The 108,753-nt window shown below is 38.8% G+C and overlaps 5 protein-coding genes across 7 annotated transcripts; 3 read left to right on the top strand and 2 right to left on the bottom strand.

The window, feature by feature from the left end:
- Positions 1-30,299: 30,299 nt before the first annotated feature.
- Positions 30,300-36,307, bottom strand: LOC103182623 (5-hydroxytryptamine receptor 7). Its single transcript, XM_007899694.2, has 2 exons — positions 35,781-36,307; positions 30,300-31,166 (listed from the first exon to the last, which is right to left on the bottom strand). Exons 1-2 carry the CDS (start codon positions 36,305-36,307, stop codon positions 30,419-30,421), a joined length of 1,275 nt encoding a protein of 424 aa, XP_007897885.1. The 3' UTR covers positions 30,300-30,418.
- A 15,516-nt stretch (positions 36,308-51,823) lies between these two features.
- LOC103180761 (pantothenate kinase 1) lies at positions 51,824-67,129 on the top strand. Of its 2 annotated transcripts, none has more exons than XM_007896799.2 (7): positions 51,824-51,993; positions 58,337-58,689; positions 59,484-59,737; positions 60,280-60,456; positions 62,036-62,159; positions 63,214-63,339; positions 65,388-67,129. In XM_007896799.2, exons 1-7 carry the CDS (start codon positions 51,966-51,968, stop codon positions 65,445-65,447), a joined length of 1,122 nt encoding a protein of 373 aa, XP_007894990.1. In that variant the 5' UTR covers positions 51,824-51,965; the 3' UTR covers positions 65,448-67,129. The 2 variants fall into 2 exon arrangements, with proteins under 2 accessions (XP_007894990.1, XP_007894997.1); XM_007896806.2 differs by lacking the exon at positions 51,824-51,993 and adding an exon at positions 57,451-57,571.
- An 11,296-nt stretch (positions 67,130-78,425) lies between these two features.
- On the top strand, positions 78,426-96,828 carry slc16a12b (solute carrier family 16 member 12b). 2 transcript variants are annotated; one of them, XM_042336831.1, is made up of 7 exons: positions 78,426-78,482; positions 87,407-87,667; positions 88,116-88,219; positions 89,952-90,095; positions 91,596-92,208; positions 93,079-93,338; positions 94,319-96,828. In XM_042336831.1, the coding sequence occupies exons 2-7, from the start codon at positions 87,558-87,560 to the stop codon at positions 94,507-94,509; spliced, it is 1,422 nt and encodes a 473-aa protein (XP_042192765.1). In that variant the 5' UTR covers positions 78,426-78,482; positions 87,407-87,557; the 3' UTR covers positions 94,510-96,828. The 2 variants fall into 2 exon arrangements, with proteins under 2 accessions (XP_042192765.1, XP_007895003.1); XM_007896812.1 differs by lacking the exon at positions 78,426-78,482 and adding an exon at positions 85,247-85,322.
- A 959-nt stretch (positions 96,829-97,787) lies between these two features.
- On the bottom strand, positions 97,788-100,389 carry LOC103180776 (interferon-induced protein with tetratricopeptide repeats 5-like). The gene is made up of 2 exons (XM_007896813.2): positions 100,317-100,389; positions 97,788-99,554 (listed from the first exon to the last, which is right to left on the bottom strand). Exons 1-2 carry the CDS (start codon positions 100,319-100,321, stop codon positions 98,090-98,092), a joined length of 1,470 nt encoding a protein of 489 aa, XP_007895004.2. The 5' UTR covers positions 100,322-100,389; the 3' UTR covers positions 97,788-98,089.
- Positions 100,390-106,410: 6,021 nt separating this feature from the next.
- ch25h (cholesterol 25-hydroxylase) lies at positions 106,411-107,588 on the top strand. The gene has a single exon (XM_007896814.2). It carries the CDS (start codon positions 106,422-106,424, stop codon positions 107,238-107,240), a length of 819 nt encoding a protein of 272 aa, XP_007895005.2. The 5' UTR covers positions 106,411-106,421; the 3' UTR covers positions 107,241-107,588.
- The last annotated feature ends 1,165 nt before the right edge of the window (positions 107,589-108,753 follow it).

Raw genomic sequence — 108,753 nt, 5'->3', positions numbered from 1 at the left:
CCTCTTTCTTGAAGGCAGCAGTTATTATTATTATTAAAAGAAAGTGAAATGTCAACCTCAGAATAGTATAATAATAATCCTTACATTTGGTACAGCGCCTTTTATGTCAGGAGAATGTCTCAAAGCGCTTCACAGGATATACTGCACACTGCAGTAACTATTTTGAAGCTAATTTGCACACAGCAATGTCCCACAACCAGGCATGAAGAGAATGATCAATTTTATTTGAGATTGTTGACCAGGATACTGGGAGAAACTCCCTTCTTTTTGAATAGTGCCATAAGATCTTATGGCAGACAGCACCACTAACAATGCAGCACACACCCAGCACTACAATGGAGTGTCAATCTAGACTTTGATTTCTAAGTCCTGACATGGGGTTTGAACCTACAACCTGACTCAATCTAATTTAATACAGCATTGACTACAATCTGACGTTGAGGCAAAAGTGCTGCCAATTGAGTCAGGCTGACACACATTGATGTATGACAATGTTGCTGATTTCTCGACAACTGAAAGGGAAAACTGTTTACAAAATAGTTCTGCCTCACCTCAAATATGATTGTGTGAAAATGGAAGGATAATTTAAACCTTTTTTCCCTAAATTTCGATGTAATTTATGGGAAATTTCAGCCTTCAACCAGACCTAATGTCACTGTTTAAATATGTTGTCGTGGTGATAATGTGTAGAATTACAGAAGTACTGTAACTAACTGAATTGAGAGATACCACTGTGTTTCTAAAGGTTTAACTGCTAAACAATAGAATATTGTGTTCATACAAGAGAAACCTATGGGATGGTTCTGCTGGAACTGTTGCCCTCTGACTTCCAAGTGATGGTATTTACCATTTTCTGAGCCACGGGGCATAAATGACAATTAAAATCCATTCATGCAGAAGATTGACCTCAACTGCATGATGTTTATATGCTTTCTATTAAGGCTCACGTCTCAACCAATTGAGACTAATCTCAACCAAATGAGAACATTTAAAAAAAAAAATTAGTTTGCTCAGTCAGTTATATCATTATTGTAGTCTGATAGACGAGAGCTATAGAGTGCTGAGAGTTGTTCACAGATAAGAGAAAGAAGAGACTTTTTTCTGGCCTCCTCCTCGTCCCCCAAGTCCTCCGCTCCACCCTTGGCGGCTGTGCCTTCAGCCACTATGCCCTGAGGCTCTAGAACTCTCTTCCTCACTCCCTTCGTCTCGCTCCCTCCCTTCCCATTTTCATGTCTCTGCTGAAGACTTTTGTTTTCGTCCGCGCCTTTGGTCACCTTCCCCCCCCCACCCCGCCCCCTGGTTCCGTCCCGGGATCCGTTACTGTAAAGCGCTCTTGAGACGCCGTCCGGCGTGGAGGGCGCTATATAAATCCAAGTTGTTGTTAAGGTGTCCAAAAATACATTTATATCTTTCAGTCCAGTAAAATATTAGGGGAGGGCTATTTTCCTTTTGCCTTCACCTTCAACAATGCAATATACTCCTGGCACTTCATTATGGCGTCAGCCTGGACTATAAATTCAAAGTTCCAATTAGGGGCTTAAACGCACAACCTTTTGACTTGGAGGCAAGAATGCTACCAACTGAGCCAGACTGACACCTGGTATGTACATAACCTCCATCCTAGTCAGTTATGAAGTGCTTTGAGATATCCTCAGGACAAGAAAAACATGACCAATGTACATTAAAACTATTGTTATGTTTTTACATTACAGTTGTGTTAACCAGTTTCACATTGCAATATGTTTCATTCTCAAACTGAGATAAATTACTTTCCAACATTTAAATATGAAAAACAAAGAAATTCACCAGCTGAGAATATATTAAATGAGTTTTATTTTTGCCCAAATCATGGATTGTTCTTGCGGTAAGAAATTATTGTTTGGGACTCTTCTAGTGGCAGGAATATAGTAGAGAATGAACAACCTCAACAAAGGAGGGAAATGTGAAGAATAATGCTTCGAAAGTCAAAGTATAAGGATAGTTCTTGTGGAGAACTATGCAAGAAAAATCAGTCATGAAATATTTAGAATTCATGCATTCTGAAATTCTGTGAAAGGCTGTGAGGTATTTTTAGTCCTGATGGCAGTGCTCTAGTTCCCATTTATAAATGTACTGTATATTCAATTACCACTGGGAATAACAGGAATGAAATGCCATCTAGACAAATGCATTGCAAATATTAAAGAACAAATCGTCCATGTCATTAGAGATTTCTAATGAAAAAAACATTTCACTTACAAAACCTCCTGCAAACCCAAGAGTTTATGGATTTTGCAGACATGTGTAAATCAAGCAAAGCATTTAATCTGTTAGTTCTATATTGTAATTCCAAATTTATATTGTAGTTTAACTATAATGCAATGACTTTTGATGTCAACAAAGTTCTTTGTTAACCTACAATTGAAATGATAATGTCTCTATTGCAATTACCTGGATCAGTGAAGACATTTTCAATTTACATAATCCTAGCCCCTCCTCATGAAAATTTCAAATAGCCAGAATTATTTTTATATTAACATTGTTATAAATGTTGCCAACGAGGGTGATGCCAAAGGTCACATGAATTCATGTGTGAATGCCTATGTTTTTAGATCACCTGGGGTTTGGGAAATTTACTTTCAAATCCATGATTTCAATTATATCTTTAGAACACACTTGAATGCTTGGTATGATCAGTTGGTAATATGAGGTCTTGTATCATCTATATTTCAGGTGGTGATGCACAACATTGTCCAAATGATCTTTGCCATCACCCTTGATGGCAATTTAGTCGGTGGCTAGAAAAAATGGTGGATAATTGAGAGTCTGGAGTCGCTGTTTTTTTTTTTGAAAAGGACAATTATGAACCTTGTATGTTTTAAAACTGCTTAAGAACTTAATGGAAAGATGAGTTAAATGTTACAGCCTATTCTTCAAAGGTTTAGTGTCATTGACATTAGCTTCAGGGTTGTCAGGAACATTAAGTTCCATTTCCATACTAAATACCCTTCTCTCCTATCCAAAGGCAATGGCCATGAGAAAGTAAGTTAGTATCATTTAATGGGATGAGAAATAATGATTATACCATCAAACAGGTTAGGAAGCATCTCAGTTTTCACCTCAATGTTTCAGTTCAAAGAGTAAACTGGTATAAAAGCTGTCAAAAGGTTAGATGTAAATGTAGAAACATTTTGGTAGAAAATTATAATGAGGAATCACATAGTAAAAGTGTTGCAACATGAAACACGATTGATGTAAGCCTCTTTCTCAGATTTATTATTCTGAGTGTGGAGAGGGAGCGCTATTCTTATGATGTTGACTTATGTGATCTTAGGCATCCTATCTGCAATGCTAGAAGTACTGTTCTGAATCTCGAAAATTGTTTCAAGTCTTTTTGAAACATTGTATATGAAAAATTCAAAATTAATTCTGAAAGTGTAATTTCATAATTTCTCAGATCCCTTCCTTTTCCAATGATTATTTTAAAATAAGTATGATAAATACTTCCTGCAAAACTTGCTTGTTTATAGCTCATTAATCCAGTTGACTTGTATTATTACAACTGGCATTTTATTTAATGGCCAAACTTACAACTGGTGAATTTACTGCTAGTCAAAAGTGAAATTAGTATAAAATAGTGTGTTCATACTCTATTGATAAATCAGTGGATTTCTTGCCAAAGTGTTCGCTTATGGGACGAGAGTAGTTTGTTTCTTTGTACGTGCATCTTATCATTCTTTTTCAACTAGTCATGGTAAAACTCCCACCTTAAGCACCATTTAAGCAGCTCTTTATATTAACAGCATTGTAGCTTTGAGACTGGTAATCAGATAACAGAAATGGTTTGTATATGAACAAATGCTTGTCTGTTGTAATACTCAGTCTGCAGTTTTAAATAAAAATCATTGCAATTTTCAGTTATGCTTTGGCCTTGAGGATAATATTACAGAACTGAGTTATAATAATAGTAATCCTTGCATTTGATATAGCGCTTTTCACATCTTCGAGATATCTCAAAGTGCCTCACAGAATATACTGTAAAGTTAATTGACTATACATTTGTGGGCAAAACGCGGTAGCCAATTGCACACAGCAGTGTACCACAAACAGTCATGGATTGAGTGACCAAATTATAAAAAAATTAAGGATTAGTATCCGGGGAAAAGCGATCCACCAATCGACTAACAACCGAGTTCCTGCTGGGAATAGAACCCAGGTCTCTCACTTGCACTATGATTTCATTGAGGTTGCTGTAAATGGTGGCAAGAATATTTTGCCTTAAGCTTCAGAGTCCACTTAACTGTGTACAGACCACTTCTACAGAACTGTAGTGTTACACTGCTCTAAACCTCATTGATTTAAACAAAGGAAAAGCGGAGCAAAGTAAATCTGAGACAGGAATTCTCCATCTTTCAGCTGCATTATAAGGTTTGTATTATTGCGTTATGAGGTTTGTTCTCATCATAACGCTCTTTTAGGATTGTGTTCATATTCCAGATTTCAAATGATCAAACTTTACAATGCATACTAAAGTTCCAGGATAATATCCATGGATATTACGAAAATAATTTTACATTCCAAACATTGCAAAAAAGAGTCAGAGAGATATGGCAGGGCAGAGAGCAAGGACGAGTACAAAGGAGGAAAGAGTGCTGTGTGGAGCAAAAAATAGTGGATTGTGATCACACGTTCGGACACTTTTTCCTCCCATCCCTTCAGATCTCTACCCCTCACCGCAAAGCTTGGGCTCCTAGTCAGCAATGTGAAGCACTTTTAAGATATCCTCCCAATGTGGAAGGTGCTATATCTGTGTAAAATGTGGTTGATTGCAAGGCAGTAATTAATTGAACTTTAAGCCATCCAGTACTTCAGCGACAATTATTTTGATTTCAGAATCTGAACTTTTGCTTTTGCTGTTTGGTCCCTCATTGTAGGGATAATGTTGTGCATGTCAGAGACTTATAATCCTTTTGATAATCCTTGCATTTGATATAGCGCTTTTCACGTCGGGAGGACTTAGAACTAGATGGACTTTTCTTTGAGATTCCAACAACTGACTGTGGAACATTAGGTGTCCTTTACATGTCACGTGTTACTTACTGGCTGGTGCACCTATGCATAAGAACAATGCGTACCAGGAAACAGAATGTCAGTGACGTGTTGGCTAACATCCCAGCTGTGCATCAATTTACTTACTAACTGGAGCACAATTTCAACTCTTGCTCTTTTATAATGCATCCTAAACTCAGTATCCTGGAAACTTACTAACAAATCCCAGATTCGTGTACCTTGAAAGTGATGACATTATCCACAAAAATCAGATAGAAGCAATTTTATATTCCCACTTTTTTTTTTCCCTTAAATCTTTTCCTGGTTAGTTAACGTTCGTGATGGGATAAACTCACAGATCCTGTAGTTTTCTCGTATCTCGTTCAACTAGCTTTTTTTTGTGTGTAAGACCACACACTGAATGCCAATGGTTTGTTTGACAGTGAGATACATTGCAGCTTTTCAAGCATAGCTTTGCTGAGCATATTCATGTATAAATGCTCCAGAATGATTTTAGACGAGGGACGCTGGGGACAATTTTGCAATTCAGCTGAGGTTAGCTAACTTAGCATTGACCAGGGACCAAGTCTGCAATTTTCTTGGTCTGTATAGCACAGAGCCTCGCCATGCTATTAAGTAAATGCTTCAGAGAATGTTTAACAACAACAAAATTACATTTGTATAGCGCCTTTCACGTGAGGGGTAAGTCTCAAGGTGCTGTTTTATGAAATATTTGGTAGGAAGTTTTTCATTGATAAAATGAGCTAGATTTACATTTTTACTGTGGCATGATAATAAGAAACCTACCAATTTACAAGGTGGTTACAAAAGAAATAATTAGAATGATTATTAAACGTATGTGATTTAAAATTCATTGTGTAAATTTGAATGGGCAATGCTCAGATTAAAGCTTCAATAGTAATTTAAGAAAATTTAATTAACCTAGACATCCTTTTTCCTTTTGACTGAAGACATAAAGAACTTGAATAGCTTTCAGCTTTCAATGGTTACATAGAAGGAAGTCAGCCTGGGTAGATCCTATATTTTAAAATAAAACAAATTACGATGGACACTTCTTAATGGTACAAAAGTCTGACGTACTCTACATTTACCCAGAAGACAGATAAAAAGCTTAGTTTTGACAGTTCGCTGACTGTTGTGTTGTGTGAACTATTTGAGATTCCCCCTTTCCCCGATCAGTTACAGCACAAAAGTTCTCGTACCTAAAATACTACATACATCAGTAGCTATGACAACCATGAGACTATTACTATTCTGTTAACAAAAAACACCATTCCTGGTTCGTGTACATAAAAATAACATTTTAAATACATTTCTATTTCATTCAACATTTCATTCTTTGTAACATAATTATTTGTAAACTCTTATTTGGATATTTAGGTTTTAAAATAAACCACCGTTTGCATACTGATTCTAGCTCAGTGGGTAGCACTCTCACCTCTGAGTCAGAAGGTTGTGGGTTGTGCCTGTGGGAGAGCTGCATAGTAGGAGGTCTTATCCTTCGAATGAGATATTAAGCCAAGGTCTTGATGCCTGTTCAGGTGGATGTTAAAGATCTAATGACACTATAGTATACGTCTGTCTTACTCCGGGTATCCAGAATTTTCTTTTGAAAAAGGCTAGTAAATGCCAGTACTGGCATCGTAATTACAACTAGCCAGACCAGATCTCTTTCCACCACCCAACTGATTTATTTGTATTAAAGTGTAAAGAGAGCAGAGTTTTTCCCAGTGTCCTGGCCACCAGTTCCCCAGATAACATTGGTCATTCTCTTAATGGCTGTTTGTGAAACCCTGCTGTGAACAACTTGACTTTTACATTTTAACTTGATAAGGTGCTATTACCAAATGTAAGGAATATTATTTTAAATATTAAGCTTCAGGTAAAATGTTTATTGCACTTTACCACTACATTTAAAACCAAAGCCCCTGCTCTATATTACAGCCTAGATTTTATAGTGATCTGGATGTTCAATGCAGTTGCCAAAACCATTGGGACTGAAGTTTGGCAAGCAAACAGCCATTTTAATGTAGTACGACCTGAAATTAAACAGCAATCTGCTGTATATCAACAATTAATAAGAGTGCCTAGAATGGTTTAAACACCATAAAAAGTTGTTGGTGCCATTTCAATATTTTCATATTTTGTTCCCATCAAATTATCAGATTTTAAAATAATTAAATTGACATCAAATTGGTAACAATTGATGGTCTTCCCAAACCTACTTGAGACTACAACAAATAGTGTCTCATTCCCACAATGGCTGAGATCAACTTGGCACAGCCTCTAACCAGGTGAGCAAAGTTCTAACAAGTAGTACAATGCTAGTTCACTGGACATAACCTTGAAATGTTCCAATTCTTCATTTTAGTAAACTAGTTGAGTGTTGTTATAAACCATTCAGGGAGACAGGAGAAGCCCATTAGAAAATATGTTGCTGTATAAAAATATAGAGGTGTCAAATGATGTAAGGAAAAGACTAATTCAACAAGAGAAAATGAAGTAAAGGAAAAATGAAGATGTAAAATATTTTCCCCATTGCAGGAAATAAGAGAGAACATACTGTAAATCAAGCACACGGATGGCCTCTTTATAGATTGACTCCAGCCTAGCATGCTTGTTTTTCAACTTCAATAAAATCAAAGCATCTAACATGTTAGATTTTGCTTGAAATTACTTTTGCAGTAATCCAAGTATTAAATGCTTACCTCCCAGGTTAAAGGTTGTAAATTTGTAAACCATCATTAACCATCAGTCTTGAAAGTGTCAGTCACTCATAGAATCGATTTTTCAAAGCCATTCAATTAAGACTATTTTTCAGTTCATTTCCCTAATAAATCAAGGCTATGTATATAAAAATATAAATATTTACAGTAAGAGAGTGGTATGCTTTAAAATAAATGATTTAACCTCTTGACTACAATTCCTTCCAAAAACGTATGTAATCAACTCAATTCCTTGCAACATTCCCATAAGTGAGTCGTTCTTTTTGTATATAATCTAAGAAGCTGATGTAATCTAATATTCTTTCAATATACTTCATTTAGTTTTACCATTAGATCCATCTGCTCGAAAGTAATTATGTTGTTTACTGACATTCTTGAGATCCTACTTGCACTCTAATCTCTCTGATTTAGCCTTGTTCTTTATGCTATGCCTAATTTTATAGAAGATTTTGAATCACTTTATAGGCAGCTAGTTTTATTTTGTTTTCCCTTTTACCTACACAAAGTCACAAACTGTTTTTTCCTCCAGTTAGTTTATAGTTCTCTAACATTAAAGTTAGGAACACATCATTCCCTCATATTAGTATGTAGCAGTATTAAATCTTATTTGAAAGATAATATTGATTAAAACATTTGTTATTTATACGAAACATGATTTAGTAAAAATGTCATCTTGGCTCAGTTGGTAGCACTTTTTCCTCTCAATTAGATGGGACTTTGAACTCTTATAGTCCAGGTTGACACTCCAATGCAATATTGGGGGAGTCCTGTATTGTCAGAAGTGTCATCCTTCAGATGAGACTTTAAATTGAGGGTACCGCTTACTGTTCAGGTGGAAATTAAAAATCCTGTGCCACTACTCAAAAAGAGAAGTGAGTTTCTCCTGGCATCCTGGCCAACAATCCCCAGATAAAATTTTCATTCATTTCACAGCTGTTTGTGCAACATTTGCTGTGTGAAAATTGGCTGCCACATTTACCTACAAAATGCAGTCACTACATAATACAGTAAAATCCTGTGAAGCATTTTGAGATGTTCTCCTGTCTTGAAAATCACTATAACAAATACAAAAATTGCTTCTACATATCTGTTTATATTGAACCAGAATTAATGCAATCTGATAATGTTCCACCATTTTCTTTCAATTATCCCTGTAATTATTATTTAGCATTCTTTATATGTTCCATTTAGTGATTTAACATTATGTATTTTAGATATGCATTATTTGCCCACAAAATACAGTCACTCCACTTTACAGTCTATCCTAAGAAGCATTTTCAGACATCCTCGCAACATGAATGTGAGGATTATAAGTATCATTATTCCTAAAATACAATGTCTGCTTTTAATTTTCTACTTGCTAATGGAAAAATCTCCCAGAAATGATTATGCCTTTGTCAAGAACCATTTATTGCAATACTTTGTGCTGATCTGAAAATGAAGTCATGCACTTGTAAGCTTGCTACTTCACTTGCTATGTATGGCCAGAGTAATGTGAGTTATTAAAGCTTCATTTAATGAGAGAAATATGACTCATTATTTCTGAAACTCATTCTACTACTGTAATTTTGTGAGGATTTGAATATATTGCAGATTTGAATATAATATAGTAAACTGTCGCTTCTTACAGGTGGCTAATGTGACTAGAAAATAATAGTGTGCACTTATGAAATGTTAGTGAAAGATGGAAAGTGGAAAAGACATGTTAACATCATTCAGACTTTAGAAAAAATCAAACCAACACACACTAGTGACTGAACTGAGGTTTCATTGAGCTTTTGACTTGAACAAACTGTTCCTTTGGATATATCTGAAACTATTGTTATAGGTTTACTTTCTCTATCTCATGAAGCATATTTTACACCTGTATAAGGTCTCCTCAAAGACATCTCTTTTAGAACTGAAGAGCCCGAGCTCTTTAGTCATTTCTCATAGTTCATCCATTAACACTTAACACAGTGAAAGTGGTCTGGATTCTGCCTTTGTAGATTTGTGCTCTGAAACGAGCTATATTCTCAATTGGAATGCAGGCAAACGATTATAAAGTAGCAGGGAGAACAAGTAATCCTACTTTCAAAATCAAAATTGTCCCTTTAAAGTTATTAACCAGCTCATGAAAGTTTAATGTTATTAAAGCTAATTTTGTAATGGTTAGTGTGGGAGCTGGACAATTGTGCAGATTTCTGCCATCTGAGAGGTTCTGTGAGCAGTACTCATTGAGGGTGGAGAGCTGCTGAAGCCTTCAACTGCTTCTGGGTTGCATTATGCGGAGCACTGCTGGAGATAATTGTTTTTTAAGGGGTACAGTGCTTTTAGTGTAGAGAAACTTATTCCTCAATCATCCCTGAAACTCCACTGAAATGGGTGCCTGCTTTGTAGCTCAATGAATGTACACTTTTACAAACAGTGTCACTAAGAGCACTTTCACAGATTTATTTGCAACTTGCATTTATACAGCACCTTTCACAGAAAGAAATGTTTCATAGCAGATCCACAATGTACTGCATTGCTTGGTTCACTGAATCCCACATTTCAAGCATCTCCTTATCCATTCAAGACATGTACACAGGCAGCAAACCTGCCACAGATCTTCCTCAGCCATTGTAGAAATTAATGGCATGGAACATAACATCCCAACAGTGATTTTAAAACAATTGCACGGGCTATATAACTAGGGTGGTACTGCCTCACTACTGAACTGTTCTCCATCATTTTGTCTGAATCGAGAAAAGGTTTTTGTCAAGGGGAACGCAACTAAATGCATACTAATGGAATAAATTCCCTCGCCTACACTAGCTGAATCTGACCTTTATTCAATTGCTGCAAAACTAACAAATGGTCACCGCACATGAAAAAGACTAGGCTTATTTTTATCAAACCATTTAAGAGTGTTAATTCACAAAGTACAAAATCTCTGATAACTTCTAGCTTGAAAGTCTTAAAGTGCTCTCCACATTCGAGAAAAGATAATCATATTGACAGGTTTATCGAGAACCAAAGAATTAAAGAAACTTGTGGCAATATATTGTTAGAAAGATAGATAAAAATATTGGTGCAAAGTGTGAATAGCAGTAGCAAATAATAGCAAATAACTATTTCATCCTCTTGTTTCCAACAAAAACAATCACAATAAACTCGAAAATAATTGATGTAAAACACTTTTGAGACTTTTCAATACATAATGCACTAAACAAGTTCTTCAAGTGCTCTTAATTGTTTTATAGTATCCTAAACAATGTTTTACAGATTACTTTCACTTCCTGCAATGAAAGAGGTTTGTTTTTTTGCCTGTTTTTTTGAGTCCAGCAAATTTTTACAATGCAGTAAATCAGCTTTGTGATACATGGGGTCATGAAGAGGTTATTGTTTATTGCTCCTCTTAGCTTGCCAAAAATGCTGAACAAAAGGGTGGAGTCCAATCAAATTCTGCTTGATGCGACAGAAGTCATTATGAGAATTATAGTAATTCTCAAAATCAGAGCTTTTTTATGTACATCTGGATAATTTAAAGTTATTGTGAAGATATAGTTACTGCTGTTCAACTCTTTGGATGTGCTTTTATGTAATTCACACCACTAAACATGCAATAGATCTTGGTTGAGACAGATTTTGAATATATATATATTCACAAGTTCATTCCTTAAAAAAAGGGTAATCTTGCATGACTTTATGATTAGTCAGAAAATGATCAAAGAAGTAGTCAAAGCATTTCTGTGTTTTTCAGAAAAGCAAGCAGGCGATAATGGTAATCACCAGTAAATGTCAGCAGGCACTAACTAGGGAAGAAATGACTTGATTGAAATACCCAGAATATGACTGTAGAAACCTGATTTGATTAACATTAGAATAGAAGAGATAGCAGAACTAGGGATGAAATTGAATCAAGACATAATGTTGGCATGGGATTGAGAAGGTCCAAGAAGTGAAAAGCCATTGTTCTACCCATCCTCATTTCCATTGCTCCTCTCCCCAGAAATACCAGTGTTATTTAATTCACAACATTTAACAAATGGAACATGTAACTAGGTTGTATATTTAAGAACAATGATATTGAGCTGTGAGTCTAAATACATCTTTTATTTCTAAGGTACATTTGTATTGTGGCAGGTAAGAATAAACAAAAGGTTTGAGACAACACTCGAGATCAGCTTCAAGGGAGGATCTTTTATATGCCCTGACTCTGTCTATGACTTGACATTATATTTCAAGGCTAAATAATGTAAAACTTTGAGAGTTAACATGTTTGTCTTTCACTTTGTACATGATAATTACATAGTTATATAGAGCTATCTTCCTTTAGTGAAGGATGTGAAGGGCATTGATTCAGAGTGTGAGTCACATGTAAGTAACTGAGCTCCAAGAAAAATAACAAATCACTAGTAATTTTGACATCAAAATGTTATTTATCCAAACATAATTAAAATGTTTAAATGTTTACTTCAAAAGTTTTTACTGTTTTTTTTTAAAAAGGTCACATATAGTAGTGAATCAATGATTTCTGATGGGTGGTCATGAGCCAGTGATATTTTTTCATGTTAAAACAAATTTGAAACAACTGGTTACTGGTAAGCTTCCCCGTGAAATGCTTTGCTGCTTCCTGCTTTGCTAAAAATCAATGTGCACGTATGGTTCTTGTTACCTAAATGCTATCAGAGCACTTATTGCATTTAATACAATATGCATTGACCTTACAGCAGTGGTTTATGTTTCCATTTAGCTCTTCTGTATTTTATTGGAACAGCTGTGTCTGTACACAAGCACCTGGTGTGGCATAAAAATACCCTGAGCACCAAGACCAGCTGTTTCTTACTCAGGATATCCAATCATTATAGTTTATCTCATAAGTTTAAGCATGCAATCTCCTCATTAAAAATAACTAAGAATGAATAAAAATAGTACTGGCAGCTTTATACAACTTCAATGACCTCACTCTTGAAGTGCAATAAATGTTGACACAGGTTTAAGGGTAGTTAAGGTCAATTTCAGGACAGAAACCAGGAAGTATTTAACAACTGGAACTGGATATCAGGTACTGTGCTTGATGCCAGGATGCTGGGCTCGTTAACAAAAAAGTTTGATGCTCTAATGGGAGGATGGTAAAGTGGGTACCCTGAAAGGATGAGATCAAATGGGCCAAAGAGCCTTCTTCATCAGAATCTTTCTTGTGATGTTATGATGTGCACCATATCATAAATTTGTTTTACCATGGCCTCAAACTATATGTATTCAAAAAACCCCACCTAAGTCCCAAGTTTAACAATAATTATGAAAGGCAGAATCAGTAACACAATTTCAGTTATATTCTTTGACACTCGAATGAATAGGACCCTTTGAGATGTCATGCTTACAGTATCTCTGCTAATAGATAGATCATTTGACTTCCTCTTTGATCATCTTCCACCCCAACACCCGCTTGATCCCCAAATCTAACACCCAACAAACCCTTGATTGTCCAGTGCCTTGAGACGTCTTCCAAATGCAAAAGGCACTATATAAATGCATTTAATATAAGTTGATTTATTGTTATTTGACAATAATTGTTATTTGACAACTTTCATTCAATTTATTGATACACTCTACCTGGATAGAAAATCCATGATGGCTTCCGTCTGGTTTTCTCAATGAGCAAATCCATCATTTATTTCTTAATTATTCTTTTTTGATAACACGTAATCGATTGATTGAGTCACTACCACCAACAGCCCTCAAAGCCACTGCAAGATTTTTGATCCAATCATCTTGTTATTCTCTCAGAATCAGTTCTGTCTTGATTCTGTTGAGTAGAACAGCACTAAAAACTTTTCCCAGCACTGTCACAATAAGATGTATCTCCCTTGGTAAGTTTAAACTAATTCTTGCCTCCATTTATTTAAAGGGTTCCCCACAGCCTCGTATTTACTGCCATATTGTATATTATGCTTTTTTTATTATTATCCATTCTTTTTTCGAATGGTGTCATTCATCTGAACAGCTGTGATTTGATTGAAATACTGCAATTAAAAACAGATTTATTTTGAAGGAAAATAGAAAATACTAGAAATACTCTGCAGAGCCAGTTAGCAACTGAAAGAGGACCTGCAAACATCTATTTATATGTCAGTGCCTGACTGAAGACATGAATCATAGATGGATTCAGACATTTCTGCTGGTCCTAAAAATAAAAGGCACTCCATTAGCAGGACTTCACTCTCTCTTTCTATATTTGGAGATATATTTTACACCTGAATTGATGGATAATTAATAATGATAAATGACATAATACATCCTACCGCTGCGATTTATTATTATCATTAATTTATCACCACCCTATCTCTGTCTTTTCCTGCGGTCCCACTCACTCACCCACTCCCTGCACTTCTAACTCAGACCCGCTTCATGCCCCCCATGACCCCTTACCCCCACCCCGCACCCTTCACTTCACCATTGATGGGTGAGCTTTTCAGCCACTTTGTTCCTGTTTTCTGGCATTCTTTCTCTAAATCTGAATCAGACATTTTACTCCCTTCTCTTTACTTTCAGAACGCACCTAAAAACCTACCTCTTTGACTGTGAGTCTAGCCACCACCCTTCCACTCTCCTGCCCCCCCATTACCACTGCACCCCCACATACATACCCAAAGTGCATTGAGACATTTGCACACTCCAACTTGCACATTACACCAAACCTCCCCCCCCCCCACCCCCCGCCCAACCGGGTGCTCTATCAGTTTCCTAGTCCTGCCAGCATGCCGAGATGCTGTTCTATTTGTGCTATATTAATGCAAGTTGCTTTTGTTATGTAACGGTGAAGCATAGGGAACTTCAGAGGTGAGGAGTGCAGCTGCCTCGATGTGTAAGGCCATGAAAGAGCCTTGCAGGAATTGAGGGACAATGTAAAGGATAGCATGCAAAGCACACAATATAGGAACATAGGAACAGGAGGAGGCCATTCAGCCCTTCACGCCATTTAACTGACACGAGGATGGAGGTGACATTGCACAGCTATGAACCACCTCTCTACATCAGCCTTTCAAATTCTGCAACTCCCCAAAACTCCCAAAGTTATTTTAGGGAGTTGTTTACCCACATAGTTTTTGATTCTTCAATGATCTTAACTCCTCCTATTCCTTTCCACCAATGATTTATAATACATACAGTAGTATTTATGTGTCACTGGAATAGTGCAGAAACTATGATTATTTGATGGAATTTTGCATGTTCAATAAAACAATGCTTTCACTTTCCACAAAGTCAAAGGGCTAGGACTTGATGCTAGTAATGTCTTGATATATTATGCAAAGAAAAATAAACCACAGAATTTGGTATGTATCTCAATGAAATATGACTTTTTTTCCCCCAAGTTCTGTTACTTTCAAAATATTTCATTAACAGAGTAGGCATGGAATTTCAATCTTTATCAGTCCTAAACAGGCATTAAAACTGATTTCAATTTCTCTGCTTTTCCAGCTTTAATAGGTTGCGGTGCAACTCAGATTTAGCACACACTGTCGTCTGCAAGCTGTCCTCATTTTCTAGCAATTTGAGGGTTGAATCATGTATCCTGAGGTCAGTGCAAACTTGGATTGTCTCTTTGCCTTCCTGACCCATTCAACTTCTGCCTGCTTTTCCCTTGATAGCATTATTTTTCTTAAGAATCTGAGCTGCACCACAATCTATCAAAGCTGGAAAATGAGCAAGAATAGCAGAGTAACAGATGAGCAACTGTGCCAGAGATGTTTTGAATTAGTGATCTAACAAGATAATACATTAACATCAAATGCTACTCATCGATAGCAGTCTGAATGACAAAGCCTGCAGAATTGCAAATGTAGCAAGGTTCAAAATACTTTATTGAATCTAATGCAGCTACTGTAATTCATTCCTCAATGGTTGCAAGTATTTATTCATTGAAATTGTTTTGCATCAAACTGAAAACAGACAAGTCAAATAATAACATGCCAGGTAACCTGCCAGGTAACCTCTCCATCTAAATTCCTTCAGCTGATCACTGAAAATGTTTGGGTGTCCATTTTAAAACTGAGGATCATAGCAGAGTATGCTGTAAACTTGGAAGACAAATATAATGATGTATTCAAAATTGTGCTGCGAAATAATGTGGTGTCTTGTGGAATGTCTGCATCATTTAATCATTTAAAGATGATACAGTATTTCCAAATCTGTATGTTAATTTATCTCCCAAGCTGCCTTTTAACAAAGGATATTTGTTTTGACAGTTCTTGCTTCACCCAAGGCGTACATGTTATGGATTGTTTTATTGCTAAAATACAAACTTTTAAATATCTTATTGTAAAGTCATCCAGAACAATTTTGTAGATTCACACAAAGTTATGAAACAATGCAACTAGACTAGAATCTGAGGAACCAGCGTTCAGGTGTAGAAAATATTAATTTGTATTCCTCTATTGTCACAGTCTACAATTAAATCACAAAGGCAGACTATTGAAACATCTTGCATATTATGAATATTTCATTAAAATATGAATTACAATGATGAATGCTTACAATTTTATATTTAAGCCTCCAGTGAATGCACATTGTCTTCATAAGAAAATGACAAGTCAAACATTTAAACACTTATCTCCTAAATATGTAAGTATAATTGTTTTTTTTTTGCTGAAGTATGTGCTTATCATTATTATAATATAACTTTGAATAAAAAATCATTGTTGCTATTATTACAGTCTAGTGCCTATCATACCAGAAGATACTAACGTATTCTCAGAGTGTATGATGTTGAAGCTATATTTAATTATTAAAAATATTGAAATTTTATTTTTCAGAATAATGTTACAATTGCTATCATTTTAATCTTGTTTTTTATGATTCTTCGATTCCGTCTTTTTTCATAGTTAACCTTTGTCTTTATTAGATTTTTAAAATATTTGAACACATAACTAAACATATTGATTTGATATTTATGTTGACAGACATGTTCTGTACTAAACACCTGTGATAAGATAAGAAAAGAAAATCAGTTTAACCTACATTTTCTCTTGGCCATCAATTTATGGGATAATAATAAATCTACCTCCCATTCGAAGTTTTGTTTGCAATATTGAGGCACATCTAAAAAAAATGTGGAGTAAATATTCCTTTTGAGAAACTTCCTCCTGAGTTAATACTATGAGGTACGCAGCTATTGCACTGTGTAATTACACGAAATATTGCTCTCCAAGTGGCACCTCTTCAAGATTGTCTGATCTGTATTGCTTTTAATTTAAATGTGATCTGAATCTCAGTAAAAACAAATTACATTTCATATATTCAATTCAAATTTGTGTTTCTTCTTTCAGTATCTTTCGGTGTACTTCCACAAATAACCCTAGGTTCAAATAGCTATTTGGTTAAAAGAGATGAAGATAACTGATCAGAATGTAACCAAAAATTAACTGGTTTTGAAATACATTGTAACAAGCGAGCTGCCATTTCTTCTAATTGCGTACATACCTTATCCTATCCATATATGATATGCTTACATTCAGCTTCCAGCTTCATTCAACTGATTTAAAGTGCTACTATTAGTGGAGTCCTGTAGCTCAGTGGTTAGAGCACTCGCTTTGCAAGCGAGAGACCGGAGTTCAATTCCAGGCAGAGGGCGAGACCTTGGGCAAGTTTCCTTACTCCACACAGAGCCTAATAATAATCCCTCCAAAAAACGAAAAACAATAATAAATTGGTCATTTTCAACCCACGACTGTTTGTGGGACATTGCTGTGCGCAATTGGCTGCCGCGTTCGCCCACAAATATACAGTCAATTCACTTTACAGTGTGTTCTGTGAAGCGTTTTGGGACATCCTCCCGACGTGAAAAGCGCTATATCAAGTGCAAGGATTATTATTATTATTATTGAAGGATAAGCAATACACATCTCAAAAACACATTAGAGAAGAACATTGATAGGTACAGCAATTTATTGTAAGGTCACCTGGACTAAATTTATGTGTTAAAATGTATCTGTCTTATTGTAGATTATCAATTTAACAGCAAAAAAGTCTGTTTTTTTTGCCTCCTCTACAGTTTGTTGGAATAAATTATATTCAAATGTGTTTGTTTTACAGGGAGTACAACTATTTGAGAGTGTTTTGCAGAAGTTGTCCTTGAATTGGCAGAAATTATATAGAAATTGTCAAAGTTAGACTAAGTAAGACAAATCTTGATTTTGATGTGGGTACAATTAAATAATATGATGTTGTTTAATCCCCTGATTTATTTTATTTTGTGTGGTTCTTTGCCCTATTTACATTTGCAGCAGCTACAGGCTAATAGTTTATGGCCATAAGTCTTTTTCTTTATCCTTTAATATATATATATATATATCAATCTGCTCCAAATTCACACATTATTGTTTAATATCATAACAAAGTATATGAAAAGAAATAATATCCACAATTCAAAATTGTATTATGATGCTTAATAGAATAAAATGTTTCTGGGATTGCATTGTTCAAATTAAAGATGAAATCTGACTTTGTATTTAGTACTGCATGTACGCTTAAGTAGTTTTTCTTTATATCTCACTTTGATTTCTCAAACTATTTTCCAGGCCTAACAAAGAACAATTGATTTGTGGGTTTAACAAGTCTTGTTAAAAAAAGTCTTATTACTTTGTTACTTTCAAACTTACCCTGAGATATAAGTAACTGAAAGAGATCCTGCGTAAAATGCTTGTCAATTAATTATCTCACAGTAAAGGGATTATCTCTTGCAACTGCAAATTTTACAATTCCAACTTCTCAAATTAGAAGGCATCATGAGAAACAATATTGTACCCATTGGTAATTTTGAGATCACATGGAAGAATCCATGTTAAGCAAGAACTTGCAATCGTAAATAATAACAGGCTGAGTGGCCATTGGTCACCATTGCCTATGCTGCTGTGAAAATCACAGTGGACTTCAACTTCTTCATATACAGTAATCTTTAGACTTTGGACAAGGCAGTATTATGTCAACCTGCATTTAAGAGGTAACTGATGCACTATTCCAGAAAGATAACAGATTGCCTACATTTACAGATTTCCGGATACAATATATAATTATATAATCCCTGCCATTGCCAGCTTCCTCAATGTACTGAATGCTGTTGATTACAGTTAAATTGAAACAAAGGTTAAGAGTACCTCCTGCGCAGATAGGAAACGGCATACACCAGTCTAATTGATATAAGGCTACACATACTGATATGTACAAAGACTGCATAGATCTCAAATATAATGATTAGAGGATGACTGCTGAACACGACAGTATCCATTTGTCAAAGAAGATCTCTGATTCAGTAAAGTGTCCCCTCTATGTTTTTGTGACATTATTTTTACAATCTTCTGATCTGTGCATCTGGAGCACCAGCTGCCCAATGTTTTCTGAGGGGTTAAGAGACTCATTTCCTTCTCAGTAAGGTACTAAGCAATGGTTGTCAGACCTAAGCTATGATTGGAAGGCTGAAAGCCCCACTCACTATGACTCTCGTTATGGCTGAAGTGTCATTCTCCTGTGGGTGGTCAACAAATATATCCATCGATAAATAATTGTGCATCAAGCCTTAAAAACCCAACTCGTGATCCTACACATTTTCTAAAAATACTGCTTTAATAAATACAGGATAGAAACTACTACAGCAGACAAAGGCTCAGACAAAATTTATACAGAACTAACAAAATGGAAGACAACAACATAAGCACAAGAAGCAATTTATAGCCTTGGTGAGCACTCAAGGTTATTCATTTTTACCTTAAAATGCAGTAAATCTTTTAATTATAACCGTTAAAATAGGAATCTAACATTCTTGCACAAGTTATTCTTTCCTGTGAACATATGATTTTTCTTGTAGTTTCTTATGTTATATGTAAATATCTAATGCCAGTGACTATATATATATATATATATAGAGAGAGAGAGAGAGTTTTTTTTTAAAATTCCTTTGTCTGTAAATGAACACTTTGTATATTCTGCAGTTTCTCTCTCTTTAATTTATTTTGTGTTGAATATGCATTTGGATTTTACATCCATTTCCATTTTAAAACTGTATCATGTGATTGTAAAATCAAGTTTCAGTTTAAGTCAGAAGATTATGGGTTTGTAGTCTGTACACAAAATTAAACTTGTAATTTAGTCTGACACTGCAGCGTGAAACTGAATTATTGGATCTTTGGATAAGATATTTAACCGAGGCACTGTTCTGCTAATTTAAATGGAAATTATTTTGAAGTGCAGGAGACAGAGATCTTAATGTTCATGTCACTGCTAGGTGTGCTAACAGTGACAAATATCTGACTTTGGCGATTAGATCATTTTGCACACCACTCCCGATGCCTAAAATTTCTCATGGCTTTAGGCTTAAGGCTATTGAGTTACAACCTGAGATGAGACAGTTTTTTTCTACACAATTCTCTGAAACGTTTGAAACTCTGCAGCTCGTGTCCTCTCCCACACCAGGTTCTGTACCCGATGACACCAGGCTCCGTGACCACATTACACCTACCCTCGCCCAGCTCCACTGGCTCCCCATCCCGCAGAGGATCCAGTTCAAAATCCTCATCCTCACCTTCAAGGTCCTCCATGGCCTTGCCCTCTCCGACCTGCTAACCCTTTATCAGCCAGTCTGCTCCCTCCGCTCAGCAGGCTGTGGCCTGCTCCACATTCCTCGCCCAGCCCGCCCCACCCCACCATTGGCGGTCAGGCCTTCAGCCTCTCTGCCCCACCCTTTGGAATTCCATCCCACATTCCCTTCGCCTTGCTCCTTCACCTTGATCCCTCCCTTGCTTATTTCAAGGTGCGCCTCAAGACCCTCCTCTTCGACTGTGCCTTCGGCCACCCTCTCTGCCCTTCACTCTCCCTGATCCCAATAACCACCCCCCCACCCCGCTCGGGTTCTAATGCCTGACTGTTCAGTGCCTTGGGACATCCTCCCAACGTGAAAAACACATTACAACTGTAATTTTGTATTGTATTGTTGCTGACAAAGTGGTAGAACTGCTTATTAAACTTGCTAAGGTCTTGTTAAAAGACGTCAAACAAGGCAAAGTCAAAATTTAGAGTTGGTCTCCAGTGTGCTGTAGTGCATTAGCTATTGAGTGATGCAGCAGATTTGACTACAGACAAGGAGGAGAGATTTATGAAGTGCTTTTGGAATCCATTCTACAAGTTCAATTCTGTTGTGCATTCTTTGCAGGAGGAAGCATAAGTATATTTTGAGATATATGAGGCTACTATTCTTATGCAGAAGATCCACTGAAATGGATAGTTACTTTGAGATAATGCAGGAGCAAGTGTAAGCTTACATATAACATGACAATTCGAGAGCCCAACAGCAGAGCACAAGCTCCAGGGAAGGCTAATGTTTATGAAGTTGGTTGAACACCTTTGCCAGTAATGAACATTTATTTTAATTAAGATCTTATGTACAATGCAGTGAAAGGCTATTATTTCTTCAGTATGCAAGGAAACGTCCAGATATGTTTTGAGTTTGGCTAATATTGTTTTTCTTAAATGGGAAATATTTATGTAGAAATAGGTGTAATAATATGGTACTTGTGGTTTACTGGTTTGTTTGTCATTTCTAAGTTTTCTTTTGTGTGCATTGTTATCCTAATGAAATGCCCTCCCGTGGAACAAGTGGCACCTTTGGATGATTCATGATACCACTGCTGATTTTATGAGGAATTTCATCAAATGTCTTTTGGTTACATAGGTATATAAAATGTGATTCCAAATACAAATGTCAGATAAGTCTACTTGAATGCATTCAGTAGGTTAGGTTCATAAATATCCACTGGGTATCCCTTTATGTCTCGATAGGGTTTTAAAGAGAAGAATCCAAATCAGATGTGACATTGTTAAATTATTAATTTGGACTGTCAACATAACAAAACCAGCTCACATCAACGCTGTTTCATAAAGGGCTGAAATAATGTAAGAGAAGACAATGCCTAGAGACCTTCAGAAACAATGGGGATCATTTTCTCCCATAGTAAAATTTGTACATAAATTAGAACAGGAGGTAAATGGGAATTTCAGCAATACTTACATTTGGTTTGTTTAAAACAATTTTTACAATCGCAATTTTCTGGCAAAAGATTCATTAGCTAACATTGGTTACCAAGGGTAATCGTTAATGATATAGTAATAAGAGGAATCCTTGCATTTGATAACTTTCTCTGAAGATGCCAAAAGTAAAACCTGAAAGAAACCAAAAGGGAGGTCAGAGAGAGAAAAACTGAGAGAATTACATGTAGAAATTCCACCTGAGCCTTGATGTAGTCTATTGTGTAAAAAATTGAGAGCATGCAGAATTTGTTGAATTCTTAAATGCTTTAAATACTGTCTTTAGTTTGGAAATTAGTTTTCTGTAAGTTCGTCAAAGTTAAAACGGAGTTCAACAATTTGCCAAATGATGCACACTCTGAAATATTGCTAGATTGAATCTAGAGCCAGGTAGAATTTTACTGCACAAGTTGGGAGAAAGACTGAAATAAATCAAAGATGTAATTTATTTTTCTCCTTGTTTGTTTGTTTCTATTTTGTGAATGGCAGCAGGGAGGAGGAGGAGGAGGTGGTGGTGCAGGTGGAAGTGGGGGTGTCTGTCTTAACAGGCTTCCTCTGCATAGCCTTGAAAAAGCACCTTCAGAATCCTTTGGTGTAATATTAGCTCAACAATAAACATGGATGTTCTGGCTCTTGGCCATCCTTGGTAGCGAAGGCAGGACCCATTTAAATAACATCATAATGTTTTCTGAGCATTGGCTAGGCTCTGAAAAGTACGTTCAGTGATTTCACAAAAAATTAAAGCAAAACTATAAAATAGTTAAAGAAAAGTAGGAACATTTAAAAATAAGAAGCAGATCTAAGTTTTTTACTGAGAGTTTCTGGAACATCAGATCTTGCTGAGGAATGATGGTCTGGACAGTACAGAATTACAAATGTATTTATCAAAGTCAGAAAAAGTGGTGATGTAAGTGAGAACATGTGTTACCTTCACCAACAATTGTATGTTTACAGCATGACGTTTCTTTCACTGTAAAATGTATCTTCTCATTACGCAGAAGAGTAGCATTACAAGTAGTATTACAAATAACCTTTACTCCTCCAATGACTCAAAATGTTTATTCAGTGAGAATCTGTGTCATAAAGCTCCATAGTGTCTCAGGTTTGATATTTGATCCATGCTGAATTAGGTAACTGCTATTAAAAATAATCAAAGTAGATTTTTGGGATAAGGGATATGAAAGAGAACATTTTGTTTATTTGTTTTTATTCAAAACTGGCTAAAGAGCGAAAATTTAGCCTGGGTTTCCACTCCCAGATCCTATTTGGTGATATATCCTGGAGGTGTGTGCATGTCGTGAACAGAATCACCAATTAACTGCTTCTCTAAGTATATCGTATTAAAATGTGGTCCTAATATTTTATTGGTTTGCTCCTCTCTCCCCACCCTTCATTCTATTCAATGGCTGTAGTCCAATTGTTCCAGTTCTGATGATGGGTCACACCTGAAATATTAATATATTTCTGTTTCAGATGTCAATGGTCCCATTTCGCATTTACAGCATTTTCTGTTTTTATTTCAAATTTTAAACGTTTGCACTTTTTATTGCTATAAACAATGATTGTCCATCAATTAAACTCATCATTATGTCATTTGCTATTTTCAGTCATGTTTCAATCACATTTAACTTGATATGAATCTTCTTATCTGACAGCAGTAACCGCATCCCAGTAGGTTAGACAATTTAACATTACTCCAAATTGATTAATCCAGTTGCGATCTGTCACTTTGAAATGAAAAATAGATAAACTCTCTGTCAGAACTTTAAACGCTTCAGTAAATCAAATTAAACTCTGCTTCAAATGGATTGATTCCATCAGTGTAATTATCAGCACAAAAAGCATATGTGTTAATAAGGGTATTTAGCAGGAGGGTAATTAATTTAAATGTTGCTGGACTACATCTAATTATAAAATAATTCTGCTCTATACTATCCAAATGTATGAAATCAAATTGATGTTCATCATATATCCAATCACAAACTAATCATATGTGAGTATGATATCAATATTCTGGTAAATACTGAAAAAATTATTTGCACAATGCGAACAGAAAGTTAGTCAGTACATTGCTTAACTATCCATGAATCAATTACTTCCCAAAGAGTGCTATTTTGCAGCTGTGAAATCCCAGTATAATAATCATACTGCATGACAGATCATTTTATGACTCAACCCTGAAAAATGTCAATAATCTAATTTTTTTCTCTGCTTGTTAGAGACTACAGCTGCAATGATTGTGTAAGATATTTGTTTAAGAAACTGACGTAAATAGTGTGATCGAGTTACCAGATACCAGCACACACAAGACAAACGCAATATAAAAATACAGTATTTGGGGAAAATAACAATTTAATAATTATAATAATTCTTGCATGTGATATAGCATCTAATCACATCATTGATACGTCTCAAAGCACTTCACAGAATATACTGTAAAGTGAAGTGACTGTATATTTTGTGGATGAAATGCGGCAGCCAATTGCGCACAGCAATTTAGGAATTATTGAGTGTTTCTATTGATAGTTGCCAATTTTCACACTTCATAATGGAGGAGACAGAAACATTTTTCTAGGTAAATTTGTTCCAGTTTAGCCAGGTGGTGCAGAACAATTACAAGAATTATTCTCCGTGCTGCCAGATGCTGTTTGTCTTCTCATAATAGCTGAAGTGCATCAAAAATTATAATGTCAATCCAATAGGTCCTTGAGTGACCATAAGGGTACAATATGCCATATGTAAGGTGGAGAAGACAGGCTGAGAACATTCAGGGAATGGGTAAGTGACCACAAATACTTTATTCATATTGTTATTGTATTATGTCATTGAAAAGTTGCATGAAAACGTCATAAATTGGCAGTTCACATAAATATGAATGAAAATCATTTATAGTCACTTCTACAAAAGAGATAGGTTGGTGGAAGGTGAAGATGCTATATCACATGCAAGGATTTTTATTACTGTTTCAAATTTGAAATATGCGCATCCATTTTGACCCAGAAGTCGAAATTTCCTTCACTGAACCAATGTCATTTAATTATGATTCCGGATATTCTGAGTAGAAGGCGTTGTTTCCATCTATTCTCCTCTGCCCACCTACCCTTTTGATATAAAGCTAACCCAAGTATATTATGAATCTGGGAGGAGCTCAAGTCTCAACCCTAAATTCAAGGAAAGCTGATTTAATTAACTCAGGCCAAAATGTGAACTGTGTTCAAAAAGCTGAAATTTCTAGTTGGAAATGATGTTCTTACACAGGCAAATATGAGTCAAAATGGACAGATTGTGACAATTATCCACTTTGTCACTGAGTACGATCAGATGACACAACTTTAGCTGTTCAAAATTGTGTTTGATTTAAATTGGTTTAGGTTGTATCAAAATAAATGTGATATTACATGAAAAGGTGGTTCACTCATCGCGTCCTTCTACATTTGTGCTTTAGTAATTTGTTATTTTGTTGCTTAAGTTCCTTATATGATAGTACAGAGAATCAATATTTGACAATCAGTATGTTACAGTATTATAAGCATTTCATTGTTTTAAATATATTCAGTATATGTCAATACCTCTTTAGTAATATGTTTCCAGAATGCATCAATTAAATCTAGGGCAGGTTAAGTTTTCAATATATTGACATTCTGCAAACATTATTCTAATGTTACACTTTGACAAGGGAAACTGGGGTCTAAATGATGTGAAAGCACTGTACTCTCAAGTGGTATTATTATAGATGGATTTATTGTGGTTTGAGAATTGTTCAATGTAACAAATGTCAGCAGCAAAGATAAATACATTTCCCACCAGAGTATAAACAAACATGTACCTGATACACTAAGGAAGATTAAAAATGATGATACAATGGATGGTAGTAAAAATAATAGATAATCCTGAAATACCTAATACATAACTAAAATTCCTGGTAAAGAGTTTAATTGCCAACATCTTTCCACGTATAGGGGATTTAGGTGAGCGTATCCATTATATGGCTACGCACTACTGCATTTCTGCCTAGAATCTGTTTTTGCATTGAAGTATAATAATTTCTGCCAATTGTTCTCTTATATTGTAGTCAATAATCCATAAGGCATTGCCTCCCAGTTTTGTTCTTTCCTTTCCCAGCTCTCAAGATGGTGCGGAAACTCTGTGTCTTGTTTGACTGCCACCTGTCCTTTAAGTTCTACATCCATGCAATGACTCACTCAGCTTTCCATCACCTCAGAAAGATTATCCGCTTCCACCATTGCCTCTCCCACCCAGCTGCTGAGATGCTCATCCATGCCTTTAGCACATCCAGGCATTGCTCTGCTCACCAGGCTCCCCTTCTCTTTCCTACACAAGTTATTCTCATTCTCACGTTCAAATCCCTCCACAATTTCACCCACTCTACCTCTGTATCGTCTCTCTACCATACTGACCCTTCGCTCAGAAAACACTGGTCTGATTCACGTCCGTGCCCTACCAGCCTCACCATTGGCCATTTTGCCTCCACTCTCTAATATTCCAATCCAGAATCCTTTGAGTTGCTCCCTCCTTCCTCTCATTCAAGGCCTATCTCAAACATACCCCTATGATGGTGCTTTTGGTCATCTTTCTACTCTCCACCCTCCACAGCTCCCACCCCAACTCGAGTGCCCAGTCAGCATTGCCAATCACTTTGAAACATCCTCCCGATGGGAAAGATGCTACATAAAGTAAATTGTATTTAAGATGATTGATTCTTCATGAAAGCCTGATAGAACTGAGAGTTATATATTTGCACAACTCATTCAATCTTTCTTCAAGGTTAACATTTTTCAACACTGAAAATTAACAGCACTTTCAGAAACTGAAGGTCCAATTGAATCGATAAATACAGAGTAGTTATAGCTTGAGAGCAAAAAGCATTTTTATTCAGTCAGGCACATGTGAATAATAACAGTTTCTCAGACAGGATCTTCCTGATGTTGTTCATTTCTGTAGTGTCAGCAATAAATGAAACAAGATTTGTTGGCGTAGTTGATAGAGTACAAATCAGAAAAGCCACTGGCATATTCTTTATGATTAGTTTATTCAATATAGAGTTATGCTTTCACTCTTTCCATGTTGTCATCTGCCAGAGTAAGTATGTCAATTATCAAAACAATAATGTCAATTAAAGGAATAATGGCCAATAAAACCTATCAATCTTTTCATTGCATTTAATCCACATTTATCAACAGAAACAATCCAGCGCTTTAGTTCACTGAATTCCTTAAAGCATGCGTAGTAAAACATACAATGCTTGAAAACTGCCAACTCTGTTTTTAGCATTTGAATGTCATTATAAAACCTGAAATGCATTAAAATACCTTCCTACCTGGTTGTCCACATCTCTTTATCCTGTATTTGGGACTCACATTGTTCTCTAGGGTAGGTGTCCCAGTCTAGTTCAGGTCCGGCACAAAATAAATGGTTTAAAGATGAAATAAAAGATTTAATGGTATTTTCAAGTAATTTTGCCAAACTCTATTTACATGTTTGCAGCTTGTACATTTTTTTGTTAGAACCAACTGTTTTTATGAAACAGTTTTTTTTATGAATTTGGTGAGAATAAAGAGTAACCACTGATCTTGATGTTATTCAACACAATGCTCATTCACTAAAGTGAAGTGAACAGCATTCACTTATAATAATATTAATTGTATTTGATATAGTGTCATGTCCTAAAGCATCTCAAAGCAATTCACAGGATGAATTGTAAAGTGGTGTGACTGTGTGTATTTTATGGGGAGAAAAAACGTGTAACCATCTAAGAAGTAAATTAACATGAATCATGCATGTCTCTTTCACAAATGGTCTAATTATTAAAAAAGTAAAATTCCTCTATGATTTAATTGTAATCTTGCATTTGATATAGTGTCCGACCATGTCTTCGAGAGGTCTCAAAGTGCTTCACAGAATATACTGTAAAGTGTAGTGCCTGTTTATTTTTGTGAGCGAAACACAGCAGCCAATTGCACACAGCAGTATCCCACAAACAGTCTTGAATTGAGCAACCACATTATTATTATTATTTATTTTGAAGGAATTATTACCCCTGGAAAGCGATCTGCCAATCAACTAACAAACGGATTCCTTCTTACTGCTAGGTAAACAGAAGCATGTTTGTGGAGTATGGAAACTTGCCCAACATTTCACTCTGTCGCGCCTGGGAATCGAATGCAGGTCTCTCACTAGCGAGGTGAGTGTTCTAACCAGTGAGCTATAGCACTACACTGATAGGGATTTAGTTACCTTTAATTAATGAATCCGGTTAACAATGCATGTGCAAAATTTGTAAATGCAGGTACTATAGATGCTTTTAATTATGTAATTAACATCCAGTGTAATGTATTATAAAACACACTGTTAACCTAACACACAAATTGGATCCCATCCAGTTACCTACAAGATCCAATATTTACAAATACTTTGTTAATCTGTTTACATTGCATCATATGTTCCACCTTCATCTAATTTGTAAAATGTTGACCAGAAACCTATCTTTCAATTGTGGTATTTTGGCCTGCACTGATCTTTTCTTTTATATGGAGTGGAGCCAAATAGTTACAGTTGCCGTAGTGACAGGTAGTACACTCACAGCTGAGAGTCAATGTGAGAATGCTGCATGAGAACATTGCATCTGATATTTAGCATAAGTGCTTTTGTGTAGAACTAGTGTCACAGAAAGCTTGGTAGCAATGATTAAGTGTGAGTTGCCATAGTTACAGGTGATGTTCAATGCTGTAACAGAGTTGTTTAAAAACGTTTCAATTGTCTGTAGCTCATGGGAAGTTCGTTCTAATTATTTTCTATTTTTCATGAATGTAGAATTGGAGCCTTGAATGGAATATACCACATTTGTGATGACACCCAACTCTATCTCTCTGCCTCCACCCTCGACCCTAGTACCATTGATGTCCTGTCAGACATTAATTCCTGGATGAGAGCCAACTTTCTACAGTTGAACATCACCAAGACCAAGGCGCTCCTGATTGGCTCGTGCCAGCACCCCCGCACCTCAGAAACTGGCAGCATCAGCATCCACGGATGTGCACTCCAACTCACCAACTTGATGGCCTTTCCAAATATTCCCCATTGGAGGGTTTAGTAAAAATTCTTAAGTATCTACCTGGTTTTGCAGGATTAACTGAATGTTGTTGTGTTAGGAAAGCATCAAAACCTATAGGATAGAAAATGTCTATTCAATAGTTTCCAATTACTTGCAATCACACTTCATGGCTTGGAGCACTCTACACGTTAAAAATACATTGCAAAGAGGACAGTTTTAGAGGCATGTATGGATTTCATTAGACTTGATAGTAAATTGTAATGAGAAACCAACTTGTGCAGTTTTCAAATTTGATCATTTTTCTCAATAGAAATTCAAGGTGCTTTTTATAAGCAAATAGCTAGGGTCAGTGTGCACATCAACATTGCGTTTCATTTTAGGATTTCATAGTTAGTAACCTGGATACAGAAAGTAGCTGGCATTTGATTTAATCGTTGACAATTCAAAAAGAGGATGAATTTTTCTTGAAGAATTTATTTTAATGGTTTATTATCAGAGACAAATACATACATAAATTGCAATTTAACACACAGAGATATTCTGTTCACAACAAATAAATGATTCAACACATGTTTATATCTGTTGTAATTAAGATTTTTCTAAAGAAAATAATAAAGGCTTGGAATTGTGTTTATTTTAATCCTCCTGTAGCATTGCATAAAACAACACCTCCATGTGTCTGTCACATCAGAACTACGCAAGCTGAAGAATTTCTGTACATTTGAAGAAAGAACAAGACTTGTTTTTATCTTCATTCGGTTCAGTTCAACATAATCTCCTTAACTATTCACTTATCTCTTCCTGGAATCTATACATTTCTTCATCTGTAAATTGCACTTTAGTATGTGATTTTTGTGATATATGTTAAATATTGATCAGTGAAGCCAAGATAGTAAACATTCCATTCTGTAACTTGCATTTAATATCAGGTCTTATCACAATAAAACATCTCAAAATGTTTCATAGTAATTACTGTTAAGTGTAGTGGCAGTGTATTTGTAGAGGAATAAAGCAGCACAGCAATGTCCCACAAACAGCCTTAAGGTGCATGATCAATTTAACTCCAGAGGATTGTTGGCCAAGATACTGGGAGAACCTCCTTTCTCATTCTGAAATAGGATCAACATCCACCTAAACATCCACCTCAGTTTAACTTCTCAGCTGGAGAACAAAACCTCTGTTAACGCTGTGCTCCCCAAAATAGCCGTGGAGTGTCAGCCTGGACCATAAATTCCACGTCCTCCAAATAGGAATTGAACCCACAATCCTCTGCCTCAGAGGCAAGAACCAAGCTGGCACTAAATTAAATTATTTACACTTGTATTTCTCACACAGATGTTGTTCATCACAGACTGTCTCCACAAAACCCAAATGCAAAATAAGTCAATTTAGTATAAAAGGTAACACCCACGTTGTTTGAAACACATTCTATGTTCTCTTCGTAAGATATCAATCTACATCACAACAATGTTTTGAGCTGAAGGAGAAGCCTTATGTCTTGAGGTAATCCTGTGTCAATGACTTGTTGCATTTACAATACCAACTCTGGCCTCTCTGCAAGTTTCAGAGCCTCGTGCATCCCTGCAGCAGAGAGTTTGCGGTTGATATTCCTGTACCTGCATCTTAACAGGTTGCGATAGGTTGTCCGCAAATCTCTGTTGAAGAAAGCGTAGATGAAGGGGTTGATCAGAGAATTTGTGTAACCGAACCACAAGAGCGTTCTTTCCAGCCAAAGGGGGATGCAACTGCACTTAACACCACAGATGAAAGGCCTGGCAGTGGAGAGTATAAAAAATGGTAACCAGCACACAGCAAACGCCCCCACTACAATGCCAAGGGTGGTTGCCGCTTTCTGTTCCCTTTTAAAGATCGACATGTTTTTCCTGTCGTGTTTCAAGAGTTGCGAAAAGTTGACACACTCTTCCGACTCTTTGTGTGGTTTGAGGCCTCTGGCAGTAGGTTCATCCACAGGGTCTGGCCTTGGGAACCCGGCAAATGTGTGTTTGGCAGCGCTCTTCTTAGCAGCTTTGAAAATCTGATGGTACATGAGAAGCATGACTGACATTGGGATGTAAAACGCCGCTGCGGTAGAATATATGGTGTAGCCAAAATCTTGGCTGATCAGGCAGACCTTCCCATCATTGACATTCTTGGCCCAGCCAAACAGGGGCGGTAGGGTTATAGATGCCGACAAAAGCCAGACGCACAGGATCATTTTAGCCATGCCTTTTCCATTCTGTCTGACTGGATAGGTCAAAGGTCTTGTTATTCCCAGATACCTGGAACAAAACAACAAAGAAGTGGTAACTGGTGATCTCTGCCATAAATATAACTGCCTCGGTTCAGTAGCAATGAAGAGGTTAACTCTATTTGTGTGACATCCACCGACGCTGCTATGTGTTACTGCAGTGAGATGGTACCAAATTTATGCAGCCATGTCTCCCGACCCCAGTAAAATAGTTTGCTTTCAAAGAAAAAAAAAGCTAATGCAAACATTGAAACTGATTTTGATATTGATGTTTTGGCAACACCTATTTTAGTGAATCGGTCTCGGTTTGACAATGCCAGAATTCATCTTTTCTGTCCCATCACGCTGCATGGCTGTGAGAAATAGTGACACTCGAGGCAAATTACATGTTATCTAGCAGCTCGTCAGCTTAATGTTTGCTTTGAACAAACATGCATCAAAACGATGGGGGTAACTAGAAATTGAACAATGCCTCATGATCATTGCATGTCGATTTAATCATCTCCTTGAAACTCAAGTGAAAATAAATCACCATTGGGGGTGCATCAGCAGATTGTACATAAGTATTCTTTGTGCAGCAACTCCTTAATCTTCGTGTAATTTTGTTGTCTGTATTTTCTACGAAGGTGTATGATGCAGCAATTGATTTGTTATTAACTTAAGGACGCACCAAATACCATTTAAAATGTCCCGGAAAATATTTATATATTACTGAAAGATCCCATCGCCGGAATAGGTTTCTATTGACTTATCTGTAAAGAAAGCCTAAGTGTTCGGATACAACTTAACCTTCCAAAACAGGTCAAGCAGCATAGATTTAATGTGCTTTCACTTTCACTCCAGACACAAACGTGCACACATGACTGCACAGAAATGCATATGCAGATATTTGTCAACATCTTGATCCAGAGTTGGCAAAAACAATCAGCCCCGACACATTTATCCTCGCTGAACTTCTGTGTGAATTTTCAATTGGGTTCAGGCTGATTCCCTTACTATAGGAAACAGATTCAAATTCAATTTCCACAGAGCTGATAGTGGCACAACAGAGCACCTGCCTCGGTTTTTGCATCGGAGACTCCTGTCAACGGGGTTGAATATCTTCCGAAATGGAAACCTGATGGAACCAGTGGAATTCGGGCTGTTCCCGACGTGTTGCTAACCGGGTTTGATAAAGTGGCATTTGTACAATATACATTGCGCGTTGTGCAATTGTCGCCCTTAAGAATCTTTCTAAAGGTATTCAGAGTGTTGCTGCAAATTTTAGAGGCGTTGCTGCTGATGGCAAGTTGTTGGGTGGAAACATTCTCTCCACCAACATAGCCTTTATCTACATTATATACTGAAATCAGAAAAAAATACAATAGATAAATGAAATATGAAGTTCACACAATGTTTTATTTTAGAATTTAGAGTAAATCAGATTTTTGGGGAGGGAAATTGTTTTAATGTTTTGCCTTCTGAATCCATTAACCCTTTACCTTTATTGTACAAAAATATATGGTCAGAGAAATACTGAAGAAACCGATACATAGGAAATTGTAAAGAAACAAAGTGCAGATGTACAGAAATGTGTAAGATTATGTATAAGTTAACCTAGACATTGATATACTGTAACGTGGGTTGGGAAATTGTGGGTGAGTTGTTATTCATTGAACAGTTGTAATGCCCAGGAAAGCTGCCAAGAACAATGAAGGCATTGCGGGTCGTAACAAGTAATGATTTCAGACTTCCATGGTGATATATGTATTAATTATGGATGTGCCTTAAAACACAGTGTCCTAGTGCATGATTATGTTTTAAATGGCTTTGCAATATATGATTCTTTGCATTCTTCCAAAACAAGTGTTTTTTTTCAGTTACCACTTCCTTCTCTGTAAATTTGTGTTACATCAGAAAATCGAAACTTCACTTTAAGTGGTCTTTCTTCTGTTGTCAGAAGTGAGGCGTGAATTTGAGAAGTCAAATTTGTGGATTGTGGATTTCCCTTCTAAACTGTTCTGACATTGGTTTCCTTCATCTCTAAGGATGATTGCGTATGAGAAAAGGATCATTACTTTAATGGCATTATAGATTGCTTAACTTCAGTAGTCTCTTCAAAGTATCCATCAAGATCAAATGATAAATTATTCACAGATCTATTTTCATACGATAGGAACTATATTGGAGTGTCCCAACTGGAATTCCTAAGACTACGTATCCAGCAGGAAATCTCACTTCCTGGATCTTTTGCAACCATTTAGCCACATATTAAGAGCAAACGTCAAGAAAATCAAAACAAATCTGCGATTCTTCGCATTACTATAAGGTACTCTTTATGATTCAATGCTTTCAGAACACCAGCTTGTGTAAAATTTATTCAAAAGAAATTTCAGCATAATCATATTTATGTATATATCAAATGCCAGGATTATTATTACATTATCCATCTGGCTGAAGAAGATGTAGCGAGTGCTACCTTTCATTTTATGTGTGAATGTTGTTACTTATTGATTGACAACACTATCAACAAAGTAACTCACCAAAGGTACAGTTGCTCTTTCAATTTCTACAGTTGTTTTCTTCTGACCATTTGAATTCCACAATGTATATGTATTTGATTCTGTTTCATGTGATAATCGAAGATCACGGATGTGTTGACCTACAGACAACTATGTAAATGATTGAGAGCAGTGGATTGTATCCCTGAAAACAAACAGCAGAACTATCCTCAGTGTGCGCCTTAGTGCTGTAAGGAAAACTAAGCCGTTTCTGCAAACCATGACTCTGCAACAAGACTATTTTTCTGCTAATGTTAAGCTTTGGTAAAGCTTCACACACTTCATGGCTGTTTGCGAGACATTCTTCCTATGTGAAAAGCGCTATATCAAATGCAGGGATTTTTGTTGATTTGTAACAGAGACATAGCAATAAATACTATGCCATGGCAGCTAGAATGATACAATACAAAAACAGTAGAGTGTAAACACAAATATGTAGTGTAGGTTGGTTTGAAAGATGTGTAACGTATTCAGCTCAGAATTTATAATACCTTATCGTATTTTTAACATGTCTGCTTTGCTTAAATGAGGATACCTGTAATCTTGATATAAGCCCTCAAATTATATCTCTTGGGACGCCCATATGATCACTTCCCTCCCACCCCATCCTCCATTCCCTTGCTCTTTTATCTTCTAAAATTAGGTTAGCTGCATAAATGCAAAGTATTATTTATTATTCACCAAAATAAGGTTCTTTCCTTTAAGATTCTGCTTATTTTAACATTCTAGGATTCTCTCCTTTTACTCAGGTTCCAATTCAAAACATATTCAAGAGCAAATTTGACAGATATTTAGCAAAAAAAAACGATTGAGCGGTACAAAAAATAGATTACTTTTACTTTGTATCCTGCCAAATGGACTGTAGTCGTACTTTGGGTGGATTCCGATAATGTTTCATTGCTTTGTATGCTGTTGGTGTGATGTACTGCAAACCTGAGGGCTTACACGTGCATTATCAATAAAGCAACGTACACAGTATTCAGCAGTTTATATTAAGACCAAGTGGTGAGCACTTTAACAAGGGAAGCTGAAGGCTTTGCGACATGTACACTTTCACTTTGTTTCAAGGCCTTTTTTCCTAAAGCTCTGCCCGACACAGGGCAATAACATGGCGAGATGTGCGCTGGTGCTGTGAACAGTAAGACCCACAAGATATTGTATATGTGTGAGCCTTATCGTTCACAACACCAGTGCACATCCCGCAGCATAGTATCAGATAGCTCACAGCAGACATTTGTCTTGTATAAAGACAAGCACAAAGGGTTTTATTCAGTGCATCTTATTTGTATTTGACAAGACCTATAATGTGCGTTAGAAATCATATAGCCAGTTCATGTGTTTCCTCTTTCCACAACAGGACATCACTGCAGGGAATTTGACAGCAAGTAAACCACAAATGCAATCGGCCTTATACCATTGCAGCTAAATGCTGGTTCCTGGCTTTGGGCATCGCGTTCTTGCATTTCTAACAACGTCTGTGTCTTGATTGCTTCAATATTCATGAAGTAATTTTATAATCACCGTTACACTGCACAAAGAATATACAGATTTTAAAAAAAAACCAAAAGTTTAAAAGATTCAAGATCATGAAGTTGAATGAACGACACTATAGCAAATATCAACGAGGAGCTGAACCTCTCCCTCAAAGATTAATTCAGTCTACGCCGTGTACATTAATTCCCCGTAAGTGAACACTGCATCCAGGTTACCTGCAGAGGAAGTCGGTGTTCAGCAATATTTTTCTAACTGAATCAATCGGTGCTGAGTTGTGCTGTTTTGGCAGTAAATAAGTGATGAGCAAGAACAGTGAGTGCACGTTTTGCTGACTGTCGGGAGAGTTGCCTTCCGCGTAACAGTCTGTGGTTTCTAACAGCTGACGAACTGCAACAAAGTCCGAAGCGATACCAAGTGCCCAGTGGCGTGGAGACCGTCCCCGCGTGTGTGGGGTGTTTCGGGATGAACTGCGAATCACTCCGTCGCTCTGGTGGTCGTCGGGGGTGCGATCGTGTGTGCGCAGGACTCGGGGGTCGGGGGGTGGTGGTGGTGAGGGTGTGGGGGACCAGGGATGGAGGAACGTGGGGACGAGACATCCCAGAGCCGCTCACCTGTCTATGCTGATAACGCACAGGGTCATGATCGAGGCGGTGCAGCACATCACGTCCATGGCGATGAAGACGTTGCAAAAGACTCGTCCGAAGACCCACTCCCCACCGATGAGGTCGGTCACGATGACGAAGGGCATCACAGCCACCGCCACCGACAGGTCCGCCAGAGCCAGAGACACGATCAGGTAGTTGGAGGGCTGCCGCAGCTTCTTGACGAAACACACGGAGATCAGCACCAGGCAGTTGCCGGCGATGGTCAGCAGAGTGATCAGAGTCAGGACAGCGCCGATCAGCACCTTCTCGGCGTGGCCGTAGGAGAGCATTTGCTCCCCGCAGTCGGTGTCGTTGGACTGCGACGAGGTGAGCGGAGTCGCCCGAGCGCTGGGGGTGGAGTGCTGAAGGATTCTCAGCAGTTGAGGACCCGAGGAGCCCGGTACCATCCCGGGAGGGCTGAGATCCTGCAGCGTGTGCCCCAGCGGGCGACACGACCGACCGAGGCTGCAGCTGCTGTTGATGTCCAGAACCATAGCGTTGTCCGATCCCCAGTTGCCACCCGAAGCATTCGGTTTCCCGGTGACTTCTGAACAGAAGTTCAGAGAAGGGCGGAGAGATGTGGAGCACCGCGCACAGCCTCCATCCGCGCACGGCGTGTGCAGCCGGTGCTGTCTCTGACCTTCGCTCAGTCTCTCTCTCTCTCTCTCTCTCTCTGTGTGTGTGCTTCTGGGCTAAAAGTGATGCAAAATTAGCATTATTATTTTTTTTCTTAGATGCGCAAATGTTGCAGGAGGAATTGGCGTGGCGACGAGACCCGTCGGGAAATATCACACCGAACGCTGTAAGGGTGGGCGGGAGTGGTGGGGGTGGGGTGGGGGGGAGGGGAGGGGGGGTATCACGCGAAATCTCTTATCGGTGTCTTTTTTTCGCCTTTTGTGTCTCGAAGTGTCTTTGCGGTGAGAAGTGGCTGAGCCTTTCGGTCGAGAGGAGCATTCGCAAACCACACGTTCAGCTTTAAGGACTTGGCGTGACGTGCGGTCAGGAATGAATCCACGCACTGTCTGTGTTAGGATTCCTCCTGACATCCCACAGCTCACCCCAGAGGGTGGGTACCAGGATTATTTGCCCTGTTATCTGCAGTGTTCACAATTCAAAGCCAAATGTACACCTCCCCCCCCCCCCTCCCCCCCCCCCCCCCCCCCCCGACTCCCCCTCTCTTATTACAACATATGATCGTGAATTCCTTTCGAGGGCACAATGTTGAAGTGATGGATCCTTGCATTAGATATTGGTACCCAGAAAGAAAGTCCCCCCACATCCACTTTCCATTCGCCTTTCCAATTTAGTGCAGGATTCCCTGGGAATATCTAAAATTCTTCAATCCTTTTGTTTGTTTGGTCGTTACTACCGAAGATGTTTCAGTAAATTCACAGAGGGGGTCACAGAGTGGAAGGATTGAAATGTGGTTTCAAGTGTTTAACATGTCGGTCAAGTGCCTGGGAAGCCAAGCAGTTAGGATGTGCCTGGTGTGTATCTCAAAATAAGGGCGTGCGATCATTCCAAAAGGATCCCCTCATTTATCTCTTCAAATGAATCACTTATCTCTTGAGAATACAGTTGTAGAGACAAAATAATAAACATAATAATTTGGTCACTCAATCTGTGGCTGTTTGTGGGACACTGCTGTGTGCAATTGGCTGCCGGGCTTTGCCCACAAAATATACAGTCGATTCACTTTACGGTATATCCCGTGGAGCGCTTTGAGACATCTCGAAGACGTGATAAGGCGCTATATCAAATGCAAGGATTAATATTATTAGAGTTTTCTTCTGTTGTTAGTTCTGCTGTTGGTAGATTTGGGGGAGCACAGTTTCAAAACCCGGTTGGACAGACTAGGAATATTATTTGAAAACAGTACTTTTTGCATTATTGCATAAACATGATAAACGATGAGTGATTTAGACATTTGTCCCTCCTTTATAAGTCTTGTGTTTTTTTTTACTAATTTGCCTTCATTAAATTAATCTGATTTCTCACAGATAAAAGTAATAAATAGATAAATAAAATATATAAACGTAATTGCAAGGAGCAGAGGACAGCCTATATTCTCTCAACAAAATCTTTTCAGCACTTTCCTTCTCAGAGAAATACAAGTTGTATGAAATATGCAAACACATAGAGGCACCTTGATTGAGTAATTGTTACCTTAGGTATGACGCTTGCTTTAAAAGGATAAGGAATCTAGATTGGTTGCAGATAGGGTCTAAATGGCTGCATTGGGGATAGAGATTTCTTCTTGATGCATTGTATGTATTCCATGTTAAACACAGAAAACTTAGAATTCTGTTGCTCTCATGATAGGTTGCAGCACTGTTACTTTCTAAAGAGTGGGAAATTTTCTTTGAGTAATAGTGGTTATTATTTGGCTACTTGGAGAAAGGCTAGTTTAATAATATTTGCTGTTTAGATTGCGCTGGTTATATATTCTTTTTGAATTGTTCTGAATACACTGGTCATAAACTTGCGGTGCCTGTTTAGCAATGTAATACAAAGACATTATCTATCTTTCGATCTGTACAAGACTGAAAGTAAATATCAAATGAAAGTACAGGAACTGCCAGAACACATTTCATTGGTATCTCTTTATTAGACACCCAGACCATCCATCAATTTCCAGCTCAAATGGTATGCTGTTAGTTTTAAGTTAATAAGTTAAATAGTTGAATGTATCTCATGTTAAATTAGGACTCATCATCGCATTCATCATATTTTTCAACAAAGTTTTCATTTAATCATCTTGCAGTAATTGTCCTCAAGGCAATGTTCTGATCTGGTGTTTGCCCTGAAATTGTTCCTTGCCTATCATCCAGTTTGTTGAGCATTTCAGGATCCCGAGCTTTAAATCAGGCAGATCTTGTTTTGAATTATCAACATAATAACTATTGAATTTTATTACAATAATTACATTTTAATTTATTATATTGAATTATCAATTAGTGGAGCAAAGATCTGCCTTACAATTCAGGAGACCTGTTATGCTGGGAAGCTTGAACTCTTTCCCCTATTTGTAATTTATTCTTCCTCTTTTATTAGGTTCCCCTAGACCAGGGTGGTCCAACTGGCGGCCCGCGGTCCACATCCGGCCCAGAGGATGATTTAATCTGGCCCAAGAACCATTTCTAACTTCAGGCTGCCCGCTTCCTCCCTCTCCCTGGTCACCCGTCCTCTCATGGCAGCGGCAGGAGCCGACTGTTGGGAGGATGCGGTGGGTAAGGAGACCCACTTGCCTTCCCCTCAGCTTGAGAGGGCCTTCCTAACAGCACATTGAGCTTCACGGAGTGGAAATAAAGCCACGAGTTGCTGCAGTCTGTGAGGGAGTTCCTGTGGAGCTGAGGGGCCTAGACAATCCATCATTTCCCAGCCAAGATGATAAGTTGTAAACTAGGCTTTTGTCAACGTTGATTGGTACGAGATATGTGAGAATAGATTCATTCTTGGTCCTCCGATTTTTCTCGCTCCTCTAGTACAAAGTCCTGTCCACTGCTACCCAACTCCCTCTTTTGCCAGAGTTGAGATTAGCAATTTTCTCAGCAGAGAATCATGAAGTTAAACTTGCTACCACTCGGGAACATTGCATTATCTGAAATTATCACTACATTATTGAAATCTAACATCATCATGTCCTTATTTGAGTACAGTTGTACTCCATGATAATGTAATAGTGCTCCAATAAATATTCAGACGTAATAAAAATGTCTCAGCATAATATCATTCAGCAAGTATGCTCACTGAAAGTTTTAGCAATGGCTTTTTGTCTGCTCCCAGTAAGAAATGAGAGAAAAATGTAAAAATTAACCCTAACATTTTACTAAGTTACCCATCCCATGAAAGTTAAAGTAGTTGAATCTAACATTACTCACTAAACCGAGACACACAATCTAGAATTTAGTCCTCGTTTCTGAAAAATATACCAACAGCATGCTGACACATCAACACCCACATAGCTCAGACTGGAAGAACATACGTCAGACCATCCGACTAACAAAATTTGCAGTTAGTCAGATCAAAACAACACCAGACATTAATACTGTGGATCAGCGCCTTGGGACATCCTTCCAAAGTGAAAGGCGCTATACAAATGTAATCTTGTTGTTGTTGTGGACAGTTGCAGGAAGGTGCACACTGGCACAATGAATATTTACTGGAGCTATATGCCAATAATGGCTATATGCCAATAATGGCTGACAAGTGCTCTGAGATGCTACCCAGTGTGAAGGGTGCTTTATAAATACAAGTTATTGTTGTTGCTATACAAGCGACTCTCCAACGTACACTTACCTACTGCACTCATATGTATTGTATACATTAAACGCAATGTATTAAAACACACTGTAATTCAAGAACAATTCTAGTTTAAAAAAAGTTTGTCATTTTTGTAAGTGGCTAGGTCTGAGACATGTTTCAGTTGGAACAAAAACTATTGACAATTGAATTATTTCAAAATTGGGAGCAATGTGGTTATGTTATGTATTAAAGTGATGTTTTATGTTACTTTTGCTGCTTAATTTGTCCTATGATTTTATAGTACACTTTATCTTTCCAAACACATTTTATACAAGAGTTGGGAGCAGTTTAAAGATTTGTGGGATTAGTTTTACTCCAATGTTTGAATTTGCAATTGTTTGAAGGAGAATTTCAATGAAGGATCCAATGTTTCAGCAGAATGTTTTGAAACTCTGGAAGGCAATGTGATCATTAAGCTTGTGAAGTGATTTTCCGATGTGATTTTCCAGTATAATATTCCTTCCATTTACCATATGACTTGTTACACCTGCAATCAAGCACAAAACATGGAGATCTTAATTGAAAGAAAGTGTTAGACAACATGACATTTGGAATTGGGAAACTAAGAATTATCACAGTACTTTGGATGAAGGGCAAAAAAAATCCACACAGAAATGATCTAAATTCTTTTTGACTGTGAATTATCAATGAAGCTTGTCTCATCTGACACACTAACAATAATACTGAGAGCTAGCACATGGAATTACAATACATTAATTTAGCTGCTAATGCTGGAATTGGAATTATTTAAGATGTGACTTATTCTGTAATCATCCCACTCTGTTTACNAAAAAATAGCTTTATGGATTATATTCATGAGAAGTACAGTTTGTTCTGTTTCTAATATATGACTACTGACAAACCAAATTATTAGAAATGTGCATAACCTTTAAAAACACATGGGAGCAGTATTTCAGGGGGAAAACCCAACCACAAACAGTCGATCTTCAGTGTTATCAGATGGCTTCTGTGATCTTGGCTTGAGACAGCGTTGTGAGAGCATAACATTTATTACTTTTAACAAAGCTGGTACATGACATGAAAAGATTAAAGGAGGAACTCTTTTATATGTGCAAAGAGAGCGCCATTATAGATCCCAATTGCAATATTGATTCTTGGTTGGCAAATATTGTTAAAGGCTTTAATACAAATTACAAATTTACATGCATATACCTTCTTTCATGTCAGGAGGACAGCCCAAGGTGCTTGACTGTTGTGGCTTGGCAAAAATATTAATTTAGCATGTCATTATATTGTTCAGCAAAAGCTGAATAAGGTGCAGGACCCTTGAACTTTAGAAAGTCTTCTCTATCAATTACATAGACAATATAGAAGTATTGTGTAGTTTAATACTCAAAACTTAAAATGCAGAAAAACAAATGTAATTTAGAATGGTTACTTTTGATGTCACTTAGAAGTTATCGTCCCATTGAAAATAAGAAGACAACACAAGATTTCTGCTGAAATTGGCAAACTCTGTGTAATGTAATTATATCAAATAATCTAATCTCAAAAAATCTAATAATAAGGTAGCAGTATCTATTGATAGATTAGTATAGGAAATCACAATAAAGCATTATGTTCTTTGATTTGATTAGTTATCAGAGATCTAGTAACCATGTATCAAGAGACATTGTCCTACCAAAAGTCTGCATTATGTTACAAATTTGACACATCACCATGTATTAATGTACATCTGTGTTTTGAAGGAGTTTTCATCAGAAGAAAAGTGCCTTTGTGAGTCCATTGCTGGAATAAATGGTTAGATTTTGTTGAATTTTATGATCATAATAATCCTTGCATTTGATATACCGTTTTTCAATTAGGAGGACGTCTCATAGCGCTTCACAGGATTTACTGTAAAACGTAGTGACTGTATTTCGTATGCGCCTGATTTGAGCACAACATTGCTCCAGTTTGTTCCTATTTAGACACAATTCTTAAAAGATCTAGTGATTATTCATGGAGTCAATTAGTGAATCAAAATGCTATTTTTTGATAAACAGGAGAAAAAAAATCCCCGAACCCATAGATAGTTTTGCAATGTATTGCTGCATGTGGAAGATAAAATCTGACATGAGTGCCCTGTGGAAGAGGTGGAGAAGTGAGCCACCTCGTGTTATTATGTAGAAACAGCAGTCTTGCAGCGGCCATGCATTTGCAGAACACACAGTATTTTGAAAGAAAATCTCCTCCAGTATTTTTCTGTTTTGTTATGTATGCCACATGAATAGCATCGTCATAATAAATCTTGTTTTATTCTGTAGGTGGATGGTACAGATACAGAATGTCCAAAGCTGCTCTAAATATGGCCAGTAAAAAAATAAGCATTGAATAAGGCAGAGGGAAGGCACAGATGGTGTGTGTTTCTTTGCATCCAGGAACTGTAGACGCTGAAGTTTCAAGGCCCTATCATAAAAATGTAGCCAAGATAAAATCGTCACTCTCTTCAACTGAAGAGCCTAGAAGAAGCTCAGAACTATTGGTCAATCACCAATGGCAAATAATAATAATTATCCTTGCATTTGATATAGCGGCTGAACACATATTCGAGATGTCTCAAAGCGCTTCACAGAATATACTGTAAAGTGAATTGACAGTATATTTTGTGGGCAAAATGCAGCAGCCAATTGTGCACAGCAATGTGCCCCAAACAGTCGTGGATTGAGTGACCACATTTTTTTAAAGGAATTATTACCCCTGGAAAAGTGATCCGCCAATGGACTAACAACAGGGTTCCTACTTACTGCTAGGAAAACAGAGGCGTGTGAAGTAAGGAAACTTGCCCAATGTTGCTCACTGCCTGGGAATCAAACCCAGGTCCTCTCACTTGCGAGGTGAGTGCTCTAACCACTGAGCTCCACTGTGCTAGTCAGTATTTTCACCACAAATGCAAACCCAAGTGAATTTAAATATTTGTGTTAACTGCAAAAATAGAAATATGTCTTTCACCTTCAAATACAGTCACTGAACTATGCAGTACTTTGCAACATTTTGACATGATTAGATCTTGTATCAAATACAAGAATTATTATTATTGAATGTTATTCGAAAAGAAATTTGTTGAATTCCAATGCTCAAATACAAAAAACGGTTTAAAGATACAAGGCAAAGCTTCAAAATGAAAGTCTAAGTTGAAAGTCAGTAGTGTTGCATCACTCAAATGGTGTACGTGACTGACTACAGGAAATGTGTGCTTTTGGACATAAATACAGTAACTCATTGATTTTCTTTACTAAACAGAACTTTTAGAAATTTCTACTGCTGAGAAATGTATACTTTAGTTTCAGGGTCACATTGTTTGAAGGGCATTTTTTGTCAACATTTTACAAACACAATTTTGCCATACGTTTTGTCCTGAATACAATAGCATCTTGCCGAAAATAAAATGTTTTATTCTCATTTCTGTCTTCTTTGTGAGTCAGGTATTGCAATCCAGATTTACCAATGAGGGAATCATTTTATAAGTTTTCATGGACACAAGACAAACCAAACTTATTTGATTCAGATGTGCAATGTCACGTGTTCAAATGAACACATTTATGGAATATAGTTTTATGTCTTGTATACTGAATGAGGACAGATTTACAAGTCTGTAAAATACTTTGGCTTTTTGCTTTGCACCAGCCGCTTCATGCTCAGAATGCTCAGAAATGTGTTCCGAATGTTTGGTTTGGTTCTCTCATGTGGTTAGGTACATTTAATGTAACCAGTTTACAAATTACATTTGTATAGCGCCTTTCACTTTGCAAGTCTGTCCCAAAGGCGCTGGAAATTTAGGGATTTGCACCTGAGCTGGGGATCGGGGAGAGTGGAGGGTAGTGGGGAAGGAGAGTGACCAAAGGCACGGTTGAAGAGAAGGATCTTGAGACAGGTCTTGAAGGAGGCAAGAGAATGGCCGAGGCGGAGGGACTGTGGCATGAGTTCTAGAGGGTGGGGCAGAGTGGCTAAAGGCCCACCAGTCAATGGTGGGTGGGCCAGGCGAGGGAAGTGTATTAGGAGCCCACTGAGCGGAGGCAATGGGCAGGTTAATAGGGGGTTACGAGGTCACAGAGATAGGGGAGAGCAAGGCTGTGGAGGGCTTGGAGAGTGAGGACCAGGATCTTGAACTGTATCTTCTGTGTGATGGGAAGCCAGTGGAGTTGGGAGTGATAGGGTCACGGAGCTTGGTGCGGGAGAGGACATAGGCTGCAGAGTTCTGGGTGATCTTCAGCTATGGAGGGAGGAGTTGGGGAGGCTAACAAGCAGGGAGTTTGCGTAGTCGAGCCTGGATGTTATGAATGCATTCATGAGGGTCTTGGCAGTCTCCTGGCAGCCTTCAGTGTGAGACAGTGGCGGAGCCGGGCGATGTTGTGGAGGTGGGGGAAGACAGAGCGGTCATGGCACAGATGTGGGGTAGAAAGGATAGTTGAGGGTCAAACAAGACACCAAGGTTCCGGACTTGCTCAGTGAGTTGGAGTGTGCTTGCTTGGATGGTGATGCTGTCAGTGTGGAGGTACTGACGGGAGCCAAGCAGGAGGGCCTTTAATCGTAATAGTTAACTGATTCATCACATTTGTTTGGACAGTTAGGCTCCTGTAAAATTGTAATGGGCAAATTGTAAACAAACAAAAATGCATTTGTATAGCACCTTTCATGTCAGGAAGACATCCCAAAGCACTGGACAATGAGAGGTTTGCATCCGAGCTGCGGGTTGCAATCAGCGAGGGGTGGAGAGCAAGGGGATGAAGAAGGGAAGATGACCAAACCGACAGTCAAAAAGGAAGGTCTTGAGATGAGCCTTGAATGGAGGCAAGGGAAGGGGTAGTGCACCATAAGATTGGATTTGAAACAGGTGTGTACATTGGTGAAATGAACATAACATTGAAATAAACATAAGGTTTGTCAAAGTCCAGAGTGCAGAATAATATTGACTCAACAAACCAGAGAGAACTTACCCTCTTGTTGGAGTTTGTAACATGGTTTATAACTAATGAATAATGTTTCTTTTCATTATCATGCATACAGCACTTTAATATTTTTAAAATTTCCCTCGTCATATATCGTGAACAATATTTTTTTTGACTTGATAAATAAGCATGAGAAAAGAAGTTTTATGAAATATTGTATACCATGTATCTAAGAGCATTATTTTAGTCATTGCTCCTATGAAGACATTTCGGTATTTACAGGACAATCATAAACCTTCTCTCTAGAGCAGGAGTTCTCAAATGTTGTCATAGTGAGCCTCCCTGAACTAAAAGATAAAATTGCACCTTGCTGTAGTTTACCAAGACAGCACAAAGAACTGAAAATCCTATACTATAACGTAGAAGGGCCATTTGATCAACACAGTTACAATAAGTGTATGAATGTCAAAAGTACTAATTTTATTTCATAAAGCACTTTTCATGTTATCTCACGGTTCTGTTCAAAAAGAGTACAGATCGCAGCTAAAATAAAACTGCACAAATATTTTAGGAAATTATAATGACGAACGATTATAGATTCTGTCAGTTCAACGTTGTTGCGTGGTTTGTTTGTTGGGGAAATGGCTTTGCTGGGACACAGAGCCAGTCCCACAAAACCCGTGAATGTTGAGGTATGTAACTGATGCCTCCCTGGTGCACACCCAATAGTTTGAGAACTTCCGTCCTAGAACATGTTACCTGAAAACATCCCTCAAAAGAAAACAGAAAGAGGCACGTGGAAAGGTTTCTTTTCAAAGAGCCAGCACAGACACGATGGGTCAAATGGCCTCCTTCTGTGCTGTAAAATTCTATGATTCTTTGAAGGTGAATGAAAGGTTACAAAATGTTTGCTCTTTCAGTTCCCACCACCCATTACGTATTTGTCTTTTGTTCAGTTTGTTCATCTATATTGTTTATCATTATCTGTGGCCTTTCTATCTCTATGCTATCATTGTAAAGGCAAAATGAAGACAATTTCACCACAGTGCCAGCTCTATAATACAAATGTTTTCATGACAGAAAAGAAACAGCTTTCTTCAGTATTCAATGTATTGCAACATGTATAGCAGGTTTCACTCAGGAGCAGTTGAAGAAATGACAATGAAGTACTACTTCACAGCCAAAGTGACAATACCTAGACATCTGTTATTCTAATGATAAGGTTGACACAAGTCTTTGTATAAATAGATAGGAATTTGGTAATATTTATGAATTGTGATAGATGATTTCAAAGGAAAGTTTTTTTGAGAAAATCCCTTGGTTTTGTTTTCAAATTCTCTTTAACGTCGTGTAAATATTTTATTTTTGTTGCTGGTTCTCTCAATTTGCCCTTGTTATCTGTGAAAGTAAAGATAAAACAGTGGATAGCATACGATGATGCAATAAAATAATAGTCCAAGAGTTCAAAGGTAAGAGGAAGGATAAGAATGATGTCCATTGGTTATGTACAAATACCACTTTAAACTGGAGATTGACCCACGCTTAATTTTTAACTTATTTAATAATTGCAATAATAGCAATGGTAAGAAATAAATTCAATTCTGATGGAGTAAATGGGATAGACCGGTCAGCTCGGCTTATAGGCAGGACTTGGAAGGCTAGACCAGACTCTAGGCACTGTACACAAATTTTGTCTGCTCAGCTCTTGTTAAACCTGCAAACCAAAGCCCTAAAGGGTAGAGATGTCCTAGCTGGACAAGTAATGGGAAACCTGCCTAGTGAGCGCTACCAACTCCAAGCTGTGTAGTTTTCGCTGATTGAATACACTCTCTATACTCTCTGGAATTAGGTAAGCAGGGAAACATTGCCCATTCACTCCATTTATACAGAGAAATGTATAGGAGACATATATATGTTTAACTCTCAGTCTGGTTTGGATATTCTTAAGCATGGTGATGGGTTTCCATGTGTACCAAACACCCAGCTGAACAAAAGTAAATAAAATACAACAATCCAGAGTTAAGAGTTTGTCACCATGGAGAATTTAAATACTAATATGCCTGGAGTCAGATTAGTTTCTCAGAATACATTCAGAATATCAATTTATTAGAGATTTTTAACTGGACTCAAATTATCTAATTTGTTTATTTGATTGTTTATGTAAAGCAATAACAAAATCCCCAAATCTAATGGCATAAATAAAGTAACGGTGAAATATCATATGTCTGGGATTTAGAGTGCATGGTTTGGTTTTATCTAGCATGTTTATAATATGTCTTCTGATCAAATGCTCAGATCCTCAGACACTTAGTTAAATAATTCAAAGATAAACCAGACTTGTCTGTATGATTTTAAGCCAATGACAATTTTCAGCCGCTGCAGGTGTTACATTCTAGACAATTCTTGATTCTCAGAACAGATTGTGACAATGACTTGTTTCCATAATTTTTCAACTGCTAAGCAGACTTGTTTGTCATTATAAGCTTCCTGCAACACCCATTGAAAATGTAGCCCTTTTCACTAAAACAGGAAAAGCATTAAATGCAAGAAAAAGAAGATTGAATGCCGGATTGTCATGAAGTGGAATGTTTTATCTCCGTTCCTATCAGCAGCTAATTTGCCATTAATTCAGCTTTAAAGCTGTCTTTCTAGAGAGACTATATGCCTTCTATTGTTCATTAATGACAGGCAGAAATGCAAGCAACCCACCATGTTATTTAGCTTTGAATTGTTATTAACGATCTTTTAATACAATTTGACAATAAAGACAATGATTGGCACGCAAAATAAACAGAGTAGCTCTGCTTGTAATTTTATTAAAAATGTTACTGGTGTCATTAAAATATTATTTTATTCATGTTATTTTGTGTAATTGATTATTATAAAGCTATTTAGAGGTTTAAAGTCATTACCTTAAACAGCTGTAACAACAGAAGATGAAGTAGCATTAAAAAAGGGAGTTCAGAGATTTAAAGTATCCTGGAGCTTTGATCCACAGCTGTCTCTGGACATATTTTATATATTTTTTTAATCTCATCGAGCCTAGTAGTATTAGTATTTCAGAAAATATTACTCGAAAGGGTACTGTATCATGTTTAATCACATTTTCCTTTATTTAATATAAACACTGTTTGTAGCCTTTTGTTAATGGTTTACAACATGTGCAATGAATTAGAATATTCCACACTGCTGTCACCCATTTCAGAAATCGTTGCAAGAAGAAAATTCTCTGAAACGGTTTCAAATGGTGACTGGTATAATGATAACCCATTATGCATTTGTCTTTTGTTCAGTTTGTTGATCTATATTGCTTATTATTATCTGTGGCCTTTCGATCACTATGTTATCATTGTAAACATAAAAGGAAGACAGTTTCACAGTGCCATCTCTATAAATCAAATGTTTTTGTGGCAGAAACCACAGCTTTCTTCAGTATTCAATGTATTGCAACATGTATAGTAGGTTTTACTCAGGAAGCCCTTGAGAAAAGACCATTTCAGAGGCAAAGTGACAATATGCGGAGTCCTGTAGCTTAGTGGTTAGAGCACTCGCCTTGCAAGTGAGAGACATGACTTCGATTCCCGGCAGGGCGAAACAATAAACAAGTTTCCTTACGCCACACGTCTGTTTACCTAGCAGTAAGTAGGAACCCGGTTATTAGTCGATTAGCAGATTGCTTTTCCGGGGGTAATAATTCCTTCCCCCCAAAAAATAAATCGCTCACTTCAATCCACGACTGTTTGTGGGACCTGCTATGCGCAATTGCCTGCCACGTTTCGCCCCCCCCCCAAAATATAGTCAATTTACTTTACAATATATTCTGTGAAGCACTTTGAGATATCTGGAAGACATGAAAAGGCGCTATATCAAATGCAAAGATAATTATTGTAGAAATGTAACACTAGCACATAAATTCAAACAAACTTTAAGAATCCTTAAGCGGGGAGAGGAGGATGTTGTCCAGTATTTCTGGTTTGTAAAAAGAAATATCCTGATGCAAACATGGCTTTATGCTGCCAGACGGATTCTAAAATTGGGAGCCTTTTCTATCACTGGTACTATGATTGTAAACACCAACACAAGTAGAAATGTTTTCCTTGGCAGAAACTTAGTTCATTCCTTCAGGGATTTAATGCATTGTAACATGGCAAGCTTGATTCAGGAGGTCCTGAGAGAAATTATGAATAGTTCATGAACTTTAGAGCCAACATAATAACACCAAGCATTTCTGTTAATCTAGGAGTAGCATTCACACAGGTCCATATAATGTAAAATAGGAATGTGGTGATATTTATTAAAATCTTCACACCCTATTAATTAATAGACCATGTAGAAAACTGTTGCATCACACAAATAATTACACCCCATGGAATAATTAACTGTCACACAAAACACCAAAATTAATAAGTAGCAAGAGCAGAGCTCAGAACTATAATTAAATTAATTTATCTCAAAATTTAGATAACATTTTCCATTTTCTATTGACCCTCTGTAGAATTACATTACACCACTGAAATTAATAACTGAAAAGCTTTTATGAAAGCTCATCATAAAGGTAAACATAATAATCCACAATTTAATTATCTTCTAAAATAAGTTGTTATATTGATACATTGTTATTGTATTGGATATAAACAGCCTTCCTTGTTTCTAATAGAGTATATCAGAGACATCCTATACACAAAATAACAGGATTTAAAGCATTTAATAAAGTAATAAAGTAATTGTTTAGTGTCATGATTTCCAACTTTACTACACTTTACTTTTCTTTACTATCTTACTGGTAATGTAGATTATTATATAAGTATGTAAAGCAACTAAAAATAGGCTACTCCTGTAGCTCAGTGGTTAGAGCACTCGCCTTGCAAGCGAGAGACCTGGGTTCAATTCCAGGCAGAGGGCGAAACCTTGGGCAAGTTTCCTTACTCCACACAGAGCCTAATAATAATCCCTCCAAAACCAAAAACAATAATAAATTGGTCACTTTCAATCCACGACTGTTTGTGGGACACTGCTGTGTGCAATTGGCTGCCGCGTTCCGCCCATAAATACGTGGCCAACAAAGCTTGTGAAGCGCTTCGAGACGACGGGAAGACGTGAAAAGCGCTACATCAAATGCGAAGGATGATTATTATTACCACTCCTCCTCCTCCTCCTCCTGCTGTTGGAGGCACCGGGCAAATTATTTTAATGTTCTTCGGATTGCATTATCAGGTCGGAACACCCGGTCGCTTACGGTTTACAAGGAATAAAAAGACCTGTGCAGTTCAGTGATTGGCACAAGCGTTTGTTGAATTCAAAACCAAATCGGGCAGAGTGGAGGTGATGCCTCGTGTCCTGATGGTGCCTTTGCCATTGCAAATTGCTCCATCTCCTCCTCCTCCTCCACCACAGAGGGTGTGTGTGTGGTGGGGGGGGGGGTGTGTCTGCGGGTGGCGCGCATGCGCGGTGGTGGAGGATGACGTGTGTGCGCGTCGCCGGCGGTGACCGTGAGTGACCTCAGCGCGAGCCGCAGCGCCAGCCATGGAGGAGCGGCGAGGCGGAGCGGACGGCGGCGGCGGCCTCCACAACGGCTTCCACCCGTCGGCCCCCGACGCCCCCGGCCGCCCCCGGCCAGGCCCCGCCGACCAGGAGCGCGAGCACGCCTCGCCCGCCAAGAAATGCCGCGTCAGGAGGAGGATGGACTCGGGCAGGAGGAACAGACCGCGTAAGTGAAGCCACGCGAAGCCGCGGAGAGACACCGACACCCACCCCCACCCCCCCCCACCGCGCCCGCCCGCCCGGGGCAGGCAGTGGTGGGAGCCGGAGCCTGAGCTGCAGACCCCCCCCCCCACTATACCCCACACCCGGGGGGGCCCTGGTGGGTGGAGCTCGCCGTACCGACACCGAAATGAATGGGTTCTGGAGCTGCCGTGTTTAGTGGCGGAGGGGAAGGAGACCACCGCGATATTGTGTTGAAAGATCAGTGTGTGGTCCTGGTGCTGCTGCTCCTGGTGCTGCTCCTCCTGGTGCTGCTCCTCCTGGTGCTGCTCCTGGTGCTCCTCCTCCTGGTGCTGCTCCTCCTGGTGCTGGTGGTGCTGCTCCTGGTGCTGCTCCTGGTGCTCCTGGTGCTGCTGCTCCTGGTGCTGCTCCTCCTGGTGCTGGTGCTGCTGCTCCTGGTGCTCCTCCTCCTGGTGCTGCTCCTGGTGCTCCTGGTGTTGCTCCTGGTGCTGCTCCTGGTGGTGCTCCTCCTGGTGCTGCTCCTGGTGCTGGTGGTGTTGCTCCTGGTGCTGGTGCTGCTCCTCCCGGTGCTCCTCCTGGTGCTGCTCCTGGTGCTGGTGGTGTTGCTCCTGGTGCTGGTGCTGCTCCTCCTGGTGCTGCTCCTGGTGCTGGTGGTGTTGCTCCTGGTGCTGGTGCTGCTCCTCCTGGTGCTGCTCCTGGTGCTGGTGGTGCTCCTCCTGGTGCTGCTCCTGGTGCTGGTGATGTTTTTTTGAATTGATGCACAATGCCAGTCCTCGCCCGGGCGCCGGTCTTCTTTACTCTTCGTCCAGTTTTGACACCGAATGCTGGTTGTCGTCGGTGCCGGTGTTTATTGCCAGTCTCTGGCGCCTGTTTCCCGGGGTGGATGGGTGGGGGGTGTGTGTGTGTGGGGAGGGGGGGGCAGTGAGTGATTGGGTGTCTGTGTGTCAGGAGGCGTGCGGTCTGTTGTCAGTAATCCCTGGTGACCAAGTGAGCCGCTCGGTGTTGGCCAATGAATCCAGTTCACGTAAAAGCGCAGCCGTCCCACTCCACTGAGAGCAAAAGAAGCCACTTTTTGCAGCACTTTTGTACATGCAAACAGATTTTTTTTTTTTTTTTGGGGGGGTCGGGCGGCCAACCGGTTTTTATCACCGCAGCGACACAAGGCTTCTCCTGTGTGTCTTTGGTTCGGTTGCTGTGTGTCTACCGGAGCGCATTGGTAGTGAAGCAGAAAGCAGCGATGAAGTTCAGAGACGCTAAAAACTCATGTAAGTGATTGAATGCGCATTAACTGTAATCCCATCGACTCCATCGTCCGGTGCTGTTAAGTTGCGGTGATAGTCGTGTCAGGTTTGAGGTCGAATGCAATTCATTCTCAAGTTAACTGAGTATTTGGAAGTCATATCATAATTAGTAGCCATTGAATTTAAAGAAAATAGCAAAATAAATGCAGAACTCTCTTTATGGACTCCAGAATTTGCCAACTCCCAAGTTATTTCATAGTAGAAATTTAACAAATGGCTCGACTAAAACTGTTTAGATATTAGAGTTCCCGTTGATTTTTTTGTTGCTGCCTCTAAATGTTTGTTTTAATTTTGTACGTGCAATTTGTATTAGCTCATTTTATACCGATCCCCCAAAATCTACTTTTTTTTAAATTTGATCAAATAGAAGTACCTCAACAAAATGATGTTTGATTTTATTTGCAGCGGATGCCACCTGACATTCAGTTGATATGTGAATTTGCATCCCCTATTGGAAAAGGTTAGGTTAAAGGTGGTATTTGGTGGAGTCCTGTAGCTCAGTGGTTAGAGCACTCGCTTTGCAAGCGAGAGACCTGAGTTCAATCCCAGGCAGGGCGAAACCTTGGGCAAGTTTCCTTACTCCACACACCTAATAATAATCCCTTCAAAAACCAAAAACAATAATTAATTGGTCATTTTCAATCTACGACTGTTTGTGGGACATTGCTGTGCGCAATTGGCTGCCGCGTTCGCCCACAAATATACAGTCAATTCACTTTGCAGTATGTTCTGTGAAGCGCTTTGGGACGTCCTCCCGACGTGAAAAGCGCTATATCAAATGCAAGGATTATTTAAGGATTATTATTTGCATTCAAGAGGGTGGCTGGTGTCAGCTTTAACCTTTTAATGGCTGAAATATTCTTTGTTACTCTGAATGCCATAGGAAAATTGGAATAGTTACACTATTTGACCCACTGGTAAATCTATCTTCTCTCAGTATTTTAACTATTTCGATTTTCCAGTTTTTAGTTAAAATAATGAAAAAGTATTCCTTATGTTTTATGTAAAAACACTTTTATTTGCATATGGAATTTCATCCTTATCAGATTATTACAATAATGGCATTGTCACACATGACATTGCTCCATGCGCCTCTGTTTGCATAGCAGTGGGTGGGAGCCCGGTTGTTAGTCGATTGGTTTACTGCTTTTCAGGGGGCTAATAAAATAAATCCCCTTTTTTAAAAAAAGTCACACAATCCACAGTTGTTTGTGAGACATTGCTGTGCGCAATTGGCGGCCGCATTTCGTCCACAAAATCAACCGTCAGTTCACTACAGTATATTCTGTGAAGCGCTTTGATGTCTCAACAACGTGAAAAGGCGCTATATCAAATGCAAGGATTATGATTTATAATAAATAAAAACTTGGTAAATGATGAGGGTTGTTTTTCCAGTCTTGATTGTATTTGGGGAGCTTTATTTGGCAAATGGCCATCTTTTAATATTTGTGGACCTTTATTACAATAGTCACTACATTTCAAAAACAACTGATTGTGTGAATACTTGTATAGAATCTGTGTAATACGACCTTATTATGTTGCGCTGCTCATTGTGCTCGGGTTCTTTTGTGTCATACTGAATACTGTCTTTTACTGCTAGGAACCCTTTTCGTAAATGGAATTATTTTTGCTGTAAACAACTCTAGTATTTCTATTTAACTAACTTAACTCCATTCACAAATAGGTGCACAAACTTTGACAAAATATTAATAGTTTTTCTATTAAAGTATATGGAAGTGAGCTTCATCATCAGTTTGCTTTTAAAAATTAAATCACTACTTTTGACTTTTTGTTTTGTTTAAATTAAGCAGTGAGTACTGATGACCTCTTTGCAAAATTGGGTGGGAGGAGTTACTGAGGGACAGTGTGAGGGAGCTGAATTAATCTCTGTATAAAGAGGTGCTCATTATCGCAAAGTGCTTAGTTAATTGTCATTTCAATTGTGTATGTTGATTCAGCTCCATTACACTGCTTGGCACAATAAATCTAGAAGGCTAATTTCATTCCCCCATTGACATCATCAATTAATGCTTTTTTTATTTAAAAAAAACTAAAAATGGAAGAATGCTAATCAAACAATACTGTTTTGAATTTATCTTGTACTGAGACTTGTTATACGCACTATATAATAATGAAAAAATTAATAATAATAAATTCCACCTAATCGGTGATGTACAATTAAACCAAGTGACTTGGCATAGGACAAAATAGACTTGCACAAAAACTATTAAATTCAACTCCACCAAATCTTGATATGCAAAGTGATTTGATTAATGTACAGTTAATTCATTTGGAATTTTTTGATAACTAATATGATGAAAATAATTGTTAGAATAATTGTTTGATCTTCAATTTTGATGAGTTTGAGCGCACAAATGTAAATCTTAGATATTCTGTGCCCAACCTAGAACTTGTATACAGTATTAAATATCAATATCTGAAGGAGATATCACATCAGGCATATACCTTTATTAGACAAGAATCTTTCACGTGAAGGGTTACACGTGTAATGTTAACCTTTCTTTTAATGATTGATCAGATGTATGTTTTTAGGATGTTTGTTTTCAGTTCAGTTATTGAGTTACTGATGCATTCTGCAATTTGTACCCATAGTTTGACGTTCAAACAGCTGTTTAGATTCAGTGTGTTCCAAGATGCTCATATTGACCTCTCACCGAATTACCAGCTGTCCTGTTTGCTTCAGTGATGGGTCATCTTCAGTCAACTCTAGAATTCTAAATCACAAGATACAGAAACGAATCATTTGCCAAAGTTGACCAATGTCAGTGGCACTACCAAGGGCGGGCAGGATACTTTTGAAGAAGCTATCTGTTTTCCTCAATCCAACTCAGGTTATACAAACGAATAGATGCACGCCAACATCATTAATAACAATAGTAATAATAATAATCCTTTTGGTATAGCAGCTTTTGTGTCTGGAGGACATCTCAAAGCATGTCACAGGGTGTATTGTACAGTGGGTTGACTTATGTATTTTTTAGGCAAAACTCTATTTGGTATGTTTGGCTCAAGTATTTTAATTATACTGCTGAATCTCACCCCAACCCCCCCCCCCAAATAAAAAGGTGCTAGGCTTCCAAATAAGTCTTCAAGGTCCAACAGCCTTCACTGATGCCTTGTCTTTCTCCATTTGTGTTAGACAATGAATAGCGACATGTTATTTGAGGAGGGTGTCTCAGCGAAGCCTGATGCTGTCCTCACCTGACATCCAGTGTGGGCCTCCATAGCAATCCGGATTGGGAAACCTTGACTGATTGTTCTTCTCCTGGTCCAGAGTTGTTGAAGCCACTTCAGTTAAATATATGTATAAATTGATGCAGTGACTGAAAAAACATTGGTAATTGATATGTAATTAACCTAAATTGCATAATTCCATAGTTAACAGTCTGCTAAGAAGTCATTGGGTAATTAAACCTTCCCGTGGTAAATTAGATTAACTATACATTAGTACTGTTATTAGTCCCTTGGGATGTTGGTAGCTTTACTGAATTCATTTCATACTACCTGAGCAGGAAATATCTTTACAAGACATCAAACTAGACTTTACGTACAATATTTCTTCCGTGGTTAATATGAGAAATATTTGCTCCTTTTTTTAAAAAAGTGTTTCAAAAGTTAATTTGTGAAAAGTTTCATGAACTACTTAGAACCATTCAGGAACTTCTGTGTAATAATCAATTGTTTCTCATCAACTATGTTATGTGACCAGAGAAGCACTACATTTGCTACTGCTGTAACAGTTCCTGACTCAATTGGTCCAATATATTCAGTTGAGGTATACTCATTTGGAGTCCTGGCTTAAAATACTCAAAATTCTTGTGCTAATAAGAAAATATGATTTGTAATTGATTATACTGTAGTGATTTATCATATTAAACATCTCTGAATGATTCATGCAGTGAACTATTATGAAGTGTAATTTTGCAAGTAAATGTTATGGCTGTGCTAGCAGCAAAAATATGATCACGTTTAATGTGTCTGGATGAGGGAGGAAAAGTAACTGGAACATTATAATAATAATAATAATCCTTGCATTTGATAAAGCGCTTTTCACGTCGGGAGGATGTCCCAAAGCGCTTCTTCACAGAACACACTGTAAAGTGAATTGACTGTATATTTGTGGGCAAACGCGGCAGCCAATTGCGCACAGCAATGTCCCACAAATAGTCATAGATTGAAAATGACCAATTTATTATTGTTTTTGGTTTTTGGAGGGATTATTATTAGGCTCTGTGTGGAGTAAGGAAACTTGCCCAAGGTTTCGCCCTCTGCCGGGAATTGAACTCAGGTCTCTCGCTTGCAAAGCGAGTGCTCTAACCACTGAGCTACAGGACTCCACATTGAGAATCCTGCTTTCAATGTGGTGTTATGGCATCTTTAACTTGCAATGTGAATGACTGCTGGCAAAGCAGGTAGGACCTCAGTTTACCTCTTATTGAAGAGGTATCTATTGTTCTGATTGTGATCTTCGTGGCAATGGATCATCAGTTTCCCCTGGCCCTCTTCTGACTTCCACTGTTTTTTTTAATGAGTGAGCGGGGCAATGGAAGAACAATCCTCAATTTTATTTATTACAGATTTTTTAAAAATAAAATGACAACTCAAACCAAAGTTAAACTGTCAGAATCAGATTTTGGATAGATGGCGGGTAAGAAGCCTATTTTTAAAAAAATGGTTTGGATTAATAAAGTTAACTTGATTAGTGGTATATGCTTGGCTACCACCGATATAGATTAAGTATACTTGATAGTAATTTTATATAGGGCATCTGTGATACAAAAATAACAATGTTTTGAATTTATAGGTAGGTCTTTGCAGTAGTGATTATTTTGTTAATAATAATACTAATAATCCTTGCATTTGATATAGCGCTTTTCACGTCTTTTAGATGTCTCAAAGCGCTTCACAGAATATACTGTAAAGTGAATTGACTGTATATTTGTGGGCGAAATGCGGCAGCCTATTGCGCACCGCAGTGTCCCACAAACAGTCGTGGATTGAAGTGACCAATTTATTATTTTTTTCTTGAGGGATTATTATCAGGTGTGTGGAGTAAGGAAACTTGCCCAAGGTTTCACCCTGCCGGGAAAGTAATATTATGTCCCTGCTGTGCTTTACTTCACAGATGACCACTTTTCCTTGTGAAATACTGTGCATAGTCTGTACACTGTATTAGTGTTTGCCTTTCGACCATTTGCTCTGTGAGTGTAAAAGGGGATACTGTATTCAATCAGCATATTTACTGTAAAAGACGTACTTAAAATACTTCCCTTTGAAAGGGTGTGTGCGTGTGTATTTCACCTGAATTTTCTGTGGTTGACTTAAATGTTCTCGGATATATCAGGCACATTTTTCAACTGGGAGTTCCTGAATATCTAGTATTTCTGGAATTGTATCAACATTTGCTGTGAGGGCAGGCTTTCAACTGGTGCTACTGAGAATGAGCCAATCAGACAATTAACAGGCCATATCGTGCAGCTGGAACACTGATAGCCTCAAGCTGTGAGATTTGGGGGTGGCGGTGAGAAGAGTTTTATATTTGCCTTATTGCTATCATTCTGATTTATCAAGAATTAAAGTTGTGAAATGTAAACTGCCCTCTAGGAATCCTTTTGTGTCACTCCGGGCTGTAGGAGCAGTAATAGAATGTAAATGCAGATTCATTTAAAGTATTTTTTAAGCAGCCTTCCATGTCTAATTTGTTATGACTTGCTGACTAAAGTGACTTGTGTGACTAAAGGAATCCAATCATAACGTATCATAAAGATGTGTACAGTATTCAAATGTTTCAAATGCAATTGTTTTATCTTCAAGGCAGTTACAAAGGAATGGAGTTTAAGAAACACTACTTATAGATAGGTTAGATCGATACTACATGTCTATCTATCAACACCAAGATTATATTTGTATAGGGCCTTTCACGTCGGGAGGACGTCCCAAGGAGCTGAACAGTGTACAGCATTTCAGACCCGAGCTGGAGTCAGGAAGGGAGAAGGGAGGGGGAAGTGGGGTGTCCGAGTGTCCGATGGCATGGTCGAAGAGGAGGATTTTGAGGCAGGACTTGAAGAAGGCTAAGGAGGGGGCGAGGCGGAGTGATTGGGGGATGGAATTTTGAAAGTTAACAATTTTTGAGAAAATAGAAAGGAAGCATTATGTTTGCGATGTCCCTTGTATATATTTAATATCAAAGTATTTTAGTATTATTTTGCAATAACTGCCTGAATTAACAATAATTTAGAACCTAAATTGCCACATGTAACATAGTTTTATCTCTCTTTCCTTCTAGCCTTCCCTTGGTTTGGAATGGATATTGGTGGGACACTGGTCAAACTTGTTTATTTTGAGCCAAAAGACATCACAGCTGAAGAAGAACAAGAAGAGGTAGAGAATCTGAAGAGTATTAGAAAGTACCTGACCTCCAATATAGCTTATGGGAAAACAGGAATCCGAGACGTGCATCTGGAGCTGAAAAACTTGACAATGTGTGGACGCAAAGGAAACTTGCATTTTATCCGTTTCCCAACACATTCCATGCCTAAGTTCATCCAAATGGGTAGAGACAAAAACTTCTCGAGTTTGCACACTACTCTGTGTGCAACAGGAGGCGGTGCTTACAAATTTGAGGATGATTTTAGAATGGTATGTCGAGAGCTGTTTGATTTAATTTGTTTGAGAGGACATGGCAATCAGGTTGGCTGTGCTCTGAAAGCAATGCGTGATAAAACTGTGCGGATAGAATAAGAAATCCTCTTCCACTACCATCTCCCCAGCCCCGTCAATGTGCTGGAGGTGCATGCGTGTGAAAATTAGATAAGGACCAGATGGGGGTTCGCTGTGGTAATTCGCATTGGATCACGGGAAATGTTCTTCTGTACATGAATCGACGGATCAGTGTTATGTCTCCCGCAATTCAATGCAGCCAGCTGGTAAGTGTGCCTGCGTCAAAGGGTTAGGACGTAATTTCCCGTGATTCAATGCAGCTGGGTAAGTGGGAGAGTATTGGTGGATAGGGGAACAGTGTTATGAGTAAGGAGGTGATAAATACGACTAGTACAAAGAAAGCTAAGTCGTCTTGATAGGAAACTGAATGGGACTTGGGTCTTGAATATGACTTGGGCGATTAGCCGATTTATAAAGATATAAGACTGTATGCGGGTTTTACTGTACTCATCTATTTCACTCCTAAGGAAGACAGATAACTTGGTTATGAAAGGTTTCAAAATCCACAGGAATCTTGTCTGTTTACTAATTTGGCAAGCCGTGTGCCCTACATCATGCGGTCCTCTTATGAAACAAAGTATGTACAAGTTGCAATGATGGAAAACATCGTTTGCAAAGTACACATTGCAATATTGAGCCTGGCACAACTGTTATTCATCCTGACACTCATTAATTTTGCTATTTGTTTGCTTACTCCTGTTTTTTTCTTCCAGATGGCTGACTTGCAGCTCCATAAACTGGATGAGTTGGACTGTCTGATTCAAGGTCTGCTTTACATTGATTCAGTTGGCTTCAATGGACAATCTGAATGCTACTATTTTGAAAATCCCACTGATTCTGATCAGTGCCAGAAAAAGCCATACTGCTTGGATAATCCTTTTCCAATGTTGCTTGTTAACATAGGCTCAGGGGTCAGTATCTTGGCTGTTTATTCGAAGGACAATTACAAGAGGGTTACTGGAACCAGGTGAGTGCATAATCTTCATTGGCGCTGTATACTTTTAACTTTATGTTAATTAATTAGAACCTTTGAATAGCCAGGAAGGGAAATGACCATTGTACTCCATCTGGTAAATGTCATTTTTTTTTCAATCTCACTACTACCTCAATAAATGTATTAGCCAAATACCTAACTTCCCTCATTCTTTCCAAGCTCCATTGGGTCTTCAGGTGTTCAATTTTAGATCTTATTCTTGTCTTCACATTCTAGTCCCTACCCTAAACCATCTTTTCCAGCCTGAACCCTCCACTTTTCTTTGTGGTCTGTTTTTCTTTCCCTGCTTGCTTTGATCCACTATCGGTGTCCGAGCTTTCAGCTACCTATAAATAGTTATAGAAAATAGATCAGCCATATTTAACTTGAAACACAAATTCTACATTTTAAGAGATAGTTCACAGTAATTTGAACAACAACTAAAGCCAATGTAATAAACAATTGATGTGTTCAGAAGGCAATCCTTAAAGATTTGTATTCATGTGTGTATTTACAATGAATGTTTTCCTCCTCAGTCTTGGTGGGGGAACCTTCCTGGGCTTGTGTTGTTTGCTTACTGGATGTGAAACCTTTGAAGAAGCTCTTGAGATGGCAGCAAAAGGAGATAGCACTAATGTAGATAAACTAGTTAAAGATATCTATGGTGGAGACTATGAAAGATTTGGTCTTCTGGGATGTGCAGTAGCATCCAGGTAAGTTCATCAACAACAACGAATTGTATTTATATCATGCCCTTCACATTGGATAACATATTGGAGCACTTCACAAGGACAAGGTCAGACCCTTAGCAAGGGAGAACAGAAAGTTGAGCGTGGTTGAAGAGGTAGAATTTAAGATGAGACATAAAGGCCGAGTGTGGTAGAGGGAGGGAGTTGTGGAGTTTAGGAACATTGTAAACTGAAGGCTTGACCAATAATGGTGGCACAGAGGGACAGGGGATGCGTAGCAGGCCTCAGCTAGCCGGGAGGAGAGGGTGAGCAGAGAAATGAACTGTAGCGGAAGATCAGAGAGATGGGGATGTGCTATGGCATGAAGGGATTTAAAGGTGACGGTGAGGTCAATAGCATCGATCCATTGGTAGGTTCAGCTTTGTGAGCAAAAATCTATTCTGAACTAGATGAAGCATATTAGTGTATTAGACTAATGTACAGCCCTGTATCTATACATTCTCCCTACCTATTTGTATGAAAATGTATGTAATAAATATCTGCCCAAGGGGGATAATGATATAGGTATCAGCACATTTAGTGCATGTCGATAGCCGCCTAAATATGCTTGTAATGGATTTTCCCACTCGCTTGAGATGCCCATCGTAAAACTGTAATAAAATGATCTATAATGCATAGTATCACCCCATTCCACTCCCCCTAAAATGTTGTTACAGTGTTCACTCTTTGTTTAATACACACAAATGCAAAGGTTATAAAATCCTTTATATTTAAGTGAAGGTTTGATATCTGTTTGATATTACCCAGAATACCATAAATTCAAGTTCTCACATAACTGATTGTAGTGCAATTGTATGCACCTAAGACATTGAGTTTCTTTGCTTTCTTGTGTGTGTTGTCCCACACTGACTAAAATGTGAAGCACGTGGGTCATTCCTCATAATAGTTATCCTGGGATTGTGTTTCCAAGCAGGTAGGCTTTCTGGTAATCCTGCCAGTGGCTTTAGATACTTTTAGCAATGCTTGCATCCACATGCAATTGTATTTTTTTTAAATGGAAAAGGCAGTAACATGCATTATTTGGAGAAAGGAAAAATATAGGGACACTCATTTGTTAATCTGCCGTAAAGACACACTAGCATAAATCATAACTAGTACTGATTTAAACATGTACATTGATTTAAACACTAGATTTTGGAACCAATCTAACCTCTGAATTACAGTATAATCATGATGTAACTGCAGGAGAAATACTATGCTTTTTAAAATAAATTAAATATATGGACCTATTATTAACTTGGAGCAAAAAATACACTGAGATGTGGTATTCAAATGGTTTTTGTGTGGAGGTTTTTTTTACAATGCATTCCCTATTCTGGGCAGTTTGGGAGCACATATTTCAAAAACTTTCTCAAGAAGCTTCATTCTTTTCCAACCAATCAAGTGGGTTGAAAATGACAACAGCTGAAGATCATGTATTATTTGAAATTATCTTGGACTTTGCCATATACAAATGGTTTATTAGTTCAAGTCTTTTGTTGCAACTTCTTTGGGACCTGGTCTTTCTAATCATATACATTTTGTGTGCTTTAATTTTCTGCAGCTTTGGTCATATGATGAGCAAAGAGAAGCGTGATTCCATTAGTAAGGAAGATCTGGCGAAGGCAACTCTGGTTACAATCACAAATAACATTGGATCCATAGCTCGAATGTGTGCACTAAATGAGGTGAGTGTTATTTAATGGCTAGATTATTTGCATTAACGGGTGGGTTCAGTCATTAGGTAGCAGGAATGTGTGTACAGATGTTTTTGTGTAGGCTCGACATCAACGTTTTGTATCGGTGAGCTTTAAAACTACAATAGTGTTACAACAAGTATTTACAAGAATCGTGCGTTCACCATCATAATAACTTAGTTTAAAAATGTTGCTTTGATGTATTGACATGATTTGACTTGAATTTTGTAGACATTCTGTGTAGCAAAGATCAATCTTAAGACGTTCTCTGTGATTTGGGCTTCTTTACAGTGTTGCCTTGTAGCTTGGAGATCAAGCAGCATTGTACAGGGCTATCAAAGCGCAGCGACTAGCAACTCGGACTCAGTCCTGCACCTTTTCCTTGAGCTTGTGTGACACAATTTTATTATAAGTGCTCTGTTATATTTTGATAATTTAATACTTGAAAGCTTATAGAAAAATGGCTTTCAAATATTCCAGAGAATTAAAAAGAGCCATCCCTAGTAGAGAGTGATGGCTTCTACAAAATATTAAGCAGGTGTACAAATTAAATACAATATAAAATATTGGTGTGGGGGCAGGAGACTACTTGGGTCATAAGGAATTACGTGGCTCCATCTGTAATATTTTTAAAGAAACTTTGCAAAAAGAAATGTATAGCGTGCAGAGAGAATTGTACAGAAATAACTGGATTGTTCCCTTGACTTTGACTTCTCTCCTGAAAGGGCTGCCTCACGTTGGGGTAAGGTTGCGCAGTGAAGAGCCCCCTTCCTCCTGCCCTTCTCTCCCCAACCCCCCAACCACACCATCCGCAACATCTCATTCAATGGCCACTCTTCATGTGTGCATGTTGGTAAGATATTAAACTGAGAGGGGGGCATCATAGCCATGTCCAATCCTTTCTTCTCCCAATTGTCCATTTGTGTAGTGAGTTGTTAAACCTAGGTCTTGACTGTTTTGTAATTCACATGGACTTTAAGAGATTTGCTGCTGATGATTATTTTTCTCCTCCCCCCTAATTTTCTCAATTTTGGTTTTACTACAGAATATTACCAGGGTGGTGTTTGTTGGGAACTTTTTGAGAATCAATATGGTCTCCATGAAACTGTTATCTTATGCTATGGATTATTGGTCCAATGGGCAACTGAAAGCTTTGTTTTTGGAACACGAAGTGAGTATCAGCATCAAACTTGTGTTTTTATCAGAACTGAAACTTACACAAAAATCAAAACTCTTTAGTCTATGGTTTTACTTTCAGTAAATCTAGCAGCGGCACTTTACACATCACTAAGAAAGCTAATGCATTTACTCTGCTACAATTTTTTTTAGAATTTAGCCAAGCAGCTTAGAAACAGGAAACTCAGTGTTGCTGAATGATTGAATTTCTCATTCAAAATTTAAAGATCTCCCAGCAGGGCTCTGTTTGCATTACATTGATACCATTGTCATTCTGGTAACAAACTTTCTCTGTTTAGATCTTTCTTCTTTCTTCCCCCCCTCTCCCTACCCCCTCCAGAATAGTGAACGTCAAATAGATTTCCAGACAAAACAATTGATATTGTGTTGATTAACATTTTTATAGGGGTTGTTGGTGAATATCTGATTGGAACAGAGCTGAGCTTTATAAAAATAAGTAAATAGAGATGATCAGATGCTGTATGTAGTATCATGATTTCTCAACTGCTTAGGCAGTGGGAATACCGTGCCAGAAATGTGGAGTGCAAGGTTTTATGTAGCAATTAGAAAACTGAATGTTTCTTCAGGAGATTCAATGGGTTAGATAGTCGGTGGATTTTACATGGTCTGAAGAACAAATTAACTTGTTGCAGATTTTTTTTTCGATTCCTTATCACATTCAACTAGCCTGTACAGCTTTGTAAGAGAAACAAAAGATTATTGGGTAAATACACAATTATATGCAGTACTGTACTGTCCAAGAGCTTTAGATGTAATCAAAATGCTATAGAGCGACAGTTATGGGAGGCCATTCTGAAAGCTGTATTTAGCTCAGAGATTCAGTAAATGGTATGGCAATAGAAATGCTTGATATTGTAAATTGTCTCTATTATATACAATGGGGTACTATATTGGGGAACCCGAATTGATCCAGGATTCTCAGCACTAAGGGCGCCGTGTGTGTGCGTGTGCGAGAAACTTTGGTAATCTAGTAATGACTATTACAATTCATGGAAGAAGTGGAGAACATAACATTCTTAGATTGTTGCTGAGAGATGTCCATTTTGTCAATACTGAAATTTTAGAAACCCCCCAAAATTTAATCAAGCAGAATTGCTTTTAGAACACGAGAATTATTTCACCTAATTTGGAATAAAATCTGATTTGTGTTCCGACCATCTGAGGTTCTACAAGTACGTGCTGAGGTAAAGGCACTTAGGGGTATGTTGCAGCAATTAGAAATTTAGGATTCGTATATTCTTTGTGCATTTTATGCAAAGGGCAAATGTGCATGTAGATTTGTTCACACTTTTATTGCGTTTCCATTTAATGCGCGCACTGATTTGGGCATTTCATTATTATATAAATCACACCGCCATGTGGCAGGATGTAGGTTTGCAGGTATTGTATTCTTACCCAAAACTAATAAAGACCTTGTGAATAACCCAACCTACAAAGGTAGGTCTTTAATTGTATGATAGTTATCCACAAAAAACTTTTTTTTTAAAAAAGAAAGACATTTGTTATACGCTCTAATTAGAATTAGTTTAATTCTGTTATAAATGTGATTCAATATAACACTGGATAATTTATCATATCATATAATTTATCATATCATATAATTTTAGTCTACCGGTTGTAGACTCTGACATTTTTCTTGCTTAAAATTGAAAATCCTGACATCGAGCCATCTAAAGCTCTCGGCAAATTTTAAATTGTGCTGTCAAGCTTTAAAATGCAATCTACCACTGATAACTTTCAGCATGGTGACATATTTGAAGGGCAGAAACACAGTATGTGCCAATGGGGCCACCTGGCTTTCTCCGATCATGTACAATAATGTTACCACTGATCGCACTTCATAATAGCATTTGTTGGAGGTTTTTTGGAGCCCAACTATTGCGCTATAATGGAACTCCATTGTGTACTGCTATAATGTGTATGTCCAGCATATTTTCTTTTGAGCAAATAAAGTCCAATGGTGCCATTCCTAGGAAAACCCACGAAAATCAAAACAAAACTGTTCTTGGTGTGTCCTTATAGGGTTACTTTGGAGCCGTTGGGGCATTTCTGGAGTTATTGAAGATGACAGATGCTCACTGAAATGTACAAAAGGGACCACACCATCTACAAGGATAATTTGTATTTTAAAGCTGCTGACTAAACTTTATTCTACTACTGGAAAGGAGCCATTTAATAAAACTTAACTTTTCTTAATTTTCATATTAAAATAGTTTGTTTTCAGTAATAAGCTACTATTGTTCTGGGTATAGGCTCTTTTCTAAAGGGAAAGTAAAAATCCTATTAATGTGTATAATGTGTATATATTTTAAACATTGTGCGAGATAGCCAAAACTCACTGGTTTTATGTATTGATTTTTGGAAAAGTAATTTCTGTATAAATATGGACCGATCGGAGTTTTCTTCTGGGTTGTACTGCCTTGTGAATTATGTTAATGATTTAAGTATTTATGAACAATTTGGGAGATTGTGTGTGTTTATTTGTGGTATTTCATGACCTGCTCCTGGTTTCAAATGTAACAGTTTCATTTGAAACGTGAATCTATTCCTGTAGTTCATTGCTTTTGCAGGGATTCTGGCATGTAGTACATTTTTGTAAGGATGACCTTTCTTTGAACACATAAAAATAGACTGTGGGCATTTGACAAACATACCAACCAAAAGACCAACTTAAAAAATCTATCTTTCTTGATGTGAGTTTATAGATCAAAGAATTTATCAGGTCACCGCAAAATAGTCTTTGTGAAAGCAATATTTTGTCACAGATTTGAAGATACGGTGAAATAATGTGATGCTCCTCTGAATATGTTCTTGCTTTCTTTAAAAATAACTTAATAAAATTTACTGTATGATTGAACGGGCATCAATCTGCACCACATTAGTTAATGTTACTTCTCTGTAACTGATGTTTCTAATCTTTATTTAAAAGTAATAATTCCGATAATTGCAATGTGCTTTTTGAGACTGGTTCTCAATAGTTAGTAATTGCTACTCTCAGTTGTCTAATTTATAAAGGATACTTTGATGAGATTAACTTAATCATGTTAAGTAAGAAAACCCAATAACTTGCCAATGCTGGAGGCATGTGTAGGTTAAAATTCTTTTTTTGTGGAATAAATTGACATTTCATCAGTAGCCACACATCTACCACGTGGAGTTAAATTGTACTTTGGAAATTTGCAAAAACATGATATCACATATGTAGCCTTTTTCTGGGGTTACAGTTTCCACAATGGCAACAGATTGAGAGGCTTTTGCTTGTGTAATGTTATTGCACTATATCTTAGTTTAGATGTTCTATGATTGGTTGTGTAACAGGTTTTTAATCCTACTGCCTGTATTTCTCTGCATTTTATGTAAATTCATCTTTCGCTATAATTCTGTCCCAAGCTTTGCATGTTATATCTAGCCATTTTACTGCTTTCTTTTAATCCTGTTTGTATTACATGTTTTATGTGTAAGAAATAGGATTGCTGAATAAGAGCAGTATCTGCTCTGTCATTTATTGTGTAGGACTAGTGGCTACACCATCAGCATTAAACCTTTTTAAATTTGAAAGAGAAGCTGCAACATGTAGAAATAGCTGCTGACCGAATTGAGGATATTGCTATAAATTGTTGGGAAATGTATATTATTGGTACTTAGTCCATTTAAGCTGTTTTAGAAGTCATTTTGCTGAAAATATGTGGGACTGTACAATTGCATTCTAATCCAATACTGGAATGTGATGAAATCAACATTTTAAAATAAATGTTTCCAATTTCCATTTTGTAGTTGTACTTTTTTTAAAACTTCGGGTACATGCTGTTTGTACTTTTGAAATTCTTCTGGATCGCTCCAGCATCAGCACAAGGTATCAACATCCTGCGCTTTTTGGATCACCCTACCACAGACATATCCACAGAGCATATCTCTGTAATTCCTAACTTGCCCTGTTATTAGTGGGGAAGGACATGGAAACAATCTAGTATTGCACTACTACTTCCGGGCTCTTCCCACCTGCCCGCCCAAAATAAAAATGACTGATCCTGTTGTTTGTTTGCTTACTACTGTTAAATTGAAGCTTCAAGTTACAATGTTTTTTTAAAACATGAGGGAATTGAACTTCACCTACACATTTTTGTGTGGATTTATTTTAAAAGTTAAGTTCAATAAATGTACAATGGATTGTTCCTCTTTCCCTAAAACAACTCTTATTGCCTGTGTTTAGTCCTGGTGCATTTTCCTGCATTTTGTTTAGATATCCGCGGACTTCTATCCAATAATAATAATCATTACATTTGAGAAAATACCTTTCACGTCAGGGGGACATCTCAAAGAGCTTTGCAGGATTTCCTGTAAAGTGCCGTCCCTTATTTTGCAGGCAAGTGCAGCAACCAAGATGAGCACAGCAATGTTCTACAATCAGCCACACAGCGAATGATAACAATAACAAATTGCATCTATATAGTACCCTTTATCTGGGAGGAGGTCCCAAGGTGCTGGACAATCAGGGATTTGGACCCGAGCAGGGGATTTGGGATCAGGAGGGGTGGAGGGTGGGGATAGGAAGATGACTGAAGGTGCAGTCGAAGAGGCGAGTCATGAGATGTGCTTTGAAGGATTGACCAATTTTAGCTGGGGAATTGTTGACCAGGCCACAAGGAAAAATTATTTTCTACCTTCAAATATTGTCATGGAATCTTTAACTTGTGACTGAACGGGAGCTTGCTTGGTTTAACATTTCATCTGAAGGATGGTACTCACCTCTGACAATGCAGTGATTCCCCAACATTGAATTCACAATCTAGGCTGATACTCCAATACAAAGTCTTGACGAAGGGCTTGAACCCACAACCTTTGACTAAGGTGAGAGTTGACTGCCTGAGCCAATTTGAGGCTTGAATAAGGCTGCATCAAATTCAGATTTCTATATTCTTTTCAATGTGCTGTATTTTTCTTCCAAAGTATAACTATTTGTATTTGTTTTGTTGCTTTGTAGCATTGTAGTTAGGATCAGATTGAGCATTGCTTAAAGGAGCCGATATGAATTTGAATTGAGCACTTCTAATGGGTCATTTCTGGTAGATTATGGAGCTAGTTTATCAAAGTTTTGTAAAGCAAGAGTGTTTTCCAATTTTGTGCATCAACCTTTTGTTGGGATTGGAGCATAAATCATGGCAAAAAGAATTGTGCGGCGTTAACAATTTGCTGATGGACAAATAGTGCAAGAATCTTTTTTAAAAAATCTTTTAATGCGTCTAATGTTAATACTTCATTTTGTTAGTGTTTGCCTTTCAGCAAGTCTGTTTAGCCACATACTTGTATAGTATTCAATTAACCCAAATCCTAACCATTCCTTTTAAATGTGGCTAAGGGGCGCTTTAATCTATTTACTCAATTTTTTTTAAAAGGTTTTATGCCCACTTTGAGATGTTAATTTTGTGGAATAGAATCTACAAAGAAAATTCTTTTGAATGAACTAACTGCAGGTCTCTTTTTGTAGGACAAACAATATGGCTGACTCTTCCTAAATCATTCTTTGCCCACAAAATACACAGTCATTCCACTTTTTAGTAAATCCTGTGAAGTGCTTTGGGATGTCTCGGCAACATCATAAGGTACTATATCAAATGCAGGGATTATTCTTATTCCATTTTTGTCTCCAATGATGTACAGAAACCATGATCCCAAATTTACTGACCTCCTGGGAACATTTCCTTTATAATAACCTACTCAATGGTTAAAGTGGTATTTGTTTTAAAAGGGGGTATGCAAGACTGTGTATAATCTTGCACTCTAAGACTAGTCATTGACCATGTCCCTATAACATTTAGTACAGCATTGCCAATTCATATGATTTTGGCATTTGTTTGTTGCAATTTTGTTTTAATTCTATTCATAAGTACTAAGTTATATCTACATAAAAAATCAGAGTTGTTTTCATAAAAACAGTATGCATGTACCGAGCATATCTATTAAAGTGCTTGTCAAATGGAGAGCTACCAGTTCTTTGGATATCTTTAAATTATTTAATCAAAATTAATTGATTATTCCATTTAGCTCCTCTCTAACCTCAGTAATGTTATCAGCAGTTCATAGACAGAGCTCTATAGACATTTATGTATACAACCACAGAGCACAGCTTTCCTCACGAAGCATCAGTAGCAGGGCATATAACCACAGCTGCTTACTTCTAATGCTTTTGAAAATTCCTCTAAGCTATGCTGAAATCTACAACAAAATGTACCTGAAGAGTGAACAAGATGCCATGATTACCAAGATTCAGGGACTCAAGGTGCCCATTTCCTTCCCTGGCTCCCATCTGAAAAGTGCATAAAGCAAATAGGGATAACGACACATTAATCCTGAAATCACAGGTGAGTGAGCAACAGTACACCAAGTACTAGAGTAAGCAAAAACAATGCTGAAATCTACAACAAATTGGATCTAAAGAGTGAACAGTTGCCAAGATTGACAGACTCCAGTGCCCAGCTTTTTTCGTGGCTCCCATCTGAAGAGTGCATAAAGCTTAGTGCCAAAGACTAGGTGTTAGATTAAATATTATTCAGTCAGTCAACAAAAATATGGAAAATCTCAAGTGGAATTAGGACATAAAAACTATTTCATTGTTCTACAGCCTCACAATCTTCATTTATAATCACCAGACAGATTTTATCATGTTAATAATAATAATATTTCTTGCATTTGGTATAGTGCCTTATCACACCTGAAGGACATCTCGAAATGCTTCACAGGATTTACTGTGAAAGAGTGACTATGTATTTTGTGGGTGTAATGCCGGCAGACAATTGCGCACAGAAATGTCCCACAAACAGCCGTGAAACAAATGGCCAATTTGACTTGGGACATTGTTGGCCAGAACCCGGGAGATACTCTTTTCGAATAGTGCCATAAAACTAGCAGAGACACAGTGGGTTCTGCTTATTAGGTTTCAGGTGTTAGAGGAAGCTTCATCCGGGTAACCTAGGCTTCCTGACTGCAACTTTTGCATGCAGATTTCCACAATAATTTTTTATCTTTCAGTAGAGTAAGCCATAGCCAGAATAAATCAACTTTTAGTGTATCCCAGGAATTTTGTTTAGCAGGTTTTGTTTGAAAATATGTTCTGGATAACTAATATTGTCGTCTAGGGGAGTTGGATTAAGAGGAGACAGGCTGTGACGCAAGGGAGGTAATTTCCTGGAAAATGTTCAAGACTGAGGTAGATAGATTTTTATTAAGTAAGGATATCAAGGGATATGGGACAAAGGCAGGTATTTGGGGTTGAGATACAGATCAGCCATGATCTAATAGAGTGATGGAACAACCTCGAGGGACTGAATGGCCCACTCCTGTTCCTATGGAAGCAAGGTGCCTAGGAACAAAGAAAGACCATTCATCGTGAGAGGTTTGCTCTAAGAACTGTAATTGGTGAAAGAATCGGTATTCAACTCCAACCAACGAATGCAGCTATACCTATGAGGAGTAATTGGACACTAACCTGTTGTCATTTTTGTCGAAGTAATTCCTGTCTATTAATTTCAACAGCTGTCTGTTTCATAAACTGAACTTCTGAGACTTTTAACAAAAGCAAAGTACTGCAGATGCTGGAAATCTGGACACAGAAGTCGCTGGGAACACGCAGCAGGTTAGGCAGCATCCATTGAGAGAGGAAAATGTGCCTTTTACCCCGTCCTAAACTATGCTGGGCTAAACTGTTGGGATCAAAGAGTGATCCACGATTCCTAAATCTACATCAATGTTCCGCTTTACTGGAGAGAGAGAATAAAAGTTGTTTTACGGTCCAACTTAATTTTGTGTAACTATTGTTCTTGGCTTGGAACTGGATGTGATTCAGTTGTTATCATAAACAATGGATTCTGAAAACCGAATTTTGTAACTGAACCACGTTGTAAATGAAAAAATACTACCATTACTGTAATGTGTTGGCCAAACAATAAATGAAGAACAATTAGGGTGAGAAAGGGGCATTCGGTACATTAATGCTTCCATATTGATATCTGATGATAATCAGAAAAAAGAATCAATAGTTTCCTCTGTATCTTTGCTTGTCAGATTATCCCCAAAATTAGGGATTCTGCCAACAATACCAACATAAAAATCAGAGTTCCTTTAAACAACAACTTGCATTTATATAGTGCTCCTCACGCAGGGTGGCGTCCCAGAGCACTTGACAATGGTGGAGCACGATGCTGAGCCAGGGGGAGGGGAAGTGACCATAGACACGGTCAAATAAGATGGTCTTCATGTGGGACCTGAAAATGGGGTAGGAAGTTTTGATGTCATTATAAATGTTGATTTGATTTTATACTTAAAAGCTGCCTGCTACTTATTGGTTTGAATCAGTAATGTGCTGACTATTTATTCTCTCACTATCTTCTGCACTGTGACCTTTGATTCAACACAGATACTGTTTTAACAGCACATAGATGTAGATGCAGAGCAGATTGTGAATGTTCAGGTTTAATTGAGTTTAATAAGTTTCAAATCTACCAGGCCAATTCTCATAAACATGTTCAGGCCTTTACATTTTTACAAAATGGTTTAACATTTTCTCGCTTCAGAAATATTTAGGGTCCAAGTTTGGATTTTACAAATCCCTGCAGCATAATCCACAAACCCCTGCAGTATATCCACAAAACCTCAGCCTTGTCAAACTGCTAAATGGAAAGTTAATAAAATATTAATCTCATGCTCTGGGATTAATGCACCAACTGGTGTACCAAGAAGATTAAAGGTAATGTGTATTTTATTTGGCTGATATTTCAATCAAAGCCTTGACAATTCCAATGGACAATTTATTGGAGCGTATGGCAGTGGCTTTGCAATGCATTTTTAAATTAGGCCAGTTCTTGCATTCTGGCCATTTGTTCGAACAATCTCCAAATTCTCATAAATCCAGAAATATTTTTTTAAAATCTGGGAAAAGGTGATTTTTAAAAAAATATTTGCTGCACCACATAAATTCTGTGTGTTCATTTATAGCATGTTTACCTAGTTACAAATAATTAAGATCAACACTTTATTGATGAATAACATTGCTGGTCTGTTTCCTGATTCCATACTGTACAGTATATTCATATTATACACTTTATTTTGTAATTATGTGGCAATTCGCAGATTTGCTTAATTTTGCAGTGGAAGTTCATAACCAAAATCCATTTTTTTTCAGATACTGATTGACCTGTTTTAAAGTCCAGCAGTGATTTCACCTGGAACATCTTCTGAGTCTGTCCTTCTCACTGGATGGTTTACACGTCTTATTTTCTTACCCAAGTGAGTTATGTTCTACTTAACATGAACATGTGCCCAGATTTGTTGCATTTATTCTAAATTATCCTAATTTGAATGTCCAAATCCACCTTATACTTCAGCCTGGTAGCACTCACACCTCTAAGTTATGAGGTTGTTGGTTCAAGTTACGCACATTGTAACTTTGAAATCAAATCAAGGTTGGTGCTTAAGTGTGCTGCATTATCAAACGATACATTAAACCAAATCCTGCATGCCTGTTCAAATGGGCGTTAAAGATCCCATGGCATTATTCGAAAAGGGGAGTTTCTCTTGGTGTCCTGGCCAACAATCCTCCGAATACAATTGATCATTCACTTTATAGCTGTTTGTGGAACATTGTTGTGTGCAAATTGGCTGCTGTGTTTACTTACAAAATACAATCAATACACTTTGTTGAATATCCTGGGAGCAGTTTAAGACATGCTTTTGAAATGAAATTTTCTTTCTTAACTGCCTAGTTTATATGGTCTCTAGCAAGTGACATTTTGTTTATTGGAGCTTTGTGTGGGTGAGTTTACAAGTTTATTTCTGCTGTTATTTCCATGGATCATTCTGTTAACTCCTTTCTTTTGCATGCAGTTCTCTAGCTGTACATGTGTGGGTGCCAAGTGGTCAGAGGTTCCGGCTTGGCTGTGATTGTTTCTGCAGTCAGATCATGCACCAACAATTACTGTTTAGGGTCACAGCTGAAGAATGGCACATGGATAAGTTTCAAAAACATGAAAGTATATTGTAGCATGAGCCAACCTTCAACAAGTGAAACAAAGGAAAACACATGAATAAAAAGTATATATTATGTGGTGAAGTTTCATCTGTTGGTTGTTAGTTTTTTTTTCTCTTGGCTTGGAATATCTATTTCACCCCAGATAATGCATTACAGCTGTAACACAATTCCATTCATATTTTATGCATACTTGTGTTATTGTCCCCATATTTTTGTGATATCCGTTTTTTCTGACAGCCATTCTGGCCAATTTAAAATTGTAATTTTTACTCTTACTTTCTTTTGAAATGTTCAAGGCTTATAAGTGACTTAATATTAACTAACGTTTTTCAAGACTGGAAAATAGGATGGTTGAATATATATGAACAATAACAACAAAATTACATTTGTATAGCGCCTTTCACGTCGGGAGGACGTCCCTAGGTGCTGGACAGTTGATGTTTTGCACCCGAACTGGGGTCAGGATCGGTGAAGAGTGGAGGGCAGGGGGGAAGGAGATTAACTGAAGTCACGGTTGAAGAGGAGTGTCTTGAAGGAGGGAAGGGATGGGGCTAGGCGGATGGACTGCGGGATGGAGTTCTGGAGGGTGGGGCAGAGAGTCTGAAGGCCCACCCGTCAATGGTGGGGCGGGCTAGGGGGGGATGTGAAGCAGGCTGGAGCCTGCTGAGCAGAGGGAGCAGGCAGATTGGTAGGGAGTTAGCAGGTCGCAAAGGTGGGAGCAAGGCCATGAAGTGCTTTGAAAGTGAGGACCAGGATCTTGAACTGTATCCTCTGTGTGATGGGAAGCCAATGGAGTTGGGCGAGGAGGGGGGTGATAGGATTGCAGAGCCTGGTGTGGGAGAGGACATGTGCTGCAAAGTTCTGGATGATCTACAAATTATGGAGGGAGAAGTTGGGGAAGCCAACAGCAGGGAGTTTGCGTGGTCGAGCCTGGATGTTATGAATGCGTGTATGAGAGTCTCGGTGGTTTTCGGTGTAAGACAGTGGCAGAGCCAGGCGATGTTGCGGAGGTGGGGGAAGGCAAGGCAGGTCATGGCATGGATGTGGGTCGAACAAGTGACAGTTGAGGGGCAAACAAGACGCCAAGGTTCTGGACTGGCTCAGTGAGGTGGAGTGTGCATCCTTGGATGGTAATGCTGTCAGTGCCTGAGGTGTGGAGCCGCTGAGGGGAGCCAATCAGGAATATAAAGAATACTGTTCTGAATATATGCATAAATAAATTGAATATGTTTCAAGGATATTTACAGCTTTCAAGCTGAAAATGCATTTCAGGTTCGAAAAGGATAAAATGGTTAATAATATGATATCTAGAAGAGTTTCCTTACACATTGCAAAGTACAGTATTCAACCAAGACACACAAAGCTTATTGAAAGTGATTACATATTAACAAAGTTTTTTTTAAAAAGAGTTTTGATCCCCAAAAAATCCATTCCTGTATTTAAAGTTTATTTAACATTATTTTATTTTGGTTCATTTCCAAACTGCAATGCTAAATTTATACCTAAACAAAAAAAAGCTCAGAAGAGGCTACATGACAGTGAATTAACATGTAAAGATTGATAAATCCTATAAAAATATAACTTGGAAGCACACCTTAAGTTTTAAGCACTCTGAGACACTGCTTGGAGGACATTATATAAGTGCAAGTTGTTGCTAAGTTGGCTACAGATATTTTACTTTTTAAAGTGACTGAATTCTTTGGTGTGACCTAAAACTACCTGCACTAAATTAAAATGTTCCTTGGGTTTAATGTTTTATTTATTTTAACAGATATGCAGTTGAGCTCATGCAAGTTCAAACCACCAGCATGTTTCACACCTCCTAATTTTATGTGGGTCAAGTTCATTTAATTAACTGCACATTGTATTTCTTGTCTCATTTCTTCCACCTCCTACAGGTTTAATTGCTAAAAAGCATATCTTAATTTATTTGAGAAAAATATATCCGTCTCTGGATTGAATATTTGAACAACTGATTTTTTTTACAATCCTGCATAGTAGTGGACTTCAGAAAACATCCTTCTTATTCTTTTGATTGGCAGTGAACCTTACAGCCCTGTTTTATCGATCCCAACCATTGCATGTATTGATGTAGCCTTGTTAAACTACAACTGAATCCGTGAGTGATTAATTCACTAGTAACCAATCACTGAAACAAAATCTCATCTACACTATCGGGACTGAGGAAATACAGTATATGGCTGCTCACGATGTGATCTCCTCTACATTGGGGAGACCAAACGCAGAATGGGTGACCGATTTGCCGAATACCTCCATTCTGTCTGCAAGCACAACCCTGAGCTTCCGGTTTCTTCCGCTTCAACACTCCCTCCCACTCGCACTCTGACCTCTCCATCTATGGTCTCCTACACTGTTCCGATGAACCACAGCGCAAGCTCGAGGAACAGCACCTCATCTATCTGCTAGGGTACCTTACAGCCCTCTGGCCTCAATATTGATTTCAGTAATTTCAGACCATAGCAGCCCACCTCTCCAACCCCACTTCTGTGACCCTTACCATATCATCTGGGTCTCAAACACAGCTTTTCTCCCTCTGGTCTGTCTGTTTTGTTGCAATCCCCCCACTTTGTTTTGCATCATTATCACCTCTTTAACCCATCACCCCCTGTCCTCTACCCCATTTTCTCCTTTGTTTCCTTGCCCTGCCTGCTCATCTCTATTAGTCCTTAAAAGCCTCTCTCTCCCAACATGTCCCAGTTCTGACAAAGGGTGGTGGACCCCAAACGTTGAGTCACTTTCTTTTCTGGATAGATGGTGCCTGATCTTCTGAGTGTCCCAGCAGCTTCTGTTTTTGTTTCAGATTTCCAGCATCTGCAGTATTTGGGGTTTTGTACAGTACATGGCTGTTGTGCAGAGAGCTGCTGGATTAAAAAAAAGTGACATCACCTATATGGTACCTGGATGGTGCTTTCATCATTTGTAACGTGCAGTAAAGTTAAAGGAAATGTGGGGAATCAGAGGAATATCATGTTTGCTTTTCTGATAAATGATCATAAGTGGTAAATAATGGTCAGAACATCGGTATCCTCCTGTCTTTATCACCATTGAAGAGACAGTCACTGTCTTGCATTGGGAGAGTGTATCAATTCAACAATCATGATGTGGACTCTTGAGTTTCAAGATGATTCAAGTTTTTGGTACAAGTTGTATCGTGGCATCACACCACCTTTGTGTTGCCAATGGGACGACCTTTTTACTATTTCAGAGCAATTCAAATCTGCGTGAGCATTTTCAGAGAAAACGATGGAGAAAAACAAGTACACACAGGTAATAATATTTTCCGGCAATTTTTATCAACTGTGTTGATAGTCAACTATCCCATTAACTGGAAAAATCGATAAATAGAACAATTTTACTGGTGCAGGAGATGTGTACAGAAATTCTATCAGAGAGGATCCAGTTACCACACTCGTTGCAAGATTGCTTGACAACCGAGTGTCTTCAGATCTTTCCTGATATTAAAAATTAATTGCTCTATTTTCTGGTAGGTTTATTGAGAGCTGGTAGTGGGGTAGCTGCGTGTGTTTATTTCAGAGAAGGAGATTGCACTCTATTCCCAGGAACACTGTTTTGCATAGCACGGTTTCCTTGTAATTGGTGAGCAAGCTTTCTCGGTGTTCACGGTGATTATACAGAGCCTGTTTCACATGTAATCTGAAGCCTCTGTTGCTATTTTGCCGGGGGGCATCTCCAATGCTTTACACCTATTTTGCTGCACACAGAACTTCCCATTAGGGTGGAAGCCAGACAGTGCAGCAGTCCTGACCTCAGGATAAGTTTCAGCCTATCCCTCCCAACACGAAGAACCTGACAATAACAAGTTCACCCTTGTGGAGTCCTGTAGCTCAGTGGTTAGAGCACTCGCTTTGCAAGCGAGAGACCTGAGTTCAATTCCAGGCAGGTCAGGGCAAAACCTTGGGCAAGTTTCCTTTCTCCACACAGAGCCTAATAATAATCCCTCCAAAACCAAAAAACAATAATAAATTGGTCATTTCCAATCCATGACTGTTTGTGGGACATTGCTGTGCGCAATTGGCTGCCGCGTTCGCCCACAAATATACAGTCAATTCACTTTACAGTGTGTTCTGTGAAGCGCTTTGGGACGTCGTCCCGACGTGAAAAGCGCTATATCAAATGCAAGGATTATTAGCATTATTTTTGTTGCTCCCTGAAGGGGAGGAGTGAACAAAATACTCACTCACCGTGAGATGGCTGAACTTCTGGGGTCAACATTGACCTTGGAAGCTTCGAACTAAACTAGCCACCAGAGCAGCTGCTGCCTCCAATAAAATATGCAGCACACAAACACTCTGAAAAACAATTCCACGAGGCCCATGAATCAAAATGCCACGACGGTACTGTTTCCTGAAACACGACCATCCACTTTTAGGCTGTTTTGAACAAGAAGGCGATCACCAGACAGTGAAATTCTTATAGATCTGACTGAGAGAGAGAGAGAGCTCAGATTTGAAGTGTGTGTGTGTGTGTGTGGGGGGGGGGTGGAGGGGGATGTACAGCAATAACATGATCTCTGTCCTCAGATCCTGTTAGTACTTTCTGTGAACTTGTCTCGCTGCTGTTCCATCAGCTGCATTAACCCACGACTCATGTAACCCTCTCCCGGAGTGAAGACTTGCAGTCAAGATTGAAAGAGGGTCAAGAGTTTCAGAGGCTCTGTCAATAACCCACTACCAACTCGTGCAAACACTCGCCTCAGCCCTGTCCTGCGTTTTATTTATTTTTACACACACACACCCACACACACACACACACACACACACATCCAGGGGAACGTGGATCTGATGCTGTGACAGCAGGACTGGGATTCTGTGATTATTCAGCAGCATTGCGCAAGATTTGGGATCTCTTACTTGTCGGAGTGGGTTATAAATGGTCGCAGATGACTGGCTGTTTGCAGTAGATATTAACGATGAACTGGTTAAAAGTTAGGTAACCATTGGGTGTAACTCCAGCCCGAGGAGCTCACTCCCCCTCTCTCTCTCTCTCTCTCTCTCCCTCCCACACAGCCGCACACACACACACAGAGACACTCGGTGCTGTTTGTCCCTCTCGGGGTAAGTGGATGTGTCCGATGTACGCGACGGAATCACGGTCCTGGGGGTTCGCGATGCGGGAATTTTGTTTTGTTTATCAATGCAACCGACTGTCCGAGGCTCGACCCCCCCCCCCCCCCCCCCTCCCCACCTCCCCCAGAACCAGCAGCTCAACGATCTCTTCCTTGGAGAAGGATCGTTTTGTTTGGATGGGGGCGCAACGGAGTGAGTGATGCGAAAAAGTTTGGGACTTTCAGTTGATTTGTGTGTAGAGGGAGAGGAGAGAGAGAGAGAGAGGGAGATGCTGCGACTGGGGGGTGGTGGTGGGGGGTGGGGGGGGGGGGGGTCGCTAACGGGGTTTCTTTGCAGGAAAATAGTTAAGAGTAACCTTACCTTGGCTTTGCCATACCAACATCTTCAACCCTTGGCTCAGGTTTTGCAGCTATTACTCGCACAAATCGGTTAGTTATTGTGGCACAATCTGCAGCGGTGGGGAAAGTGTTTGTGTCTGTGTTTCAGTCTGGGTGGGGAGGAGAGAGAGGGGGTGGGGGGGGGGAGGATTTATTTCATGCATAGTACAACAAAATATCAACGAGTGATCGGTATAAAAGTACGAGTTTGATTTTGCTGGTGCAATAGGAATGATGATTGGGCTGAAGCCGAGAGAGAGCCACTTACCTTGGACACTTATTGCAATCCTATCACAAGTGCAGCAGGCGGAGTCTTTCAATATTTCGCCCCCTTTTGGGTTTATCAGATCGAGATCTGTTCTAAAGGAGAAAGCTAGACATAGCTCCAAAATACCAGTCAGTTACACTGCTCGAGAGATTACTGAACGAAGTGTCCTGACTGCAGTTTCCCAAAAATCCAGAGAGGCTGAGGCTTTTTGTAACTGGAGAACAACAGAACAGAGAATATATCACTGCATTTTTTTTTAATAGAAATTGCTAAATGTTTCTCCCTTTAATAAGTATACTGTACTTGTTGCTTTGGTTATTTGGGTCAGGCATATGATGAAACACCAGGATTACATAAGGTGCACATTCATTCCAGGATTTATATATAATTGCCCCTAATTAATTGCTTTAACAACAACAACAAGATTGCACTTATAGAGCGCCTTTCACATCGGGAGGACGTCCCAAGGCGCTGGAGGCTTTAATTAATTGATGTTAAAAGAAATAAAATTTAAATTGCTTTAACAGCTACGGAAATAAAACCTCAGTTGTTTTTTTAATGACACCTGTCGAACAGTGCATTGACATTTGATAGATAAGTTTTCTTCTAGAAAAATTTTAAGAGTTTTAGAATTAAACCCACCTGATGGATTAATAAACTGAATATCACGCACCGTTGTTTATAAGGAAACTGTGACTCAATTTTAAAGAAGAACAGTGAGTTTTCCCAGTGTCAAGGTAGGGAGGTGCCAGAGAGTGAATGGATTTGAACATTAGTGTGAGGATCTTGAAATTGATCTGTTTGGTGATGGGGAGCCAGGGGAGCATAGCCAGAACTGGTAGGATGTGGGTACGGAGTTTGGTCCATCAGTATGTGGAAGAAAGTGGTCCTGGTTAGGGACCAGATGGCGGGGAGGAAGGACAGTTGGGGATCGAACTGGATGCCTAGGTTGCACACTTGTCCCTATTTAACTGCAGGAAGTTTACATTCATCTAGGCCTTGACGTCTGCCAGACAAGCTGATTATCGGCAGACTCGTGATTGGTACTGGAACATGCAAAGTAGATTTGTGTGTCATTTGCATACATGTGGAAGTTTACCCCATGTCTGCAGATGACATTGCCCAGAGGGAACATATAGGTAAGGAAAAGAACAGGTCCTGCAGGTGACCGTGTGGGGGCAAGAGGAGAAACCATTTGCTGAGATGAAATGGAGGCAGTTGGTTAAGTAAGACTCGAACCACGCGAATGCGATCTCACTAAGGTAGATGAGGGAGGAGAGCCGATAGAGGAGGATGGCATAGTTGACTGTGTCAAACGTGGCAGAGAGATCCAGGAGGATGAGAAGGCAGAGGGAGCCCTGGTCACAGATAGAGAGAATGTCATTTGTGACTTTGACAAGCACTGTCTCTGTGCAGTGGGCAAGACGAAAACCAGACTGCAGGGACTCAAGGAGGGAGTGGAGGGAGAGGTGTGATCGAAGTTGACCTGCAACAATGCATTCCAGGACTTTGGCAAGGAAGGGTAGGTTGGAGATGGGGCAGTAGTGTGCGAGTTTAGAGGGATAGAGGGTGGGTTTTTTGAAGTGGAGTGGGTGTGATGACAACGGTTTTCAGGGGGAATGGAACAGAGCCTGATGAGAGAGACTCGTTGACCGTGTTGGCCAGCAGGTGGGAGAGAAGGGGGAGTTGAGTGACCAGCAGCTGGTTGGGGAGGGGGTCAAGGTAGCAGGTGGTGAACTTCATCTGGGTGATTGTGGTTGACAGGGAGGAGGGAGAAATGGGGGCAAAGGAGTGTAAGGAGGGGCTAGTGTCAGGAGCCGTGACAGAGGGAGAAGGCGGTGTGGATGGTCTGAGAGGGGTGGAAGGGGACATGGTGGGGCAGGACGATGCAGCTAAGTGGATGTTTTCAATATTTGAGGCAAAGAGGTCTAGGACCTCTTCGCACTTGGCGTTTGACGTGAGGATAGAGGAGGCTTGAGGGGGTGCACGGAGGAGGTGATGGAACATCTTTGGATTGTTGTTTGCCTCCAGGATGACTTTGAAGTAAAAGTCAGTTTTGGCCTGTGAAAGGGAGAGGTGGTAGGGGCGGAGGTGCTCGAACCACAGTTGGCAGTGAATCATATCTTTAACGTCCACCTGAACAAGTAAACAAGACCTCAGTGTAATGTCTCATCTAAATTGACTGCACCTCCAATAATTAAGGGCTGCACAAACAGTGCACTGGCCTATCAGCTTAATACCTTGTATCCAAGACTGGCCCAAGGCAAGCCTTTAGGTGTCATCTTGGCCCAATTGGTAGCACTCACACCTCTGAGTTAGGAGGTTGTGCGTTCAAACCCCACCTCAGAACTTTGCGCTCGCAATCTAGGATGACCCTGCAATACACCACTGGGTTTTGCTTCATGGTCATTGCCTTCCTTTAGGTGAAATATTAAATTGGGATCCTATCTCCCTGTTCAGGTGGGCATTAAAGATTCAATGAGATAATTCAAAATAAAAAGAGAAGGGTGGTTCTCCTGGTATTCTGTCCAACAAACAAATCACTAGATAAAATCAATCATTCCTTTTGTGGCTGTTTGTGGGACAAATTGGCTGCCGTGTTTACCTACAGAATATACAGTCTGTACACTTTACAATAAATCCTGTGAAGTGCTGTAGCGAATGCAATTTGAAACTTGATGTAGCTTCAGTTGTTGTACTTGTCTGAGAATACTGTAATACAGGGAGTATAGTGAGCAGAGCCACAGCTTACAGACCAGCAGTTTGATTCAAATCCAAGTCCACACTGAATTGGAATGGAAATGGAAATTCCACATACTAAGAGAAAAATGCCCCCCCCCCCCAAAAAAAAAGCTTAAGGAATCTGCTCATCGATGACTCACATCGCTCTTTAGTTTTAGAATCATTTTACTTCCAGCAAACCATGCTTTGAGGGGTACTGTATAGATGATAATCTTACCGGTAAAGTATAATATGCTTTTATTTGTCAAAAGCCTTTCCCAAGAAGTACATATGGTACATTGATACCTCCTGAGAATAAATCATGTTTGCATTTGATAATGCAAGTTTTCTCTTGAAGACATTCCATTAATTCAAAATAGACTGCTTAGCAATTATTTAATTGGACAACTCTGCAAAATGAATTTAAAATATTTGCCTTGAGGAGCAAACTAATCTTCATTTCAATTGATCAAGTTAATTGATGTAAACAGATTTACTGATGCATGTAGACTTCTATTTCAAATCTGTCTTCTGCTAATATTTATATCTATATCTGATATTCCTGGTATTTATGTAATTAAAAGAGAAAACATGCAAAAGTTATTTAGATTACCTTCCCATCTTCTGCTAAAGGAGTGTTAAATGCAGTCTCTCTGAATATGTCAATTCCTGCAAACTGGCTGGTCTCAACACCATGCAAATCATCATGACATAAGTGGGCTATCCAGACCCTAGAAGAAGTAGAGAGGAAAGCAACAAGGATGATCCCCAGTTTTAGAGTAATAGGCTATGAGCAACGCCTAGACAAGCAAATTCTCTTTAGGCGTGAGAGAAGACACAGGGGGGACCTCATAGAAATGAATGAAATTTTAACGGTATTGAGAAAAGTAAATCCAGATTATTACTTTAGGCTTGTATCATGACAGTATAACAAGAGGACATAAGTTTAGAGTTATAGAAGGCAATTTCAGGATAGTTACCAGGAAGTTTTCTTTACAGTAAACAATGTTTAGAACAGGATACCAGAAAAGTTGGTAGAGGCCAGGACATTAGATTCATTTAAAATGTAGTTTGATGCGGTGATGGGGGAATGGTAGGCTGAGTGTTCTGGAGGGATGAGATCAGAAGAGCCAAAGGGTCTTCTTCATCCATTCTTGTGATCTTGTGAATTAAGCAGTTATTGTAAATTAACAATGTGGTTCTTTATCCTTAGAAATAGTAAGTCATTCAGAATTTTTTAACAATGAATAAGTTAGCCCATGCTGTCTTTTAAATCCTGCACTTAATATAACCAATATGCGATGAAACATTCTCGTAAACATCATTGGATGTGGCTGGCTTTATGCTTTTTTTGCTGAGCCAGATAAGATAGTTAGACACTTTAAAAAGGTGTTAATAAATGCTGAACTATAATGTTGTAGGTGATCCTTGTCTGCAGTGAAACCACAAATTGATGTGCTGGTAACCATGAAAAGTTAACTTATAGACAGTTGGTTTAGCCTTTGCTAACTTGTGTAACAGGTGGAATTCTACTTAGATCAAGAATGTGGAAACCTTCACTCCATTATCAGTATGTGATTGAATCATTAACCTAAAATTTTCAGCCATTTTCTTTGCTGAAAAAACTGGTAAACTAGGACAATGATGGGAAACAATACCTACAATGTTTTAGAATTGGAGATGAGGTCAAGAATAGAGTAGTTCATGTTTGTGTTCAGATGAAGAGAAACTAACAAAACAATTCTAGTTGACTTTTTCCAGCGTAAGTTAAAAGAGATTTTGTTCCATAATGTTGTTTATTTTTAGCTGTTCTGCTATTCACATAAATTGAGCAATTTCCAACTTCGACTGTTGAAAATACTAGAAATTGTTTGGAAAGAACAGTTAGTCATTTACAACACTGGAAACCACAAAGGGTCTATTTTAACGCTGTAATGTAGCTATTGACAGTCATGGAGTGGATCTGAACAATTTGTTTCATCGGCATAGAAAGAGGGTGAATTGTCCTTGAAATGTAACCCAATAAAAGTATTTCTAGCTAATAATCTTGATTACCAACCACCTGGCCCAATAAAAAAGCATAAGGACAACCTCACATGGAAACCACTATTGTGTATGAGAACATTTTATGGATTTCTGGTTCTGTGCAAAATGACTCTTTAAAGACTCTTTGCAATCATTACTATACTTTGTGAATATAGGTTGTAAATAATGCATTTTTGATCATTATTGCAGGAATGGGTATGTTGCTGAAAGTTGCATTATGTTTGATATTCATCAGGATGTAACTAGGTGTCCTGTAGCTCAGTGGTTAGAGTACTCGCCTTGCAAGCGAGACACCTGGGTTCAATTCCAGGCAGGCCGAAACCTTGGGCAAGTTTCCTTACTCCACACACCTAATAATAATCCCTCCAAAACAAAGCAACAACAAATTGGTCATTTTCAATCCACTACTGTTTGTGGGACACTACTGTGCGCAATTGGCTGCCACGTTTTGTCCACAAATATACTGTCAATTCACTTCACAGCATATTCTGTGATGCGCTTTGAGACGTCTAGAAGATGTGAAAAGCGCAATATCAAATGCAAGGATTATTCTTATTAAATGACAGAAAAGAGTGACAGGAACAAATTTGGTTCATTATTGTGTACAATAATAATTGTACACAATAATGAATAAAATTATCCTCTTAAACATGATTTAAATGTATTCCTGCTAGTTCATAGTAGAACATAATGTCTCTCAAGCTTATGAATTGTTAAACCAAATTCTCACTTACAAAATGGTAAGTCTATGGTAGAGTGTTTTGAAAAACGAAAATTTGGAAGCCTAGTGAACAATGTTAGCTTTGTTGCATTTGCATGGATGAACTTTAGCCTCATAATCAGCAGCATGGTGTTGTTGTGGTATCAAGATGCAAAGCAAATGAGAGGCAGGCAGAGAAAGTAAATGGGACCTTGGAAGACTACTGTGAACTGGCTCTATTCCAGCTTGTTAACAAAGTGCTCTTTTTGAAACTACGCTGGCATATTTGATGAGTCAAATCATAAGATGGGGGAAGGGTGAAATTCTTCTTGCCTCTTAAATCCAGCAAGGTTGACAATGTATACTAAAGGACAAAATACAACCAAATTGCTGTGTGGGTTTGGGTGAAGATGGCCCTTCTATTTCTTTGATTTAATTCTCCCAGAAAACAAACACCATTGTCTTCCCATTCCAGCATTAAGTTGGTTCATAAATGAATCCAGGAACATGGCCCAGAAGGGTTTCTAGTAACCTGCCCCAGATATTGATTGCTACAACAACAAATTGCATTTATATAGCATCTTTCAGGTTGGGAGGACATCCCAAGGTGCTGGACAGTCGAAGGTTTGCACCTGAGCTGGTGGTTGGATTCTGAAGGGTGAGGGCCAAAAGGGGTGGCAAGATGACCGAAGCTGTAGACAAAGACAGTGAAGGAGGTGAGCATTGAGATGAAGGGACTCAGGAATGGAATTCTAGAGATTAGGGATAGAAAGGCTGAAGGCCAAACCGCCCATGGTGAGGCGAGCAGGGCAGGGTACCTGAAGCAGGCCTGTGCCTACTGATGGAAGGAACAAGTGGATTGGTAGGGTTTGAGATTACCCTCCATGTGAAGAAATACTTTGTAATGTCTTGCTAAAACAATCCTAAATATGTTGCCTTGTTCTGATATTCCACTCTTACTTTCTCTATCCAGTTAATCATCTGATGTACTGTATCTTTTTGGGGTTCCCTTTAAGAGTTCTCTTTGAAGCTGAAGAGCCATATCATATTTATTTGTGGCTCATGGGTTTTAATTAAGTACATTTTATGCTGTGTATGTAGATGCCGTTACTTTTATAATCGCTTGAACCCTTCCCACTTCTCACAATGATCCAATAATGCTACAAGCCTCATCAATAGTTAATGCCTAATGATTTAAAATCTGATTCAACATTGTTTTGGGTAAATTTTCCAATTTTAAGCAATTGACACCTCTATCCATTCTTTGTACAAGATGCTAAATCAAGGACTCAACTCTTCAGGTGCATATTGAAGCTCCCATGTTATTTAAAAAGAAAGAGTTTATTCCAGTGTCATAGCCTCCAGATAAATAGCCATTAATTTCATGGCTAGCCTTGGGTCCTCAGTGAGTGTAAATTGGCTGCCATTTTTACTTACAAATTGTCACTGCACTTGTCAACATTTATTTGTAAACTGCTTTTGAGATGTTCCATGGTATGTAATATATCAAATGCAGGATTGAAGTCCAGAAATTGTTTTTTTGTAAAACTTTCCACTTTGCTTTAGCTGTGATGCTGCTATCTAATCCTTGCTCTATTGAACCTGCTACTATCTGTACCTTGTTAATAAAAATTGTTAATAAAAATGCTATCTTTCTACCTGGCATATGTTTCTATGAATACCTATCGCTCTCTATTGCCTCATTCAAGAATCATAATTCATCCGTGAGCCTCAAAGGAGATGTTGATAAACTATTGGATCACCGTGGAAGGCATCAGAATCAAGCCTAACATTATCCTCAGCTGGTATTCACATATATATGACTGAGCAGCCATCAATGAGTTGAAATTAAAGTCGACATTACATACAGTAACTTTGTTGTGATTGTAATAGCAATATCCCAGGTCATTAATATCATTACAGACAATGCCAACTGGATTTTCAGCTTGAGTGGGAATTATTCCCCTCCCCACTAACCTAAGATGCTAATTATAGTCTGGCTACTGCCTATTGCTTGGCTGAAATTCATTAACAGAAATGAACCTAGGAACTTCCTGATCTGCATGACTCAACAGCTTACTGTATAAACTGATTAGAGGAGTTTATTTGATAGTTATTTTAAAAGCAAATTGTGAAAGGAAAACTCTTTAATCAGCAAAAGGTATAAGGGGAGCACTATGGAGAGGAGAAAATGGTGGGGGTGGGAGGAAAAATACCTACATTGGCATTACTTCTGTCCTCGATAATAAATTCAATGGACTCTTGAACACCGATGAAAACATTATAGAGGGTCATTCACCACGAGTGAACACTTTCGATAGATAGTAAATATAGAACTTTGTTATTTACTGAAACAAAAAATGTGTTGGCATTAAATCTGCAGACTTGCTAATATCATTGGAAAATCTATTCCTGGCTTTCAAACAGAAACTCAGTGGAAGAGTTTTCCTTAACTGTGTTCAAGATAATGTGCCTTTTTCTTTCAACTTATCCATTAACCTAATAGATTTTTTGTTAATAATAATAAAAAATATTAATCACTGCATTTTACAGTAAAATTTTATGATAAACTTTGAGACATTTTGTTCACAGTATTATCCAGTATTCAGTATTATCATTTCTTACAAGAGGAATTCTGGAACTGTAGTTTCGAAGTATAAGGTACACAGATTGACCTTGTTTGGGGCAACTATGTCCAATTCAGTAAGTGAATTAGGTGGAACATTTGCAATGTTTAGCTGCCTTCATACATCTGATATATGGGAATGATGTTCTGACTGTCGTGTTTCATAATTTCTAGATGGTGGATGAAAATAAGTTGCAGGACAGCATTCCAGGCATTCTCCATGTGCAATAACTGTGTCCATACTCAGCTGTACAGACCTACCAGACCCTAATATTACTGAAGCCAACAAACTCTGCCAAGCAGAGTGGAGCGTTGATATCTTGCTATGCATCATAACTCAAAAGTTCCATTGGTAAAACCCCCAGACGGAGGATGGGGCTGGGTGATTGTGGTCAGCTGCTTCATAGTGACTGTCTGCACCAGGGCAGTCTCCAGGTTTGTTGAGTAAATATATTCAAGTATTGGGAGGAAGGTGGAATTGGATCTTGTGCTCCACTAATCTGAAGTATTGTACCATTCTGATGAATTGTGATGAATTTGTTTGATAATTCAGTCTTTGATGTATTACTAACTGTAACGATTGTACTGATTTTATTGTTTTTTCCCGTTTAGGATTCCCACCCATGCCATACTGGTATCTTCCTAGGCTTCTGTCAGTGTCTATCTTGAACTGCCTGTTAGAAAAGGCATACAAGCCATATACTGAATTGTTGTTGATGTATTAATAAATAATAAATGTTTTCTTTAAAAAAAAGCTTGTCATATTGACAATCAAATTAAATATTTTTTATTCCATCTAGTTCAGTATGAATTTGTCTTCGTTTGTAAAGGAATATTTCACTACATGAATTTTCTTTTAAATGTGATTTTCTTTTGTATTTAGGTGCTTCTCCATATTTTTCATGGAGTTCCAGAATTATTTTGCTCAGGATTATGCAATGACTGCATGGATACATTCCACTGTTGACTGCACTACCATGATGTTTGGTAAGTGTCTGTATAAGTTGGTTGTCACCCAGACCTTTATTCGAAGAAATACTTAACTTACAACGTGCTAGCAATATTGGATTCTGGAGGGAGGGGTGGAAGGAGAGATTAAATAGGCGGCTAGTGGAGGGAACAGGATGGAGAACTCATTACAGTATCAATTGATATCTGAAAAAATAAGATCAATTCATGTTTGAGATGTGATTTTTTTTCCAACATCTACAGTTTTTTCTTTTTCTTTTTAATTCTTGCCCGGGATTTACCAGGTTGAGGATAATGATGTAATAAGAAGCTTGCAATGATGATGTTGATGATAAGGTCTTAACTGAGTGATCTAAGTAGGATTCACCACCTCTTCTGATAACTAGAACACTCTGTTCGAAAGGTAGCAACTGGCTGCCGCCTTTCGCCCACAAGATGTGCAGTCAATTCCCTTTACAGCTTATTCTGTAAAGCGCTTTGAGATGTCTCAACAATGTGATAAGGTGCTATATTAAATGCAAGGATTATTACTATTTCAAAGGGAGTTCTCACTAGCTGGTGTGACATACATCTGGATTCGTAAAAAATGTTTGAAATCGGCTGGTACTTTTATCATTCTAGATTTTTGGATTGAAGCTTGAGGAAGGAGGTAACTGAGCAGAAAGGACTATAACCTGCTAAAAATGAGAACATTCCACATGCCTGTTGAATCTGTGGGGAAAGTGTCAAGTTTTGTGTTCTGTTGCCATAGGAACATCACCAGATCAAAGACTTACTTGTAATTAAACAAATATATTTGGTTTACTTCCAGCAACAAAGTGTGAATAAAATGGCAATCACACTTCATTTAAGCAGAACTAAACTTTTATGGCATATCGTTGGATTTGGTTTTTACATAAGCAATTTGAATACATGTATACATATTATAGCTTTTATAATGTTTGGAAAAGCTGTAAATATTCTTGAACTGTGTGCAAATATCTAGTAATTTGTAGAGCAAACCACAACTTCATGGTATTGACATGAGTAATTGTAACCTTTTAAAATCCAATTTAAATTGCTCTTTGGAATTCTTAGTCAAGAATTATGCTCGTATGAGCACAATTGCTGTGTTGTTATTGCTTACCTCCTAAGACGGGTACTTAACAAGTTCTGAGAATAGTGAAGTGATTGTAATTTGTGTGAAGTTGAGTACAACTAGAACATCAATTCCAAGCAAAATGGAGAATGATACATTGTCAATTCTTAAATGAAAGATGCCTTTACAAAATCAGAAAAAGTCAATTTACAGTACTAAGAGATTATAGAAAGTTTTCATTCCAGTGATTTAGATCTCAAAATACTCCTGTAAATTGTAGGAGGCTACTGTATTCTGATCTCCACCTCCACATCTATTTTTCAGCTCGCTGTTCTCCAGAACCCCATCGATAAGACAAAGGAGTGGAATCTAGGAATTTTGGAAAACTGCATTACAAAGTGTTATATATTACAGCCCTGCATCCTTGCCAGGGACCCATGATAGTGTACAGACGAGAAAGTGGGGTTGTTTTAGAAGGCTGTCTACACTTCACGCAATCAAGTTATCTTTTGATTTAAAAACTTGAGAATCATGTTGTTTTGCCGGCATATAGCAATCCATAATCTTTTTTTTAATGGCTTTTAATGTTTTTACAGATCTTATAAGCGGACAGTTAGCTGAAGTAAAAGAGTTCCTTATTTTTGCAATGCATCCTTTTTTTTGTCTCTTCAGCCCCCGTTGGGAGCATCATAAGCAATCGGTATTCCAGTAGAGCTTCAGTAGTTCTTGGAGGATTGTTGGCTTCTGCTGGCCTCATTCTGAGCTCATTTGCCAATTGTCTGGAGTATTTATACCTGTCCCTAGGAGTGCTCACGGGTAAGATTTACTCTTAACTGCAAAATGTTTGAATACAGTGGGTTGACAGCCAAAATATCTTCGTGCTCCTGCTGAGATCGGATTAAATAGCGCAGATCAAGTCAAACTTGAAACGTTCTGAGTCAAGACTGAATCATTATTGTTCTGTGTCACTTATACATTGAGTAACTGTCAAACTGAGCTTTTTTTTCCTTTATTAAATCATGATTACATCAGGTTTAAAAAGCAAAGCACAATTTTGATCAGAAAATACATGGAAATTGTATCAAAATCTGCTGATTACCATCATTGATGGTTTCTCCTTAGCCTTCAATAATTGACTATTTCAGTCAATGGTTGTATGGTAGCAGTGGGGTGGGGGTGGGGGGAAGAGTTTCCTTTCAGATTTTCTGCTTCATGCAGCAGGGATCTCTCTCTCTCTCTCACGCTCTCTCTCCCTCTCCTTTCCGGTTGCCATATTTTTGTTTTTTAGGGATAAAATGCATTTAAAAATGTTGCAGACTTGCAGGCTTGGCGGAGGCACTTGCCTTTCCCTTCAATTATTTTTGGTCTGTTGTTACTATAATCCTAATTGATATTAGCAGTGGAGTCTGACTTCCAACCACATTTCAGTCAGGTTTCTTTGAATTCAATTAGCCAGTGAAGCTTGCATATAGCCTTTAAATTTGTGGTAATTTGTTTTTGTGATAAACCACTGAAGTGAAGCTGCCAGGCGATGTGAGTCTTTCACACTTAGATATTTAAAGTAATAAATTACCAATGTGCCAGCACCAGTGACTTTGCTGTCCTAACTCTTTAGATCTATTGAATAGTTGGATGCAACGAAGTAAGGAGACAGAAAGCAAAAGTTTTTTTTTAAAAAAATTGCTTTATAAGCGTGCAGATTTTTTTCTTTATTGGCAAAAGTATAATTCTGGAATTTCTTTTCTCTGTGTATATGGCTATGCATTATGTTTATCCTACAAAAAAGGGCTCGGTGGAGAAAAGATGCTTGTGATCTGGCAGCATGGATGAAAGTGATGAATTTAATGAGACTTTCTCTGTGACTTCCAATTGCATCCAATTTCTGAAGTGAATTTCTTTTTCCAAAGGCTTTAAGAAGTAAGGGGTGGGATGTCAGTTTTGAAAGTTACTAAGTCTTGGATATCCTTAAATTGCTTTTACTTGTAATTATTCTAGTAGCATCCATTACGTTGAATGATCAGTGGCGCGCAGTAATTGTGCTTCAATTATATTACATAACATATTACTCATGCAATATCCAAGCACTTCCTGATTGTGTTAACATTCCATTCAGTTCACAAAATTACCAATATAACAAGCATGAAAATCCACAGACAAGTGCTGGAAGAAGGGGAGTTTTGTATTGGATAAACACAGACAAGGTTGCATTGCATTCGAAGCAAGAGACCATTCATTTATCCGCTATCCAAACTGAAGAAAGATGGGAAGTGGATGAATAATTGACTAAAGTGAATGACATGTGATTCTCTGTTACAGGTTGTGGATATGCTTTAGCGTACACTCCATCCGTAGCAATTGTGGGAGAATATTTCCATAAGAGGAAGGCCATGGCTTATGGAATTGCCATGTCGGGAACTGGAATTGGCACTTTCGTTCTTGCTCCAGTGGTTCAGCTGCTAATTGAAAAATATTCTTGGCGTGGGGCATTACTCATCCTTGGAGGCCTTGTTCTTAATATTTGTGCTTGTGGAGCTTTATTGCGACCTCTTACTCTTGCAGACAATCTAACCGGTTCCACTGTAACTGAAAAGGTCACTGAAGAATGCACTTATAAAGTACAACATGACGATCTCCCATTACATTGCTCTGCTCCACATTCAGTCTTAACAAAAATAGATTGCAGTGACCAGCAAAGTTGTCGTTACTGTCCATCGTACCAGGAATATGCCTTCCTTCTGACACCAGACTTTCTTGTTTTTGCTGTGTCTGTGCTATTCTTAGCTTATGGCTGCAGTACGCCTTTCGTATATCTCATACCTTATGCTGTAAATGTTGGGGTCAGCCAGCAGCAAGCAGCCTTCCTCATGTCAATACTAGGAATCATGGACATTATTGGAACCATTTCATTTGGCTGGATAACAGACAGAAGGTAAGGGCATAAAGATCAGCTTCAGCAAAATATGCAACATAGATAGTCCAAAATATAAAGATTTAAAAGCCTTAGTTGTAGCACCAACTAGGATTCAGTAGTACACTGCTGTGCCTTTAGCTGTCCTGTCTATGAATTAATAGTCACGCAGGAGAGGCAAGTTTGCAATGGAAATATCATTGTGATGTGCTAAGCAAGTTCTGATAATTCTGATAAGTGGAATCCAGTTGTTTGAAGTGGAGGTTATGTGTTGGCAAATAGCAGTTGACTTGTCTGCCTTGGTCTGTGTGTGGCTTTATACATATATATCTATATAATATTTAGATATAAATAATTTTATATTTCTGTCATTATTTTGGGCCGAGCAGTGCAAATAGTTAATTTGCAGAGTCTTGGTGGTGCTTAATGCTGAGTATTATTACATCCTCAAGGTGAACATTTGTCACAATTGATACAAAACTTGATCCAATTGATGCACTGTTTTTTTAAAAAATCATTGATGTGCTTAATGTAACAAAACATTCTGTTGGTATGATATTCTGATATGTGAGTTCAATTGAATCTCCATTTATTGCAAATATATTTTTTTCTCTTGGAGTCGAAGTTTGTATTGTTTGAAGATCTTTGGACATCTCAAAGACATGATAAGGTGCTATAATTAAATGCAAGGATTATTATATTATAATTTCAAATAATGCTATTCTCCGAACCTAAAAGTGTTCCAAGTCCTTCTTTCGTGTGAAGGGCACTAAATAAATGTAAGTTTGTTGTTAAACAACAAGAACATACCTGATCATTAAGATTTTGTTTATTGGCTAATTTAGGTACAATTAAATAATTTTATTCTAACTACTTTTTTTTAATCTACAGATGCTTGAAGAAGTATCGCAGGTTTTGTTTCTTTCTGACCATTGGATTGGATGGTTTCAGCTCTTTGTTCATTCCCATTCTGAAAACTTTTCCACTCCTTGTTCCCTATGCATTTTGTTATGGATACTTTGATGGGGCTTATGTTGCTCTTCTCCCAGTAGTAACATCTGATATAGCAGGACACGATTTCCTGTCTTCAGGCCTTGGGATAGTTTATTTTATTCATGCAATACCCTATCTTATCGGCCCACCAATAGCAGGTCAGTAGTGTGTTTCTACTCTATTTTAAGGTTAGAATGCATCAAAATGTTGACAATATTTTTTAGTGTTTTTCAATCAAATGTTCACTATTATTGTAATACTCTACTTTAGAAACTTGACTTTTCAGTAGAATTGGCAGCATTTTCATTAGGTTGTGAAATATCAGTCATGATTATTTTCCCTTTAGCTACCCATTTAGAGTTTTTTTATTATATCGAATGCCCAGTTGTAAAGAGAAGTTGCCAGGCAGATGTAATGATGCCGCTTAAGATAAATCCAAAGTTCAGAAAGTGGTGATTGTTTTGTGGTGTTACCCAATGTATAAGAAAACATTAAAAACAAGCACCAGATTTCCTAAAAGTATATTAAGAAACCGAATGCTTCCTAGTGTGCTAAAAATTGAATTGGACTTTTGGGTAATCTTAGTTATTAGGTTTTAAAGCTGGTCTTGAAACACAATGAAAACCAGTATAGATTCAAGCTCCATGTTCAGATTTTAGCTAATGATACAATACAGTATCAGAGTGCTGGAGGTGCCATATTATGGAAGATCCCCTCTGTTTTCAGGAGGATGATCAAGATCCTATAACACTGTTTAAAAACTGAAGGGAGTTTCTCCCTTGTTCTGGCTAACAATCCTCCACATTGAATTGCCAGTCATTGCTGGCTATTTACGGAACCTTATAAAAAGTTGGCGGTCAGAATTTTATTGAATTCTGTGAGAGTATTTTAACTGTAATTGGTTAGTTAACATTGCTTCAAGTGAAACAACATTATTATATATTATTATGCAGTGCCGATACAGACCCGCTGGATGGGAATTGATATTTCGGCTAAACTTGGACACCTCTTAATCCGGACAAAACAGCTGTTCCAGTTTAACCGGCTTCCACTGTATTTCTTTCAAACATTCTGTGGCTGAGTGCTAAAATAATATTTTTAAAAATAAACTTCACTGAATTTACTTCTCTCTTCATAGGTTGGTTGGTGAACACAACTGGAACTTACACAGCAGCTTTCTTCATCAGTGGCTTATCTATGATGTTCGGTTCACTGCTAGTTCCTAGTGCTGATTGGATTAGGAGCTGCAGAAATTCAGTTAAAGTTCAAGGCGTTAAGCCAGATGTGGACAATGCAACTTTTCACAATGCACCGAACAATCATATCTAAAAGCAGGAACTGGGTGTATGCAATTAACATACCAGCAGCAAACTTTGTATAGCAAATTCTTTAAAAAATGACAACGTTTTTCTCTTAGCAATGTTTGTACAACTGTGTGTGTCTCTGTGGGTGTGTATTATTTTCAATGCCAAAGTATTTTGTATAAACATTTTTAAATGTTTGATCTTTATACATTCTGCACTTTTCCCGTAGACTTGCTAGCTGCATCTCAGCAGGTCACTTAAAGTGCCTTCAAAATGTTTGAGGGAAAAATACTCCTGCAGGGAATTGTGACTCCTGCAGATTATATACATAAAAGTACATCTGTCTTAGCTTCAATTTCGATTTCCCCCATTTACATTAGTGGTTCTCTTAACTGCACAATCTTGGTGTGACCTGTTACCAATTTAGTCATGTCATGTTTGCCTACTAAATTGTTTTATGTAGTATCTTTGTTTTAAGCTTTACATGTTAGTTTTTAGATTTGGTATCAGTGGGAAACAAAGTATAATTCAAATAGCTCCAGGTCAGATTGTGCCAGACAACAAGAATGATATTGGCTCACCGATAAAGATCCAAATTCTCTGTGAAACTTGAAGTACCAATCATATGTTCACACTGCCAAGGTAAATAAATTTACCCACCAACACAAAATTTCCCCTCCCATTATCTCTCAAATGGGCTGTATTCATTACATCCTATCTCTTAGACTGAATTTAAATTGTTTAAGCAGCTAAACAGACATTTTTCAAACCAAGTGAGGGAAAAGGGAACACAATTGGGTTCTAGAAAACTATTCTGTGAAAGAGAAGGGAGCACTTGAAATTCTTAACCTTAGATCAAGGATGTTCTGGGACTTCTATGATGATATATGTACTCCCCTATACTGGTACTTTCTCTACAACTATATCAGCATTGTCTCCCAAGGCAGATTTTACTAAGTGACACAGAATTATACTTTTCTCACTTTATTCAGTGATCATCAAGATACTTACGGAGTACATCTGTCTTTCTCGATGATGCCTGCCAAACTTCCTGTATGCATACAGCTCCAACCTCATTTGGTCACCAACTGAGACTGTTTACTTCCATTACGAGAAAGCAAGTGATAGAAAAAAAAATCACAAATCCAATGGAGCACATCCTCTCCAGATGCAGTGTTAAAATTGTCTTGTATTTGAATGAGTAGTTTGTTAGGGAAAATACACCCTAGTGTGTGGTGAATAAAGATGGGAATGGTAACTCTTTGTACTAGACTTTCTTCAAAAGACTTATTCCAATCCTACTTTCTGTTACCACCCTTTGATTGTCTTGTCATGATGCTTCATAGCGTTAATTGCCTTTTTGAATTGAGACATTTAGGGAAGGGCAAATTAAGATAAAACTGATGCAGCATAGATGCACATTGCTTAAATGTAATGGGAGTCACAAATCAGTATGGAGCCCACTTCTTTCATCCTAAGTCTTAAAGGTGGGGAGCTACATGAAGCTTCTCACAATGCAGAAAGCAAGTTTGCTGGAAAACCAGTCAGTATGTAGTTTACTTTATAATGTTTATGCTTATTTTAAATACTTGATATTCTATTCCAAAGAAATTTGTTTTTATGTTTTAGAATAGGTGATGTGGGATTACCATTGATTTATCAAGATTGATTCAATTCAATCGTTTAACAATTTATTACATTTTCTGTGCTATTGTGTATTTTTCTGCTAAGCCTTTTAAACCTGATAAGCCTACTAAACCTCCTGACCTCATTTCAATGTAACTATGGCACCTTGGTGCTTTGCCCATGTACCAAAGTATGATGACAACACAACAATGAGTTGAGACATTTAGGGAAGGGCAAATGAAGATAAAACTGATGCAGCATTGCTAGGAAATGCTTGTTGTTCACAATGTTGTTCACAAAGCAAGAAACCAGACAAACAGGATGCTGGGCTAAATTGTCAAATCAGTTGACTTCATATTCTCAGAAGTCAGATTCTCAGAAGTTATACTCGAGCTGTATAGTGCTCTGGTCAGGCTGAACATAGAAGGTTGTTGCACAGTTTGGTGAGTAATCTATAGAATAGAAAAGTGCAAATATCTTGTCATCAATGGGTTCATGTAATAAAGGGCATTGCCATTCTCTTGGTCTGTTTTGAGTAGATCCAGTCTCTACGAACAGCCAATTTGTTAAATATTTTGAAACCATTGTATCATTTATGGTGTATCATGTATAATGCCTGTGGCAGCACAATTTTTTGAATTCAGCTTTCGTGGTGTGGTGCTAAATTTTAAATACTATACATGCACACAAACCATATTAAAAAGGTTTGCTGATTGAATGTTTCTTGATTTGATTTCTTGATGAATTCACCTGTCCTTATTTGAAAAGAGCAGGGAGTTTCTCCCAATGTCCAACCCAACAATTCTGCAAATTGGATAGGATTCCATCTCATGGCTGCTGCATTTCCCTACCGAATGGCCACTATTCTTGGCAGTTACCTGAGAAGTATTTTTAGTTATTTTAAAGGCTCTATAAGAATACAAGTTTTTGTTTCCAGATGACAAAATTACACATTGTGCCAACACATCATTCCATCATGTCATATCATAATAATCCATCCAAAACAAAAAACAATAATAAATTGGTCATTTTCAATCTACGACTGTTTGTGGGACATTGCTGTGCGCAATTGGCTGCCGCGTTCGCCCACAAACATACAGTCAATTCACTTTACAGTGTGTTCTGTGAAGCACTTTGGGACAGCCTCCCGACGTGAAAAGCGCTATATCAAATGCAAGGATTATTATTATTATTATTATCACTGTTCTGCACAAAAATTTGGCTATGAGATGGAAACCATTAGGAACTCAGAGTTTGGGGTCAAATGGGCAAAATGTATAGGTGATTATTTTCAGGGGCTCGTAAATTACAGAAAGAAATCTGCTTCTAGTTAGACATAATCCTACAGATTTGAAGATGTTACTAGTTCATCTTCCTTTTTCCAGTTGCTGAAAATCTCCCTCGCCCCCTCTCTCCGCCCGCCCCCCTCCCCACTTCCACTGAAAGATTACTCCCACTCGCTGAGATTGGAGTGAAAAATGCAACCTGTGATTTTAATAATCAAATTCGTGTTAAATTGTACCACTAAAAATATCACCATTGATATTAATTGCTCTGTGGAGTGGCATTCTCTCCCCCCCCCCACACACACACACCCCGATTCAGTAATATTACTGAGTATCTCACCAAGTCCTTCAATGTATTCATATCATTCTATTCACACACTCCACACATGGGTTTAGTTGCAAGAGTTTATTGACTTCATATTTGCATTCTCAGCTAGAAAACATATCTATGAGAGCATAGATCTGAGAGAGCAAAGACAAACATATTGTGATGAAACTACATTTTCAATATTTATGCATGAAACGATTCAAAATTATACATATACTAAATATATGCGTATAAAGTTTTCTAAGATAAAGCGCTAGTAGCAATATACATTAGGTCAGTCAAATTAAATGAGAAACAGTTTTAAAACATATACTACATTGAATAATTCTTTCTAATCAGCTATCATGCAAACGTTTCATTTCGTTTCAGGTGAGAACGTTATTTTCCTGCATAGAAAGGCATAATTCAATTAAAGCATTGTTATACTCTTCATTGTGTTGATCAAATTTGGTTGCCTTTTCAAGACACTCAATAGCCTTTGGCGTCTCCCCATCCAATTGGTACATTAACCCAACAAAATAAAAGACTTTGCTGTCACTTGAATTATTGTTGTCATGTTTTTCTGCAATCCTTTGCAAATTAACGCGACACATTTTACCTGACCTGGTGTCCTTGCTGATTTTCAAACCTTCTAAAAAGAGGCTGGCAGCATTTGAATCAGATTTTTTCTGATTCTGCTGAAATAACCCATACTGTAAATATACTGCCTGTTTATTTGCATCATGACTACTCTCTAATCGAAGTAAATCAGTGAAAATCTGTTCTGCTTCCAGGTACTCTCTGTTACGTACGCAAATGTTTGCAAAATCCAATTTTGCAATAGTAAAAAATGGGTTTTGTTCAAATGCCTTTCCAAAATGAAACTTGGATTTTTGAATGCATTCCGTTTTCTCTTGAAAAACTGGGGCATGAGGAATGTTACTGACCGGATCTTTGTCCAGTGTAAGGAATTTGGATCTGTAACACAGCCCCATCTGATGGTGTAGGAATGATGAGTGTGGTGCGCTCTCCATGGCTCTCCCCAACAATGCTATAGCTTTATCGACATCGTCTTCTTTCCTGTAAAATTTGGCTGCGTAGCGAATCGCCAGCGAACCATCGGAAGAGACCCGCAGTGCGTTCTCAACTAAGGCAGAAGCTTCCTCTCGTTGGTCGAATTCTTGCAGTCTCAGTGCCAAGAGCATCATAGCCATGGATCGGTTTCCATCGAGTAGTAACACCCGTCGCAATTGTGCTACCGATTCGCTGTTTTCGCAACTCCCCACCACTCCGGACACAGCTTCCTTACGCCACAGGACGGTGGCTAAACCCAGATTCCACTCGGTGTCGAGAGGGTCTCCCTCCAAAGCCTGAATGAAACATTCCTCCGCTTCACCATAATAACCTATCGAATAGTTGAGCAGTGACCAACCCTTCTCCCCACACACTTCGGGTATCTGAGCCGCATCACGCGATGGAAATTGGTTGCTCCAGATGTCCTCCAGCTTGTCCAGGTAGGTCTGGGCATCCGTCAGTTGTCCCCTGTGATAATACACCCAGGCGTAGTTTCCATAGGTGACGATGCTCCTTCCAAATTCACTTGGATGGTCCTCTCGCAGAATCTTTTCGGCTTTCTCAAGGTTTCGTAGAGCTTCTCGGTAGTCGCCTTGCAAGTGGTTTACGAAAGCGAGTTGGTTGTAGGGCATCGCTTTGTATTGCACAAAATCCTCTGGTAAAGTTTCCAGTTTTAGTTTCATTTTGTCCAGTGAGAATTCCTTTTCCTGGAATCCCCAAGTGAAGTGGCATTCGAGATCATTCAGTTTCGCTTTCAGGACACCCTCGGGTTCGTTGCTGGAAGCAAAGGAACGACGTCAAAGCACTCAAGTTAAATTAAATGAAATTAAGTTAAATGAACATTTTAATTTTTCATGGTAATATTTTAGGCGTGACCTACAAACTAATTCTCGAAGTCCCGGGGCACAGCAGGAATATACATCGGAAAGCATATTTTAAGGAATTGGATGCAATATAGTTCGAATTGAACCGCAAATTAAAAGAAAGACCCTCAGAAGTACAAATGTAGGTCTGCTGTTCAGCCAAACAAAATATCCAGTCCATTCACTTTACAGTATTAATTGGCTCTGACAGATTCCAACTTCCCAGTTCCTTTCATCACATTGAGAGCAGGTCAAGGAGGTCAGGACTATTCTGACATCTATACTTTGGGCACTGTGCTATTCTTGCTGTATGCCATAAAATGTGCACTTATCAGATGCCTTTCACCCAAAGTGTTTAACAGTTGTGGCTAAGGTTTGTTGGAGCTGTGGGTGGGAGATAAGGGGGTGAGGAGGAATGATCAAAACCACATTTTGAGATGTACCTTGAAATTCAGATCCAAGGACACAAGAGCAGGAGGAAATTATTTCCAGGTTGGTTGCCTTGATGCTTCATTGGTAGCTATGTGCTTATTGTAAACAAATGCAGATAACCCTAACTTTTCATTTCAATGGTTGGCAAATTACATGCACCCTTTCTCCACAGCAGAAAGCGTAATTGATTCTAAATAGTGATGCTACAGTTAAACAAGCATAACACTTAATAGAAAGCTTCTACCTCATGGTGTTGGAAGTGCTGTACGAACGAATGGATCAGGTCCTTTCCCACCTTTCCTTCCCAAAGACTGAGTGTGACTTAATCTTAACGATCGTTAATATACCGTGAGACTCCACCTGAATCACATGATGTATGACATTTGTTGCTGGAATGAGAAACTGAAACTACTCCGAACAATTCACAACAATCCTCTTTGAACCCATTTCCCCACCCTCTGTCACCAACCTCATCCTGTCCTTGAAACCCACCCACCTGCTCCCTGGACCCCATCTCCACTCCACTCCTTATCTCCCAGCTCCACCTCCTTGCCCCACTTCTCACAGATGCCATCAACCTGTCCCTGTCCTCTGGCTCTGTTCCTATTCCCCTAAAAACTGCCACCATCACTCCCACACTGAAAACACCCTCCCTTGATGCATCGCAGCTATCAAGCTACCGGCCCATCTCCAACCTACCTTTCCGGTCCAAAAATTCTTGAAAGAGTCATCGCCTCCCAGCTGCGCTCTTTCCTCTCCACCCATTCACTTCTTGAACCCATCCAGTCGGGTTTCCGTGCTGCCCATAATACGGAAACCGCCCTGGTCAATGTCACTAATGACATCTTGACCATCTGCGACCAAGGCTCCCTCTACCTCCTCGTCCTCCTCGACCTATCGGCCACATTAGATACGGTCGACCACTCTATCCTCCTCCACCACTTATCCTTCCACCTCAACCTTCCAGTTCCTGTCCTTGAGTGGTTTAGATCCTACCTCTCCCACCGCCTTCACTTTGTTTCCACTCACGGCTTTTCCTCCAGCCCCCGCACTGTCTCGTGTGGTGTCCCTCAGGGCTCTGTCCTCGGTCCCCTCCTCTTCACCCTCTATATGCTCTCCCTTGGTGACATCATCCGCAGACATGGGGTTAACTTCCACATGTATGCGGATGACACCCAACTCTACCTTTCCTCCTCTACCCTCAACTCCACGACCACCAATGTCCTGACAGCTGCCTGTCCGACATCGAGTCCTGGACGAGAGACAACTTTCTTCAACTCAACGTGCGCAAAACTGAGGCCCTCCTGATTGGCTCGCGTCAGCGCCTCTGCACCTCAGGCGCTGACAGCATCAGCATCCAAGGCTGCACTCTCCACCTCTCAAAGCCAGTCAGGAACCTCGGCGTTCTGTTCGACCCTGAGCTGTCCTTTCTTCCCCACATCCACACCACAACTGGCACCGCCTTCCACCACCTCCGAAACATCGCCAGACTACAGCACTACCTCACCCCTCACGTTGCTGAAACTCTGGTCCACGCCTTTATCACCTCAAGGCTGGACTACGGGAACTCTCGCCTCGCCGGCCTTACCGGCACTTCCCTCCACAACCTGCAGGTCATTCAGAACTCTGCAGCTCGTGTACTGTCCCGCACCAGGCTTCGCGACCACATCACTCCCACCCTCGCTTACCTCCACTGGCTCCCCATCCCCCAGAGGATCAAATTCAAGATCTTCATCCTCACCTACAAGGCCATTCACGGCCTTGCTGCCTCCTACCTCTCCGACCTACTATCCCCCTACTTATCTGTCCGTATTCTCCATTCCTCTGGCTCCGGTCTGCTCCACGTCCCCCGCCCTAACCGCCCTACCATCGGTGGCCGGGCTTTCAGCCTCTCAGCCCCTAGGCTCTGGAACTCCATCCCCCAGTGCCTTTGCTTTGCTTCCTCCCTTTCCTCTTTCAAGGCCGCTCTCAAGACCTTTCTCTTCAACCGTGCCTTCAGCTCCCCTCTCGACTCTCTACCCCCTCTTCGCTCCCTCCCTCCCTTCCCTCCCCTCACCCTGACCCAACTGTCCAGCGCCTTGGGACGTCCTCCCGACGTGAAAGGCGCTCTATAAATGCAATCTTGTTGTTGTTGTTGTAGTATACCTTTATCTGGTTTGAAGTGCACACTGCATACCAGAAACTAAGTTGCTTTACTGTACTCGATGTTTGATTGATTTTCAGCTGCTTACACCTGATGCTGAAACATGGTTGATGCGATTTGAGCTCATATTTTTTTGAAAATTAGTTAGGCTGTTTTGCCTTCATTTTGTCACAAGATGGCAGTGATGATCAATGTGAATCAAGGATCTCAAAATGAAAAGGTTACAAATACCACATAAGACTAGACAATTGATTATTTCAAAGTTTAATACACATAAATGCAAGGTACACATAAGTGTATGAATGGGAGACATATGTAGTCTGTGGATGGGATGGAACTTGCCAAGTGGGAAGCTGAAAGAGACCTAGGTGTGTTAGTTGACTTATTGCTCACCACAGTTTGAGGCTGAAACAAACAAGATAAGAGATAGGATTTTGAGCTACATTGCCAAATTAGTTGTGGTTGGAACCCTCAAGGGTCAGACTCAAGCTCTACAGAGATCTAGTCAGGCCATAGCTGCAGTACTGCATACAGTTCAGATACATAAGGGAGGCTTCCCAGGCATAGTGACAATACAGAAAAGGGCAATGAGGATGATTCCCAGTGTTCGAGGAATAAGCTATGAGCTATGTTTAGGGTTCCTCAGTGTTGGAAAGAAACATATCAGAGGGGATTTTAGAGATAAATATAAAATTTTAAATGGAATTGAGAAGGTAAATTCAGAATAATATTTTTTGATGTGTTGAGACAGAAGAACCAAAGGCACAGGTTTACGGTTGCGAAGGGTAATTTCAGGATAGATACCTAGAAGCATTTCTTCACCCAATGGGTAATTAACAACTGGAAAGGATTATTAGCAATGGTGGTTGATGCCGGGATGCTGGACTTATTTAAAAAGTATTCGAATGCAGCAATAGGAGAACATTAGGGTAGGTATTTTGGAAGGATGAGATTAATTGAGCAGAATCTCTTAAACCTTATGAAAAGGGAGGTGTCATCCTGGCTCAGTGATGATAGTCTTGTGTCTGGGTCAGAATGTTATGGGTTCAGGTTCCACATCGAGACTTTGAGCTCACATTCTAGGCTGATAGTCTGGTGCAGAGCTGTGGTAGTGTTACATTGTCAGAGGTGCCACTCTTCAGATAAGATATTAAATCGAAGGTCTGTCTCCATGTTCAGGTGGATGTTAAAGATTCCCATAATGCTATTCGAAAACAGAAGGAAGTTTCTCCCTTTGTCTTGGTCAACAATCCTTCAGCTAAAATTGATCGTTCACTTCATGGCTGTTTGTGAGACATGTTTTTGTGAGAAGGCAATGTACTTCTACTTGGACAAGACCAGCTTTCTGAATTTCTAATTCTATGTGCAATTTGGCTGCTGAGTTTGCCATGAGCTGCCATATACAGTCATTACACTTCACAGAAATTCCTTGTGAAGCATTTTGGGATGTTTCAATGTTATAGGCATTATATCAAATGCAAGGATTATCATTATTATTAAAAAGTAGTTGATTTTTTGCTAATTTAAAAAGCACTCAATATATATCTGAGCAGGAATAGAAAGAAAAACAGTTAACAATCTGATGAACAGTTAACAAATTGTTTTTAAATGTTGATGGTCCTGCTTTGAATTTTATTTCATCTGGTTAAGACTAGGAGGGAACGTTAAGGTTAAGTACAGATTTATCATAAAATCAGAAGATTAATTCGGATGAAGAAGGCCTTTTGAACCATCTGATCTCATACTCCAGAATACTCACCAAACCTCCCGACAATGTTATAAGATTAATATTGTCACTCAATCATTTCTGAGCTTTGAAGGCAGTGGAAATATTAAATGTCTAATGCAATACAGTTTGTAATATTGGGGTGAAAATGGCAAATGTGATGTGATAATTTCAGGTGAGATATGTTCTGCAGATTTGCTTAATAACCTTTGAAACTGTCCCGAAACACCCCTCAAACTGATTCAGGTTTTCTTATGTTTATTGTTTAACAATTAATTCACATTTAAATAAGTTCCTGTAACCTGAAAAGCAAATCTTGTAAACCACTAGAGGGCGCTGCAACAATGCATATTGACAATTATAATAATAATAATAATCCTTGCGTTTGATATAGCGCTTTTCACGTCGGGAGGACGTCCCAAAGCGCTTCACAGAACACACTGTAAAGTGAATTGACTGTATATTTGTGGGCGAACGCGGCAGCCAATTGCGCACAGCAATGTCCCACAAACAGTCGTAGATTGAAAATGACCAATTTTTATTATTGTTTTTTGTTTTGGAGGGATTATTATTAGGCGTGTATAGTAAGGAAACTTGCCCAAAGTTTCGCCCTGCCTGGAATTGAACTCAGGTCTCTCACTTGCATTTGGAATACTTTCTGAACTGTGTTTCATTTTCTCAACTGTGTGTTCAGAATCAAAAGTGTCATTAAAAGATTGGCCTAAATGGTTAAGCTATGTAAAAAAACCTTAACCCACATGTAGTTCACATTTTTACTTCCACATTCAATTCATTTCAAGGTGGAAATTAAGAGGTGATGTCACAAAACAGAAATGAAAAAGGCCATTGAAACTCCTTATGACATTAAATTATTATTGTACTTCCCCCAAAGGGCTACTTCCTGGGAATGTTTATTTTACACACCATGTTGTTTGATGGTGACAAAATATTTTTTTCCATGATGACATCTCATATAAGTGGCTAATCTGCTGTGATGATTTAATTTTCCTACATTATCTCAATATGTTATCAGGAAGGAGAATATAATTTTTTTTTAGTTAGCATTTGTCTCAAAATAATGAAATAAGGTAATGCATATTTGTAGGAAAAATGCAACTTAAATTGTCCCACTGTCGCCAGGGCATTTCTCACATCATACTTGGAACCAAGAACATTTAAACACTAAAGAATATTTGAAACAATGAGCTCAATATCTAGGTGTGTGCAATGACCCAGTAATCTTCAGGTGAGGTAGGACTGTTACAATTCTTTCAGGTTGCAATCCTTAAGTGTGGCAATCTTTCTTTTTTGGCAAGCTGCCATCTAACTTTCCAGGTGGTTTTGTTTGTCCAAAATGATGCAACACTTGGGCAAAACTTAACTCCCAATTAATATACATAACTGGATTAGCTTTTAAAATAGATTCTGTTCCTTGAACGAATAAAAATAGATTCAATGTTTAGAGATAGTTGTAATAAAAAGGATTTGAATAGATAACAATTCATGGGAAAGAAAGGAAATGCAAAGTGAAGATAGATGAGACGAACAGGTTGGGCAACTATCAACAGTAATAATAATCCTTATCATTGCGCCTTTTCACATCTCTGAGTCGTCTGAAAGTGCTTCACGGGATATACTGTTAAGTGGATTGACTGTGAATTTTGTGGGCAAAACGGGGCAGTCACTTGTGCATAGCAATGTCCCACAAACAGCCATGGAGTGAGTGATCAATTCTATTTCAGGATTGTTGGCGTTTTGAATAGTGCCATGGGATCTTTATCATCCCCCTGAACCGGCAGGTGGGACCTCGGTCTAACATCTTATCCAAGGATGGTGCCTCCAACAGTGCAACACCCCTCAGCACTGTGTTGAACAATTTATGTGATTGCAAGTCTCGACAAGGGGCTCGAAACTCACAACCTTCTGACTCAAAGGCGAGATTGCTAACACTTCGCCAGGCTGATGCACATAACTTGGATTATTGTAGTCTTCTCAGACCCATTGATACCACTTTGGCATTAGTCCAACTCGGTCCGTAACTGTCTGCCCAGTTCCTTGAGACGTCCTCCCCATGCGAAAGGCGCTTCACAAATGTAATGTTGTTGTTGTGGCTGTAGTCCAAGCTGTGATTATTTATGACATGAACCCTCAAAGCTGTATCTAGATCGGGCACTGGTGATAACGACCGAAAGTTTAGTGTATCCGTTGGTAAATAATAAGAAAAGTCTTTAATATTGATAATAATGAAATACAACGAGTACGACATTATTTTGAGACCCCGCTGGTTGATGTCTATGAGTCTATTCGAAGTTGCAAACCAGGGGCGTGGAGGGGGGGGGGGGTTAACAACTGGATTTAGATTCGTTTCCGTTACGTAGTGAAATCCGCCCTGTTTGTTTAACGAAAGGATGAGGGTGGAGCATATAAAAGTGGTGCATGTGCAGCCTCTCACATACACACACTCACTCACAGTTGCAGCAATGAATTGCAGTGGAGAACATCAGCTCAACAGCCCGACGGCCCGGGACACGCCGACCCTGCAGCCACTCTGGGACCTCATCAGAAGTCGGGAAGCTTACTTGCAGTCGCCTTTTTTCCCAGTTCTTTTCTCCTTCCTGGTGTACATGGGGTTCTGTCTGCCTTTTGTGATCCTGGACCTGTTGGCAGCTCACGTCTCCTTGCTGAAGAAGTACAAGATCCAGGTTCAGAGTGACCCCAGCCTGGGGATGATGGTGACCTGTGTGCTCCAAACCCTTCACATTCACACGGTCTTCATTTTCCCACTGAGTGTGATGCACTGGTACTGGGCTACCGAGGAGCTGCCGGAGTTGGCTCCACCTTTGCCCAAAGTGGTGCTGGACATCGTGGCCTGTCTGCTCCTGTTCGATTTCCAGTACTTCGTCTGGCACTTGCTGCACCACAAGATCCCTTGGCTCTACAAGACCTTCCACAAGGTTCATCACAAGCACACGGCTACTTTCGCCCTGACCACCGAGCACTCGGGCGCCTGGGAGACTCTGTCGCTGGGGTTCTTCGCTGCCCTCAATCCGGCGATCCTGAACTGCCACCCGCTCACCAAGATGCTCTTCTTCATCACCAACATCTGGCTGTCGGTGGAGGATCACTCGGGGTACGATTTCCCCTGGTCCACGCACAGGCTCGTCCCCTTTGGGCTGTACGGGGGAGCTCCCCATCACGATTTGCACCACATGAAGTTTAAAGCCAACTACGCGCCTTACTTTACGCACTGGGACAAACTCCTGGGCACCTGGTCGGCGCCGCTCGACGCATCCCATTGATTCAGTGCAACTGCACAATGAACGTGGACTTTCGAAGAACTTTCCTCTGCCGGCCACCGAGAAGAGCAACAGCTTGCAAAAGCTGTCAGTGCGATTTTTTTTTGGGGGGGGGGGAGGCGGCTGGAAGGGGTTAATGTTGCACTTTAACGATGGTACGACTGTTTGAATGTAACTTTTTGTAATGGGTGTGCAAAGACACTTTCTAAGTTATCAATGTAATTATTGGAAAATCATGTTGTTTTATACCAGAATTAATATAAGCTGGGGAATTATTTCCTACGCGATATGTGTTACAGATTGTTCTATATTTAATGCACAGTATTTAATAATAAAAAAAAAGTTAGTTTACTACGCTTGTGTTGGTGTGATTGCATCCAATCGGAACAGCGAGTTAAACGGGCAAATATTAACAAACCCCGCAAGACATTTTAAATACTGATCCGCAAGTAAATTGACCATATAATCTAAAGTGTGGAATTCTGGGAAAATGTTGAGAATTATAAAACAACAACAACAGCAACAACGACAACAACGTGCAATTATACCGCACCCTTCAAGCAGGGCAGCGTCTCGGAGCGCTTACCAGAGGAGGTGACCAGTAAGCATGGTCGAAGAGGAAATAATAATAATCCTTGCATTTGATATAGCGCCATATCACATTTTCGAGGCGCCTCAAAGCGTTTCGAGAGTCTTCACTCGTGACCTAAAAGAGGGGAAGGAGGGGGAAAGGTGGAGGGATTGAGGCAGAGGGTGCCAAAGCTTCGGGGAGAGTGACTGAAAGCGTGGCTTCCCATGATGTAGCTGAGGATATGAGGGACAAGCAGGAGACAAGCAGAGTCTGGGAGAAAGCAAGTCAGAAACGTGGGGAGATACCATGGCGTGAAGGTGTCTATAGACGAGTGAGAGGATCTTGAAATCAATCCGTTTTATAGAAGACAAGATAACTTTACTTAAAAAAAGTTTGCTGTGATTCCTTCACGTAGGTAAATAATGATTTAAAAGCTTTTGATTAAAAATATTTTGAAGGGTAAAAGTCACTTTTTATTTCCAACTAAAAGCATATCTGAAAAACTCATTCATCAAAGCAATTGATCTGATGCTTATTTCAGCTTTCACTAAATGTTTTGATCATTCTAATTACACATGGGTTTTAATCCAGAAAATAGCAACTTCCCCTCCTGAATAGTGTGCTTTCCCTGCTTGACTTACAATACTTTGGAATTTACCACAACGTGCTGAATAAATAAACAGATGACGCAAATAATTACTTCCTCTTTTCTTATCAAGTAACACGTGTTTTCAATGCCCTGCTATAGATTGACTGCTTTCTGCTTTTGATTTTACCATGCCTCTGAGTGATAAAACAAATACAATACAAAATTACATTTGTATAGCGTCTTTCATGTCTGGAGGACGTCCCAAGGCACTGGACAGTCAGTGATTTGGACCCTCTAATCAACCTGTCCATTCTCTCCATTCACCAGGCTCTGGCCTGCTCCATGTCTCCCACCCG

Source organism: Callorhinchus milii, unplaced genomic scaffold (assembly GCF_018977255.1).
Source record: "Callorhinchus milii isolate IMCB2004 unplaced genomic scaffold, IMCB_Cmil_1.0 Scaffold7, whole genome shotgun sequence".
NCBI classification, from domain to species: domain Eukaryota; kingdom Metazoa; phylum Chordata; class Chondrichthyes; order Chimaeriformes; family Callorhinchidae; genus Callorhinchus; species Callorhinchus milii.
This window is presented reverse-complemented; position numbering and strand designations above follow the sequence as displayed.

Coding starts and splice junctions, on each gene's coding strand:
- LOC103182623 (XM_007899694.2), bottom strand. CDS start 36,307: ATGGTTCTGGACATCAACAGCAGCTGCAGCCTCGGTCGGTCGTGTCGC. Junction 31,167..35,780: donor TGCGTTATCAGCATAGACAG/GTGAGCGGCTCT, acceptor GTTTTGTTCCAG/GTATCTGGGAATAACAAGAC.
- LOC103180761 (XM_007896799.2), top strand. CDS start 51,966: ATGAAGTTCAGAGACGCTAAAAACTCAT. Junction 51,994..58,336: donor CAGAGACGCTAAAAACTCAT/GTAAGTGATTGA, acceptor CTTTCCTTCTAG/CCTTCCCTTGGTTTGGAATG. Junction 58,690..59,483: donor TTGAGGATGATTTTAGAATG/GTATGTCGAGAG, acceptor TTTTTCTTCCAG/ATGGCTGACTTGCAGCTCCA.
- slc16a12b (XM_042336831.1), top strand. CDS start 87,558: ATGCATCATAACTCAAAAGTTCCATTGGTAAAACCCCCAGACGGAGGA. Junction 87,668..88,115: donor TGCACCAGGGCAGTCTCCAG/GTTTGTTGAGTA, acceptor TTTTGTATTTAG/GTGCTTCTCCATATTTTTCA. Junction 90,096..91,595: donor GTCCCTAGGAGTGCTCACGG/GTAAGATTTACT, acceptor TCTCTGTTACAG/GTTGTGGATATGCTTTAGCG.
- ch25h (XM_007896814.2), top strand. CDS start 106,422: ATGAATTGCAGTGGAGAACATCAGCTCAACAGCCCGACGGCCCGGGAC.